This window comes from Magallana gigas, chromosome 8, assembly GCF_963853765.1.
Source record: "Magallana gigas chromosome 8, xbMagGiga1.1, whole genome shotgun sequence".
Taxonomy (NCBI): Eukaryota; Metazoa; Mollusca; class Bivalvia; order Ostreida; family Ostreidae; genus Magallana; species Magallana gigas.
The window spans coordinates 15,757,056-15,901,234 of NC_088860.1; the positions used below are offsets into that span (position 1 = coordinate 15,757,056).

Below are 144,179 nucleotides of genomic sequence, written 5' to 3' on the forward strand. Positions count from 1 at the left end.
ACCCGTACACACGAAAGTGCAGTTATTGGGTTGTAACTGTTTAAAACTTATTGGGCATCTATATTTAAGTGTCTACACTTATTGGATTTTTCATTTTATTCTTGATGCATACCAAATTTACGGTTGATTAATTGTTTGTATGTTTATTAAGACAAAACTGCATACCTTTTATTTGAGACAAACTTCTTTTTGTGAGGTAGTTTTGCTAAGATCGAAAATATTATTTCCCTATACAATGCACATGACGAATTAGCATTTATAAACCGCCTCCTAATGGAAGGCAAGTTTACCTTACTGTAAATACAAATACTTATTTTAGTCATGATTTCGGATACATAGAAACATTCATTACAAACAAAAACCCAACAAGTCTTCTAATAAAGTCCCATTCATATTGGATACATAAAGGAGCCAACAGGTATTCTACTCCAGTCCAAATCCTCTTGGTTATCTGTCAATGGAATACAACTCAACAAGAATTGGACACCTGTCCAAATCCTCTTGGCTCCCTATCTTCCTAAAGTGGAATACAACTCAACAAAAATCGGATGCCTGTCCAAATCCTCTTGGCTACCTATCTCCCTAAACTGGAATACAACTCAATAAGAATTGGACATCTGTCCAAATCTTCTTGGCTACCTTTCTTTCTTAACTGGAATACAACTTAACAAGAATTGGGCATCTGTCCAAATCCTCTTGGCTACCTATCTCCCTAAACTGGAATACAACTCAACAAGAATTGGACACCTGTCCAAATCCTCTTGGCTACCTATTTCCCTAATCTGGAATACAACTCAACAAGAACTGGACACCTGTCCAAATTTTCTTGGCTACCTTTCTTTCTTCACTGAAATACAACCCAACAGATATTTGGAACATCTGAGTGTCTGTATTTTTCTTGAATATCTGTTCTCCTGTATTAAAATACAACCCAATCAGTAGAAGGCATTTGTATTATATCTAGGTACATGTATTATTATTTTGCATCTAAACAACCTGGCTGTATGCAAATGAAACCAATTCTTCTTAGCATGGTTTTGAAATTAAATTATTGCAACATGGCCGTAGTTCATAAAATTCAAGCAAATATAATGAAAAGATTTTATCCACAAACTTTCATTTTATCTACCATTAAGTATATGTAACTACCAAACTATTGAGGAATCAATATTATTTATTTTTGTCTTCAGAAACACAGAAAAATATTTTTCTAAGCTTTGATCCAAAGATATATTTAATGACAAATGGCACAAGAAATATTAAATAAATCAAGTCCATTACAAATTTGGCTATCAGTTCATTTAGTAAAAGAAATTCTCATCAAATGAAGAAAATCCATGAAGACGCTACAAATAATTTTATACAACCATACTGCTAAATAAATTGCAATCTTGCAATAATTTGACTTGATCATAGGAAATTCTCATCAAATGTCCAGGTAAATGAATATGTATACTTTCGTATGATACAATTCTCAAACTGATTACATCCTACTAAACAGATACAATGCATGTGTTTCACACAATAAAAGAAATTACCATTGACTAAAGTTCAGTGACAAGTAAATGATTATGAACATTTTGTCTCAAACTAGAAAGAAGAGCAAAGGAAAAGAACAATACAAACATCATTACATAACAAACATTTGATGCAAAAATTCAAAATGGGTTTTATTTTTGTTTTTGGATCAGATTCCACACTTTCTTCCCATGGCCTATACTGTATGGAATCTCCATTATCCCTGCTTTTCTATATTGCCATATTACAAGTTATTCTTCCTGGAGTGGTGTGTGTGTTAAGACATTCTCTGAAATATTCTTTAACCTCCTCCAGTTCAGCCTCAGTCCATTTTATTCGTGATACAATGAAACAAATTTGTACATCTTATAAAAATGTGTTATAATCTAAATCTGCACCACCTCTATCTAATCATATCTAAACATGGACTGAAACTCACACTTGACCTCTTTTACAATGAGTTACTCTGCACACAAAGTTTGACTGATATTATCCAGTTTGTTTGAGTTTAAAATCAGAAAAGTTCAATTGAAATATTAAATAACTTACTCAAATAAGTCGTGGGGTATAATATAAAGAAAAAAACATTTACTAAATGAAGAGGATTTCTTTCTTCGAAGTGATGTCTCCTCTTCTTCCTCTTCCGGTTGGTCTGCTTCCTCTACCACTACAAGAAAGTTTTATTCAATTAATTGTAACTGAAAAGTGCTCAATTTCCAATTTATTAAGTTCCAGGAACCAAATTTTCAGACACCTTTACAACAAACGATTTACATCCAACTGAAGCAATGTTTGTCAAAGGAATATATTTATGATGGTGAAAACAAGCAAGCAGTAAATAATGTTCATCACAATATTCTTAATTAAAATATAAATATGAAAAGTTTTGATTTAGACACAGTATATAGCAAAATCTCTTCTATATTTTAGTGTAGACAAGCGAAAATTGATAGTTGTCTAAATATTGTGTGCACATCCTGTTGGTTTTCAAGAAGAAAAGCATGTCTCCAAACACTTATGGTTGACATTAATAATTCCTGGGCTGCGTTTTACAAAAGAACTTACGACGTATGATTAAATTAATGAATGATAATTAATCCCGAACTAATTAATGTTTATTCTAATGGCTGTAAAATACGATTATGGAAGTAATAACAGTTGTAAATAAATGAGTTTATGTATATTTTATTCCTTTAAGATCAATCCATGAAACAAAATATTTACGACATGTAAGTTCTTTTGTAAAATGCAGCCCTGATTTGTATTTTTTATTGCTTACTTACAATTGTCTAATTCTGGTGGGACATCTTCTTTAAGTGTGTTTTCTGCTATGTTTACAGCTGAAGTCCCTTAAATATATTTCAAACAATATGTATACAATTATCAATATAATACAACAAATGGATGATTATATAATAGCATGAATTAATAATAGCAGATCTATACTGATTTCAGTATTGTTAATTCACAAAAATAATGAAGTTAAAAAAAATTAAGCATTGTCAAAAGAGTTGGAAAGTGTGTATACCTTCCTCTAAAGGTTCAGAAGGACCTGACATGATCTCAGCAGAAATTTCTGAAATAAGAAAGAATAATTTGATAAGCCTTAAAATGAAAAAGACAATTAATATTATATATGTTTACAGTGTTGGACTCCTTCCCTGAGGTTAGAAGCAAATTATTATAGAATGTTATAGTTATTCCTTTTCGTATTTGGTGGGTAGAAAATAAGACCCAAAACACTTGAAAAATTCAACATCATTACCTTCCAGTGTAATATCTGTTAATTTTTTGCCTGCATATTTCCCAGTCAGGCCATATTCTGTTAACAGCATAAGTTTGGAAATATCAATACGCTCGATGATTCCTGAGGTCTGCCTATAATGTATTCTAAGGATGTCTAATGTATGTCCCTAGTGATTTGTCAGCCATTGTTGTTGTTGAGGTGATATGTCAAAGACCTGAAAACACAAAAGCAGCCTCAATAAGAAACTTTTTGAGCCAAAAAAACTTACTGAACCTTTGTGAATTCTCCAAGGACCAAGGTGAACAACAAAATTATATATTATAGAGTCAAAAACAGGCATGAAATATTTTCATTTCTCAATGAAATGACGTAAAAAGCTGGCATGTAAAATTTTGACTGTTTGTTGAACTTTAACAAAGATTAAATATTAACATCAATTGCATGCTTGTTTTGTTTAGTTTCAATGCAAATGATTTAAACGCTTTCTCAACAAAGCACGTAAAATATATCATTTTCAAACATCAGTATCAATTCCCTTACTTGTATTATTGTGGCTGTGCACTTCCTCAGGTTGACAGAGGTTATTTTTTCTGGTTTCTTCAGACAGCACGTGTCACAGAATGCTTTTAAACTGTCATAAGCACGCAAAACTCCAAACCAACCCTATGAAAAGGAAATGTTCATGATAACTAAAGTAAAAACTACTCTATGTTTATGTGTGTTTAAAGCTATCAGTGAAAATGAAGTTTGTGATTGAAATGACTGCACTGAATACTTGGTTTCATCATTTTACTTTCAACATGTAGTTTCATATTGCTGAATTTTTTCTCCCAGAAATAGGCCATTTTGAATTGAAAACAAGATGATACTGTTAGGTGTGAAGTGTAAAAATATATATTATTCTTACTTGTATTGGAGAACAAAAAGTCATTACTGGGCTGTATCCCTGCCTTTACTCAAACATCTGCACTTGCTAAGTACTCCAGAATTCTGTTTGTGTCGTTAGGAACAATCACCGGAACACCACGACCGAGCTTAAAAAATATGAAGATTATAAGTGACATTGACTATATTCGATTTCATGGCCTACATTGAATAATGACAGAATTAAGAACTATAACAATTTCTTAGGTCATCTAAGAAATAATCTAGATTAAATATAATATTTAATGCAATTAAGGTAGTCAAAGAATACATTTACATTCTAACATGTTATTGTAATTGAATGCCCCACTGGCAAGATACTGATGTAGCAATATTTTACAAATAACTTATGAATAACCACTCAGATGACTTATTAAATAATAGAAATAAACAATGAAAGAATCTAAGTGAGTTACTTTATTCTCTATTGATATATACCTTGCCACGAACTTCTATTAAATCTTGAGATTCCAGTAGTTTTTGTTCTAGAACTGAAAGTTCTGCTCTCATAGACCTTATCATATTAGTTATACTTTGCTGCCTTCTCACATAGTCCTTCACCCTATTTGAAAAACATTAGAATAAATATATTAATATCAAGCTCAACAAATAAAGCATTTTATTTTGTTCAATGTTTTATCATGAAATTCAAAAGAAAGATGGGTGTGATCCATATCAAAATGATTAAAAAAGAAAGTAAAGTTGAATATACCTGATACCCTCTATTTCGCCAGGTCGACATTTGTTATACAGCAACAATCTAGCCTGAGAAACTTCTGCAGCAAATCTAAAGTTCTGGGGCGTTGTGTCCTTTTCATCGAAGTTCTTGATGTCATTACGGATCTTTTCTTGAATTTTGATAATGTCCTCTGGCTCAGGGTGTCTTTTTTCTTTGTTGAAGCTACGAACTTGAATTGTGAATGTTGCTAATTTTGTGACTTTCGTGGACCATTCGAATTTCATCAACTTGAGGAAGCTCTTACTGTCATTAGCTGCTGCTTCATCTTTGCTTTTGATTCCCTCTGCCCATTTTGCACCTAACATCCGTTTTATCTTATAGCCTAGCCTTATAACTGTTGAGGGGGCTTGCAAGTCTTCTTCATCATCAAAACCAGATGAGGCAGTTATCAATGCTCCCATTGCAACATTGTCAAAATTTTCTGGGCGCAACAAGTCAGACATAGATAAATTAGAGTCCAACAAGTCTCTGGCGTTTAACAACAGTCTTGCAGCTTCTCTCATCCTGGAGGAAGTATAATATTTTCTTTTTAATTTATTTGCAATGTTTCTGCACATCCACGCATTTCCAAGGCATATAATAAGAGGATCTTGTTGAGCAGTTTTAGAAATAATATCATTAGTCATTATGGGAAAGACTTTGTTTATTAAGGCTTTGCTGGCTTTGCTTTGCAAAGTACTTGGTCATAAATGTTTGTTTTGGACAACTCTCTGACATAAATGCCTTCACCATCTTCTGCACATAGGTTCTCTTCAGAAGACATGTCTGACTTCTCATCACCATCCTCATTACAAGAGACTTCTTTTCGTCTATTGAAATTCTTCACAAGTTTGGAGGCAAGTGTTCCTCCATCTGTGTTAGGCATACTCAAACATGGATAGACATCACTCATCGCATCCTCACCTTCTGAAGACTTCCTGTCACTTACGACCTCTTGAATAATAACTTTTCTTTTCTTTGCAATTACTCAAGTTTGTCCTTTTCTTTTGTTTGTGCTATTCCTCTGTTTTTTGTTAGGAATCCAAACGTCTGATTCATTGTGATCTCCTGATGAGACAAAAGGGTCATGACCACTGTCCTTATATAAATTGTTGCACGAGTTTTCATTCTGGTTTAATGCCAAGGATCGTTTTCTTTTTTTCTGTCTGACTGTCAATATTTTGTTAGAATGATCTGTTTTATATTCATCTTCACATGGAATGTAAGAAGGATCATCAGATACTGAGCTGCAAGAACTGATATCGTCAAGACCAAAAATTGAATTGATGAGTTCTAAATCCTATTTGTTATCCAGCTCCTCAATAATTAAAGAATTACTAACTTCCTGTTCGAGAGCACTACCATTATGCTCATTAATTAAGCAAAGGATGATTCTGATGAACTTCATCATTTAGATCTTTTTGGTCTGAAGTATGTTGGCCAAGTTCTAAGTCACCACCACCCTCATCCTTGTCACAAGAAGCACATTGGCTATGTTTCTTGCCATTGGAAGCAGATGTGCACATTTCTTGTTGCAGAGAGCAGGTGTGCTAAGTTCCTTGTCACTAGGAGCAGATGTGCTGAGCCTCTTGTCCCTTGAAACAGACGCGCTGATTTCCTTGTCGCTAGAAGCAGACATGATGAGTTTCTTGTCCAGAGGAGCAGATATGCCGAATTCCTCATCGCTGGGAACTGGTGTGTTCAGTTCCATGTCGCTAGGAATAGACGTGCTGAGGACCTTGTCGCTAGGAGCAGGTGTGCTGAATTCGTTTTAACTGGAAGCAGGTGTGCCGAGTTCCTTGACATTAAGGGCAGGTGTGATGAGATCCTTGAGGCTAGGAGCAGGTGTGATGAGGACCTTGATGCAAGGAGAAGGTGTGCCAAGTTTCTTGTTGCTAGGAGCAGGTGTGCCAAGTTCCTTATCACTAGGGGCAGATGTGCTGAGCTCCTTGTCGCAAGGAGCAGGTATGCTGAGTTCCTCATCGCTGGGAACGGATGTGCCCAGTTCCATGTCGCTAGGAGCAGATGAGCCAAGTTTCTTGTGGCTAGGAGCAGACGTGCTGAGTTCCTTGTGGCTAGGAGCAGGTGTGCCGAATTCCTTGTCGCTGAAAGCAGGTGTGCCGAGTTCCTTGACATCAAGGGCAGGTTTGCCGAGTTCCTTGATGGTAGGAGCAGGTGTGATGAGATCCTTAATGCTTGGAGCAGGTATGCTGAGGACCTTGATGCAAGGAGCAGGTGTGCCAAGTTTCTTGTTGCTAGGAGCCGAGTTCCTTCTCACTAGGGACAGATGTGCTGAGCTCCTTGTCGCTAGGATCAGGTGTGCCCTGTTTCTTGACATTAAGGGCAGGTTCGCCAAGTTCCTTGATGCTAGGAACAGGTGTGATGAGATCCTTGATGCTTGGAGCAGGTGTGCTGAGGACCTTGATGCAAGGAGCAGGTGTGCCAAGTTTCTTGTTGCTAGGGGCAGGTGTGCCGAGTTCCTTATCACTAGGGGCAGATGTGCTGAGCTTCTTGTGGCTAGAAGCAAACGTGCTGAGTTCCTCATCGCTGGGAACAGGTGTGCTCAGTTTCATGTCGCAAGGCTTTAAAAAGCTTATAAAATTTAATTTGATAGGCAAATCATATCTTAAAAACATATTCTAAAACCCAAGTATCTTATCTTTAGTTCACATTAGTTAAAATTTTCAACATTATTGTTAATTAAAAAAAAATGCTATTACAGATTCATTAATTTACAGCAATTCTGAATTGCGTAACATGTGATATTTTCCTACGCCAATATACCGCTAAAAATAAAGTCGTTGTTAGATTCTATTCGTTGATTACTTTTTATGCCAAGTTGTATGATAGTAAAAAAGAAAGAAAATATACTATTTTAATTTCTTTTCATCTTCTTTTGATGAACAATTTATCGAATTTACGTTTGACAAGTCGAAAACCAGAAAAGATTCCTTCCTTAAAGTCAATATATATTTTTTTTGTCGAAATAATACTAGAACTTTCAAGATATATGATTGCTCCAATTTTAACTTATGGTTCAGAAATTTGGATTGCAGACAACAAATAGGATTTATTATCAGTTGAAAAAACTCAGCTCTAGATAATTAAAGACACTCTGGATGTTCATAGAAAATCATTTATCATTGCTGTTTTATATGAGTTTGAACAATTCCCACTATTTTATTTGTGTTGTGAAAATATGTTTGTATTTTAAGATTTAAAAAGAATAAGCATAATAATCAATCCGTTGCCTACATTTAAGTAAATAAAACACTAGAGTCTGTAGGATCCTGGCAACAGAAAGTGTCTTTATATTCATTGGACATAACAAGTAAAACTTAAAGAGGAAACCTAAAGGAACGTTATAGTTACAAAATATGTGAGCAATCAAAGAACATTTAAAAACAGATTCCGAAAAATATAACTTTTTTGCATTAATGCAATAAATTGAAATGAATATAAATTACAAAACTATCTACAATTTCAAGTAAAAAAACTGTAAGAACAACCTTACAAATGTTAAGAATTTATGTTCGTACACATATATCGAAAAAGGGAGATACTCAAGGAAACCTATTCTTAGAAAAAAAAATCGTGTGTCATTCTTGTAAACTTTCATTGAAAAATGAAAAACATCTTCCCGTTATTGTCCTAGATATGACCAATGTAGATTACAATATTGCAATATATTTATTGTTCAATGTTACATGTAGGAAAACTTGTGTTTGTAATGTCTGTAGATGTATGCGTTTTGAGCAGTTGTATTTGTTTGCAAAGCAATGCGTAATATGTTAATGTTATTTTGGATCTATCTACCTAAACAAAAATCTAATTTATGTATAAAACAAATTTTTAAAAAAAATTAATTTGTTAGACACATCAAATAATGATTTATACAATTTGTGCTTGTTTATTCATTCGCCATTTTATAATAAAAAATTCTAAAAATTACTAGTATTTACATGAATTGGATGAAAATATGACTAAGCTTGTGCAGCAGTGTATGAATGATAGTCGTCTTACATCCATGATACATATACACACGCACACACGCGAACACATGCTTGTCTGTTGGACTAATATCTAAAGTTTTACACGTTAACATGTGATTGGTAATTGTTATTTCCAAAACCGGGCCTTGTATACGGATTTTTGGGCTTTTTGTCATGTTTGATCCGATATTTCTACTAAAGCTGCATTCAAGTTCATGCAACAAAATTTCATAGTAGCATAATTTTAACTTGCTTATTAAAAAGAATATTGAAGAATATTTACAAGACTGCAACCACTTTCGTTTTTAATTATTTTCTATTTTCAAGATGATAAAAAATTGATGTTTTATTGGGTAGTTACGTACTGTATGAAAAAAATTCTGCATTATGAAAAACTTTGAATAAATCTGTAAATATAAAAATAGACTTTTAATATTGACAATCGACTTAAATAAATGAAAAAAACCTTTTATATACAAAAACGGAAGCATTTTTTTCAGTTTAAAAGTACTTAGACACATCATATTTAATCTACTCACAATAACATGTCGAATATTGCAGATCAAAAGGTCAAAAGTGTTATGTAGTAATTTCAAAAAATACGATATTGTTTTTATAAATAATATAAGAGGAAAAATTCTATAAAAAACCTCAAAATTTTATAGACATGAATGTCTATCTTATAATATATATAACATTATCTGTGTACCGTTATACTCTACTAGATAAATCACGTAACAGGTGTAAACAAATGACGTCATAAAGTACCTTCGATGACTTTTATACTGTAACAATACCTAAAATATCCGAGAGAGAAAAAGAGAAGTCAGATTCAAGACACAATATAGTTGTTAAGATTTATTTTATCTCGAAAAATGATTTACTACAAAGTTATAAAAAAAAATTCTAAATCAGTTTTATCGACCCTGTAGGCCTAAAAACTACCCTTTCACAAGTAAAACAAGAAATCATCTTGACGCAAGCGTCAAATGGGCCGCAAAAAATATAATTGTTATATGAATCATTGGTTGTTTACATAAAAACACACCGCAAAGAAGAAAATAAAAGTTAGTTGTACTAATTTTTATGGTAAATTTAAATATACTTTCAGCAACTTGTTTTGAAGTTTAACATTTTACTATTATCATAAAGAATCGAGTTCGTTACTGTAAGCATTTCTAACGGTAATTGTTCGATCATTGCCATAGTATGGAGGAATGGAAAACACACTGATTTTTACAATACAAAGATCAACTCATCATTTTTCTCTTGGAGATTATGCATTTCAAACCATTTTGTTTTTTTGTTTTGTTTTTTTTGTTTTTTGCATTGAATTGAATGACAACTTAATGCATTAGTTTATATGATTTCAAGGGACCACGTGATAAAACAGAAATTGATTAGCTCAAATTTTCCAGTCAATTCAAATTATTATGTCTGTCAAATTTTTGCGTAAATAATTGATATGGATGTCATTTCATGATATTTTCTACCACATTTTACATGGAAATACATGTATAATAAACACACACATAAAGTCATTTTATTTGACACGGCACATAGAAATTCAAATATATCCTTTATGTAAAATTTAATGACATTCAGGTCTTTAGTATTTCAGGTCTTTAGTATGTCCCGCATACCGATCCCGATGCGAATGACGACCTCCGGAATTTTCCGAATAGATTATAGTCTCGATAAAAACGCGCCAAACACGACAGTCTAGTATGACCTATTTTTCATTTACGAGTAAGACAAAAAATATGTGATATTTTTAAAAGGCATAAAACATATTTCTATATGCAAATTTACTTTTAATTCATAAAAATATGCATAATATTAATTCTATCAAAAAAGAACTGTCCCGCAGAAACGCAGTAACAATATTTAAATGTGTATCAAATAACGGACCGCCTTCCGGCGGCCCGTAAAAAAATAATCATCCTAATCCCATGTGCGCGTATTTAGCGTTCAGTCTATTTACTAGTACTTCTTAAGTATATAGTGTAACTTGGTTGATGACTATTTCAAGGCGGATCAATTACAATTCCAAATAAAAATTCAGGTTCAAGCATTTCAGTGTTCAGATTAGTTGACCTGTGTCGAGGGAGTAAGCTATTCTACCCAACTTCCTTAAATTTTGTTCTTCATCTAATGTTTGGATACTTTTATTATAATATACGCATTTTATATGTATCTTTATGTTATAAAAGTTAGGAGACCCTTGCATTTTGCTGTAGATATGACAAACTTAACACAAGATTGTTTTAGTAAGGAAATAAAATATAGGCCAACCAAATTTTGTAAAATGTTCAGTTAATATTGCACAAGTATGCATTTATATATCTGATATATTCTTTATACATGTACCTCTCTATTAATTACCTAAATTAAATTAAATTCTACAGTAATATCAAACATGTAAAATTTATTCCATAAGAACGTTAGAATTCTATACTTAGGTTTAGAGTTACGATTAATTATTTAATCGTTCATGTATGTCTTCTTTGTACTTTTGCTGTAGACTTTTGCGTGTTTTTATTCTTGATTGATCGAAACTAAAGAGAAAGTGGGTTACGCATTTTTTTCTGTAATTTTAGCTACTGGTACTTGTTGTGATTTAATCAAGAGATAAGACTAATACCACGTATGTCTTATCCAATAATTAGATGGAAAATTATTTTCCATCTAATTATTGGATAAGCCATAGGTGAAACTAGTTTTATCTCCTGGTTATAGCACTGTTAAAACGTATCTGATTTGCAGTCAATTAATTTCATTTAAATCCTTTTCTATTGAAAACTTCAAAAGTTTTGAAAAAGTTAATGGTCAATAAACATAGAAAAGCACCACTAAATTTATATTGAGTTTACTTCCAGAGCTGAAAGAAAGTTTTTCATCCCTTAATACCTTAGTTAAATTTTAAACTGGTACAGTGCAAGTTTGAATAACGCTATCAATACATTTCATGACATAATGACATTCTTGCTTGATAGCTTTGCACAACTCTACTTTTAGATAACTATAATACGAAAACCTTAAACGATATATACCAAAATCAAACGCTTTTGAAACTGGTTAATTCTCCAAATATTTAAATCAAAATAAGTTATATTTAAAATTTCATTAATTATGAAATCAGGGCTGATTTTGCTGTGTACCGTACCCAGTTCTTTACTGACTAAACATAAAACTGCATTCAATGTAAGCAAAATTATAATAAGCTAAAAAAATCCAAAAAAGTCAAAACTAAATTTTTGTTGAATTTGTTGCAGCAATTTCGAAAGAAAACCGTCCCTTGTAATAATATGAATGAACACCCCGATTAGAATTGCAACTACAAAAAAAAGAAAAGTCACCGACAGCATTTGAGAACAGTCTTTTGTCGGTGAAGTGGGGTTAGTGTTAGGAGTATCTGTATCCGATGTGGTTGCTAACTTTTTCTTAAACTCTGGTTTCTTTGAAACATGGATCACAGGACTGAGCCATAGAAAAAATATTATAAAAACGTACGACACTCTGCATATAGGATTAAAGAAATAATAATGAATGTTTTACATAATCTAAATCATGTTTTCATTAACACATTATTTTGCTTTATTCCACCAAATAAAAAAAGGATAGATTCAGAGCTAGATTTGTGTACCTTTGTCAAAAACTCTAATATTTCAACATCTCTTGAGTCGGGATTTTGATTCTGTTGGTAATTTTCGCATATTAGAATTTTATTAGCTGCAATGCTCATTGCTTCAGCAATATCGTTCTTCTTCTTCTCCAACCCTTTTTGAGATAAATCGCATTTATCCCTTTTTGTCAACACGGAAAAGACCGGGATCTCTAAAAATTGAATTTTAGTTTATTAAAATGTATAAACTTAAAATATCTTGAATCACATTTTTAAACTCATTTTGATTACAAATTTTCTAACTAAATTAATACTAACTTACGTCTTGCTCTAACGTTAGCTTCTGCGTAGATTTCCTCTAGCAGGGCATGTGGAATGTTGTTATCTTCCAGTGATATGACAACAACAATTACGTCTATAGCAAGCGACTCATCTTCCGATCTATCAACTAATTCCATTCCTACTTTCCTTTCATTTTCTTCTTTCAGTTTCTTTCCTAAATCCAGAAGGTCGTAGTTTCATCTTCCTTTGGATTTGACAGCTGAACATCTAATCCAATGATGTCTATGAAATTGGGAAGATTTAGTGCTTTATCTTCTTCATTTTCATGGTCCCAGTACTCTTTGCAGGAGATCCTAGAATGATTCATAAGCAAACCAGATCAACTGCACTGTTTTTGATATTTTAGCTTTTGAAATGTTTGAAATGCAATTGTTGACAAAATAGATAGATGTGTATGCGTTTGCTTACTTCCAAAGTCAATACGAAATGATTCCTTACTTGTGTAATCTTGTAGTGTTGTGCTTACTTCCGCAGCCAATGTCTGCATAAGGTTTGTATCTTCCCGTCAATGCTGTTATGACGGTGTTTATAAATGATGATTTACCAGTACCCAAACTGCCCAATAAAAGCACATTCCTCGGCTTTTCTAATTTCTTTACATTAGCTTTTAGCTCATTCAAAACGTCTATTCTTCGTCCGTCTTTTATGTTTTTCTCTACAAACATATTAAAGTTGTCACCTGAAAATATTTCATTATTTTACTGATATTATTATTGTAACATTGTACAGTGATGTCTCTGACAGCAGCGCGCTACATGTATGTTCTTCACTAAATGTTCTATTATTGCGGGGGCTGATAAAACTAAAAAGTTGAATTCAAGAAATTAGTAATAGAAAAGTATAGTTATAATTATGTAACAGAAAATGGAATGCATATCTATTAATACAAATGATTATTATTTTTTAAGAATCATCTTAAAGCTGATTTTCTTTAAAAAAAAATTTTGGATTTCAAATATTAATTGGGTTATATATCAGTACTCCTTATCAGGAAGAAATATACAATTTAAAAATCTAGATCTATGTTAAAGTTTATTCTTGTAGGGTTTCGTTTTTCAAACGCCTCTATTTTTTCTTAGAACTTATATGCACGCAAACAACGCCTAGAAGATGAGAGTTTCGAAACAGAGAGGAACAAAGAGCAATGTGCTATATGTAAACAATGTACTGTCTTTGTAAAAACGATACCTGTCATTTGAGCCGGAGAATTGTGTCAATGAAAAGCTGTTTTTTTGTTTCTTTTTTCTATAATAATTCATAAATTAATATTTCTCGTAAAAAGTGGGTTTTCTTTACAATTAAGAATGGGTGAGAGAGAGAGAGAGAGAGAGAGAGAGAGAGAGAGAGACAGACAGACAGACAGACAGACAGACAGACAGACTTTTTTCCTGAGATACTAGTATATAGTCAGTTTGACACGCATTGTTTTGAGTATTTGTATAATGAGAAAGGATCATTACATCGTATGATATCAAATTAAATTAAATTGTACATCCCAGCTGAATTGATATTTCTACTAAGTTTTAATCGAGGTTAACATTATATCAATTGAAAATGAAATCTAATTTTACCCCATGTACATATACATGTATTTCTCTCTCTCTCTCTCTCTCTCTCTCTCTCTCTCTCAATAAATATCATACTAACAATGTTAAACACTATAGTTAAACTAAAGTAAGAAAAGAAATAAAATAAGTGCGATTAAACGCAGTATATTTTCATATACAAGGTATTTTTTGCATTGTCACTACCTGGGTACCGGTATAAATTATCAAAGAAAGCATTTTATTGCTTAAAATTGAACTGTCATTAAGTCTTTTAAATAATTATTTCAAGTTTTATGAAATATCCGTAGTGTATTTTTGTTGTTTTTTTTCATTTTCTTTTAAATTCAAAGGCTATAAATACATATACCACAACTTCATGTAAATCTTACTGGATACTGTGGTTTCATATATATTAATGGGTATCAATTTTCGTGGATTAGTGAAAATCACAGTTTCAACGGGAGACAGCTTCATCCAAAACTTCTTAACAAGCAATTTAAAAAAAAGAAGGGTAAACCCCCCCCCCACAATGTTTTGTTTCCTGTTATGTGTACACACGGTGTCCTCTGTAGTATTCTCATAATCCCAATTTGGACTCTTCCACTAATCGACCCGCAAAATTATGAATTAGGCGTATTATGGCGCGAAATCCTGCTTAATATAGCATTTTCATCAACTGTGAATAAAAATGCTGACACATTAAACATTAAGGTATACGTTTACTCAGAATGAAAAAAAAATCCATTGATGATTATGAAAAACCATCTATTCTGTGTTAAAGACCTATCATTGTAGTGCTATTTTTCACTTTCACAAAAGTAGGTCAATGACCTACTTTTTGAGATAATGGCCACTGAATATTTCTTGAAAATTTAAGAAAAGTCCCTAAAAAAAATTTTACACTATGATTGGAATTTTCTTAATTGTGAAAATAATACAAATTGCTATACTTTTTTAAAAATGAAATACAGTTTATGAATGGCAGTGACAATAAACAGACACAAAGCATTAAGTTTTCATTTACAATTTTTATGAATATTCCAGTCCGAATTTCCTCTCTCAGATTTCAAATTCCTACCATTTTTTGATTCAATTTTACAAAAAATTGAGTGATGATAAGATTAAAACATTTATAGCTTTAAACTAGGTATATTGACCTTACTCTGCTGGCATAAAAGTTATATGAGGTCAATGATTAAAATTTTGAAAATATGGTGTCTTTTTTCGTTTTTAAGCATTTTTCAATATTTTTGTAGTGTGAGCTATTCGAATATCTAAACAAAAAAGTGAGATAAAACCAACAGAAAATATGCAAAATTATGTTCACTAACAAATAAAATATTTACTTTGAATATAACAGTACTACCAAAAATATTTTAGTGAATAACAAAATCTGAAAATTTTAGTACGAATTTCCTCTGTTTTGTTAAAAGTCCAACTTTGTTTGAGCCTAATTCCATAATTTAGTAAAAATATCGAATGGTTTGTTAATAATAATTCATTTCATAAATACTTTTAGTGTTTAGAACAAATTTTACTCATGACATTGAACTTTATAACAATCCGAATTTGTGAACTCAAACCCTGAGTAAACGACGTCCTTAATCTTTTTATGAAAAATCTTGATATTGCTTGCTCCCATTGCCTGCACTGTTTCGGAGAACGCAAGTTTTAAACCTTAGATATGCCAGACGAATTGGTCCAAAAAAGCAATCTGGATCAATAGAGAATATGCAACATATACACAGCAGTATACAGCCTCTACTTAATGGTTTGAATGGAAATTTCAGTTCATTGATCGGTCAGATATTGCATGTCTAAGTAAAAAATACATTTCTGAAAAACACGCTCTTATATTTTGCGGGAAAAATAATTCATCATTTTGATAACTATAGTTACAGGTTTTCAAGGCAAATGTTTTTAAGAAGATGAAGGTTAAAACGGACTTTTCTCTAATTTTTTTATGTAAAACTTCAACCCCTCTTCCCCCGCCCCATTTTTATCTCACCCTAAAAACAAAACTTGCTTTTTCAGCTTTTATGGCCAAGTGGTTTTTGCAAGAGTTTTTAAAAATACCAACAAATTATCATTTATTCTTAACAATTATCTCCCTTTGATAGAAAGTCATGCCCTTCATCTTAACAACCTTCTATCTTCCATGACCCAATTATGTATTGTGCCAAGTATGGTTAAAATTGTCGAAAAAGAAGTCGAAAATGTGAAAACTTTTCAAACGGACAGATAGACGGGCAGACTTACAGAAAGTCACCGACAGTCAGATGGACAAAAAGTGTCAAAAAGCTAAGTTGTGCTTTCAGCTTAAATGAGTTATAAACATCAAAAGGTAATAATCCCAAAAATGGCAACAGGAAATCATACGAACCAATCAGCGAAAATGTCACAAATATCTAAGATGTCACAGACTTTGTGTTCTAATGAGGGGGGGGGGGGGGGGGCATGTAGGGATTCGATCAAAGGTAAACTAGGTCGAATAAATCAGAGAAGCATACCCGGCATTAAGGAGAATCTAAAGATCAGCAAATACAGACGCAAAAATAAAGATTTCTGAGCCTAAGGTGAACTTACACCATTATATTGTATCTCAGGTAGAACATACGAAAAAATAGCAATGGGTAGTATAGAGTAGAGTGGATCGATCTTAAATTCCAAGGGTAGCAATAAAGTGGACATCAACCGGTACGAGGACGAACAAAAGAGATCAGAAGTAGAAAAAGAAGGAAAGAAAAACAACTGGAAATGTGGAAAGTTCGAAAAATGCACACAAGACAGACCAGCACTATAGTCTCTGGTGACGGACTTATGGTTTGATCAGTACGAAGTGGACAAATTAAATAAGTAAGTTAAGTTGATGATTCTATATTATACGTCAGTCATGGGCGTAGTTAGGCAGCATGTAATGAACTGTTGACGAGATACTTGCACGAAATTTCTTTCGTTTACATGTGAATTAAATGGCCACAGTATTTTCATTGATGTGAATGACTAAAAATAACTTGTTTGAATTTTTTTCAATTTGATAATTCTTCGTAGGTTTTATATTTCGAATGTGACGTTTAAAATAGAAAACAACTTTGGATATCCAACAACCATTTCTGTTCTACCTCTATGATTTGTCCCCGGAACTTGCCAAACATCTCCTCCTGTTTCATTTGGATGACTTTTCTCTACAAGCAAACCAAACTTGTCATCTCAAACTTATTTCAACAGATTACTGCATGGCTTGGCCAACATTTTGTTGAACATGTAATATAACAAAATTATAATTGTTCGAACCTAATACCACGGTCACATGGCTCAACTAAACATCGATGGTCAAAACTTTAATCGAAGCGCTTTGTACTACCGGTATATATAAGAGTATACATGTATCTTGTTTAAAGTGATTAAATTTTCCTCTACATTGTTCTATGGTAAACATGTTTGGGCCCCACTAAACATTACTAGTATTTAATCAACATTAAAACTGTCATTTTAAAAAAATTCAGGGAACATTACTAGATTATTTTTGGAGCTATATAAATATATCAAGAGTTTTCCTTAAAATCGCATGCAAAATGCATTTGAATGCTTATAAATAATGTCATATATTTTTAATTGAATGCTTTAAATTTAAATATAGATTTTATATTTAAGTAAAAATTTTAGCCTACAAAGTTTCTGGCACTATATTTTTAGTCGTGAAAGCGAACTAGATAACATGTTAATATGGCAATTCCATGTGTGTTTCATATCCCTGGCTGAGAGCGAATATTGTAGTTTTACAGCGACGATACACATATATTTTATAGAAACATACATCAGTGTGAATATAAATATATAAGCATTGAAGGCTTATTTTTGGATGTCGTTGGTCCTTTAACACAGAAAGCGGTGCATACAAATTAAATACCGCGCGCTATGGACATCCAAAAATAAACATTCACTGCTTAATTAAAGCTCCTGTAATGAAATTTAGTGTTTATTGTCCCAGATTCGTTATCATCTTGTACATTACAAAATACCAGGTCATGTTTTTAAATATAAAATGGGATGCATCATATATTACTCATATTATTTCTTTATTACAGGTCTACTTTTTAGGCCTGGTTTTGATGGATCCCACAACATAGAAGTCTACCTGTTGTTGTTTTAAGTTTAGATATTGAACTTGTATATTTATAGTGTAGACTCTCCCGGTCAATCGATCGATTAAAGTCTAGTTTACAGCTGCATTCTCTCACAACAGTTGATCCGGGTATGTCTACGATAACTATAATAGTCCTTTTTGTTTACTTACTATTGCAAGTATCTTACTGATGCAATGAATTATGGTGGTATAGGACACCTGTCGATATTAATAAGTAAAAAAGTAGATTGTAATCAAAATACTTTCACCGGTTTAAAATTTTCAAATTTTACAAAATTGGACAACAAAAAAGTAAATATTTAATAAAACCCTAGTGGGATTGGAACTGATAAGTTAACCCTCTAACCCATTGCGCAACGGTAACAGTTATAAGAAAGAAAAAGATTTTAAAATTATGCGAATTTTTTTGTTGATTTCGATCTGAAGTACGTCACAATATGGAGGTGTCAAATACAATCCTAATTTAGGGATTTAACACAAAAACAATGAAATCTGAACGACAACAGCTAAATATTTTAGGTAGGTCCTAGCAATCGCATCACTCCAAACATCTTTGCGTCCTTCTTACAATGATAATCGGTATTTGAAAAACTTTGTTAAAATACCTTGTAAGTGTTCAAACACATTAAAATGAAAGTAAAAAGTTTGTTGTCGAATCTTATAAAATGTTAAATTATTATCATAAACACATACTAAAGACCTAACTTTTGTTATGAAATACATATCATATAAACCATCTAAAACCTTACCGGTCATAATGAAAAGCTATGGTAACTTTGTTCACTTTATATAACGAAAGTAGACTTAACCAACTTGTCTTGCAGATAAGTGTTTTGTTATCTCTTATCAAATTCTTATCACATACGATATTAAAGGCATTTTTTATACAAAGAAGTTCTGACTCTGACCCAAAAAGACATTTCTAATAAAAAAAAACCCACTAGACATGATCTCGTTGCGAGCAACGATGAGGTCTTCCGTCTGATTTTTAGAATTTGAGATATATGTTCGATCTTGATTTTGCTATTTAACAGCTAAACATGATTTAGAATAGAAAAATAGGGTCTACATTCTAAGGGCCAGATACTATTTTGTTTCAGGGATAAGAATTTGTTCCACAAGTGTTTAGAAATTCGTCAAAGTTTTTGAGATATCTGAGAAAAACAACGTTTCAGGGGACAGTCCATTATCTCCTTATTGGAGCCGCTAAACCAAATTTTGAAGGTTACATTTTGTAAAGTACATCATTTTGAGCATCTTTTCTTCTATACTGCATTTCAAAATATTTTCCTTTTTGAGATATAGGTGGTCATAGTTTTGGACTCTTGACGCCTAAAAAATCCTTCTTACATAACACATGAATAAACTATTACATTACTTGGATACATAACTGTATAAAACATATTTGCTTCTATAGCCTTTCATTAAATTGCCCTCAGTGAAGAGCTACAGATAAAAGATTTTAGAGCACTTTGGTCCCCTAATTTTTTTTTCTTGATCTCAAATAAAAGGTCATTTAAATCTCAACACATTTTGTTCAACAACTGTTTATAAATTCGTTACCGTTCTTGAGATACATGGGAAAGAACATGTTAGGGGCCGATCCCTTCACTCCTTATAGGGGCAGTTTAACGAAATTTTGAAACTTGCATATTATTAAATACATCATTCTGAGCATCTTTTCTTCTTTACTGCATTTCAAAATATTTTTCCTTTCTGAGATGTATGTGATCAAAATTCTGGACTCTTGGCCCCTAAAACCCCTTATTACGTAACACATGATAAAATCATTACATTGCTTGGATACATAACTGTAAAATTAACATATTTGCTTCTTTAACTGTTCACAAAATATCCCTCAGTATAGGGCTACAGATGAAAGACTTTAGAGCCCTTTGGTCCCCTAATTTGAGGGGCCAGCCCATTTTTATTGATATCAATTGAAAGGTCTTGTAAATATAAACTTTTTTTTGCATTACATGTGTTAACAAAATATTTTTCAGAAAAGAGATAAACTAAGAAAACCATGAAAAATTACGACGTTTTTTTTAGTCTCAATTTTCGGGACCAGGCGAGCTTTAGTGCCTTTTGAGCATGACAATTATGCATGCCAAATTGCACATCTACAATAATTGAACTCAATATCTTTTACCGTTTAGGAGGAGATGTCTGGACAAGCCGACCCTCTGAAAATCGCTAAAACGTCATTTTCTCAAGAACGGAAATGACGTTATCAAAATAAAAAAGTGTATATTAAGTTCGGATTAATATCTATTAGATCTGAAAGATTCATGAAAATCGGCTCAGCCACTTCCGAGAAATCGCCTGCACAAATTTTGTAAGAAAAAAAAAGATAGGAAAAAAGAAACCGAACGAAAACATTTAGGTCTTCCGTTGGAAACGGAAGACTTTATTTATACAAATATGTCAACCTGTTCAAACAATTTTTTCTTTAAGTATTAGATTTGTTCATATGTTTATTGTTTTCAACGGTTAAATTTTTAGACACGTCGATATATTTTTTTTTTGGTCATTATATTTATTTGACCAAAGACCTAATGTCATGCGGTTCGCAATTACTTTTTTGAAACATTTTTTGCAAAATATGTCTTGCAATTTTGAATGTAAACAGTAGGGATGTGAACCTTACAATAAGGAAGATGATTGGGGAAATAAAAACAATTAAAGTAATTCTTGGAAGAATTTCTTCTCAAGACTAACTTAATGAAATATTACAAAGCCTACACATGTGACAGAGGATGTTTTTGCAAATTAAAGATTGTTTAAGGTATCGCCATTAGGTTCTCATTGTTAATTCCAATTGAGCTTGACTAAGCTGCTAGTTTGGCTTAGCTGAGCTGAGCTGAGCTGAGTTAGATACCACATCTTATTAACACTTTGATATTTTTGCCCATTGCATTGAAGGTAAACGAACGCAGGACGAATATAAGAAATAAAGGCTCCAGTGAGTTTAATTCATCTTATTATAATAATTTGCTATTTGAATGACCCCAAAAAATGTATGATTTTGAAAGTTGTATTATCAAATTTGTATTTGAAACAAGTAATTGAAGACTCTTATTTGGTCATAATCGCAATTGCATTATTGTCATCCGTGACAAAATTTATTTTTGATATATGTTATACATTCAACAGTACAATTTATTTTCTTGGGATATAATCAAACGCCTTTTAAACTTTATTCAATGTTACTGTATGTTTCAGTCTCATGTAGTTTTTAAATATCATCTATTTTTTATGAATGCAACTTATATTGCTCAATTCATTCATCTTATACATGTATATATAAGACAACTTTACTTAGTCGGTGTTATTACTATTAACTCAATAAGATATTGAAACCTAAAATTCTATCTCCTTAATTAAGTACATTTATAACATTTATTGAACCTATACCCGGTGTGCTTTATCTTTTGATGGAACCATTCTCTGTAGGCGCTTAAGTATTTTTTTGGCAAGCATAAATATCGATTTTGCTCAAATTTATCTAACATTTAAACCGTAATGAAATATTTACATGTTTAATTACCTATCAATGAGTCAGCTTTCATGCATTTTTATTTTTCATAACAATTTGCCTTTTTGCTGCAATTTTGTTAAAAAGGCGTTTCATTCCACATGCATAAAACAAAGATGTTTACCATTCTGATTGATCTCGTAACAGCTCAAAAGTGTTTACCGATCCAGTTCTTACAGCAAACTCTAAACAGCAGTAAGTTATGAAAGAAATTTCGATTCTTTTTTGTATGAATCTTTTTTACACTGAGTATCAACATGGAATCCAATGTTGTTTGATAAAATCTAGTATAGTAGGGAAATAAATATCTCAGGTAGGGTCGTATTATTTTAGTAAAACAAAGTTAATATCACTGTATTCTGCATAATTACTTTTTTGAAACATTTTTTGCAAAATATGTCTTGCAATTTTGAATGTAAACAGTAGGGATGTGAACCTTACAATAAGGAAGATGATTGGGGAAATAAAAACAATTAAAGTAATTCTTGGAAGAATTTCTTCTCAAGACTAACTTAATGAAATATTACAAAGCCTACACATGTGACAGAGGATGTTTTTGCAAATTAAAGATTGTTTAAGGTATCGCCATTAGGTTCTCATTGTTAATTCCAATTGAGCTTGACTAAGCTGCTAGTTTGGCTTAGCTGAGCTGAGCTGAGCTGAGTTAGATACCACATCTTATTAACACTTTGATATTTTTGCCCATTGCATTGAAGGTAAACGAACGCAGGACGACTATAAGAAATAAAGGCTCCAGTGAGTTTAATTCATCTTATTATAATAATTTGCTATTTGAATGACCCCAAAAAATGTATGATTTTGAAAGTTGTATTATCAAATTTGTATTTGAAACAAGTAATTGAAGACTCTTATTTGGTCATAATCGCAATTGCATTATTGTCATCCGTGACAAAATTTATTTTTGATATATGTTATACATTCAACAGTACAATTTATTTTCTTGGGATATAATCAAACGCCTTTTAAACTTTATTCAATGTTACTGTATGTTTCAGTCTCATGTAGTTTTTAAATATCATCTATTTTTTATGAATGCAACTTATATTGCTCAATTCATTCATCTTATACATGTATATATAAGACAACTTTACTTAGTCGGTGTCAGCTTTCATGCATTTTTATTTTTCATAACAATTTGCCTTTTTGCTGCAATTTTGTTAAAAAGGCTTTTCATTCCACATGCATAAAACAAAGATGTTTACCATTCTGATTGATCTCGTAACAGCTCAAAAGTGTTTACCGATCCAGTTCTTACAGCAAACTCTAAACAGCAGTAAGTTATGAAAGAAATTTCGATTCTTTTTTGTATGAATCTTTTTTACACTGAGTATCAACATGGAATCCAATGTTGTTTGATAAAATCTAGTATAGTAGGGAAATAAATATCTCAGGTAGGGTCGTATTATTTTAGTAAAACAAAGTTAATATCACTGTATTCTGCAAAATCTGTTTTCCGTATCAATTCTCATCGGTAGTATTTGTATAGAAATACAAAAGAAAAATAACAAATCTCTTTCATACAGCTATTAGAATACTATTATAGATTCAATAATAGAATAAGATTATAGAATAAAAATATTGCTTTACATGTTAAAGCGTTAATTTATATAATGTTTTCGTTTGCTCTCTTTTTAATAAATTGTCGTAGGTAAACTAAATTTTCATACAATTATCTTTTTTGCACCGAACAGCATTTCAATCAATGGGGAAAAAAATGTAAACATTTTCTCATCATGTGTTTTCTACCAATCACAAAGGAGAGATGGTGCACAATCCAGAAAATATTTTTTTAAACCTCTATACCGTCTTCCAAAGAAGGTTATTTTAGACCTGTAGTTATAAATTTGCATTCATAATACACATGGTCTACATTCATTAAAAATTTCATATGAACATATCAAAGTATTAACCTAAAACAGACGTCATCATTTTATTAGTTTGTTCATCATATCATAGTAATATGATGTCTCTAATAGCAGTACAAAATGTTATTACAAAACAATGTATAATTTTCTGGGGCCGATAAACTAGTAATTACAGTTTTTGAGGAATGCCAGATAAATTTATAACTGACATGTATACATGAAGTACAAACAGCAGAAACAGCAGAAATTATTTTGCAGGACATCAATTACACCAAAACTAAGATCATGAATTTCAACAGGAAATCTTTCACCTATTACTTTAAGTGGTAAAACTATTGGAAATGCCACATACTTTGTCTAGTTTAAAATTAAGATCACCACAGGGAGGGATTCGAAGTCAGGTATGCATGCTCGGATAACTAAAGCCACCGGAGTGTATGAACCGCCGAGAAAAATCTCTTAAGATCAGCAAATATTAGCATGTATGCCACAGGAGTTTTGAAAGCAATGTGCCTTTGGTCCTTCAACAATTCCTCCCATGCTTGTGCTTTTTTCTCTGATGTCAAAAAGACGAAAACTTCCCTTTTATGTTTTATGACACCGATTCGATCGCCGATACCTTCAACGAGGACAGAGAGAAAAGAGAAAAACCACAGGAAATCCAATGTAGGAAAAAATAAAACAACTACCGGTAGATACAATGACAGTTAAAAAAAATGACCAAGACATAAGACAGAGCACGACAGAACAGCATTAAAATCTCTGTTGACGGCCTTATGTGTTGACCAGCACGAGTAGGACTAAGTAAGGAAATAAAGTTATTCATGTTAAACGCCACTTGTGTGTGTATGTTTAGGGACACATGGTGATTTTTTGGGTGGATTATTCACACAGAAAGTCTAAGTAATTTTTGAAATGATATTACAGCTATTAAGCTTGCATATAATTTGAATAATTAAAGTGTTGATGTTGATGAATAAAAATTAATTGTTTCAAAATATCAAAATCTCTATGTATAATGTCTACCTGTAGGTCATAGCTGATAAAGTAATAGTGCAAAACTCTCCCTGTCGATCGATCAATTGATCGAAGCACGAGTTAACGTCTAGTGTACTTTCTTTCTACATATATTTGGTGTAAAGACAACTTTAAAGATGTCATAACACCAAGTTTTATTTTTAAATAAACCATTGTATGAAGACAATACAGTAGCAAACAGTCAAATCTGTTGATCAGTGTCAGTCCCAGTAATTAAAGTCCTATTTTTATACATTTTTGGCTCACTTTTCCTAATAAATTGGTCAACAAGCCAGCGCTCGGTGAATTCTGCTTCATAATGGTAAGACGAGCCGACAATCGAAGGATAAAAAAGCAACGTCGCTATAAACGATTGGCTGTGACAAGCCAGTTATGTAGCAGTTATCTAATTATGTAATGAATTAAGAGGAAAACCAAACTACTATGAACTTTGTCATTTCTTGATACAACAATGAATTAAAATATGTATACCCTGTCCTTCGCAACACTTCTTTAATAACTTAATCCTACTAACAATTATACAGTAGTTAGTTTCAGATATAGGTACAAGATAAGATAATGATAAGAAAGCTGACTCCTACTGTTTTAACTAAAAAACCCTTATAGTCATAAATGTTTTAGAGTAAAAGCAAACACTTTAATAATTCATCTTATTATTTTGAAAAAAAATCAGAAAAAACGTTATTTAAGTAGTATTATTTATTATTTAGATTTTAAAATAAGATTTTCTTATCAAATTACATTTAATAAGCTTTTAAAGCGCCCATTCTATACATTGATTTGTGTGAAAAATCACTTTAATCAGTTTTTCTCTCTTATTAAATGGTCATTATATTAGCTTTTCTAATAACTATGTTGATAAAGATGTATGCATAATTTCTTAAAACTATAAAAAACAAAATATTAAAAGACTTAATTTTTACTACATTTATGGGGTCAAAATTTGACAAATTATTAATCATGTGATATTTGTTCATACATGTACATCGTAACGGCCACAATTAAAATTTACGAAAAAAATGGATGTTCCTATGTCGAGAATTCTCAAAACTCTTTCAAGAAGACATTCTTGTGAAAAAATATTTAGTTTACAAAACTTTGGATATGCTGCTTTGCAGTGGTAGAAATATAAAAAAGATACAATATAGTGGGGGACAAGTTCTCAATAGGTAGAATATCTTATTTTATAATTTTTTAGTCTCTGGAACATTTTTATCAAAATACGCTGTAAAGTTTGACATAATTCCAAAAGTGATATTGACAAAAAATAAGTTTAAATATTAACCTACACCTTTGGTCAGGAAGGAGTCTTACAACAGGTGTGTAAAGAACTCAATTCTACAAAATATCTGATTTTCAACATTTTTGTTATTGTAGGCAATATAAGCTTTAAAAATTCAAACTAATAAATTCTTATTTTTCTCAAAATTGTTGAAAATTATTTCAAAAGTAGTCTTTTTGGACAATATGACAATTTCCAAATACAACTACATTAGAGAACAGCCATATGTAGGTGGAATGGGAGTCGAAGTTGCTTGTTCCTCTTCAACTTCTACTTTATGTAGTTTTACAACTTTCAAACAAGGATCACAAAGCTGAAGCATATAAAGGTTTCGTAAAAGTAGGATACAATGCATGTAATAAAACAAAAGACTTCAGTTCGGAGGAATTTACACTGAGACAATTTTACATTATCTAAATTATGTGTTTATAAGAAAGCTTATTGTGTATCACTAATTCAAAAAAAAAAATTGTTTAATCTAAATTAAAATGATCAAATTGATAAAAAAAAATTGACTCAAACCTAGATTTGTGTACCTTTGTCAAAAATTCTAATATTTCAACATCTCTTGAATCTGGGTTTTGACCTTCATGGTAATTTTTGCATATCAGAATTTTTTTAACATCGATGCTGATTTCCTCAGCTATATCTTTCTTCTTCTTTTCCAATTTTTTCTGATCATTGCATTTATCACTTTTTGTCAACACCGCAAAAACTGGGAATTCTAAAAAAAAAAAAAATTTTAGTTTTTTAATGTATTAACCCGGATTATCTTGGGTAAAAATAAGACATGTCTTGATAAAAAGTTGTTTAACAGAATAAAAAAACAATTTACGTCTTGTTCTTTTGTTGGATTCTTTGTAAATCTCATCAAGCAGGGTGTGTTGAATTTTATCATCTTCCAATGATACGACAATAACAATTATGTCTATGACAAGCGACTCGTCTTCCGGTATTTCCTTAATTTTCTTTCCTTCTTTCAATTTCATGCCCAAATCCAAAAGATCGGTGTCTTCTGATAGTTTACCGTTGAGAATCAGATTCATAATCTGGCTGTTCACTGTATCCACTTCAAATGGATTTGAGAGCTGAACATCTAGTCCGATGATGTCGATAAAATTTGGAAGATTTAGTGCTCTATCCTCTTCTTTTTCAGGGTTCCAATACTCTTCGCGAAATATTCTAGTAAAAATAAAAGAAAACCACAAATCAATGCACTGTTTTTCGACTTTTTTCTCGCACTTCAAAGAAATGTAATTACTAGAGAGAGAGAGAGAGAGAGAGAGAGAGAGAGAGAGAGAGAGAGAGAGGGGTGTATGTGCTATCAAAAGATTTAAGTACTGGTCCCTTACTTGTGTAATCTAGTAGTGCAGTGCAGATTACCGGAGCCAATGTCTGCATAATATCTGTATCTCCCCGTCAATGCTGTGATGACGGTGTTTATGAACGATGATTTACCAGTACCATATTCGCCTAGTAAAAGCACATTCTTCGGTTTTTTAATTTCGTTTAGATTAGCTTTCAGTTCATTCCAAACTTCGTTCCTTCTTTCGTCTTCTGGAATTTTTTCAACAATCATGTTAGAGTATTCACCTAAAACACACTTCATCATTTTACTGGTCATTATTTTATCGTACAATGATGTCTCTAAAAGAAGTAAAAATGTTATTACCAAACCAGGTATAATTTTGTGGAGCTGATAAACTAGTAAATACTTTTTGTTTGTTGTACAATACGAAATTGAACAATAAAATAAATAGATTGTATGAATATAAAGTCAAACTATTCTAAGGATTTATCATATACTCTACGTACTTTCAATCGGTTCATTGATAGTGCTAAATAAGACTACTCTATTTTTTAAGAAAAAATGTCTCTGGGTAAGCCATGAAATTTTTTTCTCTCTCAGATAATAACTATACAAAATTGATATGTAGGCAATGGCCTGTGATTTTCATGATGTTTGCATATTTAGATACACACGAAATTAACAAAAAGCTGACATTCAAAGAAAGTACAATCCTGGAGAGAAAACCAGTTCTGCGAGGTTTAGAGATTATTGGGGATTCTTAGGGTCAGCAACGCTTACATGTAAATATAAAATACATGCATCCTGATATATTGGAGGTATGACGGAAAAAAAAGATTTGACAGAATAACTGAGTCAAATTGACTTGTGTGAAGACGCAATACTCCACTTAATACTCTATCGTAGAATAGATGTAGCCATAATTATGGTAAGAGATTGCAATGTAAAATATTTTATTTAAAACGTGTCAATGAACGAATAATGACACGAAGATTCAACTCCACATTTTTCAAACTGACTACATAAGTCTACTCTGTACCAACAGTGGATTTAGACGATAAAACTAAAGTCTCTTTCTATGAATACCTAAAAAGTATTTTAGACAAAACACCATAAAAATAGAATATAAGCAACCAAGATAGAGAAAAACGTGAGCAAGGACTAGGTAAATTCAACAACAGTGAAGATATGCTGATCACTTTCCGTCCAGAAAAAACCCTAAGATCTGGCGGAATCTTTTAGGCACAAAGATATCCATATTGCAAAATTGAACTCCCAAGTTGATAAAACCACAATCTGATTGGCCAGTACATTGTTCACGATAATTAAATGAAATATCCTGAGAACAAAAATAAGCCTAAGTGTTGCTAGGGTATAATCGTTAAGAGTGTCTACCTGTAGGTCCTTTTAGATAACATTATAGCTTAGATCTCTTTCGGTCGATCGCTTTATCGATTGAAATACAAGAAAACGTCTACTGTACAGTCGCAAACTATCGAACCAGTTAAACAGAGCAATATATCTTGCGAGTTTACGATAACAAAAATCCTATTTTTATACTATATATGTATAGATATCTATTTATTTAATAAACTAAAATTATGACAACATATTTTGAATTTTGAAATATGTAGGCCCTGGCTATCCTAACACTCCTTTAATGCCCATACATGTACGTCCTACTTACAATGATGCAGTCTTTAGTTTAAGATATAGATACACAATAAAATATGATCATATATGATATTTGTTTAAACTAAAAACAAAAGTAAAATTGTTCAAACTTTTCAAAATAAATGTAAACAATTTATTACTAAATCTAATAAGTTGCATATTAAATCTTATCAAAGGTAGTTTTAATATTATTGTAGTGTTCCTTTACTTATAAAATATTAATCATAAAATATATTATCATTAAAAAATAATTTTAATCTTACCAGCCATGTTTAAAAACCAAGTTAGTTCTTTTTCACGCTTTATAACGAAAGTAGAAACTTATTGGTTGTCTTGCAGATAAGCGTTTCGTTATCTTTTATCTTGTCAGTTTTAGAGACATTTATTTTTTACGTATTTGTATGAACAACAGGATTGAAGCCAAATATCTCAACCTAAAAATGTTTCATCTTTGACCTTAGAAGTCAACTGTAAATATCTAAATCTATAATAGATTTTTTTATGTCAACTGTTTCAAACATTTTTTAATAAATATCACAGCTATAAAAAAGGCAAACTTCTGTAATTTTGCTCACGTTCACTTTTGGGTTAATTTTCCATTAAATTTTTTTTTTGCTCAAAAAGCTTATGTAATGAATATGTGACCGTTGTTAATTATGCAATGAATGTACAGTTTTTTTTAAATGAAGACCATATCATAAAAACTAGCAGTAGTTTTTTTTACAATTGACACGCAGTGTCTTTGGTTAAAAATTATTTAAAAAATAAATTGACCACTTCAAATAAAAAGATCAGAGAATTCAAAAAATGTGGTTGCTAATAAATTTCTTTTTACGTTTCTCAAAACATCTTGATATAATTTAACCAAATGTCTTACAAACTAATATGTTGTTATTTAAAATCATCATTCACGCATCATATGCACCCGCGCGCAAATGACATGTTTATAGTGTAATTTGCAAGCTGAGTTAAAACTACTGAAGATGAAGCATTCTTATTCATCTCGAAACAGCTATAAAGCCTTTGTTATATCCATCCAAAATTGTATCTGTTTACCAAACCAGTTGTTTTGGACATTGATATGAGTGTATAACAGATACATCAGCTGACCTGACTTTCATAAAAAGTATGTATATTCAAATTATATCTGCGACTTTGTCATCATTATCATGATGAAAGATGTTGATGATGAATATTGTTCATGATGGTGATAAAAATATAGGGAAGATGAATCAAACTGAAAATCTTGTTATTCATTTTTGATACGGAACATCACAATGCAACTATATTGTATTTACTTGCTAACTTTGGTAACAAGTGGTTTCATCAAATTACAAAAACAGCAGACAATTAAGTCTGATTTGAATTGAAATTGAGTAAATGTACATAGTGCTACTCAGAATTTGAAAAGATTTCAGTCTTTGTATGGCTCGTTTAACATGTATCCTTACAGACGCAATATTACCATGACTACATGCTTTAGTAAATGATGACATTATATTCAAATATGCACCTGTCTGTGGCGACAGATTATTAGATTATTAATCAGAAAACCCCTTCTGTTATTATACATGTATGGCCCCCTTTCAATATTGTCAGGAAATCAACTTTTCGCTGTAATGCATCCGTCCGAAATGTTTCTCAAACATATATAGGTCAGACAAAATAGAAAATACATCATTTAAAGTAATGCCAACAACTTTAAATGTAATTTTAGATCGATAGGTAAATCCATTCGGAATTATTTATATGGTATTGCTGATAACCTAACAACAAAACTTTATGATAAACGCGATGACTTCAATTTTTCTATAGTAAACTTTCCTTACTTATGTAGCAATATACCTTCATCACCTGCATATGGTGTTTTTGTCTCTCAGTTATTCGATACGCAAGGGCATGCTCTTCGTATGAAGAGTTTCTAAGGTGAGGCAAGCTACTGACAAACAAGTTGATAAAACAAAACAAGTTGATAAAACAGGACTATCAACTTGTCTACATCCAATGACCCGGCGCAACCACAAACCCTCCGCAGCGTCATTTTAACGTTTTTCCTTTGTCCTTTCCTTGGCCCTTCATTTTACATTTTTTTTTCAATATTCAATAAACCGTAAAAGATTTCAATTGCTTGGTAAATATTTTGGTACTTTCTTCGTATCACAACTCGAATTCTAGTAAAACTTACATATTTGTGTTGTCTCAATTATTTCCAAACAAACTTTGTAATATTATAATATAATATATATATGATGTCAAGAACATATGACAAAGTAAGAAAAACAAGTGGAGTTCAGCTTATTTGACAGTACAATGTCGTCAGAAATCTGCTTTCATGATGCACATATCATACATTCAATAACAATTTCATAAATTGATATAGTCATATCTTAATAAAATATAAAAAAAAAATTATATAAGATTGTATACGTACATGTATGTACTTCCTAAAGTTATAAAATTCAAGCTTTTATGCAATTTACAACTTCAGTAAAGAGTGAGCGTATCTAAGATTCATCCAAGCAAGACTTTCCAGTCTAAACAGTTCCAGTTTTACATTATCTAGTGCCAGTGAGTGCAAATTAATGAGACAGATGGATGAAGTATATTTTTTTAATTTATTTTCAAAACATAATTAAACACTGTGAGAAAAATTTACATTTATCAAAATGCACGTGATAAAAATATTTGTTAAGAAATGCGACAATTCAAAATTTAAATAAAACTGTGTTCAAATGCTGGCATATTCTTAAAACTTTATAAAGAAGATATTATTGTGCAAAATGATCTTACAGTTACTAAAATCTGCTGAAGTGCCAGAAATGTAAAAAGATAAAATGTTTTGGTTTCATCTTTTTATTAAAAAGAAAAGTTTTATGATCACACAATATATTTTTCTTGTTTACACTGCTTTAGAAATGCAACCAAAATTTGAGTGTCAGTCGTAGAGTTATAAGCAACTATAAGCAACTACAGATCTTACTATTGTTTGTCATGTATACAAGGCGCGTGTCTTGTTTTTGTTAACATTGGCTCAATTCACTGGTAAAAGTTCTTTTTCAAGCTGATGTCTACTAATAGGTTTTAAGCATAAATAAATAGTTCCTAGCGCAGCGATTATCACATTCATTTCAGGTATAAAACTGGAATGTTCACTTCAACATTCAAAACGTAAACAAAAACATAGCGCAAGCATTGTTTACATGACAAAAAATTTTGAGCTCTGTATCTCGCTTGTGACAATAACTGACAGACTCAAATTTTGGTTGACTATTAGAAATGTCTTACTAAAGCACTGTACACATGAACAACGGAAAAATAACTTTTGAATAAAATTGTGACCATACCCCTTCAAAAGAAGAAAAAAAAGGGAGTCAGCTGCTGCTATAATAAACTTTGGTGCATACCTCTGCTGTTCACGTTATTTTATGCGTTGGAGGGTTTCCTTCGCTTATATTTTCATTTGTGACGCAATGGAGGTATAAACCCGAGTTTTAGATGAAGTCGCCCACTAAGTATACTTAAGGCCAGCTCCTCTTGAACTGCGTCAAAAAAAAATATGACGCGCTAAGAAACCCTTAGTGTAGATTTTTTTGTGATAAATGGATGAAATAATGTTTAAAATGTAGAAATAGTAGGTTTGTTACGAAAATTCAGGGAAACTGAAGTCGAAACATGGGTAGAAGCGTAAACCGTCTTTGGTTCCGACATTTACACGTTTTCCAGAATCAAAATATGAGGGCTTGCGAAGAGAAGTTGATGTAGGCTATGCCTGTCCACTTCTCAAAAGAGAATACAGTTCTGAGCAGTGCTGGTTAAAATGAAATAAAATGATTACATTCTTGCCTGCGGAAAGAGGAGGCTGTTTTTTTTTTTGGGGGGGGGGGGTTGGAAGAGAAAATCCTGCGCTGATCAGGTTATCATTTCCAGACAGATACTTAAAACGAACAAAAAACGGAACTATTCACTTTAAATAATTTATTTGACTTTAGAAAAGCTTTTGACAGTGGGCAATGACTGAACCATAGATAACCAGAATAAAGTCAAAATGGAATGCCAGCTGAAGTCATCTTCATCATTTGGATGATGTGAACAGACTTACATAAAACAGCTTGCAGAAACAGCAGAAAAGATTGAATGGGAGATCAATAACACTAAAACTAAGATCATGAATCTGATGAACCTATCACTCTATATGTTACAAATACAATGTAATAAAAATGTCACAAACTTTGTCTTCTTAGGAAGTAAGATCATCCCAGAAAAACATTCTAGGTTTACTTGTTCTGATAACTAAAACCACAGGAGCGTATGCTGAACTAAGAAAAATCTGAAGATCAGCAAGTATTAGCATAAACGCCATATTAAGGAATCTCAAAAGTAATGTGCTTTGGGTCGTCAAAACTGGTACTGCATTTTGAAAAGGAACTAACAAAATCTTTAGCAAAATAAATACTTTTCAGACGACCCATTGTTTCCACAGAACACTACCCATATTCTGGTCAAATTAAGGCTTCTTGAATGATGAGCTGTACATAAATAACACACTTACTCGTGAAATGACAGTTGATAATATGTGTGTAGAATGTATCCGACACCAATCTAAGAGTAGCAATGAAGTGGACACCAACCGGTAAAAAAAAAAGACCAAAAGAGATCTAGAGTAAAAAAAGAAATGACATTAAAAGACCGGCGTCGGAATCTGTGGTGATGGTCTATTGAGCTCACCGCACGAAGGGGACTAAGTAAGTAATTAAATTAGTATTTCTATGTTTAACGTCTATCATGCGTTAAGGAGCACATGATGAATAATAATTCATCATTGAATTTCCAACGGAAGACCTTATAGTTTTCGTACAGTTTCTTTTGAAGGTCTTCCGTTTCCAACGGAAGACCTTATAGTTTTCGTACAGTTTCTTATTAAGGTCTTCCGTTTCCAACGGAAGACCTTATTGTTTTCGTACTGTTTCTTCTTATTATTTTTTTCCACAAATTTTGTGCACGCGATTTCTCAGAAACTATTCGGCCGATTTTAACCATTTCTTCACAGATGATTGCCAGATGTCATAATTCTATACGTTTTTTGAAATCGTCACTTCCGGTACCGAGTTACAGCGGATTTCCTATTTTTTTACGACCTATTTTGTGCAGAGCTGATCTCAGAAACTATAAGAGATATGAATACGAAATTTTCAGGATAGGTAGTCTATAGTTTGAGGTTGTGCACTATTATATTGTTTTACGCCAGTGGCGCCATTTTGTATGAGCTCGCCTAGGCACGAAAATTTGGTACGAATTTCCATTCAAAATGTTCATACGTTTTGATCTGTATCTTTTTATCAGTTGATATTTTTTTAAATAATATATAACAAAAGTGGTAAGAAATCAAAAGTTCTTTCCAATAAAATCAAGAAAAAGGGAATGACCCCTTTAATTAGGGACCAAGAGACTCGTAAAGTCTATTACGAATAACTTGAAAACGATAAATATGTTGTTATGCATTATAGAATCAAAGTTGTTGAATGCTACATAATCGGTTTGAAAAAGTCATCGTCATGCCCATGTTAGACGTAATTAGGGATTTTATTCCTTATCTTAAAATTTGGGAGGGGGGTGTTAATTTTGAAATTGTATCGATATTTTATGGTATCATTTAAAATTTAAAAAAATCGGACGAAAGACCTACTCGTTACTCGTAACGAGGTCGTATCTAGTTATTATTATTTTTTGTTTCCACAAATTTTGTGCACGCGATTTCTCGGAAACTATCCAACCGATTTACACCATTTTTTCACAGATGATAGGAAGTGATCTGAATTTATTTTGTTTCTTGCTTTACCCCTTTTTTGACCCCTTATTGATAAGTCTTTTTATTGCTTTTTAGAAACTCTTACACATTGTTTCAAGTGTATTTCATTGTGACGTTATCCAATGTCATTTTAAGATAATAATCCATTTTTAAATAATCTTATCGAGCAAAACTAGGTTAAAAACCATATTTTAGGGTCTTTTAAAACGACTAAACGTATTTTTTTTCAGAGTGCGTTAATATCAACCATATCAACGTACATGTACTTTGAAAAAAATTGTTCAAAGCGCGTTGACTTGAGCCTAAATTTAACGCACTTTGGAAAAAAATCAAAGTGCGTAATTTCTCAAAGTGCGTTGTAAATAACAAAGATGTCATTTTACGATTTGAATGTACGATTGGTGGTTTTTCATTCCTATTAATGTAATATTTGAACTCTTTAAATATATATAAATCCTATTGATACTGGACAAAAAAGAAACCCCAACAGATTCTGGTAACTTGAAGACTCAATTTTGGATGAAAGCTACTTCCGCTTTTGCACTCATTCTTAAAACCCGATAGTAGTGAAATATTCCGAATCACAAGCACAGCGAATATCTGATTGGATATGTAAAAGGTCATTCGGACGTTATAACTTTCATTGCATTTTTTAAAATTCTTTTTAGACGTAAAAAGAATAAGTGAAATGCTACCATTTTTATTTCTAGAAACATAAAAATAAGATTAGTCATTTTCTTTTTTTTTATTTGGTATACAAAATAAAGAATACGCCTGTCCCCCAAAATAGTAAATTTCATATTAAAATCAATGATTATTACAATAGGGTACCTGAAAACCCCGAGTACATGTAAAAGTAAATTACACCGCCGTTTTGAACATTTTCAACTTTGACATGATCCCCAGGTTTCAGCTTCACGATCACTGTCCTGCTTATTTGAATCAAGTCCACTTTGAGCGAAGGAGACGCATGAAGCCTACCAACTGTTATTTTGTTGACTTTAAGATTCAACCAAATCCCGGGATTAGATAAAGAATCGACGACAAACATGTAGATTCCCGCCACAGGACACGTGAACACTCCCGTTCTGTCGTCATATCCGTTTCCATCATTTGTCAGCACTGCGTCATACTTCACTGTTTGTCTTGCCCCCAGTGTAAGTGAGGATGAGTTTATGTTGACAGAGAAGCTTACTTTGCGTAAAGATCTAGGTAGTTCTGTAGTAATATCAATTGAAAATTGTAAACATCATTTGTTTTTAAAGATTATTTTGGAAAGAAATATAGCTTTTACAAAGTGTTACCTGATGAAGAAAGTTTAATTAGCTCCTTGAAGGCTGTTGAGTCTAAGGTAACTGTGGCCTTGGTATTGTCGTAGATTAACGACTTCAGTGAATCAACCTTTGTCTGTATGCCTGTCTGTGAGGTTCCGGCAACATTGCTTTTCTTAAGATTAAGGAACCCGAATAGCAACGCAAATACCAGTGTTCGAAACATATTTGTTATGTTCTTAACGTGTATGTATAGAGAGTTGAAATGCCCTCTTCCGTTGATTTATATCAGCACATATGCAACATATGTCACATAATTACCATCACGCTATAACCCCATTATCATATAACATAACAAAAATATTAGGACTAAATTGTTTTATTGTAAACAGAAAACGGATGACATGCAATATTAAGGTATTCCGTTTCCAACGGAAAACCTTATAGTTTTTGTACAGTTTCTTCTTCTTATTTTTTTCCCCACAAATTTTGTGCACGCGATTTCTCGGAAACTATCCAACTGATTTACACCATTTTTTCACAGATGATTGGAAGTGATCTGAATTTATTTTGTTTTTGATATTTTTGCCGTCGTCACTTTCGGTACCGATTCATCGCTGGTTTTGTAACTTTTACGACCCATTCTGTGTACGCTTCTTCTCACAAAGTATCAGAATATGAAATTTTCAGGATAGGTAGACCATGGTCTGAAGTTGTGCCTATTGTTTTTGTTTTATGCCATTGGCGCCGTTCTTAAGAGCTCACTATGGCTCGAAAATTGGGTACAAATTTTGTTCCTCTTTTTTGTACGCACGATTTCTCTGAGATGATTCGATAGATTTTCTTGAAATTTTCAGGAGTGATATAAGAAATTTATATCTCAAGTATCCATTTTTAATTTTTTCAAAGTTCATTTCCTGTCGACAGTTTCCTGTCCCGCGACAAAAAGCTTGTGACATTGAGATCTCAAAAATGAAAAGGACTTGAGCATTCAGACTTTATAGGATTATAGACCTATATTTGTAGATGTCTTTCAACCATTTAATTCGTTCAATATAGAAATGATATATAGGTAATATTCCTTATATATGTCATGTATCCGATGTTAAATAAAAACAAAAAAATTCTACTTCCGCTGAGATATCTCAAATATCTCAGAAAGCGTTTTTTAAATAAATGATTTACCCACGATATCTCAGAAAGTCAAGTGATCAATAAACGAAACTTATATAGATAATAGACATTCGATAGAAAATGCGTTTAATCGCTTTCATTTGACAACCGTCATTTCCGGTCCTCACCGGAAGGGTTCAAACAAATCAAACTGTTTGAAAGTTTAAATGTTTTTCTTTGATAATTTTAGTAAAATTGAAAAACAATAAAGTACAAGTGTCTAATGTTCAAGAAATATTAACTTTTTATTTTCACTGAGAACTTCCGTTTGTCCGTTTCCTGTCAAGAGAAAAAAAACAATGACTCCACGAGATCTCAAAAACGGTGATGACTTGACTACCAAACTTTGTAGGATGATAGCATTATTTTGTTTGAATCGTCGTCACTTCCGGTTGTCACCGGAAGCACTTGAAATATGTTTTACTTATTATTATTTTTTTTACATGGAAAGAATACCGGTGTTGTATAGCAGTTTTTCCCCCATAGTAGCTTTTCCCCCCGGAAAACCTACTATATAGTAGCCTTTCCCCCCGGGGGGAAAAGCTACTATATAGTAGCTTTTCCCCCATAGTAGGGTTTCTCCCTCACGTTTTTGGTTCAGATTTTATAAAACATATTTATGGAAATCCAGTAAGGATTAAAATCAATGTTTCTACACTCCCAGGTTGCATACATGTATATCTGCATTCATCTGTACAGGTTAAGTTTCGTTTTGCCGATTTATTATTTTTATAGACAACTAGACTTTGACCCGTGCGTGCACGGGTTGACATTGCATATCGGATATTGTCATCACGAAGACAAAAGTAAGTACTTACATGTAGTTGAAATGTATATTTGTTATTTTATACTTTCTCTCATAAGAAATCATTAATATATATGAACAGAATATATAGCAAAAGTCCAATGAAAATTTACCCGTATTTGTTTTATCATTTCTGAGTTTATTCATGCAGATGTGATATTGTGGAAACATAAACTAAAGATCCCGTTAGGGTGAATGTATTGCGCAAGCGCAAGATTGTAAAATCCAAAAAATCCAGGTGATTTCCGGGATTTTTTGAGCCATTTTCGTTGATTATTAATAAGCGAAGCTTAACTGAGAAAAAATAAAAACAAATTGGTAATCTTCAAGTACCAATGATGTTTAAAATATATAAAACAATAGACAGTATTCTTCCGATTACTCGGTATTAAAGACTAAAAATTCGAGTCTATTATTTTAATATAGTAGTATAGATGCTGAAAGTTGAACATGTGTGTAACGGAATTACACATAGAACTTAATTTAGGTAATTTATTGAAAAAAGTTTTACATGTTATACACTTATATGCATAATTCTGTGTTCTGAAATTGAATTAAACGAGAATGTTTTAAGAATTTCTTGATAAATTTATCAGACTGTTTGTTTGTTTGTAAAAATTTCATCTAGGCTAAACCTCTGTTTTAGAGAAATTTTGTTCCCGATGTTTCAGAGCCCGATTTTTAAAATCCAATTATAATAATTAAAGTGCATATTTTTTAGGGTCCAATGTCTCATAAACTAGAGATGACCATATCACCATATTTTTATAGTGGCAGTTTACCACTTGAAGATGACTCTGAAACTTTCAGCCCTCAGGGTAGGGGCCCTTGATCTTTCAGGGCCCGATGTTTAAAACCCCATTATAATGATTGAATAGTGTTCTATAAGTGCGGACCCGAATCTCAAATTCTCGAGATGACCTATTAACCATATTTTCACAGTGATAGTGGTATACCACTAGTAGATGACACCGAAAATTTAATCCCCCATGCAGGGTATGAGCCTTTGTTGTTTTCGAGCCCGATGTTTGAAATCCAATTATAAAGAATATGTATTTTTAGGGCCCCATATCTCGAAAACTATAGATGACCACATGAACATATTTGTACGGTCATTTAAAAGTTTAAACATCATTTAAAAATACACAATCACTCATATATTTCTTTATCAAAATGATTGAAAATTACGTTTAATTCTGCTGCTTTTTTTTTAATTTACGAACAAATTTTTTTAAAAAAGGTACGCGGGTAAAATTCATTATTCTTAAAAACATTTAATCAATTCATAAGATGACTAATGATATAATAAATAATTAGATAAATAAATCAATAAAATTTTTATCATAAAAGGAGAAACCGAAAATCAAAAATAAATAACCAAAAATAAATCAATAAAATTGTTATCATAAAAGGAGAAACGTCAAAAATAAATAACCAACCTAAGCGCATATACGACTTTTTTACTTGTTAGTTGATTAGAAGAACAAGCTTATATTTAAAAAAAAAAAAAAAGTCAGCTTATCACAATATATGTGTTAGTTGTTTTTTGTTTTTTTGTTTTGTTTTTTTAATTGCCCTTGTTTAATTGTTCGAAGAAATAATATGGTACACAAGTAAATCTTTATTGCAAAAATATGAAACAAATAGTATAAATTTTTTAGGTAATTGAATCGTACATCTTGATTTATATAGCATCGTTTTCAAAATTGTATATTTATAAATCACGTTGCAAACTTAAAAGTGGAAAAATTAGCAAATAGTGAGTGACAATATAAACATAAAGTTAGTTCAGGCTCCATTTCACATTTTCCAAAGTAACCAGCAAAGATACCGACATTGTTCTGGTTGTGAAGACATTTCATTGTTTTTTAAAATGTTTACATCATAATATCTCGCGTTTCGTAGAAATGTGCTTAAAAATATGAATATGCGTAACTTTAAAACGAAATGGTAAACACTAACTTTACACACGCTTTTAATACATAATAAAAATACCCCTTAACCATGATTTAGAACCCCATCAATCAAAGTAAAACTAAAACATTTCAGTTTCTCATCATATCATTGCATCCTGTCTCCCGTTTGATATTTAGAAGAAGAAATATATAATTGTTTTAAGATCGTCAATTCTAACGGTATTATTTTAAATTGATATCCATTTGGACGAAGGGAGTAATACATTTCCACTTTTTATTCCCTTCCTCTTCAAAATTAAGTCAAGATTGGTCAGTTAGTTCCCTGGGAGAAGCTTATACATTGATGGTAATACATTGGAAAATTAAATTTCCAAACCGGCGTATTTTCACTCAAATGTGTAAGCATCGATTAGATGAAAAAGATTCGAGGTATTCCGAAATCCGTGTAAAAGGTGTTTCAAAAAGGGGTGAGAACAGGTGAAATAAACGATGATGACACATGCATGTTATGAAGGCGCATGCCTTAGTTCATATTTGGGGTTGAAGAACCATTTATTTTATTCTATATATTAATAAATATCATAATTATGCATTTTTGTAAGAAATTAATATCATATCAGTTATTGCAAATTATTGTCACGAATGGTCCGCAATAAACATGGCCGGAAAGTAAAAATGGGGGAAAATCCACTATATAGCCATTTTTCCGGGGGGAAAGATGGCTAGGGGGAAAAGGCACTATATAACACCGGTTTATCATTACACGATCTTATATATGTTAAATAAGCAAACTTATCCTACTTCCGGTGAGTTATATCAAATATCTTAGGTACCTATCCTTTTTACAAATCTGATACCCGCGAGATTTTAGTCACTGTAAGTGATTGAGACACGAACATTTATGAATGATAGATGTGTTTAACGGGTTTCTTTTTTCAACCGTCACTTCCGGAACTCACCAGAAGAGTTCAAACAATTCATGTTTTAACAAGTTTAACCGATTGTCTCTGGTGTTTCATCTAGCATGATAAACAGTGATGTTTACTAGGTAAATGTATTTAAAAAACCTAGCTTTTATTTTCATTAATCACTTTCGTTCTTCCGTTTCCAGTATCGAAACAAAAAACCTAGTTTCACCAGGATCTCAGATTTGGCAAAGAGAGTATCGATATATCATTGTATCATATAAAACAAAATCGGACGGAGGACCTACTCGTTACTCGTAACGAGATCTAGTCTTCATGACTTTTTTCTACAAGCATACCAGACTTGTCGTCTAAAACATACTTCGACATTTACGTATCCTTGCAATCTGGACGAGGAATTCAATTCTAATGATGTGGCTCATAAAATAATGATGATGATTGGGTAAATAAGAACAGTAAGTAATTGCTTAAGATTTTCTTCTAAAGACAAACTTGAAATATTACGAAACTTACACATATGACAGGATATGTTGCAAATTAACAATTGTTTAAGGCATCAAGGACGTGTTCTCAATGTCACTTTTAAGCTGAGATTGACTAAGCTGAGCTGACTTGATTACTTGGCCAGTGATTTTTAGAGAAGAGGGGGAAATGTGGAAAAAATTCACATAAACAACATGGACAAATTTGGATAAGTAAAGCTCACTGAAGCCTTTATTTTTTACATGGTAATGTTCGTCCTTCGTATAGATATCAAATATCGAAGTGTTAACATGATATGGTATCTCGGGTCATAATTATCTCGCAATTTGCACAAACCTTTGGCTCAGGTAAACTAATGATGAAAGAAAAATAACTCTATCAATTTATTACTTATTATCATTCCTTTAAGAAACTCCTATATTAAACTAAACAGAACTCGAACAACAAGCACCTTTGACACAAACTAATGAACTATCCAACTTCAAAATGGTTTTAGGAACATTTAATTTAATATAAATCAGAAGTCGCATTTTGCTTTTCACTATTCGAATAAGAATATAGTTAACAGTTTACTATTCAATTTATCTTAACTATTCTGACACATATAACAATAAATTCTTTATTTAAAACACTACATAATCTAAAGTGCTTTGTGTCTTATCGTGTACAGAAAAGAGGAAGAATGAAAGTCCATATGCACAATTACCTAGTCCGAAAAAATAAAAAAATAGTACATGTACTTTATATACAAATAAAAAGGAACATTCAAAATGGGACTAGATGATATTCATATATGGTGAGGCTAGTGAGGCTAGTCATTGTAAGAGAACATATTATCATTTATGTGGTCTTTACCTCATCTAATTCTCTTAACCTAGTTTACCTTCCTTCTATATGAAATAATTCGACGCTCAAACAGCCAGAACGCATATTTTCATAGTCAAGGGTTTCAAAATTATTGATGACTTAAGTAAATATTTAAGAATGAGAAATATTTTAAAGAATATATTGTGCTCTTCTTGTATAATAGATAATAATTTATCTCTTGAACATTTTATGCGATTTTACCTTTAAATAATATTTTGTCGACTGATATTAAATTTTGTAATAAATGATAGCGCTTATTTAACAACAATGAAGTAAATTTACAGTTACTTATCCTTGAGATGTGAACTTTATCATTGATTTTTATAATAGGAAAAACATGTTTCCCGAATTGAACTCAAAATTAATTTCAAGCAATCCTTATCAACAGTTTAACAACAAAACAATCCGACCAAATTATTAAAACGCCTTTCACGTGGCCATTTTCTATCGACAAAACATGGGGAATAAACCACACAGCTAAAAGGCTTCTTATCTTAATCTTAATATTAGAATTTCTCTTCATATTCTGATTATGGTATAAAAAAAACCTTTGGGTCAATATTGATCCAAGCAATTCCGTGTTGTGTATCTACAAGATTGTTTCAGATAATAGCATGTTCTCTGTTGTGTTTCCTTCTTTCTGTCGTGTTTCCAATCTCTTTATTTAAAAACGATGGTTCCTCAAAAGGAACGAGTATTATATTAACTCACCACTCAGTGATTGAATTACCACTGTACAATTCTCGTGCTGAAGACAAACTGAGTTTGTGCTGGAATTTTTTTTTAAATTCTCTCAATTTTTTCCCTTTGCAGAGTAATGTGTTGTCTTTAATGGTAATAAATCGAAGTAATTGTCAAACGACTGGTTCAGAAAAAAGAAGTAACATCAATTTTTCTGTAGTATGCTTGCAATAATCTAATTCATCATGTCCTGTTTTATGTTCTTCCCACACGGTATAGCCTACTTGTTCATCTTGCCCTGATAGAACGATACAAATGGCTGAAGGCTTGGGTCAAAGTAGCCGCAATGTGATGAGACAGATCGCTTCTATATAGTTTAAGATACAGTCCCGATATCTGAAAATATTTTAAAGAAATTTGTCATTAGAGTCTGAAAATAGTTTATGAATTACTTGACATGACCTTGAATGTAACACATGGCAACCATTGACGTCGAAAATAATTTTACACGTTTTATGAGCACATTTACAGAATGAAAGGATGTGTTTCTCCCTGCAAAACCTGCTCAATTATATACAGGAGAATGAAAGTTTACCGATGTAAAGTGTGTGTGGTTTGTAGTAACTATTATTATTGTTAAGATTCCGGCCGATAAAATTCTGTATCAGGCTAGGAGTACAAGATCAAAAAGAACTAATTTTTCTAAATTTTCAAACCTTAATAATTTGTTCACTTACCACTTTGGAGCTGAAGATGCTGACATCGGCCAATTTTGATGATTTTTACAAACATTATTACTCATTTTAAAAAATCATTTTTTTATTCGATAGTTTGTTTTTTATTTTTTGTTGTTTTTTTTAAAGCGCTAAGCATACCTGCAGCGCTTTTTTGTCGCCAGATTTCTAAACCTACTTCCACTTTCGTTTTCGCGTTTCCTATATACCGCCACCTACTGGCGGATGCTGGAGAGGCCGTACCCTGGAGATGACGTACTCTTGAAATATCATAACTTTGCAGTAGGGAGAACTTATTTATATTGAAGTTATCCTGCATGCAGATGCATTTGTTCTACAAGTATTAAATTAACAATAAGTTTCATTTAAATGTCATTATTATATATCAGAATCGAGTGCTCCAAAAGCCATATCATGATTATTTATTTCGAGAAAAAATTGGATTTTATATGCATTAAGTTGTGTTTTAGGTGTTTATTAATAATTGGAATACTTCTACAACATCAATAGGTTTTGAGTGTTTTAAATGTAATTAATATGTTACAGTTATGAACACCATGTTTATATGAAAATGCAGAATTTTTTTATACAAAATATTTTGTTTAACACGTTTTCCACGATAATTTGTGCTGCTTTTTATTAACATTATTTTAGGCTTCGTTTTCTGTATGCAATATTTCAGGAATATTTTTCTATCAATTTGCATTGATATGTAATATTATGATTTTCCAAAACCAATGATTTGATTATTATTTATAAAAAAAATATAACTGTGAGTTACTTGAATTACTACTGTAAATATATGTAATAATCTTTATAAAGTGATACCAGCTAACCTCGTTTAATTTGCAAATATGATTTTATTAATGATCTAATTTATGTGCAGTATGGACAAATTACGCAGTAATAAAAACACGTAGTAACACTAAAAATTGAAAGTGATTTGTAAGATTCAACATTGCTAGCTATGAATTAAATATACATGTAACTATTAGATATTTAAATAAATTCGCGTATTATGTGATAACTGTACCCATTATATTAGCATATATAAAATGAAACCTTGCCGATTTAATATTGCTTGATAACGTCGAAAAAAAAACTAAAAGTTTTCTGAGTTCACTTTTTCTAAAAAGAACCCGTACCCTATTACATGGCTACGAGTTTTCTTTAATACGACCTCTGATACGCGGGTGTAAACAGTTCTTCCATCCAATGGCAACTTCTCGGGCCTTTCCGGCAGACCTTGTATGTATTGCAGGTGTCAGTACAGAATTCAAGTTTACTATATATCCCTACCATAAATGCGCATCTTTAGATACAAGTTATAAATTCAAAACAAACTTCTGCGAAAATCCTTTTGATATTTTTTAAATCAAAGCTTTTACAATTTAGTAGCAAAACACAGGTACATCCAGCAAGGAACGAGAGTTTGTTTATGTCGAAGTTACACGTGTGCTTGAAAACCACAAGACAACAAGCCAAGAACCTATCACCCCTCTTCCCATAAAAAACAACACACATCACAAAAATGACCTAGCTCGCATTATTACAAAACGTGAATAGTCAGACATCTTACACATACCGGTATTTTTTTCATCTCATAAAAAGGTAGCCCCTGTCGCAGTCGGAAACGGCCCAATTCGAAGAAGAATTCGAATGGTTTTGCCTCAGCTAGGTTTTGACGTGAACCTACGGTGAAATACTGTTGTGACATCTGCATAGGCGTCCATGACAATACGTTTTTTTTTCGTCTGATGAGATGTGAGCTAGACTTCATCAAATTCAATGATATACCCTAAAATATACCCCAGAAGAGACCGTCTAGTTGATACTTAAATGAAAAGAATTAAGCGACTCCATTTTGATATTCTAACATCTGGTAATGTTTATTCATTAGGGGTCTTTGCATGGTGTATTATTAAATAAGGCTGGAAATATTGTTCGAATACCAAAGCTTATATTTTAAAGAATAAGTTACTGTAGCATTCCCTGTAAGGAAAATCTTTAATATGCGATTAGTATTATCTTACTTTTGTCAAAACTTTTTGGCTTTTCATTTTGCATAATATTGGTATCGTAATTTGTCACTGTATTTTTTAGTGTTCATCTTTTTTTGTTTGGAAGCTGTCAGATGTAAAAACAAAGAAATTATGAAAATTAGCAAATAAACATAAGTAAATATTAATCATCATTTGATCGTTGTTATTGGCGACAATCTAATTTTACAAGAAACATAGACTCTGTAGCTCTGCTAAACAGTAGAGAAATCTGTTTAAAACTAACAAGCAATATCATTATAAAATTACTACAAATGATCTCGATTTCCAGAAATTGCTAAAATTTTAAAATCGAGCAATACCTTTTTAAACATACTTTAAGGCAGATTGTTATATAATTGTAAATTTGAAATTTCGATTTTATATATTAAGTGCATTTTTCTCAATAACGAACAATATGATTCTTTACAATCATGTATTTTCATATCGATCGGTACTGATATTTTTTAACATTTTCTTCCCGGCTTAGCTCTTTTCAGTACTTTCAGTACTTTGATTTTTGTTTGGGAAGGGGGGTGTCAAAGAGCGTCGATTAAGCCATTTTACATTTTCTATCATTTCATTCATCTTTTAAAAAAAAATTAAAAATCAAAACAAAACAAAAACAAACAACTGTGAAAGAAGTTGATGATGTACATGTCAACCGTTAATACCACGAAAAGGCTTTAAAAATGAAGCTGGAACATGTATATCACTAAAATGTTACCAAGTGGTACTCGTAGAAAACCCTATGTAAACAAACGTCCAAATTATGTCACTCCAGTGAACGCGTTTTAATACCAACTTCATGATTATAGGTCATTGTCAAATTAGGACGAAAAAGCTCTATTAGATATTGAAATAAATAGGAAGGAATTTAAGACATGCACATACAACTGTTAATCACTGCTAAGGAAAGATTTTGCTTGTCTGACCCATCGTCGTTGCTGCAATTGATATAAAGAAACCTTCGGAAACGGTTTTCCGGACCCAACTAATTGCAGATCATTCTCTTTCCACGAGGGATCAGATAAAGTCGTGGTACAAAGTATAACGGCTTCTACTCCATTTATCATTTCTACCACACGGTCATGTGTTCTTGGAGTTTTCCAATAACTCCATCCTCTTCTTTCTTCTTTTTTAAACACATTCTTCCATCTCTGAGGAACATTTTTTACACTGTAACTGTTTCACTGTTTATGTATACACGTCCTCATTAATGGCATGATTTATCATGTGTCAATACAAGAAGACTGAGAGCAGAGAAACGTTTTAAAAATCATCTAAGGCTTGCATTAGGGCAAAAAGCTAATTAGAATTGAAGCAATTTCATTCATAAACATTAATAGATTTTAAGTTTTTGTAAATTAAAATTGTTTAGCTGAGACAAATCCTTTTTTTTCACGGATATTCCTCAACCCTTTACTATACATAATATAAACCTTGTAATTTGATGCACATTCAAATAAACCGTGTTTCACTATGAATTTACACGAAAACTCACTGAAAATACAGATAACTGTTTAACGAGATTTCACAAGAAAAAAATCCATGAAACTTGTTCACACATAAACACATCCTTGACATAAATGTAAACAGAACTTTCGCTGAAATGACGTCACGATAGGACGGTTTTATGTGATTGGCTGATTGATCCGCCCAGTTGTTGGAGCTGTCCTTCGGATCGATAATAGATGAATCCATTGATTGTTTGACATTAAATGAAGACTTCACTGCAAGCCAGTCATACACACGGAATCCTGATCGATTCAAAGTAACAGACGAACATATTAGTTTCCCAGCTCTGTCACATACGCAACACGCTCACTTGTTTGTAGACATCAACAGAAAGTACAGGGAAAATGGATAACTGCAGGCGAGGTTCCAGGTAAGACTTATAGCTAGGATTTGTCAGGAGGTGTGTGAACGAAGGACAGGACTCGTTAGTCGTGTCTAATTAACAAACCGGAGTTAATATTGACAGGTCATCTCCTTCAAAGGTTTTCGCGTTTGTCTATGGTCAATTTGGCTGTCAAGGATCGTTTAGAATCCAGTGATCAGCTGGCGTAGGGATGTGGCAAGGATGCAAAAGGCTGCAGGGAGTTATAATATTTTTATGGGTCTATGCCGGGAAGGTTTTATGGTGTTCAGATAGCTTTATATCACGGCCGCAATTATTGTAAATAATATTCAAGGGGACTTTTTTTTAATCAGTCTTGCATTCTTGAAATATTTTTATTGTAAATACATAAACATAGCGTAATGAATGGAATCTTGTTGATGCATATAGATTTTATTACTCTTCTATGTCTAATGATTTATGATTACACTTAATAATTGGATTTGTTGTTATGTAACGGTCGTAGAAAATTATTGGTCCTAAGTCAAAAACTGTTATCTTTAGTGTAAAAGAAAATGTTGAAAGCAATATTTTCAATACTAAAAAGCTCGCAAACACAAGAAAAGCAAATAATTAGCGATATACCGGTATTTTAATTCTCGCGTAGTAACACTTGGTCACTATACAGTCGTTACGCAAGTGTGAAGAGGTGGCCAGCAATTTGCTTTATAGAAAAATAGAAGGTGTCGACATATTTGATATTCTTTTGTGTCGTCTGCGAAATATGGCGATTACTTGATCATTACTTCGTTATGTCTTCAATGCGCCTGTATCACCCTTTCTACTAATGACATTGGTACAGTACTTCGTTATATAAAATCGTAATTCAATAGTTCGTCCAAAATTCTATCTCTTCAAGGGTCCTTTACTTTCAGTTATGGCAAATGAATTCAGAGTATATGTCTGACTAGCCAAGCCTCGGATTCAAATAAGAAGATAATGTATTTTAAAGACCATTTTAAAAATTAACCATGTCATTTAATAATATTTAGCGCTATTACAAAATATCTTTAATAATATAAACTTTAAACATATTTTATTCACTGCTGACTCAATTAATTATTAACCCATCATTATAGCTAGTCCTTTTATCTTTTTCTACCATCAATAAACAACACCTTCCTAGACTAATTTTTCTTCAACAGTCACGCATTTTATATGCTACGATAAAAATTTACGACATGAAGATATTTTGGTTGAATTTCATCACTCAGATAGAACTTGCTAGAATTTGCGAGGGTTATCATATCCATTTCTAAATCAATTTAATGATTCGGTTCGGTGTCAACAAACGATTGGTGTCGATTCCCTTGGAACTCATTGCCAGCATTTCAACAAATACCAAGAGACTGCTTAAAATGAGGAAAATAAATCAACGAGATTGAAATTGTGGAAATGATGGAAAAGCTATTACATTATGTAACAAAGAAACGGAAAGCATTTAAATAGCATTTAATTTGCATTTTTGATTGGGGGGAATTGGTGCTTTATTTTGTGTTAATGTTTAGATTAATTAATTTTCAATAAAAATGAAGTTAATTATTTATGACAAAGCTGTTCAGGGATATTAACATTTTTCATTTTTTTTCCCCATCTTATCCCTCCGTTTTGTTCAAAATTGAAAATTGGGTTAAATCAAAAGGTTATGGCTTTTTGACAAATCAAAACCTGTGAATTATCTATCCCAAGTTTAATTGAAAGAAAATGAAATGGAACCAATTCAACTTTGAAAACGGCATATAGTAAATGTAATTGAATTGTGTTTCTCTGACTTTCCGTTGAACCCTAAAATTTTATCAAACGACTAATCAGATTTAATCGACATATATATCTAAAAGTTATTGTCTTTGAGTTCCTCATTTTGAAATTCTCGTCCTCATCTTTTATTCCTAAGATAAAAAATTAATAAATTTTTAAAACTGAAATTATTTCAGTTGATTTGGAATAACTTCACGCACTTTTTATTCAAATATTCTTGTATGTTGACCTGTTTCTAAAATGGGAAGACACTCTTCTAGGAATTCTCCCGCAAACGTTACAAATGGCATTAGATTGATGAATGAGTACCAAAGCTTGATTGACCTTTTATAGCTAATCACTACAAATTACAATCAAATGACCCTTACCTATTAATTATTCAAAGTAGCATTGCAAGTGGAGAAGTAGCAAATATAATCAAACCAATTGAACTATCCGTTGTGTTTCGTAAAATAAAACAGCATCACGAAAAGATAAATCTAATGATCTAATATATAATTAGACTATTTCATAAGCAAAGGCAAAAAATGTGAATACTAGTATAAAGGGTGGGAAAGAAATTGAACTGAGTAATTTATGAATACAAACAATCTTAATTCGATATCCTGTATCATTTTGAAAAGACCTTCAGAAATTGGTTGAAGTCTCCTTTCAATTTATATTCCTTTTTTCATTCACTAGTATAGGGGTATGGTTTTATCGCAATTTTTATGGGCAATAATACCTATATTTTAAGAAAAAAATTAAGAATGCCTCACACATTAGGAATAGTTATTAATATATTACACTTGTCAAAGTATAAAACATCATATCAGTTCTTTTTGAATTATGATTTCGAGTTTGGATCATTTAGAATTTTTAATCTAGAATGCCTCTATTTTTGTACCAATAAATATTTTTTTAAATTCACTTTTTACGTAAATATCGTATTGGCAAGGTATTGCTTTTTCCATGGAGTCTCGATGAGATCTCGAAAGATCCCTAGAGAATTAAACATAAAAGCATCGCTGAAGTGTGATAGCTGTCACCTTCTGTGTGGAATTTAATCACACAGAAGTCTTCTGAGGCAAAAATAATTAGAGCTAAAAGACATTACACTTCAGTCCATAAAATATCGAATGAAAGAAAGAAATGATCATTATGGCATTGCCGATAGCTGCATGCTTATGCTCTCCGGCTCAGCATTGATATACATTCGTTTAGATGGAAAAGCTTTTCGGTTTTCAATTACTTCGCAAGAAATAATCAATGTACTTCTAGGGTTTCCCCGAGTGTAGCTTGTTTTAATAGTAGATGAATCCAAAATGTATTACGTTTCAGTCCATCATAATATCCGTCAACCTCGCATGTTTGACGTCATTGTTCGTTGCTTTGTTCTATTGGTCATCGCCAAAAAAAACCTTGAATTTTTTTCCCCTTTATTTCTCCCCTCTCTGTAGAAATTCTAAGGTACATGTACATCTATTTCAAATATGCAATTAAATGTGGAGGAGACAATGAACAAATGCACATGAATTGTCTGACCTCAGCTGACCTTTTTTCAGCCGGGCTTATTGCTCAAATGGCAGTTGTCTTCGTGGAACTAGTCCATTCATAATGTCGTTCAATAACTGGGCAAGTGTATTAACATATTAACATAAAGAAGCAGCTCATTAGTGCTTCAAAAATCTGAAAATAGTAACCAAAGCTGTAAAATGATAATGGTGAAAAAGACATCCATCTTTGATTATGGCTTTAAAAGATCTTAATTAATAGTGCTCGGTGCTATTGGTATCATAAGTTCGTGCCAAGGATAACGAAAATCGGTTAATGATTGCAAAATAATATGCGCTCTCTCTCTCTCTCTCTCTCTCTCTCTCTCTCTCTCTCTCTCTCTCTCTCTCTCTCTCTCTCTCTCTCTCTGTGCAACGATTTCGTCAATGATTTTCCAAGAATTTTATTGCTAAACATTTGCAGAATGTTTATAATTTGTAAGGTTTGCACAGTAATCGAATTTAAAGAACATACGTTGAATGCAAAGGGTTTTAAGTACGATAATGAGAAGCCATCTCTGAAGTCTCTGCGGAAGATGGTTCGCTTCCGTTTTCACCAATTTTATTAGCAATTTTAAGACTTTTCGACTCTCTGCATAAACACATCTGTTTTTAACAGCTAAACATTGGCAACCGGATTTACGTCAGAAACTCAGAATGCCGGTTCCTTATGCCATTAGGAAAAAACGGACAGCCATTACACGATAACACGTCGTCAATCTTGCCGATGTAGTCCGAGATTTATATCGCCGTGTAGTGTACTCTTTTTACTCTCTTTGCTCAATTTACATTGACGGTATGATAGGATAGGTTAGGTTAGGATAAGATAGGATAGGATAGGATTGGATAGGAAGTTATATGATATAATATGATACGATATGATATGATATGATATGATGTGATGTGATGTGATGTGATGTGATACAATACGATACGATACGATACGATACGATACGATACGATCCGATACGACATGATATGATATGATATGATTAATTACCGGTTAAAATTCCCAGCCTCATCCCTAATGATTACTTTGTATTAATGTGGTATCTTAGAGTCGTTATCAAAATAAGATGTTAATATACATGTAATAGAATACAATGACTATGTACAAATGTATACATGTATACTATACATTTAGAAAACATGGCTGAGCCAAAATAATTCCCGAATTTTCCTTTGAATTTGGGGCGTTTCCGCACGCGACAGGAGCTGATTTTTTTTATGAGATGAAAAACAATGTGTAAGAGGTCTAACTATCCCATTTTTGTAATAATGCGAGGTCATTTGAGTTTTTGATGCGTGTTGTTTCCGGAGGGGGGTGAAAAGGCCCGGGCTTGATTTTCAAGCACATGTGTAACTTCGAGGTAAACAAAGTCTCACGCCTTGCTGGATGCACGTGTGTATTTTGATAGAAAATTGTAAATGAAGCGTTGTTTAAAAAGATGTCAAGAGGATTTTTTCCAGAAGTTCGTTTTGAATTTTTAATCTGTATCTAAAGTTGTGCAATTTTGGTAAGAATATATAGTAAAATTTAATACTGTAGTGCAACCTGCAGGATTGGGGAAAAAAGATGAATTGAAAATATAATTCTATATACTAGTAACTATTTATGAAGTAACAATCTATCAAAATGGTGTTTTTGAACCTTGTTAAAATAATGCTTCGTTAGGTTTTGTACTCATTTAATGCCCGAATAAGGAAGTTAAGGCTGTTAACACTTATATTATCTATGAACAAATATACATTATTCAAATAAGGAAGTAAAATAAAGACATGAACAGCAAAACAAAGATACGTGCTTTAACATCCAACGTTTTATAATCTTAATCATTATATGTTGAGGATGATATTATTTGTTCTACGTTGATGGAGTTTGGTCCAGATTGGAACGTAAAGGGGTAATATATAATTATATGCATAAATTTGACACCGGTCAGCTTCCATATTTATGGTTGTGACGGAGGAAATATTGCTAGCGTGACACTGTTTACATATATATAGACAAGCAGTGTGTAAATCCTTTGTAGTTCACTTCTTGGTAGTTCAGGAATATCTCTTATAGAAGAGGTGGATAGTAGGCCTACTGTTGGCTGATTCAGATTTACGACAAAAGAATACCAACTATCAAGATAGTATGAAATTCATAAATCACATTTCAAAACTGTATACTAGTACATGTAATAGGTAATTAGAAGTTGATATTTTCTTCAATGCACGTGTCTTGAAACATTTCTTATTACAAAATATTTTAAAATGGCATTCACAATAACATCAACTTATCTTTGAAAACATGCAGAAGGCGATCCTAGAGCCTCGACACCTTCAAAACATGTAGTAGGGATCCTTGACATTTTGGCAACATGCAGTATTGATATCTTGAGTTCTTGTCACCTTAACAACATGCAAAGGAGGACGCTTTGACATCTTGACAACATGTAGTAGGGATCCTCGACAACATGCAGTAAGTGTAATTTGACACCTTGACAACTTGCAATGTGGATACTTTGATGACCAGGCAACCTTCATTAGGAAATTCCTTGACACATTGGAAACAAACAGTTGGCGAACGATTGATACGGTGACAAATTAGGGATACCTTGACAACGTGCTCAATAGATGCCATGATAAAATGACCCCATGCATTAGGATACCTTGGCACCATACCAACACGCAGAAGATATACCTTGACACCTTGACATCGTACAGAAGTAATACCTTAACACCTTGACAACATGCAGTAGAGATAACTTGACACCTTGACAACATGCAGTAGAGATACCTTTACAACATGCAGTAGTGATACCTCTTGACACCTTGATGACATGCAGTAGAGATACCTCTTGACATCTTGACAACATTCAGTAGAGATACCCTTGACATCTTGACAACATGCAATAGAGAAAACTTGACACCTTGACAACATGCAGTAGAGATACCTCTTGACAACATACAGAAGAGATACCTTGACACCTTGACAGCATGCAGTAGAGATAACTTGACAACGTGTAGAATAGATACCTTGACAACATGCAGTAGAGATACCTTAACATCTTAACAACATGCAGTATAAATACCTCTTGACACCTTGACAACATGCAGTAGAGATACCTTTACAACCTGCAGTAGAGATACCTTGACACCTTGACACCATGCAGTAGAGATAACTTGACACCTTGACAACATGTAGAGAGATATATGTACCTTGACACCTTGACAACATGCACTAGAGATAACTTGACACCTTGACAACATGCAGTAGAGATACCTCTTGACACCTTGACAACATGGAGTATCCATGACAACATGTAGTAAATATACTTTAACACCTTGACAACATGCAGTAGAGACACCTTGACAACATGCAGTAGAAATAGCTCTTGACAACATACAGAAGAGATGCCTTGACACCCTGACAGCATGCAGTAGAGATACCTTGACACCTTGACAACATGCAGTAGAGATACCTATTCACAACATACAGAAGAGATACCTTGACACCTTATCAGCATGCAGTAGAGATAACTTGACAACATGAAGTAGAGATACCTTAACACCTTGACAACATGCATTTTAAATACCTCTTGACACCTTGACAACATGCAGTAGAGATACCTTGACAACATGCAGTAGAGATACCTTAACACCTTGACAACATGCTGTCTAAATACCTCCTGACACCTTGACAACATGCAATAGAGATACCTTGACAACCTGCAGTAGAGATACCTTGACACCTTGACAACATGCAGTAGAGATAACTTGACACCTTGACAACATGGAGTAGAGATACATGTACCTTGACAACATACACTAGAGATAACTTGACACCTTGACAACATGCAGTAGAGATACCTCTTGACACCTTGACAACATGGAGTATCCTTGACACCTTGACAACATGCAGTAAATATACTTTAACACCTTGACAACATGAAGTAGAAACACCTTGACAACATGCTGAAGAAATACTTCTTGACAACCTGCAGAATAGATACAATAACACCTTGACAGCATGCAGTAGAAATAAAATGACACTTTTACAACATGCAGTAAATATATCTTGACACCTTGACAACATGTAGTAGAGATACCTTGACACCTTGACAACATGCAGTAGAAATACCTTAACACCTTGACAACATGCAGTAGAAATACCTTAACACCTTGACAACATGCAGTAGAGATACCTTAACAACATGCAGTAGAGATACCTTACCACCTTGACAACATGCAGTAGAGATACCTTGACAACATGCAGTAAAGATACCGTAACACCCTGACAACATGCAGTACAGATGCCTTGACAACATGCAGTAGATATATCTCTTGACAACCTGCATTAGAGACACCCTGACAACCTGCATTAGAGACACCTTGACAGCATGCAGTAGATATAAAATGACACTTTGACAACATGCAATAGAGATATCTTGACACCTTGACAACATGTAGTAAAAATACCTTGACACCTTGACAACATGCAGTGGAGATACCTCTTGACACCTTGACAACATGCAGTAGAGATACATTGACACCTTGACAACTTGCAGTAGAGATATTTTGACATCATGCATTATGCAATTCATTGTTATTCTCATTAACATACATTACAAAGAGTTAATTTGTGTCTTCATTACCTGAAGTAACTGAAATCTTCCTCATTTAGTTTAGAACTGGTGCTAATATTTATTTATTCAGCCTTCAACCTCTCTACCTCTTGGATACTATACTTTGGCTTATGATTTCAGTTACGTAGGTAGGCGGATCCTAATTGTACGTCCATACTTATTTCAGGTCCATAAACATGTTGTTTTCACCCACGACTTAAATTCCAAGTATTAGGAAGAAACGAATCTAGATTATTTTAACACACTGCATACTGGGAACAGTTTCACAGCCACCGGCTTTATGTACTCATTAAAACCAGCATTATAGTGGGAGGCTCGGTTTTTTTTATACTATCCATAAATTTGACATGAAATCGCATGTCCATCTCATGAATGCACTTACATTTTACCTGTCTCTTTAATTTTGTATTGTTTTAAGTCAGGAAAGATTAAAGCTTGCAATCTCGCGATGAAGATTTGTAAAAGTAGAATTAAGTTAACCGTCAAACAGTGAAAATCTAGAAAAGATGAATTTTTTTTTTGTATTTATATCCTCATCAGTATTTAACAAAACATCGAGGCAAACCTTCATTTTCTGACCAAAAAAAATATATTAAATGAATTTTGTGTGGACTTTGAAATCCAAGTTTAGATAAATGGTTTTTAAATCTCTTATCAGTGTCTGCTTATTACATGATTTTATATGATCTAGACCTTAAGAATGATTTATTAACCTCCATCCACCTTAACCCATGTCTGAATTTAGTTTTAATTAAATAACAATATTATTTTTAAAAATTTTAGAATTAGGTGTCCGTGTAAAGGTACTCTAGAGAACTCTACAGATTTCATTAAATATCTGCAAAATTAAGTGTACCAATGTCAACAGTTAAAGGGTTGTATTTTTAATGTACTTGAGAGAAAAAATCCTCGCAAGTTCAGTGTAAACATACAAATCGGACCACTGGGTTAAAGTAAAGTGATAGTTATGAGGTGACAAATAAAGTTAACAGGGCTTAGTTTGTCGCTCTGTCTATATAACAGTGTCCGTAATTAAACAATGCACGATAAAATGCCTACTTTCTTTGTATGCAAACGTTTTAATCTGTTTAAAGTTCAGGATCCGCCGACACATTTAAAGTTATTAATAAGGACAGCTGGATCGCCTAATGAATATTCATTCATTTAGTGTTTTGTGAATCAATACGTTGAAGCATTTTGTGCATTTCTTTGAACGACACGCGCTTTAAATATTAACATGAGCTGCACTCTAGATCGGCCTTTAAAACAAGGGTATGTGTGAACTCTCAGGCAAGGTTCCACCGACAATCACTGGATTTCAGGACAATATCCAAATGCATTAGAAGGGCGGTATTAATGTTTACCTAGGTTCATTTTATTTGAGTTTCCCGGTGCTATTATTAATATATATAATGCGATATTAGGCGAGTGTTTACCTTTTTCAATTGGAGATTTGCGATATGTTGTATTGTGTTTTCCCGGTGGGACATGTAACTCAAGATGTGGGCATTAATGACGAATGGGCTGTGTATAAGAGACAAGCGACGGCGACCGAAGGTAGCAAGCACGTCACTGATAATTACGATGTGCCCATGATAGGGTTTCTCATTACCGGGGAGCGCTAATTACACGGAATTACCATTCTTACTTAATTGACGTACACGGTAAGTTCAAGTGCTACAAGTCATCTTAATGGAATGAATTGACTGGACTTTTTTTAGCTATGACTATGAGTACCTGAAAGTTTATAGTAACGGAACACCTTAGTTTTGAAGGTTTACTTTTAAGTCTTTGTATGTTTTACCTGTTTACGCAGCCCTGGGTCATTTAAAACTCCGTGTTAAAGTACAATTAAGTATTATAATTTATTTATACAAAGCATAAGTAACAATAATTTACTTATGTTTCGGATTTAAAATTATCTAATGTTGAGTGAATTATGACTCTGCAATTTTATGTACATGACATCGTAGTAACTGACACAACCGAAGAAAGGTATATTTCACATGATTTAAACACTATACAATCAACTAATTTTTTTTTAATCATTTAATGCAGAAAATCCTCATGCATGTAAACTGAATCTTTAAGAAACATAAGAAGATTACACAGAATTCGTAGGTATAGTCGCTTTTATACTCATAGGTAAATCTTTTAAGTATAATACCTTTAAACTGTACTGCAGTAAGGTTGAGAAAGTGCAGAAGCCTGTGAAAAATTGGAATCGTTGTAATTTCCTGAGATACTATCTGAACGATGAAGTGTAAATATTAACTCACACAGGCGCCTATATTGTATTCCAAAAATTGAAATAAATTGAAGCAACTACAACTGGGTGACCAGTGTGCGCTTTCATACATTTCCCATCGGGATCGTTCTACAAATACGGGAAATGTAGTTAGCGCTAACGCAACGTAAAGTGACGTCACAGAAGGCCGTTGGCGGTGACGTCAAAACAAATAGGTACACGGTTCATGTCTTCGTATTTTTCATCAAATCGAGTGTTGCTTTGATCAGGATATATCTCAACGACCTTGAATTATTTAATATGCGTAAAATGCAGATGTACATGTAGTTTTTGTCGGAAAATTCATTGTTAATTTTATAGAAAATCGCAAGTTTCCACAGTCTCAGTCTACTATTTATGTCTATTTTAACGTTATCTGTTTGAATGCCTATATTTAACTCTACAGATAATCATCCCAGGAAGTACAAAATGAATATTAATAGAAGCTTATGTTTATTGCGTATGGGTTTTTTTACCAGCAACAAATTTATAATCCTCGAACTTGTGATTTTTTCCAGACATGACGAATAAGAGACCCTGATGTCAACATGACAGAAAATTTGAATCCAACGAATGTTGAAAATTACCTGATCAAGAACCCTGAATTCTTAAAGTCTTATTTAAGTAAGCATGGTGCTCCAGACATCACACACAAAGATGGGAGCCATTCTGAACCTTCATCTCCGGAAATCAAAATTAAAAGACTCCCTAACTTCACAAGTGGAAGAGGAAATTCTATCACAACATCCATATTCAAGAAATATGTGGAAGGGAACTTGGAAAGAATTAAAAAGACATCCAAGGATAGGAATCAATTGCTTAGCATGTCAGAAGATGAAGTTTTTATGGAACTTATCAGGGACATAGCAACTGAGTTAGATGTCAATGTATTGTGTCATAAAATTCTAAAGAATGTGAGTATTTTGACGAGAAGTGATCGAGGTAGTTTATTTTTGGTGCGAGGATCTAAAGGCAACCGATATCTTGTGTCCAAGTTGTTTGATGTGACAGAAGTTTCAACCATAAGCGAAAGTTTACATACAGAAGAAACGGAAATTAAAGTTCCATTTGGGAAAGGAATTGCGGGATTTGTGGCGGAAAGCAAAGACACAGTAAACATCAAGGATGCATATGAGGTAAAATTCATTTATAATACCATAAACAGTTTCTGGGTACATGTATATTTATAATACAACTTTATGAAACATCTACAAAACATTTCAATTTTGTTTTAATTAGGTCCAATTTGTTGAATTTCTTGTACATTGTACATGTATATGAACGATCATCAGTATGAAGGATTTCCAATAAAACTGATATTGATGACTTATTCCATATGTGCTGTTTGATATAACCAGACAAATTTTTTTAAGCTGCAATATAAAATTGCTTTATATCTTACAATGAATTGAATTTCTTTTAAGACATGCAATAAGATGTGCCATGCAATGATATGTCCTTGTAACAATTTCAAGAATCTGATCAGTCAAAATGTCATGCCATAATAATCATGATATTCTATGGGGTATTGGATAATATAGCAATATTGCTTTGAGGTAAAAAGATTGAGTGTCAAGATTCCAGACCAAAGCTATAGCAGATTAAATTGGTCTGGTCAGCAGAATTTTCTTATTACATGTACAATGGGGCCCAGAGTGCCATTCTTTCACCAAAGGTCAATCTGATACATGCATGTATTCAGTAACAAAGTGTGGAAGAATCCTATATACATGTATATCTCATAAGCTCTGCTGCCAAGGAATCATAAATAACTTAATCTTGTCAGTGGACAGTCCAAATATAGCTCAGAATCAAGTAACTTAAGAGTTTCTGGGATAAATTATCAGCCATGAAATTGTGGAACTTAGAACCATTTAAAGAATTTTCAAAAGTGTTATCATTATTCAATAGAATAGCCTAATGGCAAGCTTAAAAGACTGACCCTCGCCCAACCATGAATTCTTTAAGGCTGTATTGTATATTCAATTCAATTAAGGTTTTAAAAAGGACTTAATATTGACCAATACTCAATATAAGTAATTATTAATGAGACACATTTTAGAGAAAATCCACATTTGTAAAACACAAAGTGATTAAATTCTATGGCATACATTATTGAAGTATAGTCTACAAATATTTAACAATACTGCTATATTAATTGTATTTTAAATTAGGTACTTCATTCACATATGCCAGTTACCGTACATGTACTGTTCAAATAGATTCAAACCATTAATTTAACTGTTCTTGTTTCTGAATTCTTGCCTTGTTATGCATTATTGTAATGTATAAATACATGTTTTATTTTGTATGTTGTATTTCAGAACTTTGCGCGCATTTGGTTTACTTTACCTACCTTATATTTTGATATACCGGTAAATTAGTTTTTGATGAGCCTTCAAATTTGGAAGATGTTTTAATAATTTTGTAACCTTTATTGAACATCGTTAAATGATCATATATAAAGTAAGTCTTTAGGAAAGGTAAGCATCTGAATTAAATTGGCAGAACTTTACTGTTATGCAATATTTAGGAGAACCCTGAGACAAGATTTAGAAATTTATCTCTTTTTAGTTCAATTTTCAGTGGCATATTCATTTATCTCTTTAAAATTTTCAGGATCCCAGGTTTAACAAGGACGTTGATCTAAAGACAGGTTACCGAACTCACAGTATTTTATGTATGCCTATCCTTAACTACGAGGGGGAGGTGATAGGCGTGGCTCAGATTATCAACAAAGTGACGGGGAATCACGAGTTTACGAAGCAGGATGAAGATGTAAGGATTGTCTGAAATCCACAGGGGTTTCAGCGATGAAGTTAACCCCAATTAAATTTATACTGTGGGTAATTTCATTGCAGAAAAAGTTGCCTGTGTAATGGAATCATGCTAGCTAGTGAATAGTTGTTTATGATGTCATTGTGTAGATTGGGTATAACTTAGCTGTATTAAGGTTCTCCAATCCTCAGCCTCAAAGTGTTTTTGTCATCATAAAAATGTTATTTGTCTTTCAAAGTTTATATAAGATCAAATGAAAAAAGAAAGAAATTTATTAATGGTTAATCCAATGCATTTTACTTACTTATTGCAAATTTGCCCATGATGGATAGAAAGGAATAAATATGCAAGTTGAGAAAAAAAAGGGTTGTACCGGTGCATTTTGTTGAATACCTGATGGAAATATTAACACTAGAAGATTAATTAAAATTGTCTATGAAAAAGGCAGATTCATGGTATGAATAACAAAATTCTGGATAATTTAGACTTATCAAACATAGCTGAGGATTGGAGAGCGTTAAAATTACCGTTAATCATTTTATGTCCATAAAAACAGATAAAACCCAAGTTGAATCAAATTTATGAAAGGTATGGCATATATATATATGAATGGGAACAACAGTTTAATAAGCTAATTTTGAAAATAATTGATGTCTATGGAAGGGTAGTTTTTCAATAAAGTCTCAGGAATAAAAAGGACTTAAATATTTCTCCGTTAACATTAATTATGATAGACTGAAATTGATTCTCTTATTTGATACATATACATGTATATTGTGCAACTCAAAAATATTCAAAGACATCATTGGTGAGACTTGTACAGATTTTAACTTGCAAATTTATAAATAAAATTTCTGTGTTTTGATAATTATCTGAATGAAGATAATATTTTTTATTATATACTCATGAGTTTTCCTTTCTTCATACCGTCAATTTTACCAAGTGTGATCCGATTTTTCGGATTCCACACTGTAGGTTTCCGATTTTATATATCACTCTCTGAAACTGATGAAGTAGTACACCAGCTGTAGTACACATTAATTAATAAACATATGTATTACATCATACAATTGATTTTAAAAAGAAAGTTTTGTAATTAAAACCTTTTAATGGACAAGGGTATATAATGAATATATCATTTTAACAGTAACTCGATCAAATAGAGCTGGATCATGTCTCGTTGCTTCGTGTTTCCTTTGATCTGATGATCTGTAACTCGTGGCAGCTCGATTTGATTTGTCCCTTTGGATCAAGTTACTGGTATAATTTTATAATATATATTTATCAAAGTTTTTCAGATATTCTGACTTTTGCTTTTTCTGCAATCATTTCAATATCACTAAAAACAAAAAAGCAGACATTTTAATGGTTATTATCATGCATGCTATAAAAATCTTTTTCAAATTGCAAAAATGACTTAAAAAATTTACACATTTGCTCCATTTTCACAAGGTTTGCAATACACACCTAAAAAATCCCCTGAAATGTTTGGTACATTTGTAACTTAACTAAACATATCCTTGTGTTTTGTAGGTTTTCCGGAAGTACCTCATATTTTGTGGAATTGGTATTACAAATGCTCAGTTGTTTGAGTTATCAGTACAGGAGTACAAAAGAAATCAGGTAAATTACTGTAAAGTTCAAACCCTAGATACAATATTGAGGACCAGAATTCATAAAGAATTAAGTGCTACTTGGAGAGTTTTGCTTACACACTGTCGGTATATAATTGATGCAGTTGATTACATATATATTGACTCATAAATTTTTCAATTTAATAATTAACATTTTATCAAGGTACATGTATTTTTTGTAATTCATACATCAAAATTCATTTTTCTCCAGGCCATTCCCCTCCCCCCTCCCCCTCCCCCATACCTCCTAACAGAGAGAAAAAAGAGAGACATGTATTATTAATTAAATTATCTTCTCTTTATATATAAAACTTTCTTTGATTATTTCTTATGAATTTAAAAGGATGCCACTTCCCAAATTTGCTGTCTGCTTTCAAAATTAACCTTGAAATGATCTAACACTATACATTTATTGGATGTGTTGGGAGAACGTTCCCATTAATAGCTCGTATATTCATATGTATCTTAAAATTTTCACCTTGAAATATATAAATGTGACGCTTAGAGCTGAACGATGTGGCATTTAAATCCTTGTAATAAAGCCCTTACTTTAGCTGTAACTATTCTCAACTGTTGTTTGTTCAGATCAATGCTTGTTATTATATCAACATTTACCTAATAAATGCATGGCAAAATGGTTTTAAATGTGTATTGTTAGATGAAAGCATTGATTGTTACCCCCATCTTCCTCTTGACAATAAACATGGAAAAAGAATACATCCATCAAATCCTGGACATCCTTTCAACAGCCGAAATCTTGAAATCAGTTTTTTGATTCCCATATAAACATTGAAAATTAGCACTCCAGTGTTGATTTATACATTGATCTAGGGCCTACTTTTGCCTCATGTAAATTGTATCGTGTTTGTCTGCCTAATTAATGCTGGAATAGTAATGAAGTTAATGAAAGGACCAGGGCAATGGATTAAATCACAAACTTCTAGATCTATTTGATCAAACTCTCAGATTAGTTTGATGTTAGATAAACTTTATTTTATCGATGAAATTTCATCAGAAGATGTAGTGTAGTTACCAACATAATCAACTCTTTCCACAAAATAATCAAGAAAAACATTTGTATATACCTACATGTACCAGCAAACCATTTCATTGCCAAACATTACCAAATTATGTCCATAAATGTCCCTTATGATGTTTATAAAATACCAGAAAATGACTTGAAAATAAACCCAGAACTGGTCCATTAAAGTCTTTTCACCAGGTACTTGGTGATTAGGAAGCCAATTTTGTGCAGTATTATGTAACTTACAATATTTCCCATAAAAAGTCTTGCTTTAAGTTATCTTAATCTAGGGCCACACCAATATAATTTCTTGTTCACCTCGCTCGCCCATTCAGCCTTTTTGCACTGTATGTCCGACGAACAAGAAATTATATTGGTGTGGCCTAGGGGATCTTTTAAAAAGTTTTGCATACAATCAATTTTTGTACAGGACGACAATAATTCAATTTTGCTCCAATTAAGGCTTCTTAATGGCTTTTCCCACAAAAACAGAGCTAACAGAAATTTTAAAACCATGATATTTTTTGTCATTTTAGTAGAAAATAACATTTTCTTCAAAAAAAAATTTCAATATGAAATTGCAGCTCATATTGCTTTAACATAGGGTAATCTTATTCAATAATTCATATACCTAGATCTGGAGTCTATGTTTAAAAATGCAGTTTTAAAACGTAAAAACTGAAGAAGAAAAAAACTACTCTCTTGTCCAATTCATGTTGAAAAAGATTCAATTCAACAAAAGAAATATGATGCAATTTTGTGACATTATAATTCAATGAAAAGCACATTTTGCTCATAAACTTTTTTATGGGGAAAAATTAAACTAAATTTACGTTTTATTTGAGTCAAAGTTTACAAGTTTTGACCAAGCAATAATTAGTTTACTTGTATTTCAAATGGTATCAGATATTTTGGGACACCCTGTATATGGTATGGCATAAATTTTGGTGAGCATTCAATTTTTTTTTTTTAGCTAATCAGATGTTTACCTATATAATTTTTTTTAATTGAATATAGTCAATCTCCTACAAGTTTATTTCACATGGGAATATTAATTATTTTATTTTGAAATTACAAATACTACCCTAAAATTATGCATAAATTTTCTAGGACAAAACTCAAATTTTTCATGCCACAAAAAATCTCATTATAAATCAATTGGTTTATGATATGCTTTAATATATATCTTCATCTCAATTTTAGTGTTTGAATGAAGAAAAAAATGCAAGCAGCTTACTGTGTAAAAGTTCGATAGGTCTTTATAATCCTGACCTAATTTAATTGTTTGCTATGAAATTGTTTTTCAAGTAATAATTTAATAAATTTTGTTTTCAGCTGTTGCTGAACCTTGCCCGAGGCATTTTTGAGGAGCAGACCAGCTTAGAACGCCTCATTCAGAAAGTGATGTTAGATTCTCAGGACATGCTGAAATGTGAGCGCTGTACAGTATACCTAACGGAGGAGTCCATGAGCAAGGTAATTAGTACCCCGCGCCATGACTCCTACTGCTTGAATCGGCTTTCCTGTGTACTATTGTACTGTGATAAAGAATGGAACTGAGCTTGTGTCTCTATATATTGTAAAGAGCAGATTCATACACTTAAACAGAGCACTATCTAGCATAGTAAGTCTTTTCATGACATTCATTTTAAAAAGTATTGATCACAAGCAGCATGTTTGAGATCTTAAAAAAAAAATTCTATTCAAAATGTAAAGGAATGCTTAATACTTGTTGTTATTGTTTGTGTATTTTTATGTGTGTTTTGCATGTGTTTTTGGGCTTTATTGTATTTTTTGTATAGTATGATAGCATTACTCTTGTGCCGGGCAGAAATCATGGGGAAAAGATAATTAACTACTCATTCTGTTGTCAGGGAGGCTGGATGGTCAACAAGTTAACCACCAGCTTTACCTTAAATTTTTAGAAATGACGTACTTTTTTAAGCTATAAACTATAGATTTATCAAAGAAAAAATCCAAATAATTTAGCTTTAAAGATTTAAATTTTCATGCATCTTCATGCAGAGCTCTTCTACTCAAGGAGATTTAATAAGTCTAAAAGGTTGCTGCCACAACCATTGAACCATCTTAACAAATTAAGAGAAAATTCTGTTATCTTAATTTATTTAATTTCACATTAGGGATAGAGGTGGGGGTTGGAGAATAGTTGCATCTGGTTGAAGTGTAAGGGAAGGTACATTGGGGTAGCAATGAACTAATACTATGAGTCACAAAAGGTTTTAGTTTAATTGTTCTTCAATTAAACTTTTGCAACTCAATATTATGCCAATCAAGTCAGATATTATCATGCAACTTTTAGGGAGTTGTACATGTATTTAAAATTTTTTTTGATATATTAAGTGAAAAGTACAAGAACGTTTCTCAGATGAATAATTGAAAAGAATTGGAAAACTGCTTTGCAGTGCTAGTCATCTGAAAATAAATCTACTAATACCCCATGCACAGAGTAGTGATTATCATTGCTATCAATTAATTTTTCTTTAATGCATATGTATCCATGAATTATCCCCTGTTTGCATGCCAAATTACTTTCCCCTATAGGGTGGGAAAAACTTGACAGGCATGTTTGCAAAGATTCTCAAGAAGCAATTTTACAAGCTACTTGCTTTGGCGGTGCATCAGGTATAATAGGGATGCTTTCTCTCACTGTTATTTCTTAGCATCTTCTTCACTGGATCTTGGACCTCTGTAGATCAGATCTATTTAGCCCTATATCTGGATAACTGAATAATTCATCTACTCATTAATGATTCTACATTAAATCTGAGTGTTTGATCAAAATTAATTCCATATTTTATACATCTATGCTTTATAGTCAAGATATCTCACCTGTGTTTCTTTTTAATTAAAAAAAATTCTGCTTTGTTTGCTAAAACTAAATACAATTCTAACTTTATACTAATATTTTTTTCACTTAGAAATTACTTATGCTTACCTCTCTTACTTGCTGTAAAATTGTACAGTACATAATGATTGAAATAAGTTGAGAATTTTAACACTTCATCTTTTTTAAAGGCACCTTTAACTATGATGAAAAAAAAAGTCAATGAATTTGATCAATAAATGAATATATAATTTATTCTAATTTTAAGATGAAATATGTGGTATACAACTTTGAAGAACTTTTATTTGAGAATCTTTGTTAAAACTGTATAAAGCTTTTATTTAAACCTTGTATACCAATAGACCAGTGTGAACCACTTTGTTTTGAGCTGTGTTATTGCATGTTGGACCCTCATTGTTGTGTGTTTGGTGTTTGTCCACAGGATCCCCACCCAGAGGAGGACTCCAATGTCCAGGCCAAGGCCAAACCTACCTCAACTAAGGTATCAAATGCCCACCCACTGGGCCATCAATACAAAATAACTACAGCCCACCCATGAGCCATCATTACAACATTAGGCCATCATTGCAACACATCAAGTGCCCACTAACTTGATCATCATTACAACACATCAACTGTCCACCCTTTAGGCCATCATTACAACACATCAACTGCCCACCCACTGGGCCATCATTACAACATATTAAACTGCCCACCCCACTTGGCCATCATTACAACATATCAACTGCCCACCCCACTGGGCCATCATTACAACATATCAACTACCCACCCACTGGGCCATAATTACAACATACTGGTATCAACTGTCCACCCACTGGACCATCATTACAACATCTCAACTACCCACCCACTGGATCATCATTACAACATAGCAACTGCCCATGCACTGGGTCATCATTATACAACATATCAACTACCCACCCACTGGGTCATCATTATAACATATCAACTACCCACCCACTGGGTCATCATTATAACATATCAACTACCCACCCACTCGGTCATCATTACACAGCCCCATCTCTGTTCGGCACTTAGTACAAATATATCCCTTCATGTATGTACCAATAACAACTGTTCAATTACCAAGCCGTATTACTATGCAGCCTCATATAATTTATGACTTCATGTACCGGTACTAATATGTGAATTTTTCATCACTCAGATGTCAGAATGATTATCACACATGCTTATCTCTTGTTGGTTGCATTATTGTAAACATAAAAACTCAGTAAATTTAACAAATCTGAACAATGTGCCTTTTTCAAATGTAAACATAAGTAATAAACAGCAAAGTTAAAAAGTTCACTGAGATATGAAGTTGGTAATTTGAATATGATCAAATTTTCTGAGAATCCCTCGGGTTTCACAGGATTTGATCACATAACCAACCAAGTTCATATCCCAGTAAACTTTTTAACCTTTTGTTTATTTCTTAAATATCAACTTGAGTATGGATTGAGGGAGGAGGCCCTAAATGCTGTAAACTTACCTAGTTATCCCTATATTTTTAACGAAGTCATTAGTAAACTATTGAGACCTGCATATTTTGTAGTCAAGGAACAAACACTGCACTCTTCCTTATCAATCAACTTTTGTAATCCAATAGAATGTTAACATAAAATCAAGTGAAGTTTGTTAATTATCCTGGGCTGCCCTTTCTCTTTTTTAGTCATTTATTGTTTTTCAATATTTATCTCATTTTTCAGTTTGCCAGGGAGGCATTGGGTTTCATTGTTTTAGGGCCTTTGCAATATTATTGCTCTATACATGGTTAACTTTGAATAGGTTTGTTGAAGAAGATGAGTAATTTGACATTTGATTTTATAGTACTTTGGGGCTTCATAAATATTACAGCTTCATCTCTAGGATAGATGCACCCAGGCTATAGAATTTGGGTTTTATAGTACTGGTTTATCTGTGCAAAGCTAAATGTTTTTAAGATCTATTGCAATAGCGTGATTGTCTTGCTTAAATGGTATCCTTAATGGCTTACATCAAAATTCATGTTTGATCTCAATATTCGTATACATTGGATTTACCTGTAGTAAAAATCTGGAGTAATTACAAATTAATTCAATATACATTGTATCTGATGATATTGAATATAGAATCTGGGTAAATTAAGAATTTATACAACATCTTCAGTTGCTACCTGTTTACTTGAAAACATATGAATACTGTATACAGAGTAATTTTTGCCCTGTGTTATTTTCACCATTCAACACTTGCTATAAAAGTTTTGCCCCATCTTGAATTTTCCCAGACACAATTGTTTTAGAATAAAGTTAAAAAATGACAATTGAATTTGTCCTGTTTAAATTCTCCCACTGACAATAAAGGCGAAAGGAGCGAAAATAAAACAGGACAAATATTTCTCTGTATACAGTAAAATGTTTGCAGGAATTTCATAAAAAATGCAAATTTATATTATGATTTACTTCTAATAAAACTTTAAAGAAAACACATAAGTAGGAAAATTACATGGCTTCATTGTTTGTGTTTATTGAGAGCCAGTAGTTGGTCCTATTTCTAAGAATATGAGATGATTATTATTCACTTCCTTTTTTCAGGATGTTCTTTTCTCCATGGCTTTTGATTTATATGCAAAAGATGGAGGCAATATTAGAGTTCCCAGGTAAGATTTCAAAGTGACCAACCAAGATTAAGGTGTAATGATTTTACCGCACTTCTCATGCTGTCTTTGAAATGCTAGAAATTCATTGAAGTTTGTATTGGTTTCTGATTCCAAAGCATGTTTTAAGTAAATCCTGCTAGCTTTTTGTTCCCACCTTGTGAGCATGTATTCAGAAGGCTACAATTATCTAATTAAACCTGGGCTTTGTGGTTAACCCAAGGGTGAGGATTTCCCTTGATACTTGCATAATGGAAATGTGATGGATATGTGATGGATATGGAATAAAAATGAAAACGTGAAGGATAAAGTTATTGGATTTCTACTTATATATAAAGGCCCATGAAATCAAGATACATGCAGGGAGACTTGGATGGAATTCAACAGGAATCAATATTATATGAGAGAGAGAGAGAGAGAGAGAGAGAGAGAGAGAGAGAGAGAGAGAGAGAGATGTTAAGTTTATAAAACTGAAACTGATTGCTGTATTGATAATTAAGCTAAGAGATTAGAATGTCTTCAAAGATTGAGATCAGCACTCCATTGAAATATATAAACTTGGATTTAGATACACCAACACTAGTATATACCTTTTCATCAATACATTATAGACATCTCCTTAGTTTAAAATGTTCATGAGATTCATGTCTTTAAGAATAGATATCTTCAGAAGGCAAAATTAATTAAATCTTGTTTTTGCTCATTTATGTAATAATCTCCTAGCTGCAGGCTGTAGTTCCCTGCCTGAAAAAAATTCAGATGGACGATCTGATTGTCAATCCAAATTTTTTCAGACATGCAGTGATCTACAGAGCTGAACCTAAATAATCTACCTGCTAAAATTTTCACTGAAATTAAGATAAAAAAGATATGTTTCTTCATACATATACATGTATTAGTATGAGCTGTTGTGAACACAGAAAGAAATTATCTATCTTGTTCAAATTATCTCTTAATTATTCCCATGAGCATCCTAGTTTAAGAGGGGAGAGATTTTATTTTAATTTTTTGAGATATCTGTTCTAAATTTAAAAAATATTTCTTTGTTCAAAGAAATGTGTAAAGTGCCTCGTATATATTTGTTAAGTTTTTTTATTTTCTACAAGGACATGATCCCTAGCTTTCTATTTAAGAATAAAGGTGATATGCCTATACATCAAATTGCTAGTCACACAAATTAACCAAAGTTTTGTTGAAATGTCTCTATATCTGTATATTGTTTATTTTTTGTTGCCAAAAGATTTATGATAAAGATACTTTTTTTCCAGTGCTGCAGAAGTGGCAAAGTCTCGGAATGCTGAAATAGCACGACATGTGGTTCTAAAGGGAACTCCACTCAATGTGTCAGAGATTCAAATCGATGCAATGTTTGGGAAAATAAGGGTACGCTCATGAAAATTAAATTAAGATGCTCAAACATTTATTTCATTTGGTTATGTTACTTGTGCTGTGGTTTCATTAACATTTTTGGGCATCAACTTTCATGGAATGAGTAAAATCACAATTTCAAGGATACATACATTTATGGTCAATGTTCCTGTCAGCACAATATTTTACTATATACCTGGTATTCATTTCAATGAACATATTTGATTTCGTGGTTCGATCAACTGATGATCGAAATCTACAAAAAATGGTGATCAAGGATGTTGATGAAACCACAGTATTATCTCACTCACAAATATGTATTTTGTGATTGATATGATTTGATATGATCCTTGGGGCACAATGCATCTACATTTGCTTTATATTTTCCTTGAAGTTTGTTGCTGTAAGGTAGCTCACTTTATCAAAATATATGTTTTAAAGACACAATGTCACAAGATGGCGATTGAAATTTTTTTATGTTGTATGTATATCGATCGATAGGTTGAATATTTCTCAGCTGATAAAGTATCAATGTATTGTATTCTGATGCATAATACGTCATTGCAATCGTTTGTGTTTAGGGATTTGAAGATGATGGATTCAAAACCAAAAATATGTTATGCATGCCAATTTTCAACAATGAAAAGAAAATCATTGGTGTTACTCTACTAGTCAACAAGCTGAACGGAGTACCATTTAATGAGAATGACGCAAATATTATCGAGGTAATCAACTTTACATCATCATGCACTGACTCTCGATTAGTTTGCCCGTTATTGATTTTGGATGATGTGTAATTATTTTCTTGTGTTCACACCGGTAATGAAAATTACTTTTGAAGTAATCACTGCACATGAATTTCTAATTTAAGTTACCAAGAATATTTAATTTGTCTGACAAGTACCGGTAAATGTTTTGTATAAACATAGATAATCAATACATTAGATGTGTCAAAGAGGGTCATCTAGTCCTCACAAGGTATATGTTATCACAAAATGTCCTTGTTTTGTTCCTTAGGCGTTCTCTATCTTTACTGGTCTTGGCATCCACAATTGTCAAATGTATGAAAATGCGTGTCGGTTGATGGCCAAGCAGACAGTGGCACTTGAAGTTTTGTCTTATCATGCAACAGCTCAGCAAGAGGAGACAGATAAACTGATGGTAAGAGCCACTGGTTGGATGGAAATATAACTATGATAAGCATCCCTCATCAGACAGAATTTCAATGGCCAGTGTCCCAAATGTTTTCTGACCTTAGACAAACTTGTTAGTTCTCATGAATATATCATGCCCTCTTTTGATTGGCTGCTTTGTACTTATGTGAAGGAAATCTAACTGATAATGTTAATTCTTCCTCATTAGTTTTCATAAATGTAACATGGGTCCCAAAGGATCAATTCTATACTGTTGAGTCTAGAATTATTTATAAGTCACTGGGTATACTATGTCGGCTTTTATTGTATACATTGCATGACAATTATATGGCTCTTCCTTTTCCATAGGCAAGTGAGTTTCCACCAGGTAAAGACATTGGATTATACACCTTTGAGTTCAACGACATTCCTTTGGATGAACTGGAGACTGTCAAGTGTACCATCACAATGTTCCAAGAGGCAAATCTTTTGGCAGAGTTTAAAATTCCTCTGGAGGTAATTTAAATTGTCCATTTATGTTGTCTTAATTATCTAACCTTTAATTATTTATTGCTGTCAGTTTTTTATATGAAATGGAAGAATTTCATATGGCATTTTTTCTTTGACTTTGTAGGTGATGTGTCGATGGACGCTAAGTGTGAAGAAGAACTACAGACCTGTGACATATCATAACTGGCGCCATGCTTTCAATGTTACTCAAACTATGTTCACAATATTATATGTAAGTTTTACTCAGGTTTTGCAGGCCTATGACGATGGAAAGAAATTTAGAAAATATTTATAAACTTTGATATAAAAAAAAAACCTCTCAATGCATTAAATTCATACAGTGATCAACAATAATGCAGGAACGGTAACTGAATTTCAATTTTTTTGCAGACTGGGGGGTTAATAAAGAAATTTGAGGGACTAGAGGTTTTGGGTTTACTTGTGGCTTGCTTGTGTCATGACTTAGACCACAGAGGAACAAATAATGCATTCCAAGTCAAGTAAGAGTCTAGGAAGGATATTTACTCTTTATTAACATTATTCTATAATCGCACTTAGTTATGATACTTTCTTTGAAAATCAGCATATACAGAGTAAATCTCTGATGGAAAACTGTTTTGCTAGTGGTATTACCAGTGCTTTATTATTCATTTTTTTATGTTTGATATTTTAGGGTTGCTTCACCTTTGGCCATGCTGTACAGTACCTCAGTGATGGAGCATCATCATTTTGATCATTGCATCATGATTCTGAACAGTGAGGTAATTATTTATGTAGATTGATTCAGATTCAATATGGCTCAGTTTTTATGGCATTATTGCATATAAATACTCCTCACTTAATTGTGAATTTACTTCCTCAAAAACAGAGTGGTGAAACACAATTTGTTATTATTATTTATATTTGTACCATAAAATACATAAAATAATTTTAAGCAGATCCCTAAAAATTTCTAAACACCTGGCAATCCAATTAAAATTGGCTCACATTAACTGAAAATAGATTTACCAGGGGTCAGATGATTTCAGCAAGTAGTTCCTATTAACAAGACTTGATTCTTGCAATAATTTTTATAATTTTTTCCGGGAAGAGTATTAATTTAAAATTTTTTTTGCATATAATGCAGAATATCAATACTTAAGCAAAATGCAACTGATTCTTACTGTGCCAAGATGTCAGTTTTGATTACCGTTAGTGAAATTAGTTCAGTAAGCTTGAAGATTGATGATTGGAATATTAGACATATAACTGCATATATAGACCACCAAGCCTTTTTCAGAGTTTTTGAAATGTCATGTATATTAATTTTCTCTTTTTCAGGGTAATAACATTTTTCAGTCACTATCACCTGCACAATACAGGAACGTCATCAAGATGTTGGAGCATGCCATCCTGTCAACTGATTTGGCGCTGTATTTTAAGTAAGTTGAATATATCGGAATTTAATACCTATATGCAGAATACTGTCAAATTTTTTTTCAGAAAGTTGATAATTTATCAGAATTTGGAATTAAATTTTTACTTGGTGTAATATAACTTTAACAGAAATATTATTAATGCTATTTACTGCAATGTTGATGAATTATTAAAAGTATACCTGTTTTAAATGTTACAATGAATACAAACAGGAAACGGGGAGACTTTCAAAAGCTTGTTCAAGAAGGAGAAACAGAGTACATAGAACCCTACAAAAAGGACCTCCTAAAGTAAGGGAACTCTGTAATCATTTACACTAGCATCCATCCATACAGTATTACAGTATAATGAAAATCTAGAATGCTGTTATTTTTTAAGGTGTTTGTTGCTATTTTTCTTTTATTTTGTTCTGAATTATGTGTAATCAATAACTTGTACAATCCTGTCATTTTTTGGGGTGTTTCTGTAGAGCCATGATGATGACAGCTTGTGATGTGGCAGCCATTACTAAACCATGGGAAATACAGGAGAAGGTGGCTCAGCTAGTGGCCAATGAGTTCTTTGAGCAGGGGGACAAAGAGAGGACTGAGCTGGGAGAGACACCAATGGTCTGTCAAGTTCTTATCTGTTAATATCTTAATATCTTGGATTCAGGTTTTCTGTAAATACTTAAACTTGTATCATTACTCTGTTTGATTGGTTTTAGGCAATGATGGACAGGGAGAAGAAAGATGAACTCCCTAAAATGCAAGTTGGGTTCATTGACGCAATTTGTCTTCCAATATACAAGGTCAGTGGACACGGGTTGGATATGTTTATTATATTGCGGCTGAAATAGAATTTAAAAGAATTTTATTTTTATAGTACATATCATAGTTGTCTACAAAAAGAATGAAAATGTTCTCAATAAGGTATAATGCATGTAAAAGAAATTCATTTCAAATTTCAGTAAGAGCAATTGCATTTCTATTTATAAAAAGAGGAGAAATTAGTTGCTTGCTGCAAATGCTTGATAATGCAAGACTAGTTTTGTTGTACATGTATTTATCATGATTAATTGTTATGAATAATTACATTTAGCATTTGAAACTTCCCCTGGACTTCTATTTTCATTCTTTACCTATCTGAAAGTTTGATAAGGTCCCATTTAGCATTATGCATGCATAAGTTTTCTGGAAAAATTGTAAAAGTACATGTATGGTATATCTAGATTACCGGGTATATTTTTAAAGAAAAATATATATTTTCCAACTAATGCATTTAACAATTTTAATATGATCTTTGTTTAATAAATGAAGTATGAATACATATTTCAGCACACCATAGCTGAGTTAATATTAAGGTTCAAGTATGCTTTTCCAATCAAAATTTATTCTGAATCTGTAGTAAACAGTTATTGACTGGATATAAGGGCAACATGGTTTGTTGGACCTGAAGACACAATTGTTGATGAAGCTATGTACAAGCTGTTGAAAATTAATTCAGCTGGTTGGGAGATTTATCCAACTTTGTTCTTAACACTTTTATTTTGTAGTGTTACATGAGTTGATCAATATTCTCTTTCTTTATTCAAGCTAAGAAGTAAATGTATACCTGCAGTACTACAATTATAATCTTAATCTCAATTATTTGTTACTGGAGAGATTATACAGTAAAAGATCATGTGTTATATATGGCAAAATGGAATATTATATAGATATATTCATATAAAATTTTGATAAATTGGAGAGCACCACAAACAATATTGACCGAGTGATTGGATATACATGTATCAGTCTGGAGACAAAAATGGTATAAATTCCTGTACAATTTTCTGATGGAAAATTCAGGGGTAAGGGTGAGAGCGGTACGCTTTACAGTCTTTGATAAAGGTGGGTGACTGATCATGTAAGTTTCAATTCTTACCTTACACAGACATTGACTGACGAATTTGGGGGTTTGAAACCAATGCTAGATGGCTGTCTGAGGAATAAGGAGAAGTGGCAGGAACGACCGCCTCAGTCGTTACATCTCGGTGCTATATTTTGTTTCTAATTTTATCGCACTTACTGGGATGTTTTCATACACGCTGTAGTTGCTCCTCTCCTCAGAATGATTTTGTCTCCCTGTTGTGCTCATTTCATGGCCAAAAAAAAAAAAAAAAAAAAGAAGCTAGTCAATGTTATTAAATTTTGAAACAGTTTTATGGTTGATGGCAAAAAAAAGAAGCTAGTTATCTGGTTCCTCCCAAGGTCAAGAAAAAATCTCAGGAAATACGATTGTTATTGTTGTTGTAATTTTGTAGTTTATCTCCTAATGTTGTCCTCGCCTCCAAAACAAGACAGCAGGTTGATTGATCGATGATGATGATGACAGCAATCTCTAGAATCGATCGGCAAATTATTTTCTGTGTTGTTGATTTCACTTTATTCTTATTGCAAATATGGCAGATGTTTGCCGAGATGAATCAGAGTTTGCGCCCGTTGTACGACGGTGTGATGGACAACAAGAAGCACTGGCAGGAGTTGGCGGAAGTTCATGAACGTAAGACAACAGGGAAGATAAATGGTTAGAACCCAGAAATGTTTTGGCCTTTTGTTGTATTAGTTTATTACGTTGTTTCCATTGTAACACAAATTTCACACTCTGCCTTTGCATTTCCTTGTAAAGTAATCTGTGAGCTTTTAATGTTAACCTTTTATTACTAATTTTAACATGTTTTGATTAATTAATACACAATGACTAATCAAGTGCAATCTTCAAATTTTAATATAAAGCTGTTGGCTTGACTAAATCTATAGAACATGTATATGGTTTACTTAAATTGATAAACTTTTGGTTGTTCTTAATGTTTCCATAGTTAATATTAATATTTTCCCTGTAAAAGAAAGTCTAGTGAATGAAATATTTAGAATTTTAGACTGATTAAAAAATAGCATTGAATTTACATAAAGTATAAGTTTTGTTTCAGTCAGTTTTTAATTTTGTAGATAGATACCTATATGCATTAAGATATAGAAATTATGATGATTTTGAATGAAAATTTTATATAGTACATTATTTTGTTTAATTTATTTTGAGTGTGTTTGACACTGGGGGATTTTTCTCTTCATTTCATACATTTGTTTTGCCCATACTGTTTCTTTTTGTATGTTTTTTTTCTAAACTTACAATCTTGTCAGATATGCAGTACATTAATTTTATAAATGCTCAAATTTTATTTTGAAGGACCAGAACTATGAATAACATTGTCGTAAAACCTTCAAAGTCTTTTTATACACATGTCAAACAATAAAATATTGTCCAACAAAAAAATTATCTATATGAAATATTATTAAGAATTTGCCATAAACTATATTAGTGTTTCAATTAATATGTGAACACAAAATGGTAACAACCTGTGAAAAGCATCAATCAGTTTAGCTTTATACAGCTTTATTGTAACTAAATTAAGATGACCTAATTAACCACAATATTTACCCAGATGAGGATTCTGAACCGGTCCAGCGTAATCGCAGCCCCGAACAAAATGGTCTCCCCCAGAAGTCCGATAGCAAAGAACACAAGAGAAAGGTCCTTCATTTGTTTAGTCCAACTAGATTGCCAATATTAGTTCTTATTTATTTCAGTGCATGTAGATTAGTTACTTTCTTGTATTGTGGTTTATATTTTTATTTTGCTCTTTTGATTTCTCCATTGTTGATAGATAACAGCTATTTCATATTTTTCTGATTCCAAGAAAATTTTTATAATTTCCTATGCCATGATTTTTTGAAAAAGGAGGGGGTAACATTTTAAAAAAGTAGAGATTGAAAGATTAACATATTTCAAAACTACATATCTCCATTATTTCACAATGCAATTTTGCACTAGCCACTATAGTTTTCTGTAATGACTGCATGCATTATTTTCTTGATGTGGTTTTGATTTTATTTGTATATACTTATCAGTTTACACACATTTTATTTTCATTTTGGAATGTATAAAACTTTTAAGAATTTCAATTTCTGGAAACATTATTTAATTGGTTTTTAGGCTATATATTTTCTTTGTTTTTCCTTCTTTGACTGTGTTTTTAAAATGTCTTTTATTTTTCTTGTAAGGAACCTGAAGTACAGTTTGAAAAGAAAGTGAAAATTGTGGAGCCTAAGAAAACTAAAGTCTGTGTTCTTCTCTGAGGATTCCCACGGCAGGAAATGGCCACATCCAAGATTCATCTTTGTGTACTGCTAATTCACAAGAGACTCGAAGCAACCTAGCATTCGTTTCTTTACTGTAATCAGTGCATTTTTCTTTAAGTTTAGTGTAAAAGTTAGGTACCAACTTCGATTAAGACTATTTTTTTCTATCCTTCACTGTTCTAAGCAGGAGTGTGTATGTGTATGCAAAACAGTCCATAATTCTCCAGAGATCTTGATATTGTTAATGGTTCAAGTCTGTATACTGTACATTCTCTTGTAAAGAGAAAAGGGAACTGTTTGTCTCTGCGATATTAATTAGCTGGTAGCTAAAAAAAATGTTTGTTATAGTAGCATAATACTTTAAATGTCTTATATTTCTGTATGTTGTTAAATATTTTTTAAATGGTAGAGAGGGTAGCATTAGATGTATATATGAATGTTTTTATAACTGAAACTGTGATACAAAAATTGTAGTTGTGATAACTGCTCTCTCTCTCTCTCTCTCTCTCTCTCTCTCTGTTTTTCATTTTATTCATTTTTAAATATTTTAAATGATTGTAGTTCTCATTATTTATTATTTTATTCCAATTTCATGTCAAGATCAATACTTGTAGACATACAGTGTACTAGGATAAAACCAGCTGTATATATATATATATATTTATCAAATAAGTGTAACTACAAAGCTTAATGTAAATCTTCTTTGATTTATAGAATGATGGATGGTACGTGTGAGTGAAACTTTGATTAGTACATGTATAGCTGAAACATAACCATGCACATACAGTATATGAGGTTCTCCGAACTGTGAAAGAGTGCATGGAGCTTTAGTATGTGTTAAGTCTTGAAATCCATAGACAATTCTAGAGGGTAACAGATGTAACTTATTGCTCTGTATCTGAAGAATACGTGTACATGTAATAATATTGTGAAATAGTTGCATGGCCATTGGGTATTTTTTCAGGTGAAGCAATTCTTGAACTAGTATTGATGGAAGAAAGAACTTAGTCACATATTTTTGTATTACTTTATTAATAATACATGTATCAGAATGTTTAAATCCATACATATACTTGAGATCCTGTATAGAAATGTGTGGTTATTTGTTATTTAGTACCGGTATATTGTTTTTATTCAAAATCCACCTTTGCATTCTAACTACAGGCATGTTTATAACATTCTTGGAACAAAGGTGTCCGTGTGTACTATGTTTGAGTGACATTGAATTTAGCTGATCACAATGTTTTAGTTTTTATGGTATTCAAGCAAGAAATATTACCCTTGATAACTGATATTATTCTATCTTTTATATATTGATAACCAAGTCTAATGCTGTTGAAGAGAAGATGATCTGACTTTATAACATTGTAAGAAAATGTCTTTTAGGCTTCAATCAGCAGGATGACTCAGATTAATCGCCTGTATACTTTCTAATTTATTTCTAACATAATGAGTTGTTAGTAGTTGTTATCTACATTAAATGGTTGTTGAAATGTCCTATGTGTTTTACTTTTTTAATCTATACTGACTTTGCAATTTAGTAATATTTTTTAAAAATCTTATCTCGTTTTAGGGTAGGTAATACATATTTTATCTTTCTGAGTTGCCTTTCTTTGAAAGAAAATTTTATATAGCTGATACTATTTCAATGTATTTAGCCTTTTTTAGAAAAGAAAAACTGAGGGAATTTACCAAAAATCCGTGTACATATTTTTAAATTATGTATAATCAGTAACAAAGTCACTATACATGTAGTGAAGCTATCTGGTTTTGTCAAAAAATTAAATATCTGAAAATTGCATTAGCTTACATTTGGTGAATTACAACAACATTAAAAGATTTTGAACTCTTTTTACCCGCCTAAAATGTATTTGATCTTGAGCTTACAAAGCACTGCGTGTATTTGATTGTATTTCTGAAAACCAAATGGTTGCAACATCCCGGGGGAGGGGAGTCAGGACCCCCCCCCCCCCTGAAAAATTCAAGTTTCTTAAATTCACATAATAAAATTACCAAAAATAGGCCTCGGACACCCCCTTCCCCTTCACCCAACAAAACTATATCCCATGTACCCCCCACCCCCCCCCCCCTGGAATTTTTTTGGATCTCTGCATGTTGCAATAAAGTACAGTATCAGTATTCAAAGTAGTCGTACAGGTTCTGTCGGTTTTTACAATGGTACTGCTCTTATTGGTCATCAATTTGCTCATATATACAGTGTGTAATCATATTCTTCAATATATTCAATAATGAATTGTCATTTGAGAGACATTGGAATACCATCGGTTGCCATTACTTCTACAGATGACGCCTCTTTTGAAACCGTTTGATGAAATGAAGCTATCTCACCAGGCAAAAATGTATATGACAGTATGAAAAGATGTTGAAATATATTATCTACTATTATCACGTTTCTGAAAATGATTTAAAAGATTCAGCTCTTCAATGAAATGCTCTCGATGTAAACGAAAGTGTTCTGTACAAAACGAAGATACCAGGGAACAAAAAATATGAAAACAAGAGCATTGTTTTTATCTTGTAGATTTAATCGCTAGTTCTATTTTATGTTTTGTTACTAAATCTGAAAATGTTGAAAAAAAAATCTATCAAGCTATAAATAAAGAACAGACACATGTTATCGTATGAAAACCACATGGTCTTGGTATCATTTGGATTTCTTAACGAAAAATGCCCATCAGTCACTGAATGAAAGTTTTATTTCCCCAGCAGACTTGGGAGTCAGTCTGCTATATTGATGTATGGAAAGTTAAACGTATTTTTTTTTTTTTACTTACATGTATCTATAACATCTTTGATCTATAAGAATGAATAAAAAGGAATCAATTTATCTTTGGGTTTTTCTTTCAATCTTATCGTTTTATGTAATAAAATACATGTATGTATATTTAGGGTCGTAACAGATATTTTGAAAGTGGGTGGCAACTACTAAAATGATTTTCTAGGATTAAAATAAATAAATATATAAATAGAATAACACAGTTTACTTTTCAAAAATCGATCAGCTTTTTTTTTTTGGAATAATTTTCTTGGACCCTTTGTTGACTCTATGTTCTATTACGGATCTTTTACTTGAGAGTTCTCTTCTACCTTTGCAAGATTTTATAATTTTTTTAAAATTCCTATTTATGTTTATACCTAACACTTAAAAATGGGGAAGGTCTGTAGGTTTTTAACGTGTATATACATACACTAAACAAATGTTTTTTTTAAATATCAAAGACTGCGGGAATGAAAGTGCGTAAATAAGAAAAGTCAATATGTACGATGTATATTTTTCTTTTGAAATATACCCGGGTAATCATATCGAAAATGTAGACAAATTCTGAAACATTGCTTTTGGTGTTTTTATTATTTAAAAAAAAAATAACCAATTCTAATACTCATTGTACATGTATCACTAATTGAATTGAATTTATAGGTGTTGTCATTGAGGTATACAGGCAATTTTACTATTAATTACAACTGAAAATCAATAAATATATAAATCATACATTTAATCTTTTTTAATAGGTTATTTTTATTTTAAACCAGTGGGGTCAGTTTTCAAGCCGTTGATTTTGTTATATAACCCATTTGCAAAAATTGAAAAGTTTTAAAAAACATCGAGGTCACTGATAAGAATCAAATTAGTGGTAATAAGGGATATCCTTTATCTAAATGTTTGATATCAACTATTTGCAATGAATACCAAATTGTACCTTTATGAGTGTTGGTCGTCGTTATGCTTTTTAACCCCCCAAAAAAGTTATTATTGCAAACCAACTTTTATTTGCGTGTGAGAAATTTTTCACATGGTCCGTGATAGCCTCGTCGTCGCAAATATTTCTCGTCACGAACAAATCCTTAGTTGTCTTTGTTATATACTTTTCTTCTAGATAACCTATATCTTGAATGTTGATTAAAGACGCCGCGAACCAGTTTAACCCCCCCCCCCCACCCCCCACCCCCAAATCCATCACGAAATTAAGTTGTCGCGAATAAACGTTTGTCGCAGTATTTTTAATACTGAGTTTGATGTCAATGTTTATGTTTACATAATTCTCTTCTTTCCCCTACATTTGACTCAATTAGCGGTGGTTTATTAAATTGTTAGCATTGTAGATTGACAATTAATTCTATGATATAGCTGTCTCCTGAACTTTAAAAATACGACACAAACATGTTTGTACAATTTCATGAACAGTTCAATTTTGAGGATCGTACCCTTAAAGGTATATTTTCTTTGTAGAATAACTTTAATGCTTACAAATTCAACAACAATAACAAAGGAATTATTACATTGAAAATCGATTTCGACCCCCGAAACACGGCACCGAGATAATGGTCTTGTCGGGACATCTTTGGACAGCTGAGGCCAATGTTCCCCTCACACTAGTCACGGCGACACATCTCTTAACGGGTTTTATGATGAATGTCATCATTATGGGATTAAGTAGTAATTCGGGTCCTTACATACAAGGAAAATTTACCAAATTTCCGACACATTTCTCCGGTATTTACTGATAGAACGATAATTCCCAGATTTACGTTTTGGTCGCCATTATCTAGATCGACGTATTTAAGACTCCAAAAATCGTTGTAATTTCTTTCAATTATATGCATTATGTCAACCGCCGCATTATAGAAAAATACACGATACGTTATACTTTCAATGTCATTTTCTATTCACTATACAACTACACACAATGGTCGACTTCTAGGCATCCTCTCAGTTTTCAAGGATTGCAACAGATAGGGCGTATTTCGAGGTACCGTGGTTGGCATATTTTTATTATGAAAAAAGAGAGCACATGTCTTTTATTACGCCACAAACAATGACGCCATTGTATGATAGCACAATTACTAGCATTTTTCTCTTTTTACCCCACTGCCCCCTCCCCCCTTTTGTCATTTCCCCGTTGCAGGCTCGTCTTAAGGATCTGGCTCATCGAGAGCTAGTTGTTGGTGTAAATATAAATATACAGCATATAAATCCAGGGATCGTGTTCCCCCGTGATCGGCAGACTATAAACCGTCTAACCGTGTCCAAGTTTACAATGTCTTTAAATGATCTCAATCCGGGGGCATTCAATAAGCCGTAATCATGTTTTGACCTAGAGAGCAATCATCACTGTGAATTAATTCTGCATTCATTCATTCATGTTTGGAGGCAATTCAGAAAGGTAAGGAAACGTTACCACATGAATTCTGTAATACCAGTGTATATTTGAAAACCATGAATTAAATGTAAGGTCAAGTTGTAATTTCTGTCCGGAGATGCAATATATACTTGTTGTTTTGTGACCAGGAGGGTTTTTTTGGGGGGTGGGGGTGAGTGAACGATGATAACTTCAAAAAATTGTCAGTTTTAATTCTGTAAAGAAAGACAGCCAGTAAAACCAGTCAAAATTTATAGAATATTGCCTGATGTGACACCCATTCCATATGGCCATATGGATAGATTTATACATCGATGCATGTGTCATATGAAATACAGAATTACGTGTATACCTTTTCATATCTTCATTTTGAAAAAAAACACGAATGAGATGAAGAACATGAAAAGGACATTCAATTTCCATGCACATTCACTCATTTGTAAAAAAATGTCGCCGATTATCTATCACCAGCTGGTAGAGAGATCGCACTGATCAGGCAAGGTTTAAAGGACCCAGAGGGATTATCGCCTTCAACATGGGCAAGGGACATGTTTTCAACACACCGAATGCTAATGATAATATTTACCGTGCAGTGTAAGGTTTTCAATTGATATTTTGATACTTGAGCAATTTACACTGTTTTTTGTTATCTCTGCCCAATTTGTGGACTAATTGTTGAAATCTTGTCTGATAAATGCTTTTTTTTTTCATATAAAAGCCAGAGGGAATTTAGCTGAGACTCTTTCATGATTTTATCTGAGAAATTAAATATGGTTTAAGTTTTATAAAAACCGTTACTCGTAAAAGTTTATCCTATAAGGTCTTTATGAATTACCCTTTTGAAAAAGGACTGATTAGGAAGGGAGTGTTAATACAAAGTCATATCTAAAAAATATTTGATTGTTCTGCATGAGTAAAGATCCTTTTTTGCATTCTTTTAAATCATAGATTCCATGTGCTTGTTCTTGTATTTCAAGCACCGTCCTTCATCTTAGAGCAGTTTATCAGCTAAACTTCACGTTTTACCTTTTGGTGACATTTAATTGATTAAAAGATAAGCATCGTTAATAAAACAGAAAAATTATGCAGATGAATCTGCGTTTCATACTCTTATAAATAACATTAAAAGAATACAGTTGCTGTTACAAATTCAAACAGTGCCCCTTCCCCTCTTGGAAAAAAATTGTGATGATTTATTCTACAAATTGCCTCCGGATTTATACAGTATGTCTAAATCAAATGTATAATTATATGTAGATTACTGTTTCAGAAATCGATTGCCAATTACTGCTGCAATATCAATAGAAATCTGTGTACAGTCGTTTTTCTTTAAACAAGTTTTCTTTCCAATTTCATAATTGATTTGATCATGCAGCTATAAAACCGAAAACTTCCGAATTGCGTATGTGTATGTTTCTAATGGTTCTTCTCAATGTACCACTTTATCACACATGGAAACTTTACATTGTGACGTCCTCAGCAAATACGAGGAATAGTGTGAGCACGATGCAATCTTAATTAACTAAGTAAGTACACGAAACCATATCATTAGAAAATTATATAATGTAATGAAAGAAAAAGTTCCTTGTTTTCTGAATGAGCTTTGTTTGAATTTTATTTAATAGGCGTAACGAGAAAGGATGAATAGTTTGACTTTCATTAATTAGTTTTGAGTAGTTTATTCTAGGTAAACACAATTGTTCAGTGAAGAAGGTTGAATGCTCAAACTATTAGACCTACGTTGGATTTTAGATATGAGTTCTTTTTAACTAAAACCTTTAATGAAGAAAAGTCTTTTTTGCTGTAAAATTTTCATTTCCTTTATCGTTATAATTTAAGCACTCCTATTAAGGAAGGAGTCTTTTCTGGTTTTCGACTTGTCAAACGTAAATTTGATTAATTGTTCATTAAATCAAGATGAAAGGAAATAAAAATAGTATAATTTTCTTTCTTTTTTACTATCATACATCTTGGCATAGAAAAAGGAATCAATGTTTAGAATCTAACAAGGACTATATTTTTTGCGTAATATTGGCGTAGGAAAATATCACGTTTCGCAATTCAGAATTGCTGCAGATTAATGAGTCTGTTTTAGCATTTTAAAAACAATAACAATGTTGGATTTTTTTACTGATGTGAACTAACGATATGATACTTGTGTTTCAGAATATGTTTTAAAAATATGGTTTGCCTATCAAATCATATTTTTATAAGCTTTTTAAAGCGCCCATACAATACATTGATTTTTGTGAAAAAAATCACAAAAATCAGTTTTTCTCTCTTATTAAATGCTCAATATATTAGATTTTCTGTCAATTGATATCTTTGTATAAAGTCTTCATAACACATAAAAATCAGAAATATTTTATTATTGGAAGCATAAAAAAATAATCAAAATTTCTTCAAAATTGAAGAAAATTAGAGGAAATGCGGGCTTAGCAATATCAATTTTAGTATAAATATTTATTCCAATTTAGTAGTATAAGCTGATAGACATTCTGATATTCTATCATTTCATTGAAGAATAGAATCTTCAAATCTTTAACAAATGTCTACAGCACTACAAAGAGCTACACTTATTTTTATCATCCTTTATGTTGAGGAAAAAGGTAGTGACCTTGACCTGACCTTTATGCAAAAACAAAAAGGTCAAATTTGATTAAACTGATAGAATCATTTGGTTATATGATCCGTTTGACTGTGTCAAAATTTCATGAATTTCTTATTATAAGAAGTATGTTTGATTACGAGAAGACTCCTTCCTTAAGGGAGATTAAAATTGTCTAAAAATGGCCTCGACAACCCAGCTGTCTTAAACAGTAAAATGCTTTTTTGATGTAAAGGTAGCGAGCATTGCAAAAAAAAATACACAACTTGCTACATATTTCCGAAGTAAGTAGTATAAAAGGAACAGCAAATTCTTCCATATATGAAAACACTCGACACACTTTGGCCTGTACGTCATGTGCGGATCTTAGGCGGGGGGGGGGGGGGGGGCGGGGATGCCCCCGCCCCCCCCCCCCCCCCTCGCGGCCAGAATTTGCAAAGATAAAAAAATTACAATAATAATATTTTTTTAAAAATAATGAGTTGACTACTATTACACTATTGTGAAAAGGTTCGACCTCCCTGGAGAAAATTTGTAGATCCGTGCCTGTACGTGCAGATAGTTTACAATTTGTTAGTCTGACGTCATTCCGTGAAGTTGGTGCAGTCCATGCTCTAGATAATTCGATCGACCAATTAATGATTCTCACATAGAACCATTTTAACAAGACCTTGGACTTTCAGTAGGACGTAGCAGTCTATTTCTTGCGTCAAAACAAAAGTTATAAATGACGCCGTTTCAAGCGAAATATGCACCGATTGCGTAGTCTTAGCTCAAAAGCCAGACAAATCTTGTTGACTTCAGAGAGCCATGGCTGAGTGGCTGACAATGAAATAGACAGGCCTACGTCACATTGCTGTTTAACACAACTACCCAAAGTCCAAGCTCTTGTTAAAAAGGTTCTAATAGACCCCCAAAAGTATTTAATAAGACACCATTGACCTTTCTTGGGGGGGGGGGGAATGTTGTCACTTTATTATATAATATATATTATAATAATATTTATACCATTTAGATAACTATATGAATAACTTGATTTCTTAAAGAATAAGTAGGAAAACATTTGTTATTACATGTATTAAATATGCTAAGATTTGATTAGACCCGGTTTTAATCAATAAGCCAACTGCATGCTGTGACGAAATAAAGAAAATCAATGTGTCAAAGGTTAGTTGAGTTCTTGCAATCATTGCAGAAAAGTCACATAATCACCATCTCTCCGATAATTGTTATACCCCTATAATCTAACAAATACGGTACAACAGTTAAAACGATTAGATTTATTACCTTTTTAGTACAGACTTGCTATACATCAGGTTTACCAAAATAGAACAATGATTAATTCTACTAAGATATGATAAACAGATTATATATATATTAAAGATTTATTGATCATGGTTTCTCGTTTGCTTTTGCTTCATTCAACAAACTGACTCTCATTATTAACCAACACGAGATTAAAAAAGTGATAACAAAAGACCCACGGGTATAAACGGTCGCATGAGAATCGTAAAACTCTTCTTGATTTGAGTAATGTGGTGTGATTAAATTGAAAAGTAACATAAAATTTCTCGAAGAGTAAAAGCCGCAGAAAACAAGGTTCATATTTGGCAGCTTTCAACACAACAATTACAGGTTACTAGTATAGTTTTGACCAAGGATAAAGAATCACACTATCTAGGATTTTGGCTATTGTTTGCTTTGTTTGTTTGTTTTTTTGTTTTGTTTTTGTTTTATTTTGTTTTTGTTTTTTTGTTGGTTTTTTTTGTTGGTTTTTGTTTGTTTTTTGTTTTTTTTGGTTCTTTTTTTGGATCGGGCTGGCTTTCAATATATTTGACTAATAGTATTCAAGGTATGACATGGAAAACGCAGAGCCCTGGAAAATTGTCTACCGAACCACTAAATTGATCCTGACGTATGGATCAAGGAAATGTTTCTGTTAAGGTGAGGGGTCTGAAGAACTCTCAGGATATTGAACAATTCTACTTACAGCCCAAGGTAGGGGTGACTGCGGAATTATTGTCAAATTCATTACTTTATTAACAATGACATATATATCACTGTATAGATATAAAATATAGATACAAAAAGATTAATGACAGATTCGGAATTGGATGACACACATTGTGACTGTATTCCAAAGAAAACCGGAATATATGAAATTGTCTGTCCCAGGCCTTTTTCATCTCTGCTCTTTCAAAGTGTTTGTAAATATTTTGTCTACATTAATATGTTGTACATTGCACATTAAGTACCATATCTTTAGTTTGAGAAAGGTAATTTGACAGATTGATAAACATCTCTTAAATGAGAAAATATGTAGATGGGTGAGTGGGTGGGTAAGACTTTCCACGGACTGTTGGTAGAGTTGTCCACTGCTTACAACTTACACCTGAATGAACAGAAGGGGAGGGGATTTTAGATTTTCAAAGAACCGATGCATTTAAGCGCACTAATACTCCTTGAGGAGTATAGATGACCCATTTTGATTTCGAGGTCAAGGTGTCAAAGATCAAGGGTCAAACTACACCGGAAATTTAATTTCTTTGCCCGTTGTATGTCTTAAGAACCATTTTTTGACAAACACCAAACTTGTTACACGAGTACCTCCGAAGAAGATAATCTTCATTCTTCATTAAAATAGAACAATTGTTAAACTATTGGAAAAGGAAAGTAACAACCGCCTACCATATTAGAACCATTTTAACATGACCTTTAACATTCTGTAGGATGTGACTCTATTTCTTGCATTAAACAGGTGAAAAGCAATGCTCAAAAGCAAGCCAAATCTTGTTGGTTTCAAAGAGCCATGGCTGAGTGGCCAGCAGTGAAATAAACAGGCCTACGTCACAGTGATGTTTGACACAACTACCCAAAGTCCAAGCTCTTATTAAAATGGTTCTAAGTGATAATTGTTTTAAAGACACCAAACTTGGCACACAGTGCCCCTTAAGGAGTAGATGAATCCTTTTGATTTTGAGGTCCCAAGGTCAAAGGTAACTCTTTTGAATATAGAATCAAACGCATTGTCTGGTCAATACCTTTAATTGTCCTTTCAGTAACTTTTGAAAAAGCTGACCCTTAGGTCTTGAATTCAACTAAAGTAGAGACCCTTTACTTATCGTACCTTACCCATCAGCTTGGTAGATTTTCTCTAAAACCCAGGGGCTCATTGGATGGGAATAAAAGAGTTCAAAGTCAATTTAGGTACATATATATTTTTATAGTCATATGATGCTGTTTTTCAGATTGTCACAATAACTGATAATAAAGCACAGGCACCTGAGGTTATATATTTTTCTCATAATAAAAAGGGCATTTATTTTTTTATGAGAAAAATATGTAACGTCAGGTGTCTGTGTAATAAAGGTTATGATAATATTAGGGGCACTAAAAATTCAGATGCATCGTTACTTATTAAAATTTATCTCATCGATTTATGGTAAGTTTATTCCCAAATTATATATTTTGCGATTGGCAAAATGAATTGATAAAGATTAAAGGAGGCCAGCTTACCTGAGTGACTCAGTTGACTTAAACCATACACGATTATAGGGTGATCATTAATAGTTATTTTGAAGATTTCTCTAGATTTAATGTTGGTTGGGTCATTTCTGTACGAAGATATTTTCTGATTCTCAAGTTATTTGCAAATGTGTATTATTTTCAAGTTTCAGTCAACAGTGGTATATGTATATCTGAATTATTAAGTACAAAATGTAGTTCTCCTTCAAATACTATTAAATCAACCGATGTTTTGAAATGTTCAAAATCTTTGTTACGTATGTAAGAGGATCTGGGCTCAAACTATAACGTTTAACAAAGGCAATGCATGTACTTGACTCTGTTCTTCCATCAAGACAGCAAATACTATGATAATATTATACCGGGTACTAGTAGTTTTGAACTTATTTAATGAAATATACATTTATGTAATATTTTATAATAAAGAAATCGACAAGAGCCATAAAAAAAACGGAAAAACTTCGAACTTCAAAGTGTCTGTAAATAATAATATTCCATCTGTATGGTTTTTGAGAGAATAGCTGGGGCAAAATAATTTTAAGGCGTTTTGGCCACGACAGGGGCAGACTTCGAAGCGATAAACAGCGTTTCAGATATCTGGCTGTCCTACAGGTTTAATCAAATTTTATTTTTTGGTGTATGTTGTTTCTGGAGACGGTAGGAAAGGCTCTGATTTGATTTTCAAGCGCATGAAATATAGATAAACTCTCATGCCTTGAACGAAATGCCTCACATAATGACCCTGTATTTTTTGCGACTAAATCTATAGATCTACATGTAAGTAGCATTGTTTTCAAAAACTCTGTATATTCATTGATAAGAAATCTGGAAATCTACTTGATCCCCAAACCCAAAATTCTATCCTAGAGTCGACTGGGGACAAGTTTTGAGATCCTAGATTTAAAGATTTAGCATGCAGTATGTATAACCATTTCTTTAATTCAAACGTAAAAAAACTTATGAAAAACACGGTATTATTTGAAAAACATTTTTAGGTTTCAACGATTAAAAAAATCATGCATTTTACATGTATATTGATTGATAGAATTTTGTAACTTCATTGTTATGGGATCGTTTAATATACTAGGATACTATATCAGAAGAATCCGAAATTATATAGTGAAGTGGACGTCAAGGGTATATTTTATTTCTGGGGACATTGCCTTTTGAACAATGTTTATTGGCTCTATGTCGAAATTGAGATTACTAAAATTGATGCAAGCAGGTTATTAATGTTTCAATTCACTCATAAAGGATGATGATTTTGAATGTCTGGCTCTTTGTTTCTTCTCCATACGATATTCCAGATTACGAGATAATAGTCCTGTGTTCTCCCTAGTTCATCAAATTGATATGAATACATCCTTATGGGTCACTTCTTTTAAAAATCACAGGTATGTACACACGAATGATTGATAATGTAAGTTATGAACGATTTGGCGTGTTTGTAAAAAAAAATGATGTATTTGTAACGATTGATGCATGTATTTCTTTCAGCTTATTGAAAATGTTTATGTGAGCTACTATATGAATTCGGCATCGGAGTATCCGTAAACATGTTACTTATGATAAGTTATTATTGCTTTTTTTGCAATGGTCACAACAGATATCAAATTTCTTGTTTTAATAACGAAATCAGCATAAAATGTTTAACAATATGAGATTTCTTGAATGGAACATAAAGATCAAATCAAGTCATCTTATATCACTGCAACCCATTGTAATTCAAACTAAGCTATTTAAGCTAACGACATCGTAAACACAAAGTGGCATATATTGTGATTGTTCAAAACTCCTAACGATTATAATGAAACCGGTAGAGTTTTGAATCGGCTTTCTGTTATTTTTTATTATACATGTATATATATATATATATATATATATATATATATATATATATATATATATATATATATATATATATATATATATATATATATATATATATATATATATATATATATATATATATATATATAAACTGTTGGGAAGTCATTTATTTCTGGTAGAGTCTAACCGGACTTTGTTTTCCGAACTGCCTGACTGGGTTAAGCAATAGACTCTTCCTTCGTTTATTTCAATTGCAACGACACTGTGACTGAAATATGATGTCCTTTAACTTTATGCTTTTAAAAGTAAACCATTTTTGATAGACTTTTAACAGAGAGAGTCATCAAAATATTGGAAGTGCATGCTCTACCAAAAAAAGAAATTATCCCCAAAAATTACATTTTCACAAAATCTCGAGACTATGTAATCATGGCCATGATTTAAATATCCTTTTGTCTTTTACAAGAGTTTTCTTGACAGGCGATTAAGGATTGAGAACTTTGCATGAGAGATTCATATTATGTACTCTTTTCTCCATTGGCTGGATCGAAAACCTTCCGTCATTTATCTACGAATACTTAATAGATATCCAACACAGGGGGTATACTTGTGTATTCTTTGATATCACATGCTTGTGTTTACGTACGCAGTTTTAGCGAAATATTCCCCAGTGACTGGCAAAATTACTAGCGTAAGATATACCCGGTATTTATTTGTACTTTACTAGACACATTTTAAATGTATAACCTTTTGAATCCTATCATTGTTAAGATTAGACAATTTGAATTATTTACCTACAGACCTCTTCTATTATCGTTAAGATTGGACATTAGTTTATCGTGTATCTAATTACATACTACCCAAAGTTTGGCATGACCAGATATCCTGCTTGTAAGTATGAAAGCCCCTCTCAGTGATTGATAAGAAAATCAAACGGGGCGGGGGGGGGGGGGAGGGAGGGGGTTAGAAACAAGAAAAAGCTAAAAGAAAAAAATACTTTAAACAATTGATAAGTTTTGATATAAATAATACAGTGAATATATGTATGAAAAATAATCGCCAAATATTGCAGTTTTGTGCAATAATTAAACATGTAATTCAAACTACAGTCATAATTATGTATGCAACGTCATCTTAGATTTGTATGCATGGTGTTTGTATTTGTATTTGTATTAAATTGAATTGAAATTGAATTGAGAGATAATGTACTAATTGAAGTGTTTCCCTATTGTAAGACGTTCTGTGTTGATTGTCCGCATGTCCTCTAGCACCATTTTAACAAGAGCTTGGACTTTGGGTAGTTGTGTCAAACGGCAATGTGACGTAAGCCTGTCTATTTCATTGTAGGCCACTCGGCCATGGCTCTTTGAAATCAGCAAGATTTGTAGGACTTTTGAGCTAAGACCACACAATCGGTGTATATTTCGCATGAAACCAGCGTCATTTTTAACTTGTACTGACGCAAGAAATAGATATGTACATCCTACTGAAAGTCCAGGGCCTTGTTGTAAAGGGAATTCTTTTGACTGATTCCCATAAGAAGAAAAAAACGTGTAACGAGCACAAAAGACATTATATTTATAAAACTGACATATTTTTTTTTACCAATTTTGAAAGGTTAATGATGTACAATGTATATAAGTATAGACGCGATATTCGAACTTCGCAACTTTTATTGACGCATTATTAATACAGGCATTCAATAAGTTTAAGTTTGACGTTGTTAAGGAAATACATGTACGTATCACACTTTCACTCCTTTACCAATTTGACCCGTTACCGGTTTCTGCTATTATACTTCAGTCCTTAACAGTTCACAGAAAGTACTTAATCACTCTAGATCTAATGACCCGGGTCTAATCGACACTTACAATTTCAAAAGTTGAACAGTATGATGGCGAATCGTTCTATATAATGTTCTTAAAAATTTCTCATTGTGATGGACCAATTAATACCTATATAATAATGGCTTACTTTCTAATTTTGATGAAATGAGATCTCTTGTGTATAATTAACCGAAATAGTATCGATCTATTCTTTTCATTCGATATCAGAAGTAGGTTAAAATTGTACGAGTTACAATGTGATTAATATTGCTAATAAATTTACTTTGAATGATTAATGTGTTAATGAATTCTATTCCATTTCTAAAAAGTAACCAAGATTTGGGTGTCAGTCATCGAGTTATAGGCGAGATACAAAGCTAACGATTTTTGTTATGTAAACAAAGCTCAGATAATGTTATTGTTTATTATGAATGTTGACAAGAATATTCCAAGTTTAGACCCAAAATGAATAAAGCAAACACCCGTTTATTTATGTTCAAAACGAATTAGCAGATAGAAAAATCTTCTTGGGAAAGAACTTTTACTGGTATATTGAACCAATGTAAACAAAAACATGACACGAGCCTTGTTTACAAAACAAAGAATTGTTAACTCTGTATCTTGCTTATAACTGTACAATTGACATTAAAACTGTACAATTGACATTAAAAGTTTGGGTGACCATTAGAAATGCATTATTATTGCACTGTATTAGCCAATACCAATAGAAAAATAAACTTTGACCAAAACTGTGATTATGCCCCCTTAAAGACCAAAATAGTATAGTCCATGTAGGTACATGCATTTCTGTAACAGTACAATAATAATCACCGCTGTTGCAATCATTATCTGATGATCCGGTAAATCAACATTTAGTCAATGCGTTTGGTAATTTTCGAGAATATTTTGACATTTCGCAGACCTGCATGATATACACACACTGAGGTGAAAATACCTTACGAACATCTGTTTTGTAGCATATGGTTTTCCCTTGAGGTTCTTAGAATACAATGGTTTAGAGAAAGTGAGTAGCTCCGGAAAAATCTTCAAACAAAAGTTTCACAAAATATTTATCAAATCTCACGACCTTGTTTTTCCAAATTTTCATACAAAAGAAAGCAAGAAAAAAAGAATCAAACAATTGAGCTCTAATCAAGGAAACCAAAAACCAATGGCAAGAACCTCAAAGATTTTCGAAAAACATTTGATTATACCAAACGCAAAGCGATTTTGCAAAGTTCAGGAAGAAATAAGCCGACTCGTCTTTTCTCGTATGCGGCTAGAAATAGAAATGACAGACGATGACGACCAAACGATTTGGAAGTGGTTTCCGATTCCGGAATTGACCAATGAGCCATCCTGGCTGGTGCAATGTAAGAAGCTTCTAGTTAAAGAGGGGGGCTTTTGATTTACCACTTCCCCTGATCTTGAATCGATAAAAATTTTAAGGATCGTTGACTGTCAATCATTTCTTTGGCAAGACTTGTTATCATTTTTTCTCCTCTGATCTCCTTGGCCATAAACTAGCCTTAAAATAAAGCCTGCCTCTTTCTGCACATAGCTAGGTTTGAAATTTCCAACCAATTATACGCAAAGCTATAAAGTTGTCTATCGCCGAAGACGGGCAAGGATTTTTTCTAACCACAAAATAACCAATTGATTGAACAATGGAATTCTTCATAAAGCAATGGGATTTTATTTTCATTTTTGTCTGCAATATTTGGGTCTGGTACATACATCTTTTAAATCGGTTTGGCACCATTTCCCCCAGGAATACTGCGCTTTGCTGGGATACACATTTTGCTAATAGAAAACATAGCAAAACGATGCGATAGCTCCTGACCAAGCGTTATTACGACATTGAATCTTGTAGTCACGTGATTTATGTATGTACTTAAAGTAAAAAACACAAATGTAATTGTGTTTTAAATCGATCAGAAACAATGACTGAATCAGACTTGTATTCTTATCATTACATGGATCTTAATGTTAAGCACGTATTGTGGAAATGACGACTATTTTTAAGCGTCTTTAAATTGTTTATAATGAAGTGTACTTTTTGATCTTTCTGTATCCTGAAAAAATTATCGCCATAGCTAGGTCTTTTAATACGTTTCATGACCAAATAACTGTTTATATACACTCATGCAACCCTGTTTAGTTCCATTTCTTGACCAGAAACCGATTTTCGAAAATAAAAATTTATGGTAAACTCTGAAATAATGCACAGACAACAATTAGGTGAGCAGATGAGCTCACTGGCTGTCCACATGAAACAGGATTTGCCACTGTAGTTTTGTAAGTAATCGTTCGTTCTTATTATTTTCTAATGAGTATTTAATTTTGTGAATAGGTGGACACAATTTTCTATTTTCTCTTTACTTTCCCCGGTTTTTTTTTTTCTTTATTTTGCCGGGGTGACTTTGAAATAGCAACGAGTATCATCTCCAGGTTCACTGCTCATGAGAATGAGATTCCGTATCATATCTTTGGTCTTTTTTATATCCATATGTTTGTTGACAACCTGAGTGACAAACGTTTGATCTCGCTTGAACCTATCTCGGTGCCAAGCGTTCTGGCTTTGTCTCAGAGATTCCCCCATTTCTTTATTTCTTTTGGGTTCGTTGGACGGCGTGGACAAGACATGATTGATACAACTGCAGACTGGCGGGAATCTTGACACAGAAGAATGTGCTAATTATTCTATATTATAACAATAAACTGCATAATGAAAACCACGTAAGCCGCCAAGAACGATCACTCATAATACCACCCTCGTAATTAGTATTTAGAGGGAATCAGTTTATTCAGAAGGAAGTAGTTTTAAACCTTATATTCTTGAATGTAATCGATCGTTTCGCATTTCGTTAATGCACATGTATGATCAGAAATCTAAGAATTTTAAACCAAAAGTTTTTACGTTTTCGGATCTGTTGGCATAACCAGAGGAAAAGTCACTAGTAAGCCAAAAACTGTGTGTTTATTCCATATCATAGATGTTTAAACTTGTCTGTCCTCCATGATTTTAATCTAATCTTTTCTTTTCATTCTTTGAATGAATATATTTGTAATTCTCCAGATAGAATATTTGCGATGTATGGTGTTTTGTTGCACTCTTGTGTCATATTTAATTGGATGACCTTGAACTTAATCAATTTTTATGTCGAATAAAATTAGAAAATCGACTTAACTCCTACTTAATATATATAGATGCATAACTTAACGACCAAACATTCTTTTATTACCGTAGCTTTTATTATAAGACTTTTTTCACCAAGGTTAACACTTTTATTAAAATTCTATTTCACTCATAGTTAATCAGTATCTTCATTCTATCAGAAGTTGCTCAAAGTATGACGGTTCATTCGGTTTGGAAACTCATTTTACCGTAAATAGTATCTTTCAGAACTAACATGACTAATGAACTTTAAAATAACAAACCAACGAGGCATCCACTGGTGCAGGTGGCTCAGTAATGGCATTCTGAAATGATCCTCCATGTTAGCTCTCCATAGCATTGAAACAATGCATATATTCGAAGGCTATTAGACTATTGCTTCGAAATGAAAACTCTTCAAATAATTGACATTGCCGCATTTTTACCTCGGAATGATTGTCATTTTTCCCCCTGTTTTTCACGAGTTCAGCTTATTGACTACATCCATTGTCTATTGTTTTCTGGTAGCATCTTCATGTAAATCGCTTGTATACCTGTTTTGATGGAACTGGAAAGTGGTTGGTATTTATTATAAGATTGTTTTGATAACCACGTGACCTTAACAGGTGTAAGTCTGAAGATCGATCTTCTGCTTGTGTGCTATGTCTTCTGCTTGCTCCTCTAGCAATATGTCATGACTTAGTGGTGTAAAATCCAAAGCCCCTAGAACCTGTATCATTCAAAACAACTTTCTCTCATGTTTTTATAAACTTTTCAAGTGCCGTACCATGCAGCCACAAGGCCTGTTTGCATCTTTGTCTTTCATGATCAAAAGGACGTGCCTCCGATTCATTATTTTATTTGATTGACAAACCTACGCGAGATATCATAATTGTAATACACAACATCAAACAAAGCCGGAGAAAACGGTCCACTTAAGTCATCGTGCAGTTAAATGCATCTGAAGTGCTTCTTTACGCAATCGCAGAATATTGCTCATCGAGATTAGACGATTATGTCTTGGTGAATAAAATAAGGGGGGATGAAATACAAAGATCAATATTGACTAAGAAGATGAAAAATGTGTTTTTCAGTACGTAGTAATATTCATTTTTGTCACATTTTACTTTTTTCTATCAAAAAAAGTTTGATTCTAACAATTATGTAATATTGCAATACGAATTTGTTTAATCAAGATATTCCCTTTGCCACATTGCATATAAAAAACGACTTAGCACAACGAACTTTAGATTTCATCGCTTAATCATTTTATGTCCGACAAATTACATCATCTATTTAGTGAAATAAATTTGATGATATCGGATGTTATGACATTCCCAGCGTTGACCTTTCACGAAAAAATGTAATAATCAAGAAAAAATCGGACTGTATATTTTTTGTAATGTCAGTAGTTTCAAACATCTGTGTTTCATCTTTTTCACGGAGCACGAGAAACATTTCCAGTTTTTGTGTTAGTGGTTCATTAAATAAAAAGTAAGCGAAGGAACACACACTTCATGAAATTGATCAATTAAGTTTTGTGCTATCTAGCAATAGGCTAATCATGTAATACCACAACCCAACATAATACACAACAGATGCCCCGAAAGAGAAAAAAGAAATGTGACTGGGTGCGCAATCAGAAATTGTACATTGTTAATAGCTTTGGAAGTGTATACACCTCTCCACCCCTCTCTCTCTCTCTCTCTCTCTCTCTCTCTCTGAAATATCGATAACAGATAGGACTAAATGGTGCATAACGCTGAGCCCACGTTATCCGTACAGATTGGACATGTTGAAGTAGGGGCGTTTCTCTTTTCACCAGGTTCTATAATGCAAAGATTTAGAACTTTTAATAGATAAAAACACGTTTGTTTTACCTTCATTTTTTAACAAAAAGCTTTAAACATAGATTTCCTGTTCTCTTTGGATAACTTGCTTATGACGTGTTTATAAATCTGTTTTGCTGAAGCAACCGTGTATATCTTCATTTCAAATTGCATGAAAAATCGTAACGGAAATATTCTAAATCATTCTTGTAGATAAAAAGATAAAAATACCAATCGGAAGCAATTTAACATATTCTGAAAGAATTATCTTTATGCAAAGATACTTAATAGATTTTGTGAAATGTTTATTTAATGGTTACTACAAAGGGTAAACAAATATCATTATATCAAGAGTTAATTAAACCATGATTAATAGATGTATTATCAACTACAATCTCTGTTATTTATGTCTCTGTTGAAACACAGTTGTAATTATATCTTAATGTACAATGTAAGAATTTTAAAATAAATATGTAGGAACTAATGAGAAGTGTCTTCGACAAGATAGGAATCCTATTTTTCATTTTTGTCTACTACAAAATTACTACTACTAGTTAGTCAGACCCGATGTAGTACCAAGCACATCTCCTCCAATCTTAAAACTAAAGAAAACAACAACAAAGATACAGCAAAGAAATGCAAACTTCCAATGAAACATTAATGTTTTCCCACAATTTTGTCAACCAAGCACATGCCTCTGTTCACGTCGACAAATTGTTCTGATGGATGATGGGTTGTTGTACGAAACTGCGGCTAAGGACACCTTGGTGGTGACAGGGCATCATTTCGTGTCTGAGAATTGTCTACTCGGCACGTTTGGGGCTCGCCTTAAAAATCACTAATGATCATACTGACGGAAAATGTCTTCTTAATTTGAAGATCTCCGGAAGCAAAATTCGAATAAAAAAAAAAGGAACCCTGGAATCGAATGAACCGAATGCGTTATACATTTGTTGGTTTCTTTGTAACCTTTTCTTTGTTTTGAGAAATTGATTCGGTCTTGCTGCAAATCCGATGCAGGAAAGAGATTACGGTCATAATTTGCATGTATTTTGGGATTTCTCAAGGTTACGACTAAAAATTTTCAATAATGTATCAAATTTTGATGATAAATTCGGCGTAAATCATTGCTCTATTAGTGCTTTTTAATCAACGACAGAGTAGGAATTCAAGGGCAACATTTAACTAGATGCTTAAAATAATTAAACCCTTCTTCAGCCTTAATGAACATTATTCTAAGCGTGGCCTTGAAATAGTAGAGTTCCGTCCATTTATATTAATCTGTTCCTAATCACGCTCTAATATAATCGCACGGTTGATCAAAATATCATTTTTAATCCATATAAAAATTATGATAGAATAGTGACCTTAACCAGGATATCCAATCTCATTTTTCTATTTTTTGATGAGAACAGAGAACAGCGGAATTGTAAGTAAACGAGTGAAGCAAGCTCTGCGTGATTTTTAGCAGTAAAACACACAATACCGGACAAGCTACAAATGTAGGGGAACAAGACGAGAGCACCATAGCGCCACCAGTCGAAGTAATTAGTATGTACTAATTACACACAGTAGTGCTGCTGATTGCTTGATTAGCTTGGTCAAGGGGGATCGCGTGAGGTATTTTGTCAACATGGCGATTACACAGAACAATGCGAGCCTTGTACTCTGTAATCGAGTAAGCTTGAAGCTGGTTGACGACATTTAGGCGCGTGGCACGACAAAGTTTGAATTCTGTCTGGAATACTGAGGGAAAGATTGCTATGTACAGCAAAAGAACAAACAATTATTATAGACGCTTAAAAATCAAAGTACTGGCGACCCAAGAGAGGGTAAAAGATTGAGACTCGCAGACACAAAGGCAGATGTTTCACAAATAATTATAGGGTGATTTCATACGACAGTTTTCTTCATAGTTCTGGTAATATGACACTCATCAGCTTAACGAGCAATAAAATTACACTGAATTTGTGTGTGCATGCCATAAGTCATTTTTTTTTTCTTTTACCTTTTAGTTTAAGGGTCACATTCATGTAGATGAATGTAGAATCACGTCGTTTACAGTTAAATCACATTAAAAGCTTGAACTAATTGAAGATTTGTCAATATTTTTCTCATAATATCATATATCTACGAAGTAAAACTGATTTAATATCCTTTCTTTTGCTACTGTTTTGATTTTTCGTTGATCAAAATGCAACAAATGTTCGCAGTCATAAAAAAACCTTAATAATTTTCTGGAAGTTATTCCTATAACATACGTAAGAATTAAAGAATCAATGTATTATACGTACGCGACTCACAATTAAAATTTTAAAAAATCAATATCTAGCCATAAATGTTGCACCGTGATTAATGAATCTTTTCAAGTTTGGATGCAATGTTCATTGTAATATGCAATCAATTAAGAAGATGACACACAACGGCTATAGATATGAATGACGTCATATGTAAGTTCGCTGACCGTTCCTCTTAATTATCTGCTAAAGAGCCACCTATAGGTAGATTCTGAGTTAATTAGCTCCGAATGGTCAGTCTAGACTAATGCAGGTGCGTCCAGTAAATGGCTAACGGATTCTGATACCGATCAGAAATGATTTATTGCCGCAAAGTTAGTTTGGCATAAGAAGACAGAGAGGGAAGGTGGTTGCTTGATTGGTTTTAACCATATTGCTTCCCGCGCAAAAACACACCAAGTTTTTTGCATGCCTACTTAGATACACTGGTTTTGGCGCTATTATTTATCATTTACTATTTATTTACATGGCCGTAATGATATTGAACCGTTTATCCGTATGCATATGATACATTTGGCGTTGATTTGGGACAGAGATCATGCAACTTCTTGGTGTACTAAAAAGAACAGTTGGATACATCTATGATAATGTGTTTCTAGAAATGTAGAGTATAGAACATTGAAAAATTCCCATTTTGTGCTTTAATTTTCAGAAATGTAACAAAACTAATCAGTTTTAGATAATTTTGAAATTTTCTTTTAAAATTTGTTCATGTATAAGCCCGACGCTTGGTAACCAAGTGTTTCCTCTTCTCATTATAAACAAAATTACTCGTGGGTTTCGAGAAGAAATAATCATATTTGTTTGTAAATACATTAAGATCATTACGATATGAAGACAAATTGCTGTCCGCTAATGATGTACATACATAGAAATAGCCTGTATCTGCTCTTCAGTCAGAGAGAGAGAGAGAGAGCCTGCAACAAATGCTTCCATCCTCTTAGAACTTTTCTTGGTCAATGCTCTAGTATTCCGTAACTCGAGTCTCGTCCTCAGATGCGCTTCTCGCTTCTCCCCTCTTATCTGTTGCATTAGTTCAATTGATTGAAGATAGAGAGAAAGTCGGGCTCTTGTGCTCCTTTCCAAACCCTCGTTCAGCTTTTGGACTTTGAGAGTTTTTTTTATATTCTCGAAAAGTGTTTCTGTGTTTTTGTGTTAATAGCTGTAACGCTAGCTGGAAATGGAGTAAATAGGTGGTTTTTTGCTATATCCTTAGGTAGACGGAATAACTCTGGAATTAGGATCCAAAGACAGCATACACCAAAAAACAGTAAGTCTTCTAAGTGTAAATAAATTCTATTTAAAATGGATATCTTGTCTATATCAAATCCAAAATAATTGCGTTCGATTTGTTAGTTATCTCTTTCGATTTTCCTTTTTTAAATTTTGTTTTGTTTTGTTTGTTTTTTGTTTTTGTTTTTGTTTTTGTTTTTTTGTTCTTTTTTTATAATTTTTTCATATTTTAAACTCAGTGAAAACTCTAGTACAAATATATTAACATATTTACATTCTTAGCACTTTCTATTTTTCCGTTTCCTGTCAACAATTTTCATCATAGAAGTACGAGTGCGAAACATCTTATATGTACCTTATGGTTTGTTTGGGTTTTTTTTTTTTTTTTACAAACTTTTGATCTGCATGTGAGCTGATTTTGCAGCAAGGTATTTAATGATGTACTTTAACGATTTGATACCCAGGTCGTTTGTCTTGCATTGACGGTGTTTTTGGAGAGTCTATACTGATATTCCGTAACTTTAACTTTAAAACCAGTGTTTTTTGCACGTATAGTTTGTTTAAGATTTTTAATGGCAACGGACGAGAAAAAAAAGAGTGATAGGACATAAGCTGTAGCTCCATCCGATGTAGATGATTAATATCTGTTTCAACAGGAAGTTTGTTAACCGCATCTTAATGTTTACTTCCTGTAATTATGAAATGAATGCGAAGTGGGATTATTCAACGAAGCGTGCGATAGCCTGCGAAAAAAAAATAGCCATGATAGAAATCCCTGTGCATCTACAGGTTGTGCTGATTGGGATATACCTGTCCAGGTGATAAGTGTTTTGTTTTTGCAAATGAAAAGGTAATGAAATTCAAAAAAAAAGTATGGTAAAATGTACGCAAATTTTATAATATTTTTTAGTGAGACCAATTTCAAGCGTAAAAACTGATGACTGAATAGTGTGCGTGATGAAAGCAAGCATAAAACGAGAGAGATAAGAAACAAAAAGTGTAATAGCATTTACAATTCGTTTTGTATAAACATGTTATAACTCAATCATGTTAAAGCATTTCTGTAGGAACTGTTGACAACAATTCGATATTTTTACTTCAAACATAAGATAATAACTGTCCAAAATTAATAACACCGGTATATTTGCACTCAATCGATCGCAAAGGGAAAAAGAAAACTATGAACAATATATATTTTTTCTAGGATTTGTAAGAATATAATTTGCCAGGGAAGGGGGTATGTTAATCCCAATATTCTGAAGTTATTTTTTTTTAACAATGTAATAATGATGACTTAGAGAATATAAACTAATATATATCCCCTTACGAATTCGTGATTTCAAACGACTGGCCGCTATAGAGCAGAACGTCAATTATTCATCTGTAAGTCATGTGTTCGAAACCATTTGGGGGTTTTGACAACTTTTATAGTTCTAAGAATGCTTAATTAGAAAATACTTTTTATCAATATGGTTTAAAATTTGACGAATTTTTAAATGTAATTAACGATGCACTTTCACCCACATTTAATTCTATTAATATCTGCAAAGTGTCCCATATCACCTTCTATTAAACATATCAAATATTGAAAAAGTAAATATATTACACATAGGTTATCTGAACTAATGCGATCTATATTTGCCTGCACTGTTTAGACTGTCTGATATTAGCCTATGCAATTTTACGACTGGGCGCGTTTTATGTGGGTAGTAAACCCCTCTTATTACGGTAGAGTGCGAAGCAGTGGATGCAGAACCAACAGATAGTGCAAATTCCGCGCCTGCGTAAAAACTCACCTCTTTTATCAAAGAGTTCGTGTTCTGAACCAAAAACAATTTTCAGAACTTTTAAACAAATAATAATGCAATCAACTTTTTTTTTTTAAATTCACAGATAGTTTTTAGCTCTTGAATATCAGATTCTCTAACTGAAGTATTTCATAGTAAATTTTTACGTCAACATTCAAGATTGATTTCATTTTTTTATTACAAGTAATATATGGAATATGAAAAAAATACAAACTTACCGAAAAATGATGGTCGTGAACAGGGACTGGTAAAAATGTGGGATGCAAATGTGGGATGCAATTTTGCAATTTTGTTTTGTCCTGAAAATACAAATGTTTTGGAAAATCTAATAAGCAAGATTTCAAATGAACAAAAAATGAATTAGTTTTGTTGTTTTGGTTAAGTGGTACATTAAAATCTTCAAATTGGGTTACTTTTTTTCTTGTTAAATTGGCCAGCTTTTTAAAATGTTTACAGTGCAAACATTTTGTGTATCTTTCAAAATCAAAGAAACACTTTTAAGAATAACAATCAACATGTACATTGGCATTATCATTTATGCATATTTATTCTAAGCATAGAAACTCTGTGCATCACGCCAAGACTCTCTGACAGAAAATTTAGCCATCCTTCCTGGTGATCCAAAAGCTTGTTTATTATTTGAATCCCATAGAGAAAAATGTTGACTTGCGTGAATATTAGAACGTCAACGTGGGCGTTTTGACGCTTCCGAATTTTCCCTCTGTTTTGTAATATATTTTTTATACTTTTAAGAATTCTTTCTCCTTTTCTTCTTCATTTTCTCCAAAAATTCCCAAAGACAAGACCCAAAAATATTTGAATTGGTTCGACTGGGTTGTAAGTTTATTTCTTAATCGCAGTCTAGACTTTGAAGCCATAAATCTACTGATAGGATGATCTCACTTTCTATCTTGGACCTTTTTTTTTTTTATCAAAATGCAAAGATTACAAAAAAAATTAGTGAAATCAAAGTAAAAGAAATCCAATCTCGTCGAAGTTCTCAGTAACATTTAAATGGTTGAGCAAAGTAATACTAGTCACATTTTGAAAAAGTTTAATTCAATTTTAATCGATTGAATTTTAGTTGGCAAAAAAAAATGAAAACCATCGTAAATGTTAGTTTTATTGTTAGAAAATAAACTTTAAATGTTCAAAGGCAGTAAAAAAAAACATATGCTTTCAGTTGCATATTTGTCCATGGGTCTAAAACTTTTACAATGTATCATTTTAGTCGAAGGACAAAAATATACAAACCATCTTCCTTATATCTAAGCAATAAGGTTTAAATTTTTTTTATTATAAGCAAAATTAGTCGCAAAAATCATTAAATCTCAAAAAACAAATATACAATATCATTATGACAATACTGCATAATTTTATAGAGAAAATAAGAATAGTTAAACCACCATGTTGTGGAAAATGAAACAAGTGTAATTACCCGAGATTGATTAAAGTAGAAAAAGAATTAGAGCGTAGATTGGTCCGGATTATGCCTGCTATCACCTCCACAGGTTTATCGAAATTACTTTTACTGCGGGTCTCTCCGGCCTTATTTGATATTGAAAAGATATTTGTTTTCCATTTCGCTGACTTAATAGCATTAAGCATTTCCTCCACTCCAAGACAAGTCTCAGGAGAGAAGAGTTGAAAGAAGACAAAAGAGCAAATGGGTTTTCTTTTAATAGAGAGCGAGTGTCGTAGCTTGTGTGTGTTTCGGTGGGATTGGTTTTGGCATGTTCTTTTTAGCTCACCGAGACGAAGTCAAGGAGAGCTTATGCTATACCCTCGGCGTCGGCGGTGGCGTCGGCGTCGGCGTCGGCGTCGGCGTCCGGACCTGGTTAAAGTTTTTGTTGCAGGTCCTGTATCTAAGCTATTACTTGTCCTATCTTCACCAAATTTGCATGGATGATGCATCTGGACCTACTTATGGACTTGAAAGACTTGGATGCTGAATCTGGGTCCTAAATTTCAGATGCTGGAGGAGGTTAAGGTTGTTGGACCAGGTTAAAGTTTTTGTTGCAGGTGCCCTTTGATAGCAATATCTTAGTTACTGCTGGTCCGTACTTCACCAAACTTGCATGGATGGTGTGTCTTATGATACTGATGCACCAGACAGGCTTGAGTGCTGAATCTGAGCTATAGGTTTCGGATGCTGGAGGAGGTTAAGGTTTTTGGAGCAGGTTAAAGTTTTTGTTGCAGGTGCCAATTGATAGCAATATCTAAGTTACTACTGGTCCTAACTTCACCAAACTTGTATGGATGATGCGTCTTATGATACTGATGCACCTGACAAGCTTGAATGCTGAATCTGAGCAATAGGTTTCGGATGCTGGAAGAGGTTAAGGTTGTTAGTGCTGGTTAAAGTTTTTGTTGCAGGTGCCCTCTGATGATTATATCTTAGTTACTACTGGTCCTAACTTCACCAAACTTGTATGGATGGTGCGTCTTATGATACTGATGCACCTGACAAGCTGGAATGCTGAATCTGAGCCATAGGTTTCGGATGCTGGAGGAGGTTAAGGTTTTAAGAGCTGGTTAAATAAAGTTTTTGAAACAGGTGCACTCTGATGATGATATCTTAGTTATTACTTGTCCTTACTTCACCAGACTTCCATGGATGGTGTGTCTTATGATACTGATGCACCTGACAGGCTTGAATGCTGAGTCTGAGCCATAGGTTTTGGATGCTGGATAAAGTTAAATTTTTTGGAACAGGTCACATGTTTAATAGATGATAGTACTATTTTAAACTTGTATAGTTGATTTAACTGTAATATGAATGAATCGCAGAGGTAGCTTCAGATGCAGAGCTTGATCTCCATTATCAAGGATGCTAAAAAATAAATCTTAGTTATTACAGGTCCTAACTTCATAAAACTTGAATGGATGGTGTGTCTTATGATACAGATGCACCTGACAGGCATGGATGCTAAATCTGAGCCATAGGTTGCGGATGCTGGAGGAAGTTAAGGTTTTAATTGCTAGTGCCCTCTGATGATGATATCTTAGTTATTACTGGTCCAAACTTCACCAAACTTGCATGGATAATGCGTCTTATGATACCAATGCACCTGATGGGCTTGAATGCTGAATCTGAGCCATAGGTTTCGGATGCTGGATGAGGTTTAGTTTTTTGGAACAGGTGACATGTTTTATAGATGATAGCTTGCATAGTTGATTTAACTTTATTATAAATTAAACGCAGAGGTTGCTTCAGATGCAGAGCCTGATCTCCAATATCAAGGATGCTAAAGAAATCTCCTACCTCACTCAAACCAGCTCGATAGATAGATGTGTTTATGATAAATGATATAACATGATTCCTATGATATAATATTGTATGATATGAAACAATATTGTTTGATATGATACAATAAGATATCATATGTTATATTATAAAAAGTTATACGATACGATATGATATTGTATCAATTTTTTTGATATTTTATGTTATGATATTGTATCATGATATTGTTATGTATAGTATTGTATATTATGATACAATATAGTATATATTATATTGTATTTTTAATTTATTATTTTATCACATGATACAATTACATAAGATATTGCAAAATATTATATTGTATCCTATGATACAATATTGTATATTCTATAATATTGTATAGTACAATATTGTATAATATTGTATAATATGATATTGGTTTCAGTAATATAGAATTATATCATCTGAAATTGTATTATATGATATTTAATATTATATAATATTGTATCATACGATATTGTATGATATGATATTGGTTTATATGATATATTATCATATCACATAAAATTGTATTATATGATATTGTAATATATATTATTGTGTCATATGATACAATATGAATAATATAATAATGTATTTTATAATATTTTACTTTATCACATAATATTGTATCATTTGATAAGATACAATGTTAGAATCAAATTATTTTGCATTATATGATATAATATCATATAATGTATCAAATATGTTTCAATGTCATTCAATACAATATCATACTATATTATACAATATAATATCATGTTTCAATGTTATGATGTATTATGTAATATGATATTGTAATATAATACTATATTGTATTATATTTTATGATATTGTATTATGTGATCAAATACAATAAGGTATAACACAATACAATGTCATATCATATGTTACAATATCATATCTCATTATTGTTTATTACAGTATTTTATTGTATTATATGATATATATTATAAATATGACATGATGCAATATTTAATTTTATATCATTGTATTGATTAACATATGAACATATGATTATCATAAAAAAATTTATCAGATGATATACGATATTTTGTCAAAACAGAATCCATGAATATCCAAGATCATAAAGTATGATTTTCATATAAAATGATAAAGGTGGTCTTATGAAGGTGATGTCTCATAAGGGTGATGCTACGTCTCGGTGAGCTTAGTAATCTATGATTACCTATGTTTTATTTCTTGTATTTGTGTTCAAGAAATTGTCGTAAACAACCTTAAAACTTAATTTCAAATTTAAAAAAATCTTTAAGGAAAACCAGGAATTAAAAAAAAATTAGAACTGTATTGTAACAATCACCAGTAAGACAGGATTCATCGGATAAAATTTTTTCTTGAATACAACCAAAGATGAATAGGATGAATCAATGAATTGATGACAACCTCTCTCTATTTTGAATCTTTTTCATCAATAATGTAAGATATTCACGCCGTGTCTGTCAAATTGTGTTTTATATCAAATTGAAAATGTTTTGAAATGATAATTTTAAGCTTTCAAATAATAATAAAATCGATATGTTGGTACCCTCGGCAGTGCAATCATGATCTTAAAGAAACAATTGATTGGAAATTCAATCTAGATAATGTGACTATTTCGTTGGGATGCCTCATAAGTTATTAAACCCGCTGAATTGTTCAAAACCTCCAAATGTTGATTGATACGGCGGATTATTTCCACGATCCTCGTGCAGAAATTCGCGATTCAATATTCAAATCGGAATAATTAGAAAAAAAGTACACGCAAAGCGTTGCAGGTAAAAATTTAAAACACCACGTTCATGTTTTAGAGTATCGTTTCAGTTATGAAAAAAAAACCATGTAGGCAATACCACTTTCATAAAAAAAAATATGCCTGAAGTAATTTGACCTTAGGGGTTTGATGAATGTCCATGCGACCCCTGGGAGTCAATGACCTGTCATCCCTCGTGCGGCCACCCGCCCCCTGCACACATCACCTTTCATACCCAATTACCTGCTTCGCTCATCTTACCCGCAGTTACCTGAGCTACCTGAGTATTACTCGTACATACTACATATTAACGACCAACACTCTGTTTCTTTTCATTAAAATGGACGAGTGAGAAATATGTCTATATAGCTAGGGATTCACTTTAAATTGTGGGTATATATGCCAAGGGTAAGTAATAAACACAATTTACCGGGCAAAGTTTAAAATACATAATGTTTTTGAAAATTTTTTACATGTAATGTAGTGTTGCAGATATAAATTCGAAGACTGTTCGACTTGATTTTAAATTGAAGTTATAAACGATATCTTAATTTTTGTGTGTGACAAATGTATTAGGACATGATGTTTCTTGTAAAGAAAATAATATCTCTCTCTCTCTCTCTCTCTCTCTCTCTCTCTCTGAGCGACTTCTTTTATCTCTGTCTAATCAACCATCTATCAAATTCTGAATTAATTTAAAAAGTTCGTTAAGTTTTAATGCCGTTGGTATGACATTTCACAACACATCAACGAAGATAACATATATATTGAGAGTAGCCCTTTGTGGTTTTGATGGTTGTTGGTTGTATTGATACTTTCGAAAACGGTAAGAATCTCTCTTTCTTTGAGACATTGACTAGGTATCAAGCTGTTGTTGTTTGGATTTTTTCCTTCATAAGGAGTTCATTTAGAAGCCACATAGAGACCGTATATTGAGCAAAAGCCTTGCAATGCCTGATTTGGTTACGCTGTAATTACCATTGGAAATGAAGCATATGATGCTAAAATGTCTTCACCATGACTGAGAGATTGCTCTCAGTGAACTATGTTAATTTGATCTATACTCGATGTGTAATGTATAGAAAATATTGGAAACTTATTGAAGATTTGCATTTTTTATCTATAGCATTTTGGCAAAAAGCTGGTCGGGATTTTCGTAAATATCTTTCAGAATATTCAACATGAAGGGAGATTTGTTCAGACTAAACCAAGATAATGAAGTAATTCAAAATCACTTTAAAAAAAAAACACCAACATTCCTTCCTTTGATAATGATGCAGATGAACAATTTGAACATATTAAAGCGCTATAGAAACAAATCACAAACGACTGAAAACAAAATTGTCACAAATGACTGAATACAAAATTACATGTATATGCACCTGTTATTAATATCAGTTTAGTTGAAGTTTTTCTAAAGAAAATTAAAACTGGTTATTTTACAATCTAAAAATTATTTTTGAATTAAAGCAGTACAGCGTAAGTTTTAAGACCACCTGTTTCTTACGAAATCTAGGACATGTATATACAACAAAGCGTGTACTAGTAAATAAATTCTCTGAATTTTAAAACTTTAATTATCAAATTGTATATTCTCATGTAATAATTGTCCGCTTGTAATGAGTTTTTATGATTTCAAGGCTATCTTTCATGTAAGACGCATGCTACTTTAAACCATATTACAAACGTTTTGAGCAATGCTGCTTTTTGTTACGAATTGTGATTGTATTTTAAGGACAAATATTACATTTTCATAAATATGCCTTTTCAACAATTCGAAATTTGGAAGTACATTTCTAAAGTTTCGATCAAATAGGAATCGTACCACATTTCACTCTCTTTTGAGACAGGAAGTAGAAACCACGTTGAATGACGTGTTCAGAACTACTACTCTTTCAAGAGCATTGGAAATTTCTGTGTGACAATATGAATGATGATAAGTCGCCGTGTCTTGTAGACTGATAAATGGGATGGAGATCTACGATGCAACACGCTTCTTTAATTATGTGTGTTGTATCAAACATGCATTTTTACTGTCCCAGGAACAAGACTTAAAAAATTCTATAGTGATTAATTAATTAGGAGAAAAGAGAATTTATTCGTATGAATTATTCTCCATATTGCGCGATTGGTCGAGGACCACGGATGCTCCATTCATTCTATTGACGAACTATTTGCATTGACGGAAAGCGAATTGAACTTCAGTGAATACAGATAGAGCCGTAATGAAAGCTTTCCATCGCGACTCGGCGCTTCATGTGAACCGCGGATTTCGAGGGATTAACGCTTTCTGAAGATCAGGAAAAACAAAATTCTTATCGACAGTTCAGAATGAGTTACAACTTCTGTAGCTCTGCGTTGTGTCAGCCCGATCGGCGTTGTCCCGGATACACAGAGCGACCAGAAGTGCGGAGTTACATTCGAATACTAGAATACCCCATTTCGTCGCCATTATACCGTTATAGGAAGATGGGTTTTTTGGTAAAAAATGACAACGCAGATCCAATAACAATTTTTTTGAGAAGTAATTTGTCAGAGACTTTGATTATATTTTCCTTATAAAAAATCTGTGCAATAATGTGCAATGTAGGATTACCTAAACAATCAAGCATTCAGTGAAAAAAAAATATATTTTATCTTCTGTATAAATTAATCTTTACGTCTTTATGATTCCCTTTATCTATCATTAATTCGGGAATTCCCAGCCTTATGATTCCATTGGAATCTTTTTGACCTAATTATTCCTCTCACACCTTGCATTCCGGTATATTTCCTGTAGACATGAACCCATATTACTTATAAGCTTAGGGAGGAATATATTTCTAACATTACATTTTTTTTATTCCAAACCTCGTTTCGCATTTAGCCAAGGCTAATGTTGCAAAGTGGATTTAGGGATCAAACCAAACACATTTTTGGTTATAATTTAGCACTTTATTGTAAGCAAAGGTTTAAACGAGCAAGAAATTCATCCATAGAACTAGTTCAAGTCAAAATGCAACCATAATTTTGAGACTTATCGATTTCACTTATCTAAAATGATGAAGAAAAAGCCTTTCAGACAACCATTGTCTTAGATTAGCAATTATGTAAAATCGCCAACTTTCGAACTCGACACTAAATCACTAATCTAAAATGTTTAAGAAAAGACATTGCAATCGTCCATGATTTTAGATTTGTAATTATTTAAATATATCACCAACTTTCGAATTCGACACCAAGTTTTTGCTAATGACATTAACTGTACAAATCTTACCCATTTAAAGGAAATAGCACAGGAAAAGACACATTTCGTAAGTGGCACTTATAATATGACGCTAAATAGCTTGCGTGGTGTTAGTTTTCCGTAGAAATTAATCTTTGAGTAGATATAGTCACTAATTGATAATCTATTAATTTGGTTAACCACTTGACTCAGAGATGGAAATATATTAATAGGCAGTTTCAAGGGTAATAAATGTCTTTTCTTGAGGCCAATTAGTGATCATATGAGAATATAGTTTTATCGCGATTCGTAATAGAGCTATTTTTTTCCCTGTAAAACGGGCACTTGCTTATTAATCAATATGCAGTCAATATTTTGCATGGTAAACAAGATAATTAATAACTGGGTATCCGTTCGTTTGGAACTTCCCGGTATTGCATTTACATCGAGGAGGGTCATATTATGTGGAGGACTTCCTTACAATGACACTTGTTCCGAAACAGGAACAATTGGTGTAAGAATGAGTTAACGGCGAAACGGGAAAATCAGGAGAGTTCTGTGACATGTTTGCAAAATTCGTCGATTATGCGCCGATAATGCACGCATGATATTTAATTTGTTATTTTCAAATTAAAAGTGTTATCAGATAGTGTAACTATACTATACACAAATTGATTTATCTGTTACTCTTTGGCAATGGTAGATGTAAAACGACAGAAAAAAATGAAGATTTAATTTGATTATATATTTTTAGTCATTCTTAAAATTCTATTTGTCAAACCTTTTATATTATTCATACAGCTATCCGATTTTTTTATCTCTTGTAAAAATTTGACGCACAACTCCCCTTTCCATATTTCCTTAGGATAACAAGATTGGACTTTTATGTCAGAAAAAAATATGATTTTATGTCATTATAATCTTTCCCCATCAATACCACCTCTGGTTTCTCTTAATCCACGCCCTTACGTACTTTTTGCAGAATTCCCGTCAAATACCTCACTGGCATTCACCCATAATGAAATCATCCATATGCCAGTGCTCCTAACATAGATAAATATTACATGTTTACGAAATGTTGGATATGTCTGTCTCTGAAACATAAAGACTGGACCACACAATGAGTTCTTCAAGTACAGGCAATCAAACGATTAAAGTTCTTTTATATTACAACATGAAAGTCACATCTCCGAACTTTTATTTCCTCGAAACTTGAATGACTTATCTGACCCGCCTTATTTCAATTAATAGTCTAATCAACAGGAAGGAAGTATAAAAGCACTTATGAATATAAAGTACCAGTGTACTACAAGAAAAATCATAGAAAAATGACGAAAGAAGTTAACTTGTGTAGGAATAATTGCTGTTCTTTGCAGTTTCGTATTATTCATATAAAGATGTTTAAACTAAAGAAGAATATTGTTCAGTGAGAAAAAAATCACCGTGTGCAATAAGGCTGATTATTACCGATGCAGGAATAGAAAAATTCATATGATACAGCTAATGCCTCACCGTGTGCTAATAACCGTTATCTTTTGATATCGTAATGAGGATTTACCATTTAATGGTTCCAATACAGGATTCCTGCAGATAGGTGGTTTGCAAATTTCTGTTTCTGAATGCATGAAAAATCGTGGTTTTTTTTCTTATTTTTAAGAGCTTTTTTTGTATTAGTTTTACGGTCATGCTGAGTAAAATGTGAAATATTCGGGTCAAATCAATGATCTGGCGGCCTTTTCCACTGATTATCCGAGCTATACAAATATTTCACTCTTCATTGTCGTTTGTAAAAAAGAAACTGCGTCCTATTGTTTACCAATCGCACTCCCAGTGTATCATTGTGACATTTCAGGAAGCTTCTTCTTTTGCTAATATTCTATGACGTTTTGACAACAAAAAAATCCCCGAGAAATGTTCATTCATTTTCTTGTAAATACAAATACCCGCGTCACTAAAATTTCACAAGACCCGCGAGCTTAAATTAGCCTACGACATTATTTGATTCGTGACTTCCTCTCTGAGAATTGGCCACAAGACAACGAAATATAAATAAGTGGCGAACTGCGTTACAAAACCGTTTCTCTCGAGGATAATCTAGTGATTAGGACCCTCTTTCATCTTTTTAGATATATGAAGATGGCATATTTCTTCTTTTTTTAAGACCGTGCATCCTAATTATGTGATCTGATTTTTATCTCCGGACACGTCTGACAATTTAATCTGCCAATAAACTTGATGTGACAGAATTCTTCTTTATAATTTCAGGATAATTCAGGAGTTGTAATGGTCTGCGACATACAGTATTTCAATTGTCCTCGACGCATCGTAATTCACTTCGCGTGGACTCTCGTACAGTGAATAGCTTCATTACTACTGGAAAGGAGGTCGGCATTTGGAGACGGCCAACATACGAAAACAATACCCGGACTGTGTTTATTCAGAAATTGCAGTTTGAAAATTGGATCACATTTTTCACTAATAACTTTCAATTCAAGATGTCTGAAATCTAATTTCGTATACATGTATGCTTGTTGCAAGAAATACTTAATTAAAAGGCTAGTGAGAGGCATAGCAGTTGATTCCATCCCCCTATGGTACAGGGAGACGGATATGGGTTCCGACGCTTTGTTTTCACGCTAAGGTTATTTATTCTGTGATACCTGTATGAAACTTTTTTTTTGCCGCGATGTATTTCTAGGCATCGATTCCTTGGAATCTCAGCGTGGGCCTCTTCTCCTGTTCTGCTACAGCTCGCGGGAACCAACGTTCACAAAACAGATTCATGTCGTATTCAGACACCGAAAAAAGCACGTCATTTCATTTCTTGCAGTTGACAACTATAAACCATGAAAATGCTTCGCATTCCTATGCGATGCTCTCTGACAGTGTGACAACAAATGGCCTGTTTGATAACTTAACGTTGAACGCAACAACGGAGAAAACAATGAACGAGAGCACATATCACCCCGGTGAGGCGGCGATTGGCGTCGTCCTGGCAATGTTTTCATTTATCACCGTTGCCGGGAACATTCTAGTCATCGCCGCTGTATCAAAAGAGCTATACCTTAGGACGGTCACCAATTACTTCATCGTCTCTCTGGCAGTGGCGGACCTAATGGTCGGCAGTATAGTGATGCCGTTTGCAATTACCATGGAAATGACTGGACAAGTTTGGTTGTTTGGTCCCGAATGGTGTGACATGTGGCATTCGTTTGATGTTTTAGCCAGTACAGCGTCCATTCTTAACTTATGTGGCATTTCTCTTGACCGTTATTGGGCAATCACGGACCCCATAAAATACGCTTCTAGAATGACGGCGTGTAGAACGTGGTTATCCATTGCGTTAGTATGGCTGCTCTCTGCTGGAATCTCGTTCCCTGCCATTGCTTGGTGGAAAGCCGTCACCCCCGATACACCTTCAGCAGAAAATGAATGTATATTTACATCTGATAGTGCCTATTTAATTATTTCATCCCTAGTTTCCTTCTACTGTCCATCTATCATTATGATGTTTGTTTACTGGAGAATATACATGGCCGCCACCGCGCAAATTCGTAGTTTAAAAGTTGGCCAAAAAACGTTAAGGGCAACCAACGGTGCCAGCGGAAACCGTGAAGTGATGACGTTACGAATACACCGCGGAGGGTGTAATACCGGTACCAACATGTCTCGGCAGTCCTCGGACGAATATGGACAGTCCTTTGAGAAATGTTTGTCTGAGAGTGAGCGTGACTCTCTGGTAGAAAACGGTAAAAGACATTCGGATACCTCAAACCACCGCCCTACTAGGTGCATCACGAAGCGAATACGTCAATTCGCAATCAGCAAAAAACTGACTAAGGTCGCTCGAGAACAGAAGGCCGCCAAAACTCTGGGAATAGTGGTAGGGGTGTTTATCTTGTGTTGGGTACCATTTTTTGTGTTCAATATATTGGAAGGAATATGTCATGACAAGTGTTTAACACATAAAGACATTTTGTTCCCGCTCTTTACGTGGTTGGGATACATCAATTCAGGCATGAACCCCATCATTTACGCTTTATCGATGAAAGACTTTCGGCGAGCTTTCGGAAAAATTATATTTTGTTTATGTCCTAAGAACAAATTCCGGTATCACAACACGTACCAATCAAAGAAATGTTCTTCCTCGTCAAGTTTCGTAGTGACAGCTCAAGCCGAACGAAGCTGACTTCTACGTTATCGGAACGAGGCTAATTTACTCATCGGAATCATCTTAACGTTTGCGTCTTCAACTGATATTGTATAATATGAAAGGTGATCAAGTGAAAAAATAAAATATATGTGATTTTTTATGCACTCTCTTCTGATTTTAGTAAATTTTGAAGAAAAAAATACATGTGTGAGTGACAGGAGCGTGAAATTGTCTCTGCACAATAGTGTAATTGTCTTTCGTTGCTATACAGACTTCCACCCCATCCCACCCCCACCCCTCTCAAAAAACGCAAAACATGTGAATAACATGGACATCGTCTAACAGACCGATGAGTTAAACTGTTCAGAAAGCAATTTTTATATATTCGGTGTATGTATTTTCTAGTATGTCAATGAAGATTTTTTCAAACAGTTGTCTATTCAGCAACATAAACATATAATTAAGCAAGAGTCACTTTAATGCATATTTTGAAAAATAATTAATAAATAATATTCGATATCTAACGATTCAGAAAATGTTTGAGGTATAGAAAGTTTGACATTCGATTATGTGTTTCAATAACTCTGAAAAGACGAGGACTGTTAAGTAGTTTTGAGATGCTAACTTTTCATAAAGGTCAATGCTTGTTTTATGTTTCGATTCATTTACCGTAAAATATGTATTCATTAGATAGGAGTCTTAAGTACGATGCTGTCATCTTAAAGTGCTTTGATACGTTAACAAAATGACATATACCTTCTGCACGCAAAATATATTTTGGTTTTTTAACGCATTGGTAGACCATTAAATTGCAGTTTTAAGAAAAAAACAGTTATGTGAAAACTATGAATAAGAAATTTGGGAAACGTTTCATGTGTTTTAAAGAAATATTTCGAGTTATATAGTTGCAAAACAATAAATCCGGCGATTTGTAAAATTGATATTTTGTGTTTGCCTAGAGAATGTTAAGTGACAAAAACCGAACCCAGACACAAAAAGATCTTGTACAGCTATATTGGTTATACATCTCATGTCAATTCCAAGAACCACAATTTCCTCCAAAGTACCCTTAATTGTGTATATGACCCCTTTTCTGGGGAGACTTAGCGCAGCTGTACAAATAATCAGTGCCATTGTGGAAAGAATAAATCTTCCGCTAATCGATTCAACAAGAGGTGTTTTACCAGTTTGGATTATAGACAGAAACGTATAAACAACCCATTTACCGGTCTGTCAAATGTATCCTAAGTGTGCTCTTCTTGCGTGTCTTATAACCACACTCGACAATGATTCGGTGTACCAACAACGCTTTGGTGCTCACATGCTATTACAGGCTGTACCCCTTTCTCTTTACGACTGCTGATATGAATCTTTGTCATTTTCTGACAGATAATGAAATTGGATACATACGTAAACAAAGATATAAAAAAACATGTAAATCCTCCGGAACAGCCATTAAAAGCAGACTGTTCTGTGGTTGTTTTCAATAAAAGCATTCTATTTCGAACCCGTTGTCCCTTTTTTCTGTTTAAATGACAATATGCTTACATCCAACTTGAGGGGTTTGGGGGCAAAAAGTTAGTTGTGTGTATAATTACAGGTCTGATCCGGCTTTCCGATAGCACCTTGTTGAAGGATGCTGGGAAAGATAAGGTGCTTTGAAGGTGAATTTTCACCTCCTCGTCAAATTAATTAAATTACCATTGGCGTTCCAATCTATTACAGTTTCCGAACATAAAGCAACGGAAGCCGGCTTCCAGCAAGGGGCCACTGTTTGTTGTCAAGAGTTGAGAAGGCTAGACGTCAGATTTTTAATAAGAGTTGGAATTTATAGCATTTAGTGCAAAAAGAATATATAGTACTTGTGATTCAAAGGGGAAAATCCTACCTTTTGTACATTGAATATTCTATATTTATAACGAAACATACATTTGTCTCTCTTGGTCTTTACCATGAACATTAATTATAGACCTTATCATTTTCTTACAGAGATGTATCTTCATGAGTTTTATTAATAACATCTAAACCATTGTTGAGGCACTTTCATCGAAGACATTTTCCGTGCTGTTATAATCTAATAAACATTTTTATTTAAATGAAACAACCAATTTGAAAAATATATGATTTACCACAGGCATTTTTTGAGAACGTAAGTATAGTCGTGGAACACAATCTGGTCATCAATTTTCATCCTCAGTATTTACATGTGAGTATAAGTGATTCACTTTTATTTAATACGACAGTTATAATATATAAATAGTGCCTGAGTTGAAATTGACACTCCGAGAAAGCCATTGTCAACCGACGCGAAGCGGAGGTTGACAATGGTTTTCGAGGGGTGTCAATTTCAACAGTTACCCTCCCAAACAGGCACTAATTATTTTATTTTACTGAATGTCTTAATTTTATAGAAAATTTTACTGCTTTTATATAGAAATGACATGAATTCTACCGCGAACCGTACGCGCATAATTTACGCGCATGTAACAATTCGTTGTGTTACCCGTTGTCAAGTGTGTTGCTAACGCCGAGGGTGATAGAACGGATTATCAACTGCGTCTAAGCCAATCAGATTTCAGTAATTAACATGAAAGTATAATAATACAAATTGTAATAGGCTATGCCATATATCAAAGCTTCATTTTGGATCATGAAAATATTAATATTTGTTGTTAATGTCTGCCCTTCATGTTTACATATTTTGATTTTTGTCTTTGAAATCGTTATAAAGAATAAACCAGTAAAATAGTATTCTATTAATTTAATGTTTTATAATAAATCATTTTATTAGACATTTACACCGATAAAACAGCTGAGAGAAAGTCACTATGACAGAATATATTCTTGAAAATTATCTTTATTTATAGGTCGGTTCGCATGCAACGATTAATTTCATTCGGTTTATTATTAAAGATATAATTTGTATGGAATTATTCTCAAAATGTTAATTCAGTTTCATTATTTAAACAAATATAAACTAAGGGAACATAACCATAGACAAAATAGATAGACCGGTCACAAGAGAAAACACCCCCAAAAATGAAGAAAAAAAAATGTTGTCAACATATTGACTTTTCCCTTCCTTGTTTAAAATTACGCATGCGCAAAAGACTGGAAACAATCCAGATGCATTGATTTTAAGCCGTCTTTCCATTTTTTCTTTTAAGTTCATATTCTTGGAAGTAATTATATCAATCACGTGACATAAATATCGATGTCAATGCGACCCTCTTTATTAATCTGAGTTTGACGGGAAAATGGTCAAATATGTCAAGTCTCCGTAAACAAGGTATTTTGTTAGAGTTTTACACTGTTGGTATTTTCACCAGTACAAAAATACTTTTATCAAACAACACCATTGCGCTTTGGAAAATTTTTTTGGTATCAAATACTAGTAAATAATTGTTGGACAAATATTTATTTGCCCGAGGATGCATGTGAATTCAAAACATCGTTCTTTGAAAATAATAGCATATCGTAAACAATAACATTACTTTACTGCTGTTCAAAAGATTTCCCTACATATGAATTTTAGTGATGAAAATTCACATACTCCTTGTATATTATTGATTGTTTTTATCATATCATGGTACTGGAGTATATACATACAGTTCATGAAGTATAGTAACATTTTCAATTTGAATCCCAGTTAACAAATTGAGTATACAATAGAAATAGAATGATGGATAGTTGTTTTGTTTTATCAGAAAAAAACTATTTCAAGGGCACACATTACCTGTCACGGAGAGCGAACTGGCTTCGTTGATAAGATTGGTGTCAAGATTGAAACATTTTTATTTTCAAATAGATAAAAAGAAGAAGGTGTAACCGATCTTGAAATCGCTGCTCAGATAAATGCTAGATTGTGTTCAACCCATGTACATTAACTGTGAGGAATATATACATGTATATAAGTGGCATATGAAGAGCACGTAATGCATGAACATTGTTATTCCTATACCGTTTCCGTCTTTTATTTCAGAGACCTTGAAATCTGATAATCAATTTTGTATACATGTATTTTAAGAGAGTATTAACTTAATGTTTTCTTCATGGCTCTAGTTAATTAGGATGAGGTTAGTGAAAGTGCGAAACCTGCGATGAGATAACGCGAAATAGTTTTCTTAATGACAAGTGTTCATTTCAGCCTATTAGAACATATAAACAGTCTCTGTTGGTTCTACAGTTTGAAGAGCGATTGATCAATTACCTTAAGCGTTGAACATGTTATAGCAATTGCAAATGCTGCATCACACTATTTATAAAAACCTCAAGCGCCATCATAGAGCCTGCTGCCAAAACGCACGTGATATGGAAACAAAATTCCAAGACATGCAACCTGGCTAATGTTGATGGATATTGGAATGAATGAGACCTGCACATCTTGGATAGAATGTGGCGATCCCCTGGGTTTTATGACAGACTTTGTTTTGTCTACTCATTTGCAATAAAACAAAGGAAGAGTGTATGGAGTATTACGTCACAATAAACCATTCTTGGTTGATCAGGGGTGATACGTTTATATTTCTATTTTTTATTCTATACTCACCACATTCCTGCTATTTTAAATTCTTTATTTGAAATCCTTTGTATGTGAATAAATTTTCAAGGAAAGATGTTTTTAACCGATCAGAATTTCTGCAATAACGCTGCTTTTTATTCTCATCGGGAATATCTGACACTACATTCAGGCACGTAGCATCAGGGGGGGCCAGGGGGGGCCTGGCCCCCCCACTTTTTCTCGCAGCAACAAATTTTTTAAAATTTACATATAGAAAATTGAATTACCATGAAGTTGGCCCCCCCACTTTTTTGGGGGTTTGTAAAAAAATGATATGAAAATAAGGAAATGAGGATTGAAATTGAAGTTATATACTACGCCAGCCCCCCCCCCCCCCCCCCCCCCCCCCACGGATTAGGAATTTGACGATTTTGGAAAAGTTTAAATTTACCTTTTTATTTTTATTTTTTTTTTTTTTTTGCTTGTCAAGATTTTTTGGATGAGTCTGGCCCCCCTACTTTCAAAAACGATGCTACGTGCCTGACATTTCATAGCAACTGTACCCGCACTGTGTTTTAAAACATTTTTCGACAAATACATTTTCATTAGAAAAAAATTACTCTGAGTAGAAACAATATTGGATGTATGTAAAAGCTGACCCAGACGTGGCAGTAACACTTGAACTGATTATATCTGAATGATAATTGTATTGTTAGTTAATTGTTGAAAAGTACCATAACACGAAAGATAGCTTAACAAAATGGTGTCGGACAATTTCTGAGCAAGAATTTTTGTTTTTAAATCATGCTCTCATTTTTCGGTAGATTTTTTTTAAACGTAAAATTATTCATTTTTTGCAAATGATTCATAAAATTATGAAAAAACAGCTGCATACTAGTATGCCGAAAATATAAAACGCGGATAATGTACATGTACTAAAATTGTGTTCGATTTTGAGAGTCTTGGTAGTATTTCCTATGTTATGTCTTAGCTACAATATGATCATTACTTATTCGGTGTCAGCGTAACCCGTGATATTGTGGTTGACGAAATGGAATTCACTCTTTTCTTCTATGGATTTTTTTATTAGCATCGTTTGTTTGTACGCTTACCCATATAACACAATCCTGAAGCACCATTGCTATCTAATCTACCACTCCAGCACGTGTTTCATGTGTGCTCTGAAATTAGCATCAGGTCATTTTCATTTCTCACATTCTCATCGTTTCATTTCATTGACATTTTGTCAGTTATAATCCGGTCTCTGTAGTAATTGATTTGTTCCTCTCGGGATAAAGTTTTTTTTCGTAAATTAGCGCGCACTTTACCTCACCGACTATGATCAAGGGCGACAAATCACTTTCAGGAATGGCAGAACAGATTATTTATATACTACAGCTGAACTTAAAGAAAACATCATTGTTTCATTTGATATATAAACCTTACGGGGTAAGTAAGCCATTATAGTTCCCTTTTCAAATGAAGCATTTCAGTATGAACAATTTCAGTATGAAATGTATAATGTTTATGGTTGTTCCTATCAAACACACAAATTCCATGCATTTGTTAAAAGCATTAACTGGTATAACATATGTAAGAATATATTGGTAGTCTGTGTATTGAGTGTTACAGAGGTTGTAGAAGACAATCATCATTGTTATTGTTTTGTTAAGGTCGTAGAAGAGAATTAGCGATAAAACGTTGTCAATGAAAGTTATTATTTGGTGTGGTATATTTTAGAAGCCGTAAAAGTAAACTGTCAATGATTGTTTTGTGTATTAGAAGTCGTATAAGAAAACTACTATTTGATATTGTTGTAAGAAGTCGTAGAAATAAAATAACTTTAGTTGTTGTTGTTGTTGTTGTTGTTGTAAAGTAGCAAAGGTTGTTGGGTTGAAAATGTACGTACAATTAAACATGCATTAACTTTTGTCGTGTTTATAAACCCATAGGCGTGAATTACAATGTAGTATTAGTTGTTCGTGTGTTTTAAAAATCATGTAGTGTTACATAAAGTTCTTAGTGTAAAAATCATGCATTTCTCGTAAAATTAAACAAGCATTTGTTGTTGTTTTGTTCAAAAGTTGCAGACCTAAGTTTGCAACTGTGGCTGTTTTGTTTTAGAAGTCAAATGTGGTAAACCAACGTATATGTTGTTATCTTTTAGCAGTCTAAGAATCAAATAAGCATTTTTATCAACAAATACTATGATTGTCCTTTTTGTTTCGGGTTATGTTTGTCGTATAATAATTTAATTTGATCCCATTCTGAAGTTTCATTACAAGGTTGTGATGGTATATATAAACATCAAGTATAGCAATAAAGGTAGCAGCGATATCTCAGTGCATTGCATATAATCGGTCGTCTGATTGAAATGCCTTTGCTTGGAGACACTATTTTAGTAAAGATTGGAAGGCATAAACTTTATCATAATATCAATTCACTGTCCACTTCAATTCCAAACACCGATATACGCTCTTTCTCTCCTAGATTATATATTATATATTTTATATCCTTCAAGCAAACTGTCCTAATTTGATTTTACACATTCTAAATAATTTCTGTGATATGTGTGCCAATTGGGACTACTAAAACGATGATATTTGTAATGTCTAATCCGGTGAACGGACCAAATAGGATTAAAAAAGAAATGCCGGAACCAATCTATCCGGCTGTTTAAAAGGAAGACTGCATAATCAGAATATAGAGATTACTTTTATCGGAGTCTGATAAACAGATTCTAACATCGTATAAATCACATATCAATACAAATGTCAATGTTTAAGTGCAGTAGAATAATGTTTTAGTGCGAGGGCATTAGAAAATGGGAAATTGCAGTAAATTGTATAAATCCAAAGGTCAGAGATGATTTTGCATGGAACCAAAAACAATATACTGTAAACAGTTTGATGATATTTACATCTTCACTATGTTTAAATACAAAACACCTATAGATACAGCAGTATAACTTATGAATGTAAGGAATTATATGTAAATATGAGATCTAACTTAACCAATGTACATGTACATAGTACATATGTATAATATGATACTAATAAGATAATATAAACTATCAATGAGGTTTATTCTATCTTTTAGTTTTGCCTACAATGTACCTAAGATTTTTATAACATTGAACTTCAACAAACGTCTGCTACAGCTTAGTGGTGCTGTAACGTATTTCAACCCCTTCGCATTCTGCAAAACTGAACTTTTTGCATTTCAAATAAAAAATGACAACAACAACTAAATGCATGTACACAGTATGTACTATCATTGTACAATTATTTTTGTTATTATGTGTTGGCACAACGAGGTAAATCATAATCACGGGTCCAATTCAAGTATTTTAAATTTACGAGACTCTATACTGAGTACATTGCAAGTAAGTAAATCATTTATTACAGTGACACGTGCAATTTATGTTTAAGTGTGTCGTATATTACAAAATACAAATCCTTGCTAAAATGTGCATAGGAAGCGCCCGGCCCCTTGGTCACCTTTTGATCATGCTAACAAATTATTAATCACGGATTATACAAATATAGAATTAAGATACATATGATTTTACACCAAATTATAAAGACTCATTCTAAGGCTTTTGTGACGTTGATAAGAATATAATGCATATGAAACCAATACTTTGTACAGTTCTAAAAGTCGTTAAAATTGGGGTTTTTTTAAAATCTTGTTTCACATTGGCATATGTCAAAGTGACAATGGAAGAACATGTGAGAGACACACAAAACATGGGAAAAGACGAAATTATTATAAGTTCTTTGAACTCATGACCAATTTTAACTCTAAAGCTCTGAGATCATTGTGTGTATTTATTTCAAATATCTTCGATGCTGTCTGTTTTCCTTAGTTCTAAACCTATTCTGATCCTGTATACCGTAGTCTTACTTAACTATTGATTCTATTATATGTCCTATTTTTACTCATAACTTTTTCCTGTATGACAATATACGTATATGTATACCTCTTTGTGCATTCTATATTTATACTAGTATTTGTTCCTCTTGTCCCATATCTCTCTTGATTTCAAAGACCTCGACAGCTTAACAAGTTCATTAAACCTTCTGCACTGTGTGCAGTTTATGCCTGTACATTGTCGGAGTTATTCATACAAAATGAATGCTCATATTTTTTCCGAGTCCTCACGTGTTGCTGTAGTTTGTAGGTTGTACTGATGATACCTAACTATGTGCTAATGACTTCAGCCTCACCCCCTCTGTCACTTTCTCACCGCGAACCGCTAAGTCATCGCTAGTGTTTGGCGGTTATATTGTGTTTTCTATTCCCTTCCTACGTTCATTTCATACCAAGATCCCACAGAGATGCATTACGTAGAACACTCTCATTCATTCAGTAATTTGCCATATAGTCAAAATGCAGTTCAAGTGCATGGCAACTTTGTTTTAATCAGTTCAAATCTGACAACAGACTCTGTTGCTTGTTTTACGTAAACGACTTCTATTTAGAGTCCCAAAACAGGACTATCTAACAATGCCATTGTCATATCCTTCACTTGGGGTTCACTGAGTAATTTTCAAGAATTTTGTCATAGATTTTTCACGATGTGTGCATATTATTAATATTCTGTGATTAACCTTATCTGACTTTAGCATTTATCTCAAAGATTTATCGCTCAAAAATATTTAGCGAACATCTATTTTTTTTCACTAAAGATAACTAAGAAGCATAATTATCATAAATATACCCCTAACTGAGGGAGCTATCTTGTTTGTCTAACTTTCATAGATGTCCGTACCAAAAAGAGATTTCAATTCCTTTGACAACTTGAATAGGAGTTATATATATCTATTAAAGTTTACGAAGGAAAATCTATTTTCTATCATTGTAAAGATACAATGTACTTATAACTACGTTGTCCAAAAGAAACACTCAGAATTTAACATGTACTACATAGTACAATTCTATTACATGAAAGATGTTAGAAATTTTTATCCACGTACGTATTCTTTTCTGAAACGCACGTTACTCAGGTCTGTTAGAATACAAGTAGAATCTTGCATAATATTTATTCTAATATATTTTCTAGTATATCGTTGTACCTTATATCTATTTCGTGTCGTGTTTAATTACATTTGTATACTAAGTCGTCCATCGTAGTTCCGATAAGTAAGGGAGACAACACGCAACTCTTTCGAAGATATCCCTTATAAACGATATGTTGCTACGACAACTTCTTAATTGGGAGCATCAAGGGTTTAATTTTAATCAGGTTGCTTTCAAAGGCAAGTTAGCTGACAACTGTAATCCGTATTTACAATACTTTGATTAATTTCCTTCATTTAGAGCTTCGGCAACGCGAGTTTTTACGCTAGACGGGCGTCTCTTGAGTCGCCCCCCGCCCTCCTTTACGAAACGAGAGTCAATTATGATCCGTCATTTGGTTAAAAATGGACTCCAGTCAGAAGAGTTGGAAATTCTTGATGGTGACAGGGGAATTCTAGAAGTATCATTATGTTTCTTACAAAAAGTCAGCACACACGGTAGCGCGCCATTTTAAATGGGGTTTTCGCTGGAAGCGGTCAGTCCTAATTTTCTCTAACGTCTGTCCGGGTTATTATCACTGTTGATTGCGGGTTTTTTTCCCTCCCATTATTCAGCTGGATGTGGACTTTGTTGTTGAATTAATGGAATGGAATGTACGTGATTGAACTAATAGATTTATTGAAGTGGACGTCTTTGCCGTGAAACGACAACGTCACGGCAGCCCAAAAGACTTAAATCGTCGTGTATGGTCTTTCTTGGTCAGTTTTGATCATTGTAGACGAATAATCACAAACTTATCATGCATATTGCATCAGTATCATGAAGTTTAACATGTTCCGACTATGATAAAATTACAACAAAATACAATTATGATCTACTAGTATATATCAATTTTTTTTTGGGGGGGGGGGGGGGAGGGGTTATAATTTTGTTGCTTAAAAGCATTTTATTTGAAGATATATTTTTTTTTATTTAAACAATATTTTATTATGTAAAAAATATTACATAATAGGATTGGGCAGCAGGCAATCTGCCTATTTGAGCCCTCTCCTTTAACAGTCAATTTGACAAACATTGATGGTACAATGTAACAATAGAATACAGTTGAGAAAAACAAAGGTAAATATATATATCATATGATAATGTTGAATTCGTACATACATATAATGCAAAAAATTTAAAAAATAAAAATCCAAATTTGGACAGTAGTTTTAGCATTTAGAATACAAGTGTCCTGAATAAATTCACTGCAAGACGCTGTCAAAATTTGGGATAGAAATCGAATTGCAGTGCATCTAGTGGGTTTTGTATGATTATATATCATTGCAGCTACGGAAAATGTACATGGTCCAGAGAATAAGTACTTCCGGTCAATTCACTGTGTCGGTGCGACAATTGCGGTAATTACATTGTATATTCCTGTTATTTATATTTGTGGCAATATTTTTATTCGATATATATTTGAAATTCTTGTAATAGAAGTAAACGCTTTATTAAATGAAATATTGAATTTGGTTAATTTTTTTTTCAAATCATTTCGTTTTCTTTTAAATTGCTCTTTGCTAGAGTCCAGGACTGGATACATGCAACGTTTACGCTAAGATAAACATCGAATGTTTGTTTTGTTTATTTCACATTAACATGATTTCTTTAAAAAATCATGATGGATTCGTTAATTTGTTCAGATGGAGTAATGACTCTCTTGTGGAAGCAGTGTTACATAATGTTATTTATATAAACCCTATCCTAATACCATTGGGGCTGAAGTGTACTCCCCGTTTCATTAACCCTTCTGGCAACATGCAAGCATCCATCAAATGTAGCATGAACATGAAAATTTGAAAACTGCTAAAAAATGATGGAAAAACTCAAAAATTCTGCTAAAACTCAGTTAATCAATATAGCCTTTAATGCTTCTCTGGAGACGCAACTCCTCAAATCTTCTGATGTATGATTAACTTTATAAAAAGATATAATACGAACTTAAGTTCTAGATGCACCCATCGGTGCATCTACATTAAAGACAATACCATTCCTAGGAATCCACATCCACACGTTTTGATGACGCTAAACCTCTTCTTGCTAGGGTTTACAGAGAACATCCGACACTTAACCTGACGTTTGGTGACTGTGTAACAATCTCACAGACTTTTATCTGTAATTTGTGTGACAGCCATTCACATCAAGTGTTCCAACATCCGGGCTTGCTACTCTAAGACAACTGTTGCAATCTACAGACACCTTTTCGATGAATCTCTTCTCTTTAAAGCGATGAGTATGTTACCGATTTACGTGCATTTCATTTCACACTCAGTTCGTTTTTGTTTAGTTTTAAAAAAAAGTCATATTACATAATTTTTAACTAGATGTCAAGTTTCAGACTACAAGAAATGAGATTACAAAAGTGTTAATTTTGGAGTTCTTTGGAACGTTTGTTTGGTTGAGCTTTTTAACTAAGAATGAATGAAGCAAAGAATTAGATTGCCTTATTCACTGGTTATTTTCAGTACAGTGACACCAACCAAAGATGACCCAAGAACTAATAAAGATAATGTCAAAAAAAAACCTTCCAGCCACGACACGATATGATACGCTACTCCACGATACGATATGGTCTATGATATGATACATGTACGTACGATACGATACGATACGATACGATACGATACGATGTGATAAGGTTACATATACTAGTAGAATCAATATGAGAGTAGGGTTTGTCCGTTTGTATACAAAAGGTCGTCTCTTAACTTAGACATTTGGTCAAAATTTTGACGGTGTTTTTGTATCAACTGTTTTGTGTGGTCCAGGTTTGTGATTGAAGATATTGTCTCGATTTAAAATAAAGTATGCCTGTGTTCATTAGCTGAATAGCCTTTCTACGATATTGGTCACTCACTGAAACAGAAACATTTATTTGACCTCTTGTAATGATTTTAATGTTTAATTTTATTGTTTTAAGTCTTTGTTTTCTGTTGATGTTATGACATTTACTTATGCCTTCCAGTAAACATGAACAATTTTAAAAGATTTGCTGGAAGATTGTTCATATTCCAGTGTAATGCACTCCGTATTCTAACGGTAATCTTTGGCATTTGGCAGTCGCATATCGTCTTGCAGAAAAAAACCATGGATTTTCTCTATTGTCATCGTCTGAAATTTCTGATTACTTCGGCACTCAAAAAGAGCCAAAGATTTCTCGTTGAAATTGAAATATTATTTGATTTAAGTAAACCTACTTTGGCATAGCGAAACATTGTTTTTAACAAATTACATGTTTTGGTTTAAGATTATTTTCTTAATTCTGTTTCAGGGCGTGGGTGAGGTGCACATTCTAACACTAATTTGAGTTAACTTCCTTTTCCTAGGAATTTGCAGTCAATCAGTTCCATAAAACGCGATAGCGGGGGTGGGGTGTGATAGCCTAGACCATCCGTCACTTTGATAAATTTTAAACGATAAAATTCTGAAAGGTCACAAACTAGGTTATAGCATTCAGATGTTTATTGATTATTGTACTTTGTTAAGTTTGAAGTACAAATTCTTTAATACTTTACAGAGGCGTAAACAGTCCTTTTCATTCGTCCTGTGAGACCAACGGTCCACTTGTACTATACAAGTGATTGCAGACCCTCCGACGCATTTCAATAACTACATGGTAATTGTTATTCATCCCCGTGTTCCTTCGTCGATGGCTTAGCCAATAAGAACGATTTCTGATTGATTTTTGGTTTTTGTTTTCATTCAAATTGTAACATTCCACTTCGCAAATTACGGTGGCGTCACAAATGTATCGGGCTTTTTCTGCATGGTGGCAACAATTCTACTTTTTATTTCTTTTGAGGTGCTGAAAGGTCAGGGCGTAAGCTGACAATATGCGGTTCTAAAACCATCAATCAAGTCCAGAACTTCTGTAGAAATCCAAGGCGTGGAAAACAAAAGTTATCTCGTGCATGTAGTTTCGTCGAATCTTCCCTTTTCTTGCGTATTGTTTGTATGCATGGCAGCGTAAGAATATTCTTTTAATTACATCTATACAGGTACAGGAATGGTTCCACAATGATATTATATTATACTTAAAATCTATATGAAATTTATATATGTATATACAATTATGTTTTGTTAATTAAATTATACATGTGTATGTCTCGGTGGAATATTTTTCACACAGTTTGTTGACTCTTTTACATTTAAGAATTTGTTTATTTTTTCGTTTGTTGCAAATCAATTAATCTAATTAAGATTAAACTTTGCAGATCTAATTTTAATTAGATTATGTCTTGTTTAGCTTGTAGATGAGCGGTTTTACAAGATCTAATTTTAAATATTATATAGATTGGTTGAGTTGTCTGAATGAAAATAACAGAACAAATGCGATATCTCCGCTGGTTAAATCAATTATTGTGGAATCAATAGATTTCATGGTGGCTCAATTTTCGTGGAATTCGTGGATACCTCTCATTCAATAATTAACATCCTCCACGAATTAATAATAATGGTTATAAAGTCTATTTCCTCTTGTAGGTATAAGATAATTCACGAAATTACCTCCCCACAAACATGTAAATTTTAAGCAATTCACGAAAATTGCCCCCTTTAATTTAAATGTTTCCACAGTATTACGCTAGATGTTGTCTTTTGCAATTTTCGCACTGTCTTAATCTGAATTTTACAAAAAAAATCCTAACTATCGAGTCGTAAAACTTCTCAGTCTCACTGAATGCTTCTCAGCGTGTAAATGAAAAAATCCCAACCATATATATTTCAGACTAGTTATAATATCTTTAAGTATATTTTATATTGCGCGAATCTTTGGGAGGGGGGTCCGGACCCCCCCCCCCCCCCCCACTCCCCCGGAAAATTAATATCTTGAATGAATTTTCACAGTAAAATTGCCGAAAATATGCCTTCTGGTTCCGCGCATATTTCACTGATTTAAAGTAAAGCTGCTACACTGTATGATGTAGAAACTACATTTTGTCGTAGGTGGCAATGTGACTTTATGTCTCCTATTTCAGTGGGTTTGAACTTCTCTTTAAGTATTTCCAAATGTCGGTTAAATGATGACCTCATTTATTATTGAAACATTTTACACTCAAGACCCCTAACTCCCATTACACCCGTGTTTACTGTCGATATGGTAATCTTGCTTAGTGATCCCCAATATCGGCCATAAATATCTTACTTAAAAGTGATGGAGTTTGCTCCCCTGGCTTGTTGACTCTTGCTTCCTTGGTTATTTACATCTTCGGAATTTTAAATCTTAAAGTAATACATAATTGATATACTGTTAAATGTCATGACTTTCATGGGAGAGAAACTAATGATAGATAATTTTCACTTTACCTATCTTTTTGAGAAAAAAAATGCTCAATTAAGAATACCGATGTGATTTCGAGTTAAAATTTTACAATCACGAACTTCGAAGAGCAAAACTCCAGGGGAAAGGTTATATACAATTTTATGTTTACGTAAGTACTGTAATACTTATTATTGTGCGCAGATGAAACGCGTGACAACCATAGAGAATCACGGACAAATACATGTATATATTAAAAAAAAAAGAACTTAATTCCTCCCATTGGTTTCACCTGTTAATGTGCATGATGATGACTTCGGAAAATTACGGTATACATGTACATGTAGTTCCTTCATCCATTTGGTTGGTGGTGTAAAATATCTGGCTTATAATATAAAAGACTTTTCTCTTTGTTTTCGATATATGCAGTGACGGAAACAAAGAGGAAGAATGCACTCATTGAAATGATATGCAGGGGACCGACCGACGGGGAGCTCCACCAGGCCAAGAAAGGTGATGAGAAATTCTGGTGAACCCGAATCCTGTCAATAAAAAATTGGTCAGAATTCAACCATAACTCATACCAGTGCATGTGTGGATTTTGGAATTTTTTTCCGGGAACGGGCTTCTTTATCTCCCCCCTCCCCCCCCCCCCCCTCTATATTTTCAGTACCGAAATAAAAAAAAAACGAAAATTTTACTCCCCTTATCGGCAGCTAATAGTCCGTGAGTCAGTGTAGGGAGTGGTTCTTAATATATTCAATTCAATTCAATTCAATTTCTTTATTTACCAATTAAGGGCCCTCAAGGGGCAACATGAAGATTGTACATACAACATCCAATGTACATAAAACATTCAATAAACATGTACAAGAGGGAACGAGTTGGATGATGAAAGAGCTAGGACAGATATGAACATTTAATTAGTATATATATGTATGTTTCTTAACATTCAATACAGTGTCTTTTATATATTTATGTTAAACGCCATACATAAATATGTCAAAATACAAATGTACATACAAATTTGAAATAGTTTATCATATGATTGAAAAGTTAAAAACCAATATTTGACTAGGAAATACAAATTAAGGCAATGCCTTTTGTAAAAATTTATATGAACTATTGGGGACCGGTTTCCAGGGAGGCGACTTCTCTTTCTTTTTTTTCGATTTCCATTTCTCGGGGGGGGGGGGGGGGGGTCCAGACCACCATCCGCACATATATCTAGATCCGCGCATGCCGTGGACTGGTGAGAATAAGAAGAGCAAAGAAGGATAACTCTATATTATCAGTCTGATTATACAAATTTATGATACAAAATAACTGATATACTTTAAGAAATATATGTTTCCTTTACGTTTATGAACCATATTTACTTTTTGTCATAAAAGTCTTTAAGGTATGAGGTAGACCTACAAAATAATTCACATTTCGAGTTTACCCCGATGCGGAAGTCTTTACCCAAAATTCCAGATGCATATGACGTCACGCCTGAGTGCTCCGAATGAGTGCGCCATATTGAATTTAAGAAAATAACGACTGAGAGAAATCCGTTGTCATCCATGTTGAATATAATGAAATATGCAATGTAAGAAGTTGTAAATGGGCTTGACGCAGGGGTCTGACAGTAATATTCAACTCATTTACCGCATACTATGGCCGGTAAGAATTTTGTATCTCGATGCTACCCATGAACGATGTTTATGAATTAAAATTATTTCATAGATGTACATTCATGATTGAATTATTAATGAAAAACTATAATTCAATGCTCTTCCTTTACTGCTGCATCTTATATTTGAAGGAAATGTTGGAGACATCCAGTGGTGCTTTTCGCAAGTAAAGGGCGCCATAGAAACTGAGGATGTCACTGAAGGTAACGAACATTGAGGATTTATTTCCGGAGAGCTTGTAAATGAATAAAAAAGGATACGATATAGACGTTATGTACTAGAGACATTTTGCAAATATTGTTTGCAAGTTGTGAAAGAGTTGTCGGTCTCTTTTCAGTGGCAAATTGGCCGCAAAATGTTTAGTTTGTATACATTATCTATTTGCACATCATACATTATTACTGATAACGCTTATTTTAAAGGCCTTGGGTTAAAAGAAAATCGAACAGATTTTAAAGTATGGTTAGTGTAAAAAGTTGTACCAACCATTTAACATGAAGAATATAAGGATTCAGAAGTTGTCATAATCTATTACTTAACAAATGTCCTAATACTTTGTGTATTAGTAATAATGTCACTAACAACATTTCATTGTACTTGACATTGTAGCTGACATAATTTCCTGTGTGGAGTTTAACAGCACAGGTGACCTACTTGCAACAGGAGACAAGGGGGGACGTGTTGTCATCTTTCAGCGAGATAAAGCTGTATGTATGATGTATATAGATAATGCTTCTACTGCATTTTATATGTGATTTCTGTCTTAACAACTTAAATGACCCAGTTTTAGGGCATGTGTCAAAAGTTGTTTTTCCTTTATTTTGGTGCCAAGGCCAGGGCCATTCAAATTTTTGAAAATTTGTGGCAATATGGAGAAGACTTAGCTGCAGTTCTGTAGCCCTACCAAAAATTCTGAATGACATGCTGTAGAGCTACCTAAGACATGCAATTTACAGCACACAATAACTTGTGCTTCTTTTATCTGGATAACCTAATTTATAACACATTCTATGCATTTCACTACTAATGTCACTCTTCCTTGCCTCTGATATTCATTCATATACTCATAGTTTTATACCAACTTTTGAGAAAATGAAGAAAACCTTGCGTGCGAATCAACTGTTTTCTATTTTAAAACGTTAATCAAACTACACTTATTCACTTTTTACACTGGTGAGGCTGTAAAAGAATTTCGTGCAAATAAAGCAAGAATTTTCGAAGCAAATAAAGTGACAACCTCTTTTGGAAAACAAGGAATATTTTGGGAATTAGATTAGATCAGAAAATTATATATTATAATACAATGACAAGTTTTTATGAGCCAAAAATTACCAAGTTTTTTGTATAAGAAAAAGTTAAGTCCTTTGGCACAGGAACAAGAACTTTCCTGTAATGCAAAAGATCAGCTGCTAGGGAATATTGATATTGGGTCAATTACCATACATTAACGTTATCATATTGTAATAAAGTTTTTCATTTGTGAAGTTGAGAACAGGCTTGGGGCGAATTACATTGTAAAGTAATGCATTACATTACCATTACTTCATGAATTTGGGCATTAAATTACCATTACCATTACTTGATTTTCTTGAAGTAATGCATTACATTACCATTACATGAGTAAAGTAATGCATTACCATTACCATTACTTTTTTTTAAAGTAAAGATAATAAAGAGTTTTTGCAAATGTTTCAAATATACAACACTCTTTAGCATATATACAGCTTCATGCTCAGTATCAGGTTCAAATTCAATGAATAGACAAGAGTCATTCTTTATTTGCTCAATATATAATCATATTGTGGCAATATGAACAACATATTACATAAGTAAAATGATATTTATAGACATTTGGCATGATACAATATCAGATATGAAATAGAGACACGTACAGGATAACATGCGTAACAAAAAACAATTTATGAAATAATGTTTGCGTTTTTTAAAAGCTAAATATAGATATATCCCCAGATTACACAAATCTTTATAATTTTGGACACTTAATTTTATTAATTTATAAACAGATGATTTTTCCCAGTTACATTTCTTAATATATTTTAATTATATTTCTTTTTACGGAGGACACTTTAAGACAAAAGATTGCTGTTGCACTTTATGATCGAAGTTTTAAAGGGTTCATTTTTTAGATGCATCCATCTTCCGGGCTATACTAAATAAATGTTTTGTAGGAGCAGTCAAAGCTTGGACTGGAAAATACTGTTTGACGATCTTTATCTTAGGAAATATCAAGTGCAATAATAAATCAAATACATAAATCTTGTATTTTCTATCAGTCCAAACTAATGTACAGTGTAATTAATATACAAGAGAGAGAGAGAGAGACAGAGACAGAGAGAAAGAGAGAGAAAATAAGTAAGATTATTTTCAAATGGGTTATAATATTGGAAGTGATATTGATTTTCATCATGGATGGACAGTGCATTCATTTTGCTTTTAAATGTGCATGTCTGTGTCCTATTCTATTGTGTCATAGCGAAGGGAAGGGGATTGGGGTGTTTAGCACTTCTTATAACAATAGATTGTTTTGATACTTAGATTATCCTGGGGGTATAGTGTGTTGTTGACACATTTCTATTGAAGTGCAAACTAATTGGAGTAAATTGTTTAAATGATTAAAAACTCTTAATAACAACACTCTTAAAAATGTTATGAAATTGTGCTGTTATCTTTGTTAATATAAACAATTCAAAAATGAATTTTAAAAAAACCTTTTTTAATAAAACATGTACAATTAAAACATTTTTTTCTCAATTAGAATTATTTTTTTCTTCTGTAAAAATAAATTTAATCAAATTCAATTTCAACTTTTCATTTATTCATCACATTTTTTAAAGTGAACATGCATAAATATGCATAGTAATGCAAAGTAATGCCATGTAATGCCAGCATTACACTAGATTTTGGAAAGTAATGCATTACATTAGCATTACTTGTAATGCTAATTTTGAGGCATTACACATTACTAGCATTACTTTGAAAACATGTAATGCATTGCAATGCATTACCATTACATTTAGCATTACCCCAAGCCTGGTTGAGAAAATATTAGATACAATATATATTGTCATTACATCATTTATTGAATACTTTGCTTTGACCGTAATGCTGTTGAAACAACTCATTTTATAATTATAAATTTTAAGCAGTATTTGTAAGCTACACAGTGTAATAGAATTTTTCTGCATATTTGTAGGGAAAGATTGCCATACCATCAAGAGGAGAATATAATGTGTACAGCACATTTCAAAGTCATGAGCCAGAGTTTGACTACCTCAAAAGTTTGGAGATTGAAGAGAAGATCAACAAAATAAGATGGCTGAAGCGAACAAATCCTGCCAATTTCTTGCTTTCCACAAATGGTGTGTCTCAATATTTTTTAGCTGAAAAAATTAAATTAAAAGATACTGCTTGTGAATAATAGAACTTAGTCACAACTTATATTAATGAATGTAAATTTTCAACAGACAGAGCTGTAGCAATCCTGGAAATTTTTATTTGATGAACCCTAGCACTTGCAAATAATTTTACAATTGTGTACACATTAAATGCAGCAATTTTGACTTTTACTCTTATTATCTAATACGTTTTGTGAAAATACTATGTTTAAACATTTCTAGACAATTTTCTACTGAATTTAGGTCTGAGAAAAAAATGTTTTTACTTATCTTTCATAAGTTATAAAACTGTTGCTGATATGAATGACCCATCTACTGTGACAGATGATCACTTGATAGGGGCTGAGGGTTTTGTGGAATTGACCAACAAAATTGGGGAGCGTTGACAGATGTGAAATACATTTAGAGATTAAAAGAACTTTTTTTTTTACTTGTGTTGAAAGTATTCTGCTGCAATTTACATGGTTGGTAAAAATATACTTGAAGGATTATGTATTTACCAGTTTGATTTATTATTAGATAAGACCATCAAGTTGTGGAAGGTCACTGAGAGAGACAAGAGACCTGAAGGTTACAATCTGAAGGATGAGTCCGGGTTAATGAGAGACCCCACCAACGTGACAAGCTTGAGGGTTCCTAGCTTTAAACCCATGGAGTTAATGGTGGAGGCAAGTCCCCGTCGTATATTTGCCAATGCCCACACTTACCACATCAACTCAATCTCTGTCAACAGTGACCAAGAAACATATCTGTCAGCTGATGACCTTCGCATTAACCTTTGGCATTTGGAGGTCACAGACCAAAGCTTCAGTATCCTTTTATTACATAAAACTTTTCTCCTAATGTATTAATGTGTATTAAGGAACAGTAAATTAAAACATTTCTGTGTTAAGAGGAGAATGCAATGTATTTTGAGTCATAGTAAATTTTTTTAATACTTCGTGTGCATGGACTTTTCTTAATTGGGTGAGATATTGTGGACATAAAGCCTGCCAACATGGAGGAGCTAACTGAAGTGATCACTGCTGCTGAATTTCATCCACATGAATGCAATCTGTTTGTGTACAGCAGCAGCAAAGGCACTATTAGGCTCTGTGATATGAGAGAGCAGGCATTATGTGATAAACATGCCAAATGTAAGTCCAATTCTAATGGTTCAATTAAAGGCAATAGCTCAAGAATCTTTTCTACTGGTTTTTGGTACACTGCAATAGTTTTGAAAATTATGACATTGGTATAGGATATCATAAATTCAAAAATATAATAATTTTGGTTTCTAATGTTTAATTATCAACTTTACATATGCTGTCCAATACATAAGGACACTTGTAACAATTTTGCTTTTATTGCAATGCATCAAAATTTCCTTTAATTAATTAAACTTTAGTGTTTGGAATTTTTTTTTTCACCAGGAATCTTTCCATTGAATCCAATGGCTAAAAACATAGTTAATGAAGCGGTTTGAAGAATATGTTTTAAAGTGTCTGTTAGTCAAATTATTTTATTGTCCCTTTTATGTTAATTTCAGTGTTTGAGGAACCAGAAGATCCCACCAATAGGAGTTTCTTTTCTGAGATTATATCTAGTATATCTGACGTAAAGTTTAGTCATAATGGACGTTACATGGTGACTCGCGACTACCTGTCCATCAAAGTCTGGGACTTATTGATGGAGACCAAACCCATAGAAACTTATCAAGTACACGAGTACCTCAGGAGTAAATTATGTTCTCTGTATGAAAATGACTGTATTTTTGACAAATTCGAGTGTTCATGGAGTGGAGATGACAGGTAAAAATTAAAATCATATTTTTAATTCCATTCACTTCTTATAGTTAAGATATGCAAACATAATTTACAAACACTTTCCTATTTGCAATAAAAAGTCTGAGAGAAATAGTTATAATATTCATGAAACAAATTGGCTTCCATTGCCATTGAAAAAAATTATAACATTATGCACTTTTCTGCCATTATTTTTTAATAATAAGTATCAAAGCTGGAGAGAATAATTTTAGATTTTTATTTTGTAGGCACATTATGACTGGCTCTTACAATAATTTCTATCGGATGTTCGACCGTGAAGCCAAAAGGGACACAACTTTGGAAGCATGTAGAGAAAACATGAAACCAAGGACAATTCTAAAACCGCGTAAAGTGTGCACTGGTGGTAAGAGGAAAAAGGAAGAGATTAATGTGGACTGTCTAGACTTCAATAAAAAGATTCTACACACAGCCTGGCACCCCCTAGAAAACATCCTGGCTGTGGCAGCCACCAATAATCTATATATCTTCCAAAGTAAAGATTAACGCAATTATCATTAGGTTAATTTAACAAATTCAGTGCTGGCATGGTGGTGCACAGGAAAGGTTGCTGCTTTCTGATGGCTCTTTGATGCGAAGGACAATGAGAAAAGGAACAAGTGAGAAACCGTAGAGCAATATTTTTGTACACATTTTTAGTTGTGATGATGGCATTCTGATTCACAGATTTTTTTCTGTTGTTCAAATTTGCATTAATGAAAACTGTAGTGCTATGAACTTCCAGGTGGCAACAAGACTGTACTGTACATCATTTTGGATCTGTCTGTTCTAGTTGTCTGATGCCTTCCTATGTATGTCTGTGTCCATGGTGCGTTTTGTATTCTTGCATTGTCTGTAGTTTGTGGGTAGACCATCTAGTCACTGTCCCCTACTACACACCCAACACAGGCATTTACTGGATACAGGTGCAATAGAAATGCCACGTCTCCAATCCAACAACAAAAGTGATGCATCACTAACCTTACATTCCTACATACTGATCACACTAGACTGCATTCTGATCTTGCCATACTGATGTTAAGTGCTAATATTTTGAATTTATTTGCTCATAGATGCTCAATATGTGCTGGCATTCATAAAAGCAAACACTTGTTTGTAATGTTTTATTTTTTCAAAAAGGCATCAGTTGCTGCAGTATATATTTACAAATTTTAAATAGAAAAAATAACTTGCTTTGATGTACTGTAAAGTCTATCATTCCATGAGTTAGATACAATCATACACTGTTTCTCTCCACGGCCTGCAAGTCTCCAGGACTTGGCATCAGAATACTCCATGCTTTTTCTAATTTCTTACTTGTTAGAAGAAAATTGAGCATTATATGTGATGAATCAAATGTAATGAAAGTACAGGTCATTTGTAAACTACATGTATGTGTTCTGACATTGTTCTTGCTGTATTAGTACAATTATGTCAATGATGTCAGGTTATGTAATGGCCTGAAGAAATGTTATTTAATATTAAAAACATTGTTACTATATATATGTATGTTGTGTTTATCTTCATTGGTACAATAGTCATTTGTTTAATTAAACAGCTGTACATGGCTGCACTTTATTATACCCCCGCAAACAGTTTAGGAGGGTATATTGGTTTCACCCTGTCCGTAGGCGCAAATTTGTCCCCCCATAGAATTTTTTACAACTGCATGGAACAGTCTGAAAATTTATACATGTGTTGATCACCATCTGAAGATGTGCACCTGCAATTTTTTAAAGATCAGACAAGATTTTTAAATGATTTTATGACAGGTTTCATTTTCCTTATTCTATATATTGTACACTTATGTGAAAAGTAAGGGAGGTAATCCGTAAAGATTTTATTAATTAATTGTATTAAAACACTCTAAAATAGATTTATATAAATACATCCAGATGGAGGTTTTTTGTCTTTATGTCTCAACTAAATTTATTTTTTATAAGTATTCTATCAACTGACAATGTAAAATATTTGTTTGTCAATGATGTATTCTTTGGAGCTAATAAGAACATCAAAGACAAGTGTCAGTGGCTGAATTCATTTGTCCCAAGGGGGCCATTAAAATTGATCATCTGTAAAATGGGCGGTGGTTTTAGGGCTGTTTTAAAACTGCTTCATGTAAACCAAAAGTTTTTATTATTAAAAGGAAATAAATAATTACAGCATTATTAAAAATTAACTAGTCTAGTATATTGATGAAGTGACCCTATACAGCATTAATTTAAATAAACTTCTAAGTACTGATATGATTGAAGTGTTTTGGCAATTTGAAAATTGTTTGTAATATTAAATTTTCTTTTTTTTACATAGTATGGTAATGTTTTTTGGAGTTTATTAAATTTAACAAGCTCATCAAAGAAAATCATAGTCCTATGGGATCAATTTTCTGATATTGAGTTCCATTGTACAATGGGAGAAAGTGAGGAAAATTTGGAACGACTAATTGTATCTGTCAAGATTCTTATTAGAAAGATATTCAAAGTTTTATCAACAGAAGAGCATTGCCTGGCTACCCGTATTTCCGTTTACTGTAAAGGGAGGGGTTATTGTCATTTTGTTGGTTTTCTTTAAAACAATAAAAATTTTAAAAAAAATAGCATCAGATACATAAATTTGTAAATGTATTACTGTTATACATATGAATTTACAGTGAAATTCTGACAATTTTGATTTAATTTTTCTTAGTTAACTAATTTTTTTTTTACAATTCTATAATTTTTGGGAGTTGATTTTAATCAACTACTCTGACAAACCGAAAGTGAAACAGTGGGCGAGTTCTATCATTAACTAGAGTAAAACCACGGTAGTAAGGAAAACTTATTGTGCGCATGTCTGTGTTCGAACGCACATTGGTCGATGTCTGGTTAAAAAAAATGAGAAAGATGTTAATTGCTACTCATAATTTTACTGTTCATGAAAAAGGACGGACAATACCTTGTTAACACATTAAATCATATGTGTGCGCGCTAAAATTTAACACATTGCATTTTGTGCTGATTAAAGCAATTTTTGGAGGTTTCGCTTTCCGCCGCCATCTTTAAACTTCCTGACCAGAGACTCTCCGTTGGTTGGACCACGGTTCCATTTTAGTCGGACTAAATTGAGTTCGATCTCATTGTAGTCGAACTACGGCGACCGTGGTTTGTGATCGAACTCGCTCAGTGTTTGGACCAAAGCACAAATCATCGCCGCTGACAAGAATTAGTTCGTGATATTATTGATAAATTCGAAATAATGTTTGCTAAAGCATTGTTTTTCAAGGAAACATATTTATAAATACCTTGAAAATAATCAGATTTTAAATGGTACGAAAAATTTAGATATTTTTTGTAGATGTATGTATTCTTACGCCAGAGTTCAATATAGTCTCGTTCAACTCGACGCTCGGCTGTCTCCGTAAATCTCCCACAAGCAGAGTCTCTCTTGCTTGTCGGGGATTAACAGCGACAGCCGAGCGTTTGGTTGAACGAGACGAGAGTTCAATATTGCTTGGATCCATAAATTTTCCAGAAATATTTCTATCACTGATACATAGTTTTAAATAAGTTTGATAGAATTTATTCTATCTTTAAATATTACCTAACATGATTCATATGGGGTTTTATCAACATTCTTGTGTCGAAAAAGTCCGAAAATTCCTATTATAAAAATGTGCGTAATTCAAATACAGATTAGAAACTACCTGTACTTGACATGCAAAATAACATATCATTGATTTTAAAATAATTAAACATCTATAAAATCAACTCCCGTCAGTTCTTCGGTACTTTGATTTTATATTTGTATGCGTTCCAAACCTTTATTGTTTTGTGGTAGAGTCAAGTATATGGCATTCCTACTAGCTCTGGCTAGTGGGTTAACCCTTTAGCTCGAATGGTAGAGTGATGGACTGGCGTGCCAGAGGACCCGGGTTCAAACCCAAGCAGAGCCAATTAGTGTCTTTGTTACAATTCAATTCAATTGTTTGCCCCATTTGAAATTAGGCTTGCGGGGGTATTAGTCCCATTAGGACAGTTCTAGTTAGCATATGGATTATAACAGGGGATGGAGATATTTTTGTATCCTGTTGAAATTAAATTTTTACTAGTTTGCATAAGAATGAAGTAACACTGTTGGAACTACACTATTTAATTAACAGAGATGATTTAGTGATTACAAAATACTGGTACTCTGAATATTTAGTTTTTAACTCATCTTCCCTAGAGCCACTGGGTCTAATTTAACCAAACTTGGTTAAAAACATCTGTAAGGGAAGAGGATTTTAAACAGGACCAAACTCTTTTCAAAGAGGGGATTATCACTAAAAAGTTACAATATATTGCATGTCGTATAAATTTTTCTCAAGAACCATTGCACCAGGGAGACATCAAAGCTATGTATAGTATATATACGGTATATATTCTAAACTGTTAAAACTCAGTGTCTCCCCTGGACCAATGCTGTGGCCCCAAGAGTGGGTTCAAAGTTAAAGTTTTATTACCTCATCAAGGGGATTTTGTTGTTGTATTACAGATTAAATATTTTCATCTATTTTGTACGTGTATTGATTAACAATGACCTGAAAGCACAATGGCATGGAAACTTTCTGTAATTTATAATCGTGAACACAAAATTCTAAAAACGGAATTGGGTAATAAAACAATTATTTAATGCCTGAACAGTCAATAGACCCGAATTTTTACCATTTGTGCAGTGAACAGCTCAGTATGTTCTATTGCCCTCGTCCGTTGGCCTTGGGCAATAGATCATACTGAGCTGTTCCCTGCACCAAGAGAAAATATTGGGGTCTATTTACCGTTCAAGCTTGAAATAACTGTATACTATTACCCTTGGCGTTAGCAACACACTTGGCAACGGGTAATACTTAAATAGTGCCTGTTTGGGAGGGTAACAATTTCAACTGTTATCCTCCACTGTTATCCCCCCAAACAGGCACTATTTATTTTATTATACTGAATGTCTTTATTTTAGAGAAATTTTTACTGCTTTTGTATAGAAATGACGTGAATTCTTCAGCGAACCGTTCGCGCATAATTTACGCGCATGTAACAATTCGTTGTGTTACCCGTTGCCAAGTGTGTTGCAAACGCTGAGGGTATTTAACATGAAAGTATAAAAAAAACAAATTCTTACATGCGCGTAGAATTCACGTCAGCAGTAAAGTTTTCTTTAAAATTAAGACATTCAATGTAATTAAATAAGTAGTGCCTGTTTGGGAGGATAGTAGTTGAAATTAACACCCCTCGAAAACCATTGTAATGTCAACCTCTGCTTCGAGTCGGTTGACAATGGTTTTCTCGGAGGTGTCAATTTCAACTGTTACCCTCCTAAATAGGAACTATTTATATAATATTACTATGCAAGCATCTTCATAGTACAGATTCTAAATTGATAAAACTGTGATCCCCACGCCTAAGAATGGGTTCACAGTTCAACAGAAAAATATATTATATAAATAGTGCCTGTTTAGGAGGGTAAGAGTTGAAATTGACACCCCGAGAAACCTATTGTCAACCGACGCGAAGCGGAGGTTGACAATGTTTTTCTCGGGGTGTCAATTTAAACTCTTACCCTCCAAACGAGGCACTATTTATTTTATTATTCTGAATGTCTTAATTTTACAGAAAACTTTACTACTTTTATATATTAATGACGTGAAAATGACGTGAATTCTTTGGCGAACCGTACGCGCATAGTTTACGCGCATGTAACATTTTTATCTTCTCCAGGATCACTGGGCTGATTTCAACCAAACTTGGCACAAAGCATCAATTATTGAAGGGAATTTAAGTTTGTTCAAATTAAGGATCACGCCCTCTTAAAGGGGTTCGTTCCTCTATTTCTGGGTAGCCATTTTGGGTCACCTCTATTCTAGAAATTATGCATCATATATTGATTCTACCCATAAATTAAAATTTTATAATGCCAATTAAACTATCTTAAATAAAATAGTAATGGAAAAATTACATATTTACAGAGTTTAGTATGGGACTATATTTTGTGGCGGAAGGTTTTTAAGAAGAAAATGAACATTTTTCATAAATCAGTTGTTTTAGAGTACCGTCACTTTAGCTTCCTTATTTTCAGTCCAAACAAAATTTCCAGATAGTTTATGCATTAGGATATCTTTATTTGTTATGAAAAACATAATTTTACAATTTTTCAATATTTCTATCAACACATATTGGCAAATTTAACTTATATTTCATAAAAGTCAAGGAAAAATGAATCCCAATTTTTGCCTAAAATCAGCTTATTTCATGCCATACCTCAAATTTTACATAATAGAGCCATACTTTTTGTTTTATTTACTGAAATGTTAAGATTTTTCTGACAAGTTTATCATAATTTGAAAAAAAGTTTGAGACTGTGAAATAATTTCAAAACATGTTGAATTGGTAATGGATAAAAATAGCGTTTTATCAGTGCAAAAAGGTCAAAATATCTAATAGGTGAAGAAATTGTAACATTTTTCTTTATGATAATTTGAATTTTATTCATTTTAAATAGTATAAATTTGTATTTGATGCCATGGTTCATTCCGATAATAAAATATATAGGGAAAAGCGATTTATGTGCAATCTGCACTTTCAGTGCAGAAAGGTCATATTAAATAGACCGTAGCGCCAAATGAAGCATAAAGACCCCAAAATTTTGTTTTGAATTTTGGTTAAGCTATGTGTGTAGATTTAAAAAAAAAACTTTTAAGACTTTTGATCGCAGGATCCAACGTCCTTACAAGGGGAGGTAAGTTGCTCAGGTGAGCGATGATGTCCTTGGGCCTCTTGTTATGCAAGTATCGTGAGGTAGTTAGATTCTAAATTGGTCCAACTGTGACCCCCGCAGTCAATACTGGAGCCCAGAAGGGGTTCAAAGTACATCATAAAATTGTATAGAGAAAATGTTTCCTCAAAATCTACAATGCCCCATTTTTGCAATCATCCTCAGATAGTGTAGATTCTAAATTGTTCAAACCATGACACCCCCCGACCCCGGCCAATACTTGGGCCCCAGGTACCGGTGGTGTTCAAAGTTCAACATAGAAATACACGTCAGCTTTGGAAAGTGTTTATAATGTATCTTCTCTAGAACTGCAATGCTACAATCTGTGATATAACTATATTCAAGCATCCCCATATAGTGTAGCTTATAAATTCTCCAAACCATTACCCATGCTAAGAACAAACACCAAGCT

At 32.9% G+C, this 144,179-nt stretch overlaps 6 protein-coding genes across 28 annotated transcripts; 3 read left to right on the forward strand and 3 right to left on the reverse strand.

Annotated features, from left to right (window-relative positions):
* Positions 1-3,045: 3,045 nt before the first annotated feature.
* On the reverse strand, positions 3,046-13,037 carry LOC109618872 (uncharacterized). The gene is made up of 8 exons (XM_066069946.1): positions 12,847-13,037; positions 12,546-12,736; positions 4,902-7,489; positions 4,628-4,751; positions 4,173-4,299; positions 3,806-3,928; positions 3,284-3,479; positions 3,046-3,094 (listed from the first exon to the last, which is right to left on the reverse strand). The coding sequence occupies exons 1-3, from the start codon at positions 12,980-12,982 to the stop codon at positions 7,163-7,165; spliced, it is 654 nt and encodes a 217-aa protein (XP_065926018.1). The 5' UTR covers positions 12,983-13,037; the 3' UTR covers positions 3,046-3,094; positions 3,284-3,479; positions 3,806-3,928; positions 4,173-4,299; positions 4,628-4,751; positions 4,902-7,162.
* LOC105337255 (uncharacterized) lies at positions 13,021-19,378 on the reverse strand. The gene is made up of 4 exons (XM_034474499.2): positions 19,310-19,378; positions 17,536-17,598; positions 13,305-13,521; positions 13,021-13,159 (listed from the first exon to the last, which is right to left on the reverse strand). Exons 1-4 carry the CDS (start codon positions 19,314-19,316, stop codon positions 13,021-13,023), a joined length of 426 nt encoding a protein of 141 aa, XP_034330390.2. The 5' UTR covers positions 19,317-19,378.
* Positions 19,379-25,787: 6,409 nt separating this feature from the next.
* On the reverse strand, positions 25,788-29,602 carry LOC105335775 (uncharacterized). The gene is made up of 5 exons (XM_011439861.4): positions 29,551-29,602; positions 27,657-27,861; positions 27,140-27,486; positions 26,841-27,028; positions 25,788-26,617 (listed from the first exon to the last, which is right to left on the reverse strand). Exons 1-5 carry the CDS (start codon positions 29,555-29,557, stop codon positions 26,510-26,512), a joined length of 855 nt encoding a protein of 284 aa, XP_011438163.2. The 5' UTR covers positions 29,558-29,602; the 3' UTR covers positions 25,788-26,509.
* Positions 29,603-47,685: 18,083 nt separating this feature from the next.
* Positions 47,686-79,120, forward strand: LOC105342903 (cGMP-specific 3',5'-cyclic phosphodiesterase). 18 transcript variants are annotated; one of them, XR_010708274.1, is made up of 23 exons: positions 47,687-47,876; positions 58,618-59,235; positions 60,719-60,877; positions 62,411-62,500; positions 64,871-65,011; positions 66,098-66,178; positions 66,823-66,882; positions 68,975-69,039; positions 70,305-70,419; positions 70,986-71,129; positions 71,422-71,565; positions 71,907-72,053; positions 72,172-72,279; positions 72,438-72,547; positions 72,721-72,808; positions 73,368-73,468; positions 73,676-73,753; positions 73,933-74,071; positions 74,170-74,253; positions 75,378-75,477; positions 75,893-75,986; positions 76,927-77,015; positions 77,546-77,597. XR_010708274.1 is itself a non-coding variant. In XM_066068236.1 (23 exons), the coding sequence occupies exons 3-23, from the start codon at positions 58,648-58,650 to the stop codon at positions 77,618-77,620; spliced, it is 2,724 nt and encodes a 907-aa protein (XP_065924308.1). In that variant the 5' UTR covers positions 47,689-47,876; positions 53,481-53,645; positions 58,618-58,647; the 3' UTR covers positions 77,621-79,120. The 18 variants fall into 18 exon arrangements, 16 of the variants coding, with proteins under 16 accessions (XP_065924315.1, XP_065924314.1, XP_065924310.1 ...); XR_010708273.1 differs by having other exon boundaries at positions 75,893-76,010; positions 77,546-77,596; XM_066068236.1 differs by lacking the exon at positions 75,378-75,477 and adding an exon at positions 53,481-53,645 and having other exon boundaries at positions 47,689-47,876; positions 75,893-76,010; positions 77,546-79,120.
* A 3,484-nt stretch (positions 79,121-82,604) lies between these two features.
* Positions 82,605-115,428, forward strand: LOC105342902 (dopamine receptor 2). Of its 6 annotated transcripts, none has more exons than XM_020073194.3 (4): positions 82,605-82,806; positions 101,071-101,124; positions 111,177-111,203; positions 113,381-115,428. In XM_020073194.3, the coding sequence occupies exon 4, from the start codon at positions 113,898-113,900 to the stop codon at positions 115,302-115,304; it is 1,407 nt and encodes a 468-aa protein (XP_019928753.2). In that variant the 5' UTR covers positions 82,605-82,806; positions 101,071-101,124; positions 111,177-111,203; positions 113,381-113,897; the 3' UTR covers positions 115,305-115,428. The 6 variants fall into 6 exon arrangements, with proteins under 6 accessions (XP_019928753.2, XP_011448304.2, XP_065924184.1 ...); XM_034474492.2 differs by lacking the exon at positions 82,605-82,806 and adding an exon at positions 94,726-94,869; XM_011450002.4 differs by lacking the exon at positions 111,177-111,203.
* Positions 115,429-131,565: 16,137 nt separating this feature from the next.
* On the forward strand, positions 131,566-138,485 carry LOC105320707 (serine/threonine-protein phosphatase 2A 55 kDa regulatory subunit B alpha isoform). The gene is made up of 8 exons (XM_011418758.4): positions 131,566-131,755; positions 131,898-131,969; positions 132,376-132,473; positions 134,981-135,146; positions 135,702-135,992; positions 136,154-136,318; positions 136,711-136,972; positions 137,215-138,485. The coding sequence occupies exons 1-8, from the start codon at positions 131,749-131,751 to the stop codon at positions 137,489-137,491; spliced, it is 1,338 nt and encodes a 445-aa protein (XP_011417060.1). The 5' UTR covers positions 131,566-131,748; the 3' UTR covers positions 137,492-138,485.
* Positions 138,486-144,179: the final 5,694 nt, after the last annotated feature.

Coding starts and splice junctions, on each gene's coding strand:
- LOC105342902 (XM_020073194.3), top strand. CDS start 113,898: ATGTCGTATTCAGACACCGAAAAAAGCACGTCATTTCATTTCTTGCAG.
- LOC105320707 (XM_011418758.4), top strand. Junction 131,970..132,375: donor AACTGAGGATGTCACTGAAG/GTAACGAACATT, acceptor TTGACATTGTAG/CTGACATAATTTCCTGTGTG. Junction 136,319..136,710: donor ATGTGATAAACATGCCAAAT/GTAAGTCCAATT, acceptor TGTTAATTTCAG/TGTTTGAGGAACCAGAAGAT.
- LOC109618872 (XM_066069946.1), bottom strand. CDS start 12,982: ATGGAATTAGTTGATAGATCGGAAGATGAGTCGCTTGCTATAGACGTA. Junction 12,737..12,846: donor AGCTAACGTTAGAGCAAGAC/GTAAGTTAGTAT, acceptor TTCAATTTTTAG/AGATCCCGGTCTTTTCCGTG. Junction 7,490..12,545: donor TATTAGAGTTTTTGACAAAG/GTACACAAATCT, acceptor AGCTTTTTAAAG/CCTTGCGACATGAAACTGAG.
- LOC105337255 (XM_034474499.2), bottom strand. Junction 13,522..17,535: donor TCCGGGGACAAATCATAGAG/GTAGAACAGAAA, acceptor ATATGTTTGTAG/AGAAAAACATAAAAGACGGA. Junction 13,160..13,304: donor AACACTACAAGATTACACAA/GTAAGGAATCAT, acceptor GAATCATTCTAG/GATCTCCTGCAAAGAGTACT.
- LOC105342903 (XM_066068236.1), top strand. CDS start 58,648: ATGACAGAAAATTTGAATCCAACGAATGTTGAAAATTACCTGATCAAG. Junction 70,420..70,985: donor CAATGTTTGGGAAAATAAGG/GTACGCTCATGA, acceptor GTTTGTGTTTAG/GGATTTGAAGATGATGGATT. Junction 72,548..72,720: donor AATAATGCATTCCAAGTCAA/GTAAGAGTCTAG, acceptor TTGATATTTTAG/GGTTGCTTCACCTTTGGCCA.
- LOC105335775 (XM_011439861.4), bottom strand. Junction 27,487..27,656: donor TGCACTACTAGATTACACAA/GTAAGGGACCAG, acceptor TATTTTTACTAG/AATATTTCGCGAAGAGTATT. Junction 26,618..26,840: donor TATTAGAATTTTTGACAAAG/GTACACAAATCT, acceptor TATATGCTTCAG/CTTTGTGATCCTTGTTTGAA.